The sequence below is a fragment of the Xiphias gladius genome, chromosome 14 (genome assembly GCF_016859285.1).
Source record: "Xiphias gladius isolate SHS-SW01 ecotype Sanya breed wild chromosome 14, ASM1685928v1, whole genome shotgun sequence".
Classification (NCBI taxonomy): Eukaryota; Metazoa; Chordata; class Actinopteri; order Istiophoriformes; family Xiphiidae; genus Xiphias; species Xiphias gladius.
The window spans coordinates 22,187,293-22,310,368 of NC_053413.1; the positions used below are offsets into that span (position 1 = coordinate 22,187,293).

The 123,076-nt window shown below is 40.5% G+C and overlaps 8 protein-coding genes across 15 annotated transcripts; 3 read left to right on the plus strand and 5 right to left on the minus strand.

Moving 5' to 3' along the window:
• Nucleotides 1-1,523: 1,523 nt before the first annotated feature.
• Nucleotides 1,524-36,448, minus strand: zfyve9a (zinc finger, FYVE domain containing 9a). Of its 2 annotated transcripts, none has more exons than XM_040143564.1 (19): nt 36,252-36,448; nt 27,049-27,152; nt 25,530-25,637; nt 22,769-24,219; nt 21,040-21,139; nt 19,910-20,086; nt 19,508-19,671; nt 17,942-18,050; nt 17,401-17,523; nt 15,844-15,999; nt 14,546-14,770; nt 12,026-12,108; nt 11,575-11,679; nt 9,012-9,162; nt 8,670-8,750; nt 7,546-7,708; nt 6,307-6,412; nt 5,500-5,676; nt 1,524-4,666 (listed from the first exon to the last, which is right to left on the minus strand). In XM_040143564.1, the coding sequence occupies exons 3-19, from the start codon at nt 25,597-25,599 to the stop codon at nt 4,505-4,507; spliced, it is 3,603 nt and encodes a 1,200-aa protein (XP_039999498.1). In that variant the 5' UTR covers nt 25,600-25,637; nt 27,049-27,152; nt 36,252-36,448; the 3' UTR covers nt 1,524-4,504. The 2 variants fall into 2 exon arrangements, with proteins under 2 accessions (XP_039999498.1, XP_039999497.1); XM_040143563.1 differs by having other exon boundaries at nt 17,921-18,050.
• A 3,567-nt stretch (nt 36,449-40,015) lies between these two features.
• On the minus strand, nt 40,016-45,773 carry LOC120799477 (transcription factor BTF3 homolog 4-like). Of its 2 annotated transcripts, none has more exons than XM_040144714.1 (6): nt 45,660-45,773; nt 45,076-45,135; nt 43,282-43,395; nt 42,353-42,554; nt 40,885-40,944; nt 40,016-40,484 (listed from the first exon to the last, which is right to left on the minus strand). In XM_040144714.1, exons 2-6 carry the CDS (start codon nt 45,127-45,129, stop codon nt 40,438-40,440), a joined length of 477 nt encoding a protein of 158 aa, XP_040000648.1. In that variant the 5' UTR covers nt 45,130-45,135; nt 45,660-45,773; the 3' UTR covers nt 40,016-40,437. The 2 variants fall into 2 exon arrangements, with proteins under 2 accessions (XP_040000648.1, XP_040000647.1); XM_040144713.1 differs by lacking the exon at nt 45,660-45,773 and adding an exon at nt 45,375-45,598.
• An 839-nt stretch (nt 45,774-46,612) lies between these two features.
• txndc12 (thioredoxin domain containing 12 (endoplasmic reticulum)) lies at nt 46,613-53,439 on the plus strand. The gene is made up of 7 exons (XM_040143714.1): nt 46,613-46,831; nt 48,720-48,780; nt 49,066-49,118; nt 50,622-50,695; nt 51,027-51,096; nt 52,262-52,345; nt 52,522-53,439. Exons 1-7 carry the CDS (start codon nt 46,732-46,734, stop codon nt 52,599-52,601), a joined length of 522 nt encoding a protein of 173 aa, XP_039999648.1. The 5' UTR covers nt 46,613-46,731; the 3' UTR covers nt 52,602-53,439.
• Nucleotides 53,440-54,865: 1,426 nt separating this feature from the next.
• Nucleotides 54,866-73,143, minus strand: gipc2 (GIPC PDZ domain containing family, member 2). Its single transcript, XM_040143713.1, has 6 exons — nt 72,460-73,143; nt 60,815-61,000; nt 57,857-58,037; nt 57,244-57,356; nt 56,827-56,908; nt 54,866-55,099 (listed from the first exon to the last, which is right to left on the minus strand). Exons 1-6 carry the CDS (start codon nt 72,733-72,735, stop codon nt 54,948-54,950), a joined length of 990 nt encoding a protein of 329 aa, XP_039999647.1. The 5' UTR covers nt 72,736-73,143; the 3' UTR covers nt 54,866-54,947.
• A 3,449-nt stretch (nt 73,144-76,592) lies between these two features.
• dnajb4 (DnaJ heat shock protein family (Hsp40) member B4) lies at nt 76,593-81,847 on the minus strand. Its single transcript, XM_040144692.1, has 3 exons — nt 81,293-81,847; nt 79,244-79,824; nt 76,593-77,717 (listed from the first exon to the last, which is right to left on the minus strand). The coding sequence occupies exons 1-3, from the start codon at nt 81,501-81,503 to the stop codon at nt 77,487-77,489; spliced, it is 1,023 nt and encodes a 340-aa protein (XP_040000626.1). The 5' UTR covers nt 81,504-81,847; the 3' UTR covers nt 76,593-77,486.
• Nucleotides 81,848-83,329: 1,482 nt separating this feature from the next.
• On the plus strand, nt 83,330-88,328 carry slc25a24l (solute carrier family 25 member 24, like). The gene is made up of 10 exons (XM_040142903.1): nt 83,330-83,500; nt 83,646-83,772; nt 84,305-84,392; nt 85,213-85,324; nt 85,497-85,655; nt 86,269-86,406; nt 86,516-86,626; nt 87,608-87,775; nt 87,856-87,994; nt 88,084-88,328. The coding sequence occupies exons 1-10, from the start codon at nt 83,378-83,380 to the stop codon at nt 88,269-88,271; spliced, it is 1,353 nt and encodes a 450-aa protein (XP_039998837.1). The 5' UTR covers nt 83,330-83,377; the 3' UTR covers nt 88,272-88,328.
• A 1,479-nt stretch (nt 88,329-89,807) lies between these two features.
• Nucleotides 89,808-102,169, plus strand: fubp1 (far upstream element (FUSE) binding protein 1). 5 transcript variants are annotated; one of them, XM_040144400.1, is made up of 20 exons: nt 89,808-89,943; nt 90,385-90,508; nt 91,423-91,458; nt 91,631-91,667; nt 91,756-91,802; nt 91,903-91,974; nt 92,084-92,141; nt 92,258-92,420; nt 92,565-92,663; nt 92,880-92,990; nt 93,080-93,182; nt 93,473-93,712; nt 94,163-94,323; nt 94,416-94,567; nt 94,687-94,763; nt 95,357-95,482; nt 95,842-95,916; nt 96,416-96,478; nt 99,091-99,248; nt 99,483-102,169. In XM_040144400.1, exons 1-20 carry the CDS (start codon nt 89,809-89,811, stop codon nt 99,489-99,491), a joined length of 2,046 nt encoding a protein of 681 aa, XP_040000334.1. In that variant the 5' UTR covers nt 89,808; the 3' UTR covers nt 99,492-102,169. The 5 variants fall into 5 exon arrangements, with proteins under 5 accessions (XP_040000334.1, XP_040000333.1, XP_040000335.1 ...); XM_040144401.1 differs by having other exon boundaries at nt 89,809-89,943; nt 90,385-90,475; XM_040144399.1 differs by lacking the exon at nt 99,483-102,169 and having other exon boundaries at nt 99,091-99,260.
• Nucleotides 102,170-105,407: 3,238 nt separating this feature from the next.
• miga1 (mitoguardin 1) lies at nt 105,408-120,761 on the minus strand. 2 transcript variants are annotated; one of them, XM_040144406.1, is made up of 16 exons: nt 120,650-120,761; nt 118,658-118,814; nt 114,888-115,059; nt 113,731-113,849; nt 112,959-113,091; nt 112,690-112,826; nt 111,143-111,266; nt 110,874-110,974; nt 108,831-108,940; nt 108,598-108,670; nt 107,922-108,008; nt 107,718-107,816; nt 107,433-107,567; nt 107,205-107,258; nt 106,817-106,933; nt 105,408-106,104 (listed from the first exon to the last, which is right to left on the minus strand). In XM_040144406.1, exons 2-16 carry the CDS (start codon nt 118,754-118,756, stop codon nt 105,886-105,888), a joined length of 1,779 nt encoding a protein of 592 aa, XP_040000340.1. In that variant the 5' UTR covers nt 118,757-118,814; nt 120,650-120,761; the 3' UTR covers nt 105,408-105,885. The 2 variants fall into 2 exon arrangements, with proteins under 2 accessions (XP_040000340.1, XP_040000339.1); XM_040144405.1 differs by having other exon boundaries at nt 108,583-108,670.
• Nucleotides 120,762-123,076: the final 2,315 nt, after the last annotated feature.

Below are 123,076 nucleotides of genomic sequence, written 5' to 3' on the forward strand. Positions count from 1 at the left end.
ACTAGTTGATATAACTGTTAAAATGCAAAGTGGATTTGCTGTCTTCACTGTTTTCAAGCTCGTTTCTGTTTGCATGCAGTGTTAAAGTCTTGGATAGTAACATCTTACAACTGCATACCAAAACAAAACAAAAAACGAATTTCAGTCAAACAAATTGCACCTTTTTTTTTTTTTTGGATTTAGGACATATTGCACTCATCAGATAATGCCAAAAATAACAATGAACAGAAAACAGGGCCTCTGAAAAATAATCCTCATGTCTCCTCTTCATTTATGCTAATTTATAAAAACAGAACTGCTGAACGTCACACAGTGAAGACACAGTGATTCAGCGACACCAACTCTGGTATGATCACAGTAAATTAACCCAGAACTGGTGACTTTTGACCTCTGAACCCTTCAATCGGCTTTACTAACATTCCTTTGCTACAGTAGCTCCTAAAATACTTCAAATTGAGTAATAAATTAATACAGAATAGCTACAGGTCTAATTTGAACTCGAAGCGTCGGCTCTTCTGCAGATTTTCATGTGATTGTCTGATTCTCACTTGTGATGACAAGATTGTTTTTCTCTAATAAAATGCCTCAAGAAAACCTCTCGTACTGCGCTAACGGTACTTTTTGCGCAGCCCCTTCTGGTTTTACATTAGCATGACTAAAGATGGAGAAATTGCCATAATGCAGAATGATTACTGTTCAGAGCATTTTGACTTGAGAGGGTGGGGGGTTTTTGGTGATCAGTCTAGCCAGAAACAAAAACACATTTTGCTGATTTGAACAGAAACAGGAGGAATACATTCTTAGATATTTTTTTTTTCTAGGTCCATGTTGCTGAGGGAGAGCACAGTACAGAGCAGAAAGAGGGGCTGCAGGTAGACCTCCAACAGCCTGATCCGTTTATAGATACACAAACAGTTGAGGGCTTCTACGTGTCTAACACATCGGTAATCTACAGGGTTCCTACGCAGGTCTGCAAAAGTTGTGACAAGTCTGGAGCAGGATGGTGATGATTTCTGGGCTTTGGAAGGATGGTAAAGTTGCAGAAAATGTGAGATGAAATACATTCATCTTGCAGGAACCCTGGATCTTCACAAACACTGAACTTTTCTATTGGAAACACTTTCGTCTTCCAGAACACAGTGGCAGCAGCTCTGACACTCGCTTTAACTCTCCTGTAAATGGCTTAGAATCCAGTGCACTGCTTCTGCAATTTTAATAGAGTTTATTTTTGTGTGTGTGTTTGTACACACACACACCCCCGCACACACACACACACACACACACACACACACCCACACCCACCAACACGCACGCACACACACACACACCCACACCAACAGTTATAATTAAAAAGACACCAGAATTACGTGAGGTTTTTCCAACCCCTGCTGGACGAAGACCAAGCGCTGATGATTCTGAAGTTGATTGACGAGATTAAAAAGATTTCCCTCTCCTGTTTTTTCGGCTTTATGTACAGATTATTTGAGTTTATCGATAAAGCATTGGAACCTTTTTTTTTTTTCTTTTTTTCTTTTTAAATCAGCTGTCTACTGTAGGACAGAGGGCCTTCTTTCTGACTTCAGAGTAACGTGTAATCTTATTTCACAGAGCAGAGGAGTCTGTGGCGGTCACTTGAATAAAACTGTCTTTCAGTGGGATCTCTGGAGGCTACAGATGTTACAGTTACGATGGAGGAGAAATCGTTCCGCCTACAAAAATATGTACAACGAGTCAGTGCATTTGTCCATGAAGTAAAGCATCTGATGATTGATGAGTAAAGCTTAAGAGTTGAAGCTGAGATGCCCCCCCCCCCAATGAATTGCTGCTGCAGGCACTGAGCACCACGGTGCAAAAAAAAAAAAAAAAAACTAGATCACCACGCAGAGGCACGCTCTCCCTTCTCGTTGGATGATTTATGGTTTTCCTTGTTAATGTAACTTCAGAGGAATAGTCCCAACTTCATCGGTGGATATGAGTCTCCCTTGTAAGAGCATCTGTGCTACACAGGGGCCTCTGAGTTCCGAGTTTCAGGACCCCCGGCTGCCACAGTGACGTTGGACTGACGGTTGATTAGGAGGCCGAGGAGCTACGTAACACCACGCCGGAGTCATACCGTGGGTCCGTCCAAATAGCCACACTTGAGGCTGCGTCGCCAAGTTGTAGGCAAATGTGCCCCACGTCTGGAAAATAGCCACACACACTACACTAATCCCACACTTCTACTAATACTTCTTTGAAGGGCCTGTGTTTGGCAAGCAACTAACCAGCCAAAAATTCACATACTTATGTTTAGAATTTGGCATAAAAGCATTTGATCAACTTTCTAACTGTCAGGAGTGGCCAGGAGAAGGCGTTCAGGTAGACAGACAGTACTGCATCTGCTAAACTCCTGGGCACCTTAGATTCCTACCCAGCATGCAGTGCCATCAGTGAGGCGTCTGATTGGTCCCGGATTCATTCTGCAGCAGGACAACGAGCCCGAACACACAGCCAGAGTCATAAAGACCTGTCTTCGGAGAGAGACAAGAACGACAAGGAGTCCCGCAAACAGATGGCCTGTCCCCCACAGAGCTCCGATCTCGCCATCATGGAGTCAGTCTGGGATTACATGAAGGGACAGAAGACACCGAGACAGCCTGAACCCGCAGAGGAACTGAGGCAGGTTCTCCAATACGCTGGAACAAAGTACCTGCCAAGTACCTTGAAACACTGTGTGCCAGTGTACTTATGGGCAACTGGTGCTGTTTTAAAAGGCAAAGGTTGGTCACAACAGATTTTGACTTAAGTTTTTTCTGTTGACTGCACTTTAAAAACTATTCATGCTATTATTTTTGAAAGCAGCCTCACTTTACTTTTAGTGCCTAAAACTTTTGCAGAGTCCTGTGTATACACACATTCAGTGAGAGAGATGGCCGTTAATCATTATTCGCTTATTAAAAGATTTAATTATCTGTTTTTCGTCGCTTTCTCCACAAAAACTGAGCTGAACCTCATGGCGACGGGGAAAATGCGGCTTTTAAACCAGCTATTATTAATTTGGGTCTGTCACAACCGGCAATTTCTGTAGGAATAAATCTATCTTTGATGGATCCTACAGCTCCTCCGATAAATCACAGATTAATACATTTCCCTGCCATTCAGCGTCAAGTTATGAGTTGTGTTCACACAGATCGTGGTATTATTTTTAGAACAAAATTAAATCGCCAACTATTTTAATAATCGATTCATAGTTTAAGTCAGTTTTCAAGCCAAAAGGCCAAAAAGTTGATGGTTCCATGTTCTCAAATGTGACAATTTGATGATTTTCTTCCTTTATGGTAAACTGAACATCTGTGGGTTTTATGACCGTTGGTCAGGAAAAACAAAACATTTACTGACGTCACCTTGAGCTCTAGGAAATTGTGACGGACATGTTTCACCGTTTTCTGATGTTTTTTCAATAAACCAAGAAAAATAATCAATCTAACTGAATCTAAATCTAACCGATAATGAAAATAATCGTTAGCTGCAGCCCTAGTTTTGTTCATCCAACTATTCATTCATTCGTTTAAAATTACCGAGGGCAGGGCTACATTTAAGAGTTATGTTCTGAAACACTTGATCAATACGGTTCTTGAAAGAGTATCTCACAATTCATCACGGTCTACTGCGCCACACCACTCCGGCGGCACTTTCTGCTCCAATAAGCTGCTTTTAGGACCAAAAATCAGCACAGATTAAGAAGCTTGTGGCATTAGCCTATTAACCTAATATTACTCATGCCCAAAACTACACATTAATGGCAGAACATCCACAGATGATTATCACTTAATATTAACAACCTATACTTCTTGATGAAACTGATTATCAAAATGTATTAAATATCCAAACATCCTTTCATCAGTAACTTTTTGATATACATTTCTTAAACATTTTATCAGACAGAAGAACGTGATTTCTCTGCTTCTACATAAGCTGATGTCGTGTCTTTATTAATTGTATTCCTCTCCTCAGCTCCTGAGTGTGCGTTTCTTTACTTTATCTCTGACCATAACACTGCGCGGTTGATCAGCATTATTTGTTTATCATTTGAAAATTAGATAAAACCAATAGTTACTGGAAACGCTTCACGCCAACAGCCACTTGACCGCTCGCAAGTACCGCAGTACAGTGTGTACAGTGTGGGTAACAGGACGGACCCAGTGTGATCGGAGCACCTGACGGGCGAGGTGAAAGATGCCGCGTGACAGATGATCCTGCTCTGAGCTTCCTCGGGCCCCAGGCGACCTCCGGAGCAGGAAAGACGGTGGTTGGATGCATAGGTTTCGACTTGAGGAATGCTACCCCGCCTGGCACGGCACAGTTGTCGGGCTCTTTTGAAGTGCAAACAGTTGAAGGGAGATGACGGAGGGAATGAGGACCAGGCTGTGAGATGACGTCAGAAGATTTTAAAAAAAGAAAAAAAAAAAAGGAAAAAAAGGATGTTTGGAGGTGAAGCTCCAGGTTGGTGGGATGCGTCCAGCTCCTAGGAGATGATCTCCAGGATGTAGAAGACCAGCTCCATGACCACGGGGCCCTCGCTCAGCTGACACGCCCCGCTGTGGATGACGGGGATCAGAGCGCTGTCCAGGTCGCTCAGGTACTGAGGCAGGAGAGGCTGACCATTACTTCCTGCCAGGTAACCCACCTGTGACAACGAAGACAGGTGTTAGACAGAATCCTAACCACTTCTTGAGTTACAGAAATTTAAATCTATGTCACAGTAAATGGTCCCTTTTTCCTCTGCGTTGATAATATATTTTTTTATGCATCAGGGCACATAAGGGCAAATGTCAGTGACGCAAACTTGGTCCTGCTTTAAGGCTCAGAAGTAAAAGCATTTTATCAGCTTTCTTTACTCAGGAATTCATCTCTTCCTTGCCTCCAGAGCTCTTCACGTTAGCAGCTGCTAGGAGCTCATGCGCAGAATATGAACCGCAACGTCCTTGGTTTGAGTCCGACCGGGAACCTTTGATGCATGTCATTCCTCATTCCTGTCTCACTTTGACTCCTGTCATCTCTCTACTGTGTCTCTACAATAAGAGAGGCACTTGGATTTCACTGCCTCGCCACGTTTTTCGTTCATCTTATGTGATAGTAAAATGATAATTTTGGATTTTAGACTGTTGATTGGACAAACAAGCTAGTTGAAGACATTCGGGAAGTTGTAACGGGCATTTTCACATTTTTCTGATATTTTATAGACCAATCGAATAATCAAGAAAATAATGAGGTTAATCATTAATAAAAATAATCATTAGTTGCAGCCGTACATATATTTCACTATTTTTTATCAGTTATATCAGCTATAAAATAACAAAACAGATGACAAAGGGCAATTACAACAGCCACAAAACCCAAAATGTTAATTCTTTAATCATACGAAACAATCAGGAAACTCTTAGTCCCATTGTTCATTTTGTCTGAAGAAATAAAGCCCCACCTTCGGCCCCCGTAACATCCAAACTTCCATCACCGTACCTGGTCAGAGTCCAGTGTGACCCTCAGTCCCAGTTTGGCCATGCCGTCCTCCTTCAGCAGCTTCAGGTGTGGACACAGCGCCATGCAGAAAGCTCTCGCCACGTTCTCCGTCAGCCGGCTGTGGTCGGCAGGGTCGCTCAGACCGTTGGGCTGGTCCTCACTCTGGAGGAAGAAGACCTGAGGAGATCACAGAAACAAAGCCTTGAATAAAAACTCTGCAAATGCAGTTTGTTTGTTTTTTAAATATTTGATAAGGATGAGGTAGCAGAAGAAGAAAAAGAAAAAGAAAAAAGAAAAGTGTCCTTAAAGAGGCAGGTGAGGTGACACAGGGCTGAACCAGGAAGATCTTACACTTTCTTTTGAAAATGAACAGACCTTAAGGTAAATTAAAACTAATCCTGTTTTTTTTGTTTTTTTTAAACTGTTAAAGAACAGGAAAAGAAGCAAGGTGTTAAAGCTGCACTGGGTGGTTTTACATCAAATCATGTCATTTGTCAACAGTAAACCTAAATTTACTTACTTGTTTTTCTTTCTTTCTTTTTTTTTACGAAGAAAATTTCATGTCTTTTTTTTTTTTTTGCCCTTAAATTCCCTTTAAGGCAGGAAAAACTTCCTGCCAGTGTCATTTGTGGGAATTTAATATGGACTCGATTAAAAGAGACGCTGACAGTCAGTCCCTCAGACACATTATGTGATGTAGGTGAAAGAATTCAGTGTCTTTCCACATAAACCTATTGCCCAGTGAGATCTTGGTTGAGGCTTGATTTCCTTACCGTTTCTCAGTAAAGCGACCTGTGTGAGTCGTACCTCGGTCCAGCGGATGACTTTGCCGTTGGCCTTGAACTCGGAGCCGTGGAAGATCTTGACGCTGGTGATGGACTCCATAGATTTTCCATCAATCGGACTGATCACACTGGATTATTGAACACAAAACATAACAGTGTTGGGTTAAACTAAGTGTACGCAGTATTTACCAGGAGGGCAGTAATGTAGAGCAGAAGAAAGGGAGGAGCTGGGGGGATGCTGTCGATATGCCCTTGAGCAAGGCATTGACCTGCCAGCTGCTCAGTGGCCAACGGCAAAGACTCTGGCTGAGGTTGTACTCAGATAACTTGTTTTTTTTTTTTCTTCATTTTTTAAATTTGATTCTTTTACAGTGAGAGGACTGATCAGCATCACTGTAAATGAGCCAGTGTAACCCAAGAGGAACTTCTGTTTTAATTTCAGTCCCTGAAGAGTTTCCAAGCAGGGAAAACATAAGAGCAAGCCATGGATTAGGGGCCTCTTGCGACCAAAAAGCTTGAATCATCATTTTAAATAAAAAAATAAACTTGAGTATTTTGTTTCTATCCTTTACTAGTGTATTGTGTTTTACACTTCAGTGGGGTTTTGTTAGTATATTTGTTATATATGCTGCATGTTTTTGTGCTGCTGGTTGTGTTTTGGTGAGCTGAAATTCAAAGTCTAGCTGACACTTTATTTTATTCTCTTCTTTCTATCAAGAGCATAAATTAAGTGCAAGAGGCCTGAGAATCAAAGTCAAGCAAACAAAGGACATACAGTATAACGTAGAGCTAAATAATGCAGGGATATGATACATAAACTTTTGTGATATGATGACAGCACGACATCAGACTGAGTTAGCCTATCTGGTTAAATAAAGGCTAAACAGCTACTGTGCAGAGAATTTTCTGCTAATGAAGTGATACAACATCTGGTGAAAGAGCTCAATTATATTCAATAGTGAAAAGTCCCATTTCAATTTGCAGATTTTATCAGGCTGCTGTAAAATTGATTGCGCTGGTGTGTATCTCAGTCAAAGCCACGTCAAACTACATCATTCCAAACTGCTGCTGCTAAGATTTTCATCCAGAGGGCTTCCACGAGCATGTGAAATGAGTTTTCATAGCAAAGTAGTAAATGTAATGGCTGGGAAGTTATCAGTTCAATTGTCCGTGACATAAATGCATCTCCTCCAGGTCTCTCCTCCTCTCCTGATACCTCTCTCCTCATCTGCTGACAAGGTCTCTTCCCTTCCCTTCTCACCCCTTGTTGAAGTTGTGGTCGTCCTCCGTCCACTGGATGGCGACGAGCTCCTGGTTCTCCTCCTGGTCGGCTTTGCCGCACGTGATGGTGAAGTCCTTCATATCCCTCAGCGCTTGCCGTAGAGAGTCCATGGTCTCCGCTGTGATCTGGATCATCACACCATCTAAGGGTGGGAGAAGAAGATGAACCATGAGTCGTCTTCAAGGAGTTTGGAGCTTTAAAAAAGTCAAAGTGGACAAAAAGGCAGGGCATCGAAGCCTCTGCTGCACGGACTTTAGCCAGTCTTTTTAAAAAAAAAAAAAAAAAAAAAAAAAAAATCTGTCTATAGTGAGTCCCCCAACTTTATGGAAGTACAATACGAAATCCTTAAAACATTTATCAGGCAATAATACCAGACATTTGCTAGTTCTGGTGCCCAGATGTGAAAATTTTCGGCTTTTTCTCAGTTTCAAGTAATTCTAAGTTGAATATCTTTAGGTTTTTTTGCTGTTAATCAGACAAAAACAGCAATCTGAAGACTTCACCTTGGGCTCTGGGACTGTGTTGGGCATTTTTCACCATTTCAGGACGTTTTAATCATAAAATAAATCAGCAGATTAATTAATAAATGATTATTATTTAATTATTAAACAGATATTTCATTAGCTGTATCTAGCAGTGGGCAATATAGGTACAATCCTCAATCACACATATCTTTATCTGGTGATATGGATAGCGTATTTATGTAAATCCTCTAGGAAATTTTTTTTTAAAAAATAAAATAAAATAAATAAATAAAAAATGTATTTATCTGTTGACTTATTTATTTATTTGGGGTAAATTAAGGCACTTCAGCATTTTGAAAGAAAAATCATATAAGAATCAAATATCGCCCTGAAGCAGTCTTTCTAATTGGTCTGCAATATTTACACCCAGAGATGTTAAAGAAACAGCTACAGAGGCTATAGCAAAATCTTATCTCCAACTCTAAGCCCTAGTTGCAGCACTACTCATGAATTTGTTCTGAACATGACCTTTACTCTTTGTAGGTATTGTGACCTTTGTCTGGCAGTTTCATACAAATATACTCAACTAATATTTCAGCATTTTCCAGCCAACATGTAGTTTGTTGTTACAGTTCTCACCTTCCACAATGCTGGTCTTCGCTAAGAAGCCTGACGAGGCTTTCAAAGCACCACTGAACACAAAGAAGCAGGCTCCAGTAACTGGAAAAAAAAAAAAAAAAAACCACACAAACAGAAAAATGAAAAATAATCACAACTTCAGTTTTAGCTTCATAAGTCAGCCACAGACTGCGGCCATTATTTTCAGGCAAACAGACAAGAGAAATAACAACACTCAGTCAGTCGGGAGGAGGATTTTCAGGATAACAGAGCCCTCCAGACAACAAGCTGGACATAAAAAGCAGAGAGATCGGAGAGGTAAAGTAAGTTTTTAAAGTGATGAGTCTGTTTCTGTGTCAGCACCTTTGCGTGGCTGGTGATGGATGCTGATAGCCTGTGTCTGATAGTTCCCATCGTCGTTCTGGACGCACACCAGGTGGGAGTCAGCCCGGTCGTTGAAACATGCCCCCATGGCCAGCACGTGTTCGTTGGACTTGTTCATGGCCTTCATCAGCTGCAAGGACAAATAATATCCATGTCTAATTAAGCTGCCTTTTGGGTGTGTGCTGAGGAAAATGGGTTTAAGAGAGGCTGCCTGGTTAAGCCTAATTGCAGTGGGCTTGTGGGTAAAGTCCTCCAGTTAAATGGCATGGTGCTGAGATGACAGATTGCGGAGAAAGACATTGACATGGGTGGATGTCAATAGTTGAAAGATCCCACATATTAATTCCACTAAATCCCCTGCCTCTGCATCTCTTTGAAGCCGTCCTTTGCAAATGAGAAATAAAACTGAAAATCTGGAGGGCTTTAACCACTTGCTGCGCTAAAGGCTCGCCTGCAAGCTGTTGAGAAACGGTCCCCACTTCACATTTACTGGGTTCCCATCTGTTACTGCATCAGCAGCCAAACACTACAACCAGTGCCACTCTCTCCACCCATGGCTCGTTTTCTCAGCCAAATGGTTCTTCGTGTGTATCACTTCTTCTGGTTGGACACTGATTCAGACCCTCGAGGCGGCAGCGTTATAACAAGTCTATGCAGCCTACGCCTAATGTTCAGCTGCAGGGACCCTGGAGAGTTTGTCACATATCATCTAAACAGAGAGAACATGTGTGTTGATGTTCAAGGAGCTTTAAAAAAAACCTCCTCCACTAATGTCATTAGGCTGGTGGAGGGTTTTATTTTGTTATCGTCTTGAAAAATTACATATAATCCTGAAAAAAAAAAGCTCAAATGTGCAACGTATGAGAGACAGCTCTGCTTTCTCTCAGTGTCTAGTATCCGTTTTTTTTGCTTCAGTGTTTCAATTGGAATGTTTTGAAGTTTTACGGCGCTTTGACAGCAAACAAGTTTGATGAAGTTCAAACGAACTCTGGTGCACTGGACCGGTGTAAAAAGGAAGGGTCTCGGTCCGGTTCCAAGTAGACTTCCAAGTGTTTTGTTTGTGGTGTGAAAGTAAAGTAGATCAACAACAGGATTTTAATGGCAGAATATGTGATTTTTGTATAAAATCAATAAAAGTACTATTAAATCCGTCTTCTGAGTGTGAACTGTCAAGGCAGCAGTAGGTATAAGCAGCATGTATGTGCAAGATCATTTGGTAATCATGCATGCGCAATGTACACATGCATTTTGTGCTTGTGTTCTACTCCATGTATTTCAGTAGTTTCTCATTGAAGATTGAATGAAGAGTACCAACCACACAGTAACTGACTCCCCCTCTAATACTACGCTAATACTTCAGGGAAGCCTTTTTCGTCCTTTTTCTACCTGTTCCCCATCAATAATAACATGAGGTCAAGTAGCAGATTCAACTAACAATGATCACTTAATGGTTCCAACCTTCATGATATCTGAAGATTTCCTACTTTTCTCTGTTTTATATTATATTTATTTGAATATCTTTGGGTTTTTGACTGTTGGCTGGACAAAAAAAAGTAATTTTGGTGATTCCTGTGATTTTTCACTATTTTAGGAGATTTTGTGGACTAAACAATCAAAAATAATTGTTGGCTGCAGGAAACGGAGAGGCAATAGTATATGCAAACAGTATATGTAAATTTATATAATGATTTGTTGAAACTGTTTTAGAGAGCTGTTGAGTCAACTGCATGATCATACTGGAGGCTGCAGCTTGTGGTGTTGCACGGTCTTAGATTATACAGACAGATTTTTCTATTATTTTTCTATTATTTTGTCTATTATTTGATCAATGAGGGGATGCTAAATAACAGAAACACCTCTCTGTATAACGCAATACAATTCAACAGCACCACAAACTACATCGACCAAAAATGATCTCACGGTTGAATCAACGTCTTTGTAAAACTGTTTCAACAAAAACTGAACATTATAACCTTCATGAGGGTAGGGATTAATTGCAGGACTGCTATATTAGATTGCATTAGTTTTAGTTAGGTGTACCTAATAAACTGACAACTGAGTATAGTTTTTCATAATATAGTCAATTTTCTAAAAAAAATAAAAATAAAAAAAATCCATTGAGAAACTGTTATAGGTTTAAAATAACCACATTTGGATGTCTGTTTTGAGGTGAGTGATGCCACAACGCATAAATCCGAGTAATAATATTCATTATCAGTTATTTCCTAATGAGCCCTTTGTTAACACCAGAGAACACAAGTACACACATCAAGTTTGGTCAAGTGCAGCATGAAGAATTTGATCTCCCCACGTGGATCATGTAGCACTGATGATGTAGGGCGACAGTCACCAAAACCGTCTGACGAATGAGTTACCTGATAGTCCGTAAAGCTTCATGTTAAAAGCTATTATTTGTTTAAAAAAAAAAAAAGGCAACAATATATTAACTTTTTTTCCTCAGTTTATAAGAGTTATACCAAACTACGGGTGTGAAAGCAGTATGTGGTGTCGTTAATAGAGACACCACATGCAGGACGCTCACCTCATTGTAGCGATTACTGGGGATCTTTATGCTCGTCTTCCTCACTTCCATGTCCACAACCAGCCCTTTGACCACCGGTAGCGTGTACTGGTAGTTACGAAAGTCCTACAACAGGGATGGAAAAACAACAACAAACAAAAAAACAAAACAAACAAAAAAAAAAGAGTCCAAATAAATGGAAATAAAAGGACACTTGGTTTTCAATTAGATGTTTGCAATTTTGGGAAAATGAACTAATTTTAAAAAAATGACTAATAATACGAAAAGAAAAACAAAATCAAGGCACTGGAATAAGTGACAACCTTATTTGATAAAATCATCTTTCTACAGACATTACATGCTTAAATGTTGGAAACTGTATTACAGGTGATATTTATTTTCAAGGTTGAAGAGCTCTGATATATGTTGTTGAAAAACAACAACAGAACACTGGAGAAAACAAAGCACTTACAGCAAGCAGGTTCATGATAGTGTGACCTGTCTCTCCGAAGAGTGGTTTTCTGAAGCGAACACTGAACAGCGGACACGGGTAAACTGTAACACAAAATGGCTTAGTTACTGATAAATGCACAGTGGAAATGTATTGTCACTGATGTGTTTTTATTGGTCCCTGTGATTATATTTGTAATCTCAGGGCCAGTTATTATTGTTCATCTACTGTCTCGCTCATTCACAGCAGAACAGAGCCAATGTGGAAACGATTTCAGGGTTTTCGCTTCGGCATTGACTATAATAAGTAGCAGAAATGTGGTCACTGAGAAGGATATTTTGATTTACTTTTAATTCTTAGTCTGTTGTTATTATAGTATTTCTTGTTTGTTTTTATTATTTTGTTTCACTAACTTATTATATCAGGGGTCATTTTTGTTCTGTAGGGGAGAATTTTAACATTTTTATTAACTGCACAACTTGCATTTTGTGTTTTCCCATCCTCATCACTCATAAGTGCACATGAACTGAACAACAGACCCCACACACTAACATCAAATATAGTGAACCGCGCCTGCAGTTAGGAGGAACGCTCCTAATCCACAAGTGAAAAATAAGGCTGTTTTTTTTCTCCAGCAACCAAAGCTCCTTAGAATACTATTTTTAGACTTATCTCAGCTAACAGCTGGATACAAGATCTCGCCACAAACTCTCATTAGCAATAAAAATGAATCTCAGCCCGAAACTGCGCTTCAGCTGGGATTCTTATGCTCACAACCCTCCCAACCTTCTGCTGGTCACTGCTTAATGTAAGAGGTGAGACCGCAGAGAACTGCACCGATTGCGCGGTGGATTAATTCGTGGTAATGCTAACAATTTTGTGTTTAAGACCTTCAGCTGTACGTGGCTTTGTTAATGTATTCTATCCGTGTTCGCTGGAAGCAGGCAAGAGGCTTAACGAAGCCAGGCGGCGCTCCACGCTGGCAGGTCTGGCTGTGAGAGACGGGGATTTGGTGGAGAGGAACCTCTCCGATAAAAACCCCACACAAGCCTTCCTGGATCATGTGGAAAGCTGTGAGAAATGTATAAGAGCCGGTTGGCAGGAGGTCTACAGGCTTCATCTGACAACTGACATAGTAAGCTCTCTAGATCAGTCTGGGTCTTAATATTTAACTATAAGAAACCATCAAACCATTAGAGGATACTCACGCTCTCTGCTCTGCCTTTCACCAAATTTAACTTTGTGATGTTTTGGTTGTAGTGTTTGACAAAAATTTGTTGTCTTTGTTAACTGAAATATTAAGAAAATTGCGATATCTGACACAGGTTGCTAACTTACCTTGAATCCGAGGCTCTGTTTTTGCCACACAGGTAATTCATGAAATCAGCTGGCACCACTAGTATCTTTTTTGCTGTTGTTCCCTGAAACCAAACTGCTCCTGATGATGGTTTTAAAGTGAAGCTGAAAGTTTGACACTAGGACAATTCCCCTCCGTCCTTTTTTTTTTTTTTTTTTAAAGTAACCTTACTCTTACATGTATTCAATTGATGTCAAGGTAAATGTAGGGTTACATTACGAACCATCTCCCATCCACTTGAGTTTACACCCACAAATCAAGTGTGTACTTCCTGCCCCGACAAACATGCAGTTCAAAGTTTTGTTCAAATGTGCTCAGTAAGCCAATAGAAACTGTAATTTAGCATGTTTTATAATCATGTTTAGTGCAACATTACACCGCACTGCGAACTGCAGCATTGCTCTCACAGATTGATTTCAGTTTGGGATCATTGGGATCAATACTTATGCATTATCCACATCAGAAACATGACACCAAATCCTTTTTTGGGGCTGTGTGTGAGAAATTTTTTTTGAAAGAAAGACTAATGTGATTGTACATTAACAGAGGAGAAACTACTTTACCACAGGACTGTTGCAGAGATAGAGCTAATAATAAAAAGCGTCCTCACTCTCTCTTCATGAGACATTGGATTTTTTCCTTCTTGTACATTATACATCTCTCCCTTTTTTTCTTTGTTTGTATTTGTTAAAGTAAGGTAAGGTATCTAAAAAGGTTCTGGCATCAATTGTGAATCTGACTAATATCGAAAAATTTCAAACCTTACCCAGCCCCCAGAGATGAGGTGGACCTTGGAGTCAGAGACAGAACTAGAGACAACCCCCCCCCCCCAAAAAAAAAAAAAAAACTACCTACAATCCTGCTGGGCAATGTTCAGAAAATACCAAATAAAACTGAAAATCCATATGCTGAAGAATATCATTTGATATGACTGAAAACTCCAGAAGAGCTTCCAAATGGACCATGAGGTTTGATGTGTGTACTGTTTTATGGACTGCTCCTGTTGTGCCTGAAGATTTCTGCACTTATGACCAAATTAATTCCGTTTATGGATAATAAAACCAAATGGGAACTTAAACTATGTGTCAACACCTTAGAATAACCTTAAATTACATCATCAAATTATAATTCCCCGATTACTATTACTACAATATATAGTGTGAACACCAGGAGTTCAAACTCACATCGATACTCTGCGCCCAGCCGCAGCATGAGCCGGATGGGGAAGACCTTGGCCCAGGGCGTCTCCCACTTCTGGATCAGGATGCCGAAGAGGTAAGGCGGGTTTGGTAGCAGGAGGTCCTGCAATGACTGGAAGGAGGGGCTGATATAGAGGAAGCCGCCATGCTCCTTACTGCCCAGGAAGCTCTGCGTGAAGAAGGAGTGACTCAGGTGGCTCAACACGTTGCCTTTGAAGGATGAGAAAGAAGAGGAGAGAGAAAGGAGAGGTTATTGATACAGGAGATATGACGAGGAGGAGGGGTTGGTGTTTGGGGGCACAAAGCATAAAAAGCAAAGAATGAGATGAAGGAGATAGGATTAAAAATGAAAGGATGAAATAGAAGAAAACACCAGGGCTGAAAATGAACACAAATGCGAAGCAAAAGGAGAAAATAAATTGAGAGAAAAAAAGCTTCTCATCCTCTGAAACGGGAGATAGATATGAAAGGCAGAGGCTTTCAGTGTATTGCTGGGATTACTGTGTGGATAAGGAGCCTTGCTTAGTCTGTATTAAGGTCTACAATAGTGAATAAAAATTTGCCTGCTCACCCTTCAACCTCATATTACCCACAAAGGGTTCGTGTTACTAATTATCCATGGGAGGGATCACTGGCTTTGGATGCCACCTAACACAATAACCCTGATGACAGGACAAAGCTCAGTGGCTGGGACTCGCTACAGCCAGCACTTCTTCTCGAGTCCTGACTGACTGCGACTTAATGAGGAATGACACACACAAGATGGCTCCTTTCCACCAGCCTGAAACTGCTCTAGTGTGAATATGAAAAAGGAAACAGCCTGAGGGGAGCAAGCCATCAAAGTCATCCGATATTAGTTGTATTTGCTCTGCAGCATATGGAGTTAAAAACGCAAGACAAGCGGTGGTGAGGTGTCAGGCCTGGAGGGAGGCAACCTGACAGCAGGACGCTAATGTTCGGACCATTTTTCATGAAAAAGGCTGAGACACAATTCAGCAGTGGTGAACAGTAACCTAGTTTCTAAATAGAGGACAACTTGGTGCACCTGTTGTCTCTATGGAACAAAAAGTAGAACTGGAACAATTTCCCCTTGCATTATACTGCATCAAGTTCGGGTTAGCTCATTTTTAACTGGACAGCACCTGACTGAGACCGGTGGACTCCCCTGTGGACCTCGATACACAACTAGTAATGAGCTGCTATCTAACCCAAGAGTGGCCCATGGTGGAGGTGGAACAGTTTCACAGTGAGCCTCCTGTTGGAGCTACTGGTCATGTTCTTACCGCTGAGGGCCTCTTGGTAGAGCTGCACAAAGTGGGTGAAGATGTCTTTAGGGATGGTCTTCTCATCAGGGAGACACTGGAGCAGAATGACCACCTCTGCCTGGCCGACGGCATGCATGCCTTTAGTCGTCACATACCAGCACTTCCGGTTTACATCTGTGGGTAGAGAGAGCAGAGGTCTGGACTGATTTTATTGTTGATGATTTATAATGTATTTGTTGTATGGATTTGCTGTTTGTATGATGTTTCTTAGGCACCTGGACTCCTGCATCAGTGCTGTCTCTACATCAAGGACTACAACAGAAATAAATCCTGGACTTCACTGTGTTATCCTTGACATTTTGCAGATAGACAACTAAACTGACAAACTAAACAAAACTAAAAGAAAAAAACTAAACTAAAATTTAGTAAGCACCAAGTCTATGACCTAGTCGTGATACTTCCAACATGGCACAAGTCTGAATTGAATGCTGTTACGTTAACAAAAAAGCGGACAGCAGCACAAGATTAAATACAGCAAAGAAAGATTAAATGCATTAAATGTCTTGTTCCGCTCTATAAATTTACTACTCAAATATCATCTCCTTTGCACAATGAGAAAAACTTACTTCAATAAACCACAAAATACTAAATTAGCCAGTTGAAACTTTTCTTCTCATGTCAGATCAGTCTTTGAAAGTGACTTTTTTACCCCCGTCACAGTGCTGGTACCTTGTACACCTACAGCAATAATTACACCAGCTGTTTCTATTTTCAATTTTCAAATAATATCTAAAAAAAAATGCTTCAGATAAAGGACATGAGCAAACAGGAATTAATGTGAGTCCCAACTTAACATCTTGTCACTTTGTGCTTGTGCACTGTTGAAGATGTACATTAGGCAGTAGAATTGCATAATAAAATGATCAATTAAACTGAAACTTTATTAATTAGTGAATTGACTGTGGGAAACAGTGAAAGAGCATCTTTCAGACCCACACTGTTCAGGCTTCAACAGCAGAATAGGTTTTAAAATACACTCCTCTTTCATATCATTAAAAATTCACAACAGATCTTAGCAGTGACGAGAAGCCAAATATTTTCTGTAATGGTCCTGTCATGTCTGAATGAAGCTGTAACAAGCATTTATATAACAGACTGCTTTGTTTCAATGTGAAAAAGCAAATAAACAGCCTGATGAACCCAGCAGTGTGACGTATTCTGGGTCTGAAAGGGGTTATATTAAAAAAAAAAACTACAGGCAAAAAAAAAAAAAAAAGACAAAAAAGGAGAAAATTTTCTCTTTTTTTTTTTTTTTTTAAATCAGAATTTTGGGTTAATTGGATATGGCTACTCAGTAATCCACAAGAAAAAGGAAAAACTAAATGAGGCGTGATAAAAAATGTATACCGTACAAATATGTGTTTTTTTATTTTCCTTGGACCATCATGAACTTCTAAATTGTAAAAGCAGGACTTCACAGTCATTACTCCTCCTCCCAAAACAATTTTAATGCTTTCCAAATGCCCCCAAATCAGTGCCTGAAATGGTAGAAAAGGCACCAGTTGGGAAACTCACAGTTGACAAGCTTGACCATGGCGAGCAGGTTAGCATTGAGCACGAACACCAGGGGGTCTGGGCCTCCCTCCTCCAGCTGCTGCATGAGGACGATCTCCGACGGCCTCTCCTCCACTGCATAGTCTGCAGGTGTGTTAGGGTGGGGCAAAAGGAGGAGACAAGAGTGGAGGAAGGGAGGAGTTGAGGTTAAGTTAGATAAATAGACAAAGAGAACGGAGGAGGCGAAAGGGTGGAGGTGTCAGAGTGTGTGGGGGGGGGTGGAGATGGAAAAGTTGCAAGTGAGGTAGGAGAGGGAAATGATTATCAGACCGAGTTAAGAACGGCTAGAGACCCCTGAAATGATTCAAAACATCATCACAGCATTCACATGAACAAACCCTCCCCTTTCTCTTGTTGGCAATGGGTGGTTGTAACATGAGCCGTGATATAAAGCACATGAGAAACACACTTAACAAGCACAAACACAGCAGCTGACGGAGCAATGAGGAGGCAGCAGAATGGTGAGGATGAGGGCAAGCACCTGTGATGTGGCCTCCCGTACCTCCTTTGACTCCGGTGGAGATGAGGATGGGAGGGAGCCCGTCCTCCGGAATGAGACTGAGGGAGCTGCCCACGGGACTGCCCACCGGGGCAGCAGGTGTATGGGCTGCCTGCGGGTGGAGAGGAGGGGTGGGGGTGCAGGGTTAGATGTACTGTAGGTTATAACACACAGTGAGATGTAATTGTACAGCCACAGAATTAAAGAGCTTGTTTCTGGCTGCGAATATGGAGACATGGTGTAATAAGTACAAGGTGCAGCCAAATCTGCAATCAGCACCTATAATCACAGTCAAATGTGCACTTCTGGGTACTGTATGGAAAAGGTACCATCACAAGTCCGCTGTCTCAACTGTTTTCTCCAAAATAATGTACATATGTTAGGATAAAAAAAATGAGAGAATACAGAGCCATCACTGTCTAGCTTCTTAATTACCCCAGTTTAATTAAGTAACCAACACTGTTACCAGTGTTTTATGTAATTTAATTTAACAGAAATGTTAGAAGGCCGTTCTACACTGTCAAGTTTGGTTGTAAAAAAAAAAAAAAAAAAAAAAAAATTGTACCATAAGCACAAATGACAATTATTTCCCTCAGGAGTTGGTGGAAACAAAATCGCAATCAGTTCGTAATGTAAGCTTTCTGTTATAAATTTGTCCTCTCCAAGACCAAAATGAGGTTACTTAAGTGATGTCACTTGAGGAATTTTCTTTGTTTTGATAAAGCTCCTCCAGAGCCACAGAAGACATCACACAACTGTTTTCACAGACTGAGTAGAACTCGCTTTGACTAGTAAATTGATTTTAACATGAAAATGAATTGAGCGCCCTTTTAACATTGCTACTGGTCTGAACTGAATGTTCTGTCACTTTTGCCTTCAAGTCACTTTTATTTGATATATTATTAAGGTGCTAAACCATGAAAACAGCTGGAAAAGCATAGTAAGAGCCCCTGTATATCAATGGCTCAACACTTTTTTAGTGCCTCTGGTCATGTTACGAAAGCGAATTGAGCAAAACCTTTGGCAGTAAATTCAAATCCATGTAATATAGAGTTCATGCCAGTATGACTTTCACATTGTGAAAGTCTGATTTTATACCCAAGTTGTGTCTGCATAGCATCAGCAGGCCATCTCGCACAAGGCCACTTAAAAGTTTCAACAACCAATCTGTTCAACAGGCCATGAATCATCCTCACTGTTGGCATTCAGGTCCAATGAGTGCGGGGCACAACCTCAGAAACAACCGTACACATCTTGCTGTTCTGTTAAGTGCTGTGAGGCAAACTTTAACGTAGCGGTCACTTATGTTGGATTACAGTGAATCTAGTACAGGACATTCTAGCTTTGAGCATTTCAGTCTGTTGGGATTTGTAATTCTGATTATGCAAACAAGGAATGTTTCTTTTGAACCCTGTTTACTGCCTGTGTATTACAGCCCATGACCCAGCCAGTAAACCACCAAGAGTCCCACAGAAAGAGTTCTTTGTGGCTTCTTTCAGCTAATACGACCGTACACACTAACCTAATAGCATTAGCTCTGGGTGAATGTTTTTTTCGTGCCAGGCCTACCTCTGAGGAATCAGAAGTGGAGGATTTGTTTGAACACGTGGAGATGGCCAATGACTGGGACGGAGCTTGACTGGAGGTCGGAGGTTTGGGGGACTCTGCTGTGTCTCCATTAGGTAGGACCCCATCAGCGAACCACACCCTCCTCTGCTCACGTGAGAGGGACCCTAAACGTGAGAATCACAAAATTAAATTTTATCTGAATGTCTTAGTTGAATGCCCACACTCAGGCAGACACAGGCACAGTGAACCACCACAAGCTTACATGTTAAAACTGCAAACCATTCTCAAGACTAAAAAAAAAAAAAAAGAAAAAAAGAAAAAAAAGGAATGGGGACAGAATGTCACTGTAAAAGGTGAAAAATAAAGTGCTAAGAGTATTTCTATGCTTGGTAAAGGTCGTACCCTCGTTGCCAGGCTGTTTCAGGACTCCCACAGGCACCATGACGGTGGGAGGAGGGGAGCTGAGTACCCCAGAAGCCTGAGCCTGCTGCAGAGGGGGGATTGTGGAGCAGTACTCTGCTGGGTTGTTGGGGTTCGGACTCTGGTTGCTTCCCGTCGCCGGTGTCTCCCATGATTGGGCTGGCAGACAGAACATGTCATTAGGATCAGTTAGGAAAAATGTGTCTGTGTGTGTCGAAGGTCTAAAAACTACACAGACTCAGACAAGTCTCTCTTGTAAGCAATATATCAAATTCTACATGTAAACAGGTGCTGGATGTCTAAGTTTTTTTTTTGGGGAGGGGGGTTTATATAAATAAATATAAAAATTGCCAGTTCTACACGCAGAGATATATTGGTAATAAAAGCATTACTCAAACAAAACAGATAGACATTTTTCACATGTTTTTTAAAGCCAATATTTGCCATTATTAATAGTATTAGCATATAGTGTTTTATCTTTTAAAATTAATGGACCTTATTCATAGCAGACATTTTGGCTTGTCACAGTATGACAATCACATGTATAACTAATGTCATTAATGAGGGCTCTGGTCCAGTAAGTAGCCCAGTAAGCCATTCTTGTAAATGAAATGCAGTTGTAATGAACTGCATCGGTGCTTTTCCTGGTATGGCATGTCAAACTGAGCTATGAAAAAGGTCTATTCATACAGTAGCTGTGCCCGATTACCATATTATATATAATTCTCTACGTGTGTATGGAGTAGAAAAAAACAGAGCTGCAACACTTTTTCTGTTAAAAATAACATATTTCTGTCGACAACAGTGGTATGTTTTGGTTCTGAACAGCCACACATACTGTTGGTTAAGCTTTACCATGGTTTGATCAAAACCAACACCTTCAGTATTTTTTTTTTTTTACACTAAAGGGACAAAAAAAAAAAAAAAAACGAGTATTTCTTTCTTTTTTGTATTAATGTACCTTTGCCTTCTTCTGCTCAAATTTTCAGTGATTGAAAATCTTTTTTAAAAAGGGAAAGGTCTCATCAGTTTCATTTCTATATACAAAGGGCACATATAAATGTCACATATCAGCTGGAAAGAACTAACTTTCTACTTGCAATGATGCTCACCACTCGTCAGAGCAGAATGACAGGTGACACAGACACGGGCCTCCTTCCTGTCCATGTACGTTAGTCTACACTTCAGACTGCAGCACGTCGCACAGAACACCTTAAAAATAACGAGCAGACACACAGAAACATATCATTTGTGCCATATTCCTACAAAAGAAAAAGCACCCTGGACATAGCTTCATGACATTTTCCCAAAATGACTTCACATTTACTGTAAAGATTTTAAAAGGAGAATACTTGAAAAGAAGTTCTGATTAACTGTGGAGCAAATGTACCATTTTATGCACCTTGAATTCCTGTACTTAGCCAGCGCTTCAACGAGCTGCAGCTGTGTACAAGGATCTTCACTTTCAGTGCATTAGCACTTCATTACACATCATTATCCAGTAACATGTATTTAGTAAATGATCAGACTGAGGGTGGAGCATCCTTTTAATTCCAGAGCCTAACAGCACCATCATAAGCTGGTTTTTATGGATCTGTGTCTATTGTTTTTGCGGACCCTGTGCTGGTGTCAGTATTACTGCAGTGCCAGCTCCTCCCTGCTCAAGTGGCAGGGTGTGTGTTTGTTTACCACCATGGGAAATGAAGTAGCAGTCCGGCGATTTTCCAGTGCAGTGTCAGCGACCACATCTTCACTTTAAAGCACTGTGCACATGCCCTGCTGCATGTGTGGGTGGTCATGATGCTAGAAAGCTACCTGCCCACCCACTGAGTTTATCTGCAAAGAAGGGCCTAAAAAAAAAAAAAAAAAAAGAACTCATCTATCAGAGCACTGCATTTAATTTACCTCATTACTCCAGCGAGTCCAACAAAGCTTCTATAAGTCACTGATGAAATATTATTCTGTAAAATTTGCAGTGTATGAAAAACCTGAGAAAAATAATTTCGGAAATAAATTTTGCCTTTCCTTCAGCACATACTTATCCTGTTTTATTAAAAAAAGTGTATTTTTTTTCTGACTATGTCATGGCACCACTCCCCCAAAACATTCATGATTCCAGATAAGAGCCATACAGTAAAAGGTTACTCACTCCTGAGAAATCCGGCATAAAGGCATCAGCTGAATCTTTAAATTTCAAATATATTGCGGAGAAATGTAAAAGGAAATACAACTGCATCATCCAACATACTCACAAACTGCAATAGGTCTCCAGTATGTGATATTGAGAGCATTCTAGGGTTCCTTTCTGCTGAAATGTTGTAATGCAAGTTCTTGGTTTACCCACTTAGCCTGGCATCACTGACAGGTTAACATAAGTTAGCATCATTCAGCCACAGTTTTTTGATGTCATTCATCTTACTCTAAATCTAATAAAACTTCTGGTCTATTAGCCTGTACAGACTACTGTAGGAGCACAAATCTCAACCCTGGCTTTTTCTGAAGCATTTCTTTTATTCTCAAGGAAAGACCCCCAAAAAAATTGACCTTTACTATTGATGATTTAGATAGTACATTTTTTAAAAACTATTTTATTGTGTTTTAAAATGTTGTCTCGATGCATTTCTCTGCCTCGTGTAAAGCTCTTTAGATTCTCCCTGTGTTTAAAAGGTGCTGTACTAATAAACTCGTTCGCATTATAAATGTAGCTACTGGAAATATTTCAGTGACAGCAAATTGTCTGCTTTTGGTTACTTATCATGAGATTAATCTAAAAAATAAAGTTTAAAAAAAAATGTGTTTTTTGGATATTCCCTTTAAAAGCAGCTCTAGCACTCCTCTAACCTTGCCACAGGCCCTGCAGTGGTGCCTCCTCTTGGTGAAGGTGAACTTGACATCACATTTCATACAGACAGGAGCCTGGGAGTCGGGCACCCACACAGGGGCAACCTCTCCCAGGGAGCTGGCAGGTTTCTTGCAAAGAGCACCCTGTTGGCCTGCCTGGAGGTCATTGTCTGGGCTCTCTGAAGGCATCAGGGAAGGAGAGTGGACAACACTATCTCCGTTCACCCCGACTGCAGTCTGATCAGTCCCACTGAGCGTTGTTTCAGATGGTGTCCCTCTCCGACACTGGTTCTCAAGGTTCTTGTTCTTGCTGACAGTGGACGGGCCAAGCTGGTTTTGGACCTGGCCCGACAGCGGCTGTGGAATCTGGAGTTTGAGGCTGACCGGCTGCTTCGGCCTTGCCCCTCCATAGGGAACACTGACCGGCTGCAGCCGGTTGTTGTTGAGTTTTGGTTGGATGCTACCTGACCCCATTGCTCCTCCATCGATGCTCTCCTGCTTGCTCTCCTCCATCTCTTTCTCCTCCAGCACAGAGTCCTCTTTGGAGGGGACAGGAGAGGGAGAAAAACCCTCCTCTTCCTCTTTCTCTTCTGTCTCTTTCAGCTTGGAATGACTACTCCTCTCCTGCTCTAAACCATTAGGAAGGCTGGTTATTCGGAGGAACTCTTCTATCTGTCCCTCTGGACCACATCTGCTCTCCTTTTCCACTCCGACCGGGTCAGGAGGAGACATGCCATTCTCCTCTGCCTCACTATCAGCCTGACCGTCTCTCCCCCCATTTAGGGGACTGTCTCCCTGGTCCTCTTTTGAGTTTGCAGTTTGTCTGTCTTGACCACAGTCCTGTAAAACAGCTATACTGGCCTCCTCTTGGATACTTTCTCCAATTTGTGCTGTTGGTTCCACATTTGGAAGAATCTTCTCAGACGGAGCTTCTTCTTGTCCTAATCCGAGCTCAAAGGTAAAGTGAGTGTGACTGACAGTGGAGCTTCCTCGTCCTGCTGAGGTAGCTCTCTCCTCCTGATGAGATTTAACCGTCTGGTCAGAAGCACCAGCCTGGTTGTCTGGAGGAGAACTTATCTCCTCCCTCAGCCCATCATGTTGTGGGCTTGCAGGGCAACCATTCTCCACGGCACTACATGCCGTCACAGGGGGCGGCGAGAGGTCGTCGGTCCCCACCAGTTTGCCGATGTTGGGCTGTGGGAGTGGTGGGCTGTGGACGTCTGCTGGCCTCTCTTCTACCCAGGTTGGAAGTTCAGGACTGGGATGTCTTTTAGGGTCGGCCCCCGGGGAGACGCTGGAAGAGGAGTCTGGGAGGGTCTTAAAGGGCAGCGGACTCTCCCGGGGGCTGAGGTCTGCGTGGGCCAGGGCGGGGTTCAAAGAGAGCAGGTGGGCTGGCGGGGCCAGGATCTGGGTCCACTTGGAATCCGAGAGAATAGGAGTGTCTGTCTCATCTAGAAGAAACAGAAGAAAGGAAAACAAAGAATTACATGGAACTCACTTTGCCTTAATTATCATGACCTTGGTCTTTTTAAGTGAAAACAAATCAATTTATCCAATCAGGGCTGTAACTAACAGTATATCTTACAGTAGGTCAGAACATCTTACCCTCATTTTCTGGACTGCTTGCAGGTTTATAATCACATTTAAGACATGAAACAGAAAACAGGAGGAAGTGGCTACCAGCAAAAAGATCATGATCCTCAACAGCAAGACAGGAAACCTCAAATGAACTGCCACAGAGAACTGATACGAAGATACACGCTCCCAGGTGATCGAAAGAGCTAAAAATGGCAGAACAGACCAGGGGACAAATTGAGAAATTAGGTTGGCATGGAGTGGGAAATTAGCGCGTGGATGGACTGGGAAATTCTGAGAAAGTGGGCCAAACGACTCGGCCACCCCTGGGAGCCATCAGTCAAGCTGACACATGAATGCTGTGTAATACTAGTGGAAATTCTTATAACATTTATTCAAAACAACTTTCTCACGCAGCCAGGTCAGCTACTGTATAGCACTGTTTTCCCTCCACTGGAATTCATGCTAAGCTGTTTTAGTAGGCGCTGTATTTGGTTCAAACACGCACGCACACACGCACGCACGCGCACATGCACGCACACACACACACAGTTAATCTGCCAAGCTGGCAGAGGACATGCAGATAATCACTCAGCCAAAATACAAACTGAGCTCACGGCACTATCAAAATACATTCTGTTTGTGTGTTTCAGCAGAACTGGCATTTTTCTGGGGTCATCTACGATAAATCCAGAAAAAGAACAGTCCTCCTTCTAAAATAGTCTGATCATTTATACTGGAAAGCTTGGAGTCTGCAGATACACAGCTCAGTAATGCAGTGTTTATTTTACAATTACCATAAATAAACTCTGTGGAACCATTTTCAAAAAGGCCTTATTACAATTTCTTTAACTATTGTGAGCATTAAGGGTGAAAAAAAGACAACACTCTTGCCTTGCACCAATTACACAGTTTCACACAACCCCAAGGGAAATGGAAAATACAATTAGTCCTATTCCCTCTCTGCACACCTTCCATTACCACTTGTAAATGTTCCTCAAACTCATAGGGCGGTGGTTGATCTGACACCTTGGTGATTTACTCATGGGTTATGTAATGGCATCCTAACCTGTTCTGAAACTTCAATTCCATGCACCTTGTCACATCCGTCTTTTCTCAAGCACAATGACTCATTGTTTGTCACTTTTTCATCTCCACATTTATTAAATCTCACGCAGTAGCTCACCTTCGTTCTGCTCGAACTCGTCCAGCACCTTGTCCAGGTTGAAGGCCTCGGCCTGGAAGTAGTTCTCCATGGGTCAGGAAGCTCCACCCTGCCGACGGCCGTGTGAACCTAGAAGCATTAAGAATGTGTCCTCAATACCAAATGCATTTATATTTCCATAGTGTAGGCAGATGTCTCCAACGCCCTGAATCATATCTCCTTTTTGATATTTTTGTCCTCTACTCACTTTAATAAGATTTGTTTAAGTAGAAATATCCCCTCTAACTCTCTTTCACTCTTACTTCTCGTTTCCTTCCCAAGCAGTCCTGTCTTTTGTGATCACTGTGGGGTCACACTGATAATAAAAGGGAAGTACATGTATGGTCAAAAAGTATTCCTGACTGAACTAACTGATCTGGAATACTGTAACAAGGTGTCAACCAGGATATGAACATGTCAAAAAGGTCTTCATACTAAGGTTTCAGGGAAGGTTTCAGTGCTTCTTTTCTATTCCCCTTGATCCAATAAGAGATTTTGTTATTTCAATATCTGTTGCAGCAAAATTTAAATGATGATATTAGGGCTGCAACTAACAGTTATTTTTATTATTGATTAATCTCTCGATTAACCAATCACGTGGTTTAAAAAAATGCTCATGCCCAAGATCACATCTTAGTTTCAACTGCTTTGTCTGACCAGCAGTCCAAATTCCCAGATCCAATGTGACGTTTTAAAACTGGGGAAAAACAAAAAGAACAGCAAATCTTCGCATTTGAGAAGAAAAACCATACAATGTCATTTTGTTGTTTGAAACAATAAACTGAATATCAAAATAGTTTTCTCCGTCTTTCTCTGTCTGATCTCTGATCAACTAGTTGTTTCAGCTGCCAATGACACACCCACCGGTGATGGTGCATAATTTAATAGCTGAAGTTTAGCCACCTTTGAATAGTACTGTGGTTACTTTTTTTCCTAATTTATCATGTAATTTCTCATTTGTTTTCATTTCATTAAAAAAAAAAAATGGTTAAGAAAGGAGAATGGATATCATTTTGTTATCAATAAGATCCAGTCTGCATTGTTTTGCATTGTAGTAGCAACTAAAATCTGTCCTGCTAAGTCTCTCTTAGGAGCTTAGTTAAAACATAAAAGTGCTAATATTTTCATGTGGGCTAAGTCGGTCTTCACTTCACACATAATTTTGTTTTGACAGTGCATACTTTTTAATATTCTCCTTGCTCCCTCAGTGCAAGCTGTTGACGTTTCTCAATGTGAAACTACTGAGGAGAGTTGAAATAGGAGAACAGCATGCAAAGTCATGTCACAAGCAAATTTACAATTTAAAGTTATACTCTAAACTTCTGTGTAATGCCAAGTTTCCCAGGTCCTCTGTTCTGTTGCTTATGCACGTGTTTTGAACTTTACCATTGTTTGTTTTACAACTGTACTGTACTGGAAATAGTGTACATTCTTTTCTATACATTCCTGACTCCAGTGAAAACCCTGTATAAACATTTAGCTCCTCTCTCTCAGTCCTCACCTGCACAGAGGTCCTCCTCAGCAGTCCCAGGTGGTGTTTTTTCTCAGCAGGTTTCCCTCTCAGCTATCACTTCACCCAGTCTGGCAAGCGCCCAGCGCCCACACCTTAGGCAGAGAGGGGAAACACCGTTCAGTAAAGAGCTGCTTCTCAACCTGTACGGCAGAGCATGCTGCTAGTTACACTGCGAGGTGATACAACGAGTACAGCCACAGCAAAAAAAAAAGTGAATTCCCTACATGCTCACAGTATATTTATTAATTGATTATCAAAATAGTTGCTTATTAATTTTCTGGCCATCAACTAATTAGTTATTTGACTATTTCACCACTACCACTATTGACCTGTAATTGAAAATACCAAGATTTTACGTAGTGTTTTTTAAATTTGTAGATGAATTGTGAGGTTTTTTTTTTTTTTTTGGTTTTTAAAGACAATATTTTTATTTAAAAAATAAATGCCAGTCTCAACCTACTCCAATTAATAACTTTTCATAAGTTATAGACCAGACAATTAATCGATTAAACATCTAATCAAGAAAATAATTGAGAGATTAAATCGATGATGAAAATAATTATTATGTGCAGCCCTACAATTAATTGTTTTAGCCATTTTTCAAGCAAAAATGCCAAACGTTTACTGGTTCTAGCTTCAAAAATGTGAGGATTTGATGCTTTTTCTTTGTCATGTGATAGTAAACTGAATATCTTTGGGTTTTTGACTGTTGGTCAGACAAAAGAAGCAATTTGAAGATTTCACCTTGGGTTCTTGAAAATTATAATGGGGATTTTTTTATTTTTCCACCCTTTTCTGACATTTTACAGCCAAAAAGTTTAATCGATAATAAAAATAATTAGCTGCAGCCCTATTAACAAGAATATGAAATATGTTGAAATAAAGAAAAGAATCACATCAGACAGCTCAAAATTAATGTGTCCACTCATCACAGTGTTGATTAACCAGAACAAAATCTTAGATCAGACTAGGACATAGTTCATGAGAAATACCCTGCTTCAATCCATAATACAGTAGAGCATCCAGTTTACCATGTTTTCAACTCAGTGTGTATTGCACATTATCATACATAGTGAGCCATTACCCATCCAAGCTCGACAAGGTAATCAGAGTCATGAATGGAAAACAGCTGAAGCCTGAATCACTGCACAGTAAACCTGCCCAATCTGTCCTTGCTGGTGAGGAGACCTTGGAGCGAGGATGTGATGTGGTGGGGCGTGAGGAGAGGTGTGTGTGTGTGTGTGTGTGTGTGTGTGTGTGTGTGTGTGTGTGTGTGTCTGCAAATGAGTAACAGCCAAGCTGAACTTCAGGGTCATTCTCATAAGGACAAGAGCAACCAGGGATTACACCAGAGACCAAATATTCCGCAGAGCGAAGGCCTTGGAGAAAGGAGCAGAGTCAACACATTATCTGCTTAGTTTAAGATGCAAGCATGGGCACGATGTCAGCACAAAACATTGAAGGCACAGGACAGGAGGCTACATGTGTAGTGTGTATCATGTATTGTGGGGTCAAACCATTTCAGCTACATGGGGGTGACGAAAATTTCACAGGCTACAAAAAGGATTCGTTAAATTAAGAAAATCTACAAAATTAATAATTCACTAGGGAATGAAACAAAGCAACAGTGCTTTAATTAAAAACACATTACAACCCTTTAGGCAAGCACAGTCCAGATGGATTATGACGACTCAGTTTAGGCAAAAAAACACGCCAAGCAACATCACTGCTCAGTCAATATGAGAATTAACTTTATTTACTTGCTAATATAAACTGTGACATTCATAGCACTTAATGAAACCTTAGTATGTATGTGGGAAAACGCCATCACAAGGGCAGCTGCAAATCACTGCAATCACAATCTTACTTGAAATTAGGGAACTCGTTTTTACAGATCATTTTTCAGTCAGTCACTCAGCTTTAGTTGCAATTCCATCCAGATTTTTGAAGGTAAGAAGTTAATAAATGCAAATAATTTAAAGAAACATTTCTGATTTAAGACAAAGGTATCTAGTCAAGTAACCCAAACGATTTTGTATGGTACCTGAGTTATGGCACAAATTAGAGCTGCAACAATTAGTTGATTCGTTCATTTAATTATTCTTTTTTGTCATTTTTTTAGCAAAAATACGGTCAAACAAAACAAGCCATCAGAAGACGTAACTTTGGGAAATTTCAACAGACATTTTTAAAAATATTTTCTGACATTATAAAGACCAGACAACCGATCAAGGAAAATAAACAGCACAATAATCAATAATGAAATTAATCTTTAGTTGCAGCGCTAGTAAATGATCATTTTGATATTTCTGAAAACTACAAACTACTTTTTCTAACTGTTAAATAACTATGCATAAATAAAAACTGACTCTAAAAAAAAGACAAAAAGTAGTTGTTTGGTTCTGGCTTCAGGCATTTTATGCCTTCATTACCAAGCTGAGAAAACAAGGGGAGAGAGATACGGGAAAAGATATGCAGGTCACCAGCAGGATTCAAACCAAGAACCGTGCAATTCATGGCCAGCGCCATAACTCCTACGCTGCCAGCGCGCCCATGAACTTATTTCAATTAGAAACTATGTGATCAAAAAAAAAGTTACAACAAGATAAAAAAAAAATCTGACCAGACATTTGATGTCAGTTTTTTCGATACTCAGTGCACTGATACATTCTGTTTAGGCCTAGATAAAAGTATTGAGGTTCAATACCCGGCTCTACTCATAATCACCACGGCATTATTAGAAACCATATTTTTCAGTCCTGACTGTTTGCATTTTGATTTTATTAACTTCACTATTAGTACTTCTGGGGGAAAGCACATTACAATCAAAAAACTATTACGACCAACTCCAAGCTCAAGACCAGTGTTGCTGATGTGATGACACTTTGGCAGTAGTATGCAGTGTTGTGAAAGTCCCACTGAAACTGCCTCACCAGGACAGAGCGTGAAAACACCCACGCAATTTTTAAATTCGACAGGAAAAAAACTGAAACTAATAGTGCAAGATGAGATCCAGTTTGGGTAGAATAAATAACCCTCACATCACCTGAACTGAGGGTGGGAGCACTGAAGTTTAACCTCGTCCAACTTCTGAACCTTTTACTTCAGCGGAGAGGTGGACTTCTTAAATCGTCTCGCACCACATGAGTCAGAAAAGCTCCAGTGGACTGCGGGACAGTGTGCTCATGAACACACACACACAAACAAATGTGAACAAACACACACACAGACACGCCTCCATGAGGACAGGAGCCCATCCCTGATTAAGATTTAATTACTCTGCAGAGGCGCTGAATAATGCATCTTTAGTCAAAGTGCGTGAAGGAGTTGTATTTTTAGACATGTAAACTTGGGAAGCTGGTTTAAAGGAGACATATGTGCATGAGAGTGTGTGTCAGTCACAACCTGTATCACTGAAAAAAAAAAAAAAAAGAAAAAAAAAAAAAGTCCCTTCACCTACAAAATGGACAAACTCAACTCAAACTCAACTCATCAACTAATGACTAATGTAAAACTACCAGTAGGGCAAGAAACGACATTTGATGCTGTCTTTTTCTTTTTCAGAACTGTGTAGTCCACCCAAAATAAAGATGCACCTCTGAGAAAGTTGCATCCAACACAACTGACAATCATTCTCTAATTCAAATAATCTATCAACTATTTTACAGACTACAGAGAGATGTCTATCACAATATATCACAGCCCATAGTCTGGTCTTAAAACTGCTTCTTAATTTGACATGCTTTGAAACGCTAATTCAAGTGTATTATGATATGAAACATTCTGAAACAAGCAGTTCTTCCCATGCGTGAACATGTAATCAGTAGATGTTTAGTACTTAATGAATGGCTCTAAACAATTGATTTTCAATATTAAAATCTCTTATGTTGATCAACTAGTTCAACTAGGCCTCATAACTTCAGCTCTACCTCTAGCTACAAATGCATGTTGTGTCTAAGCATCATCCAGAGCTTGCAATCCCTGAATTCCTTTCACTGACGATTAATCCGTTGATTACTTTGTGAATTAACTGATTGTTGGGTCGAAAATGAGTAAAAAACAAACATACATTTATATTATAGATATACTCCAACAATGTGACCTTCAACTCGCGCGTGTGTGTGTGTGTGTGTGTGTACGTGTTTATATATACAGACAGACACAGAGACACACACACACACACACACACGCACGCACACACACGCATGCGTATCACAAGTCCAAGGGGACATCTTCAAATTATTTGTCGTCCAACCAACAGTCCAAAACCCAAAGTTATTCACTTTAATTCGCTATAAAACACAGAAAAGAACACACATTAAAGAAGCTGCAACCAGAGAATGTTTGGTATTTTTACTTCACAAATCATTGAACAGTTAATCAATTATCAACATTTTTCTGTCAATTACTTTCTCTGTTTTACAACCAAACAATTAATTGACTAATTATTTCTGCTATAACAGCATTGCTTGCGGACGTTTGATTAGATCGACATCACTGCACAGAAACGGAAGTATGAAATGTGACCTACCTCATTTTCAACATTTTGTGTGTTATTATAATAACAAAAGCATCTATCTATAGAGTAAAAAATATGAAAAGTCTAAAGCATAATACTGAATGAAACATGACTGAAAACAAGACCAGAGACTCTATTCTATTTTAAAGTCAAGCAAACTGAAGTTGAACCCCGATTCACTTGACAGTCCTGCTCCGGCCTCCAGTGTAAGCCAGACATGCTAATAATGAAATGGCCCAACAGACTACTAACACAATAAGCCATGCCTGACTGGACATCCTGGCATGGCAGCATAATTAAATAAGACAAGCACATAAACAGTGAGGAAGCTCGGACATACTAGAATGCTAAAACAGTTTGTTAAGTCCTCGCTGTCAGAATGAGAATCTGTTTCCTGTTGTTGTTTCCTGTGAGGGAGCTGCACTCACTTCCTCGCCAATCAGCTTGAAATCCCTTGCAGTCCCTAGTGTAGTTTGACATTTAGCTTTTGGTTACATAATATATACACATGTACTAAATTTTGCACCTGGTTGGGTTGAGTAATACTGCCCTATTTTAGGATGTTTACCTTCAAGAATATATATTTTTTTCTGCTTTCTTGTTTCCTTTGAATTCTCATTGTTATTTTCTGAGGTCCACTTCCTGCATGAAGATGGTGCTGATCTGCCAGGTTTTGGCAAAAGGTCCTTTTCACAGTTTACAATTTGATATGTCACAGCAAGAAAAGGACAGATGTAATATTTTTAATAAGGGCATAACAGTATTTAAGTGCACTGGAGCCGCAACAATCATCTTAATCGAATGATTAATCAAATGACGGAAAAAATTGGGCGGCAACTATTTCAATAATCGAAAAATCATTTGAGGTTCTCTGTCACATATGATAATAAACTCTTAACTTTGGGTTTTAGACTGTTGGTCGGACAAAAAAAGACGTTCGAAGATGTCACCTACAGTATATTCTAACGGGCAAAATAATCTAAAATAATCCCTTTTATTTGTATTCAAACTTTGCGTATGTGTTACTTTCAATTGCATTTCACAGTTTTAATCAGCAAATATAAACTGGCTCAGATGTCATTTCATGAGGAAGACTGTTGCACAGCTGAAAGACAAACACAATTTTGGAAGGAACTCCACAGTATCATGGTTAGATACATCTTATTATTATCTTATTTCTTGCATGCCTTGATATACTGAAACATACAGACGTGTGACAAATCAAAGGAAAAACCTGAAGAAAGAGCGGAGAAACGGGGTGACAGTGCCCCCGTCCATAGCACAAGAAGGGTCACTGAATGGTTTGATGAGCATGAAAATGATGTGAATCATAAGCTATGGCCTTCGCAGTAACCAGATCTAAACCCAATTGAACACCTCTGGGAGATTTTGGAGCAACATGCTAGACGACGCTCTCCACCACCATCATCCAAACACCAAATGAGGGACTATCTTTTGGAAGAGTGGTGTTCCCTCCCTCCAGTAGAGTTTTTAGAGACTTGTAGAATCAATGTAAAAGGTGCACTAAAGCTGTTCTGACGGCTTGTGGTGACCCAACACCTTACTGAGAACCTTCATATTGGTTTTTCCTTTAATTTGTCACCCGTCTGTATGTTATAATGAGTGATGAGGAGGAGTCTTTCAGGAAGATTAATCAAGATGTGCATTAAATTATGGTGAATGGTGTGATGAAACCCTTCAGCAAGTGGGATATGAAAGGAGGTAGTAATAAGTTATTTGTCTTAAATGTGCTTTTTTTGTCAGACCAACTATCCTAACCTTAAAAAGATATTCAATTTACTGTCATGTACAACAAAGAAAATAAGCAAATCCTCAAATCTGAAACCAGAGAATGTTTTGCATTTTTACTTCAAAAACGACTGATATGATTAATCGATTATCAAGGTATTTGCATATTAATTTTCTGACGATTAACTAATCGACTATATTCAAAAATAGTTGAAACAGTTTGCTGATAAACTGAAGTGTGTCCTCAAAATTTAAATCAGCAGAGACTCTGATTTTGATAATCAAATAACTGTTTGTCATATTTCTAAAGCAAAAACACTAAATATTTCCTGAGAATTTGCTACTTTTCCTTGTCATAAAGTAAATTGATTATATTTTAGTTTTAGACCACAGCTGCAACAATTAGTCAATTAATTGATTAGTCTATCGAAAGAACATGTTCTTTTTTATCGCGAGAACATGTCACCTCGGGCTCTGAGAAATTATAATGGAAATTTTTCACTACTTTCTGACATTTTATAGACAAGTGGGAATTTTGGACTTAGGGAAACCCTCTCTATCTGTAAGTTCTCTTTTGAAAGTGATGATGGCTGTGCAACTTTTAAATAGTTCTTCAAGAAATCAAGGCTCTGCACCAAGTTTCTGTACTGTTCCTTTTTTCCTGGTGTTACAAACTTCCCATGACTGCAAACTCACATCCTGATAAACAATGTTTTTATATACATATGCAACAAGGCCGTGCTCCCGACGCCGTCAATACAGGGGGAACACAGGAAACCTCAAATGATCACTTCCCCTCTTTAAGAATGGACTGACATCACTTTTTAAACAACATGATCGCATGACTTGAGTGACACATCATAGCGTTTAACGCCCTGACTGGGAGTACACTGGGAGTTGTCCTTTCTCCTCCAGCAAGTTTTTCTCATCGCAATTCTAAAGATCTGCTTGAGATAAAAGAAACTGAAGCAAAACATATAAAAGAGAGAAAAAAAAAGCCACAGGTTTGTATCCACCAAAAGGTCACACTTCCTCAGAATTTCTAAAAAGATCATTTATATGACAGGAGACGTTGGAAAGGTAAATACATTGAGATTTGGAGAAGGTAGAGAAGGGAGTAGGTGTCCTTCTGTTACAAAGAGCTGTTCTGCTTCACAGCAAGTGTCAAAAGCTATTATGAGCTTCCCGTCTCCCTTATGTTTTGATCTACATTTAACCACCACAAGACAGAAAGAGAGACAGATTGCCGGGCTGCCATCAGGGAGAGACTTGTAATACTTTCTGAAAGCATACAGTAACCTACATCAGGGGAGTCTTTGCACACATGAGAGCTTGTCTTTGCATGGAAGCCTGTTGGATCAGTCTACTCAACCCACCTACACCCACCGCCCCCAGAAGATGATGGGATATCATCTTCTCTTGCTACAGGTAAAAACTCTCACATCAAATTTCCCGTTTGTCCCAGTCCAAGAAAATGACAGATGTTATAAAGCCTAAACCATTCCAGTAAAATGAATGCGACACTGATTTGGGGAAAAATACACTTGAATGGTAGGGCTGCAAGTGAAAAAAAAAAAAAATGCCAGTCACAACTTTGCAGAATCCAAGGTCACATATTCAAATGTCTAAATTTGTCTGACCTCAAGTCCAAAAAAAAGATATTTAGTTCACTATGATATGTGACAGAGGTAAACAGTAGGTCCTAGCGTTTGAGAAAACATAAACTGGGAGTATGTTGATTCTTTTGCTTGAAGAACTTAAATGATTAACAGATCATCAAAATAGCTGCTGATTATTTTTCTGGCGTTCGACAAATTGATTAATCAACTCATCATCTCAGCTCTACTGGAATATTATCAGATCCGGCTCTCTCTTCAGCAACAAATTCATTTTTAATTTCTCACTGATGATGACTATCCAAGCTCGCACTGGGATGGGCCCCACTTCTTCATAAATCCACCGCCAGAGCTTGACTCGGGCCTGCAGACCCGAACGACGAGGTAAACGCAAAAGACATGGCACCAACAAACCTCACCAAACCAACTCTCAAGAGCAGACAGATGACCATTAGCTTGGATTATGCAACCGCAAGTGGCACTGTGGCTGCTGCCCTAAAGGCCAAACGCAGCCTCGGGTGGTAAATATTATACACAGGTAGACTGGGCAAACACACGGAAAACTACTGTATTAATAAATGCAGTAGGTTGAATAAAATGGAACAGCTGCAGAAAACCCCTACAGCTGAGGTTTTGTTTGCACCAGAACTTGGATAGTTGTGTTAGCAGGGCTGCTAGCAGAATTTAACGTCCACTCCAAATCCGCGAAAGGCCGAGAGTAACTTTATAAAATATTTATCACCAAGTCCATTGAACAATGTGGTAAAAAAAAAAAATTCAAAAATTAGACAACAAGTAATGCCACTGAATAGCAGCAGGCTCGTATCAGGGGAATGGAGCAGCTAGTGTTAGCCCCTACGTTTTAGCGGCCAGTCGTGCGCCGAGTGACGGCAGAGACTTGCTGCTCTGACGGACAGTCACGCCGTCACTGACTCGGTGGGCTTTGTGGCTAACGTGCAGTTTTACCGGTTACGGGGAATTTCGAAAAAGCATTCCCCCTCAGGTTAACTCGGTCCGTTTTCTCACGTTCACTTAAAGTAATTTCTGCTAGCGTATCAGTGGCTGTTTAGTTACAGCTTGTAAAAACCAAGGGGAGCCTTAACGTGTTGTATAATTGACGTAAAATATAGTGTTTAACCGTAACAGCACCTTCTCGGCAGTCCTCGCCGTTTAGCTAGCGAAACGCCGCCGCGAAAATACCACAACACCCATCCACAATGACTTGGGCTGAGTTGATGCTTGCCGTTTGTAACGCTAGAGCCACGGCAGACCTGCGAAATGCCATGAAAACAAATTCAGTTACTCACCGGAGGAATCCTCATCTCTACGTACAGTTCCGCGGAGCCCGTCCGTTAGTATCCGGCATACCTAATCGCATTTGAAGGCTATTTTTGAGTATCCTCGCGTTCACCCACCGCTACCTGCCCGACTCAAACGGCACAAGTCGGAAAGTACAGCCAGTAGTGTGCCGTAGTTGTGCGACAGCGCTCAAGTATCCCTCCCCTAAGGTTTGATATTGGGGAAAAATAAGGAGCTACTTCAAGATTACCACAATGTACGCTTGTAACTTCCGGTTTTAGATCGCAAAAATAAAACTCTTACTGGTGAATGTTATGCATTTAAAAGCCACAGTTTGAATATAAATTTCATCTAATGATCATATAGTTAAAAAAAAAGAGGTGGGGGCTGGGGTGTTTTATTAAACTCCAAAAGCACAAAAAGGGTTTGCACACCCTCATCAATTAGCTATTTCCTTTTATTTATAAATGATCAAATATGATCAAATATGAACACAGAGGGGGGGAAAAAAGTGTAGCGTAGTCTTTCAGTGTCCTTCATGGCTGGATCCCTTTAACTTTTCATCAACAAACCAACAGGTTGTACCTCTAATACAGTGGCGTCCTCAGGTTTTGCCTCATTGAAAACCTCAGAAGGCCCCTTCCCAGCATCAAACCCCACGCATTTAACAACCAAAAGCAAAATTACACATATATTCGCAGGAGTATGTACGGATTATACAAGCAAACAAGTTTTAATGTAAGCCATATGGGCAATTCCAAAAAATAATTTCTAGCCAATGTGTCTAAAAATTATTTTGGAAGATAACATGCATTAAATTAGATAATACATCACACAGTGGGTTTATCAGAGCATCATAGCACTGTACATGTTTAATGATTGTTGCGTTGCACAATAAAATGATCAGTATCAAATAAATTTGCCAACAGTAACAAATTTGCATCAAAACAGAGCAATGCAATGTTTGTTTTTCCCAAGAGGATACAAGTTGTTACGACAAATGTCATTTTACCCACTGAATATTCTGTAAATTTTGTAAATAGAGATATAATTACGTAAATATAGATGATGACGAAGTCAAGAGTCTGATTTCACACTACAGTAAAGCCTACATTCATACGCATCATTGTTGTCATTGTACTGCATCAGTTTCTTTATTTGTTTGGTATCTACAGCTTGTTTTTATCCAAGACACCAAACATCACCTGTAATTCTAAGCGTCCTAAATGTGTAGCAGTGGCGGTGAAGTCATTTGCAACCATGTTGCAATAAATGTTCTCAAAATAAGGAGAAATATTTGCACACAGGTCGGTTTATGATTCGTATGTAGGGACACCAGTTGTGTTTAAAGATAAGAATTTATCAAGTCAGTCTGGCTCTTTGCATTGAGGGTTTTGCATATCGTGAAAACTGGACCAAAGCACTACTGTGTTGAAATCTGTTTTATGAGCTCTTATTTTCCAGGTGACAACGCATAGTTTCCCGTTTTGATCCAGCTGTCAGTGTCTAACTTGACGTTCACTTCCAGCCAGTTCGTGCACTGTGGTCCAGCCGCAGCCGCCGCCGCCGCAGCAGCAGCAGCAGCAGCAGCAGCAGCCGCAGGGACATTTTGGCTCGACCCGGTGCGGCTGAAGGTGATGTGGTGAGCCCCGGGGCGGGTCCGCAGCTCCGTCCCGCTCACGACACGACACCCTGGAGCCAAAATGGCACGTTCATCCCCGGTAACCTTGTCGGACCTCCCCTGTTGTTACAGGGAATGACAGCCGCGGCCCATTGATCGGCTGCGCGTTGCAGCAGAGGAGCGTCACAGGTGATCGATGAAACGGGATTTGACAGTGTTGGCGGGGACGTGGTCAAGTGTAAACCCCACCAATACTCGGTTAACCCCTCCTCATTCACACACCCAATTCTGATTTTAACAAGGCGATATTTTAGCTTCGCAAATCGAGTGCAACACTAACACTAATTTCCATTACTGATTCACAGTCACTCTATAAAACAACTACCGTGATGTGCAAATGCCCAGTAAAATTTCCAGAACCAGAAGTGATGTTATAAAATCACCTGTTTAATCTGACCAAGAGACAAAATATAATCATTCAATCAGAGATCAAATAAGAACATAAAATAATCCATCGCCTTTGTGAGGTAGTAACAGCAAATCTGGGTTTTTAATTTCTTTTTTTTGCAGACGTGGAAAGTATTTAATCGAGTACTGTACTTAAGTACAATTTTGAGATACTTGTTCTTTACTTGGGTATTTCCATTTTATTCTCCACTATATCTATTTGGCAACTATAGTTACTAGTTACTTTGTAGATTAAGATTTAATGTCCAAAAATATGATCTTTTGTATGAAAATTCAAGAATTTTTATAGATTAAACTACTTGGCAGCCTGTAATAGTTAAAAGTTAACAAAATAATATCGTAGTGATAAATTAATAAAATATAATAGGTAAAAGTAGCAAACTCTTGACCAGATACAACACTAAAATGCTCCTTACATGTTAACGCATCAGTAATAATAAAAATATATGTATTATGCATATTAACGTAACACTTACAGGGACTATTCTGCTTCATTGAAAGTACTTTTACTTTTTATACTTTAAGTACATTTTGCTGAGTATTTCTACACTGTGGTATCGCTGCTTTTACCGGAAAAGGTTTTCAGTGCCTCAATAACTGATCTGTAAAGTATGCAGATGCCCATTTAAGTTACCACAAACCAAACTGATGTAATAAAAGTTAGAGATTAGGAAAACAAATTGTTAAAGATTTAAGGAAGAGAAAGAAAGCAAACCATCACCTCTGTGAGGTTGTAACAGCAACTTCTGGGATTTGTACCTGATAAACGACAGTAGTAAGTTTGGTTTTTCCCATTTTCACCTACTTCACACTCGTACTCCACTACATATATAAGGGGAAATATTGAGCTTTAAACTTGATTTATTTGACAGCTATAGTTACAGCTGGTTAACTTGTACCTTTAACAAACTAAAATTTAAGCATGGATGTAGATTCAACTGCCAAGTAGTGTAACTGTTTATATTAATAGTAAAATAAAACAATATAGTGGTTAAACTTAGCTCCCTTTCAACCAGGTACATCATTAAAATGCTAACACATTAATGCATCAGTGATAATAAAATATTTTATATAATATGACAGACAGGGGCCATTCTGCTGGATAGTAAGTATATTTTCCTGACATTACTTCAGTACTTTAAGTAAGGGAGCAATTTTTTTACATGGAATAGTTATTTCTTTATTGTTCTGTTGCTCCTCTTCTGGCTTGATACTTTTTCCATAGCTGTTGATGTTCTTTCATTCAAATTAAATCAGCACTTGTGCAAATTGATGTAGCAGACTATTGCAATGTAACCATTGAGTAAATGTATCAAGCCTTTTCCAGATTTCAGTTGTTAAAATTTAATTTGAAAATATAATTTTGCTTGTTTGAACTGATCATCTATTTTCCGATTTCGCCTCCAGACTACTGTGTTACACAAGAGCTCAGATATCTATGAATTAAAGGACGTGTAAAGGAAGAGTCGTAGTGTTTGGCTTTTTATAGGCTTAACTGTTTATTCTACTTATAAAATGAGCATGAATAAATACTTCACATATAAAGACCTCAACCACGCCTTCAAAACTGCTCATCAAAGCAGGAAAATACAATACTGCTGCTTTTTTGTTTATTTGGATCCCCCTTTTGTATTGTTCCAGTCACCAAAACAAACCTAAAAAGTCAAATAATAAAGAGAAACATCAATAGCCGAAAGTGTTTTATTAAATTCATTATCACCACTATATGTAAAATGAATTACTCATTCACTTTAATTGCAATTTAATAAACAATCTCTTAAATACTAGCCACGTTTAACCATGTAGGAAGCTTATTTCTAAAGAAGCTTGAGTCCTTTGGGTGCTGAGAGTAGTACAGATCCCCGTTTCTCGGCGTGTCCACAGTATCACCGCCTACTGAAATCAAAACCTACTGTATCTGCATGTTGTTGTTGTTGATGTTGTCGTCGTCGTAGTGCTGTTGTTGTTGGCAGGCTGAAGCAGGCCGAAGATGATGCATTGCACCTTTAGCAACCGTTTCCCCACAATTGGAAATGCCCTTTGTGAGTCCGCAGGAGGTAAAAAAAAAAAATAGAACGGTTGACGGAGGAAAAAAGAAGGATTCATCAGTTTGCTTCGTTCTTTGAGGCTTCATCAAAGTTCTCCACAAGATCTGTCGGACAGAAAAACAACAAAGTACATCAGGCTTTTGTTCTGAAAGCAGACGCACAGTTTTTGATAAAAGTGACACAAACAATTTTTGAAAGACAGTGAGTGATTTAATTCTATATTGTGGGGGGGGGGAGAAAAAAAAAAAGAACATTTTCCGGCTGAAGAGTTGGAAATTAAACCATTGAAAACACTGATACAGACAGTCTCAAAAGTCCTTATTTTCTTGGCTGACCAAATGGTAATTCTACCCTAAACAGATGTAGTGTATCATTTTCCAAATGAATCTTATATAATCTACAAAGAAGCACTGTATTACCATAAGCCCGAAAAAGCATAATGAACACGTTTCTTTTTTTTTGTTTTGTTTTTTTAATTAAAGCAATAATTATCTCCAGCTGTACCTGGTACATCGTCATCCTCCTCTTCTGCATTTTCCTCCTTGACTGCTTTCATGTCCATTGCTGCAAAATATAAACAGACAAAAAAATTAAGTCAATCCAAAGTTGAGCTTCACACTGGCAAAAATAGATTCTTCGATAGTTACTGTAAACTTGTGTAAATGTGTTTTCTGTCTCCACCAAATTCTTACTTTTAAAATTGTATTTTGTAATATGGATCAATTTTCCGGACCCACACCTGTCAATTTCATTCACACGTTTTCTCAAGATGTCAATTACCTGTTTCTCATTCTGCTGAAACTTTCTGATGCTTTTGGGGTTTATTTTTATCTACATGCCACCACTGAGGCCAACTGCTTCAGACTGAGTCATGTAGATGCTCAGTTTGTTGGACTCGGACTAGAAGACATCTGCACTGGCACTTGCGCTTAAGTCACAATCCGTGCTGTTCTCTTCAGTTTTCCTCGCTGCCGTAACCAGTTTTCTCTAGGTCACATTTACAGATTTAACTTCCACTGGTTCTGTAGTGATTCTGCACAAACAAAATGCTGCTGTACAGAGCTGTCACATAAATCTGCATAAGTACACTGATATGTTAAAAGGCAGCATATCTGACTGAGTTTCTCTATAGGAAAGATCAAGTTCAGGGTTTCTGTAGTGTTCACCAAATTAATTTAAGACTTTGTAAGGCCTTTTTGATACCACAGAGAATGTAATTTATTACCTTTGTCATGGTCATAGCAGTCGAATAAGGCCTACAATTACAGTATATATTATCCATACTTGTATAATTAATCAATGTTTGAAGAGTGTCCTCCTCATTGAAACCTCTTAAGTGAAACTTGAAATATGATAATACGTAAAACCCACATTAGTGTATCTTGTCTATCAGTCACAGACTCACACTCTCCCCTGTCAGGCTCTTGGAAGCGGTTAAAGTCATTTTCACTGACAGTTGACATTTTTGTCTTTTTGAGCTCATCATCTGTCTCAGCTGTAATTCTCGGCCGTTTGACAGATTGTCTCCCTGGGTCATTTCTGCAGCAGAGACGTCAAAAACGCTGTGAACTTGTTTTCACTTGTCACGATTTTTTTTCCCCTCTGTGGTAGCAAAGCACGTTACACCAGTCTTCAGAAACGTCTGCAGGTGAAAATGGGCTAACAAAACACTTTTATGGCTGGCTAATTATGAAAGACTCGCTATAAAACGGCTGAAAAGACTCGCTAGCCTAACAACATTAAGGCTAAAAATATCCCATAAGTCAACACTCTTGGCAGAAGACTGTGTTAGACTGGTCATCTCTCCATTCAAAAAGAATATCTGATGCTGTGAACACGTAACTGTCTCTACCTCGAATATAAGACGACCCCCACTTCTTCAAACTTAATTTCAAAAAACGTCTTACATTCAGGATGATACCCTGACATTGTGACAGTGTGTGTGTGTTCGTTCGTTCGTGTGTTTACTCACATTGCCGTGGGAACTGCTCGGCCAGCTTGCGCAGGCTGCTGAGGCTGTCGGCTCCCAGCTGGCTCAGGATGCCTGGCAGCATCTCCGTCAGCTGCTTGGTCTCGGCGTGGCCCGTGATGGCGAAGGTGTTGGCAGACAGAGACGCCTGCACTTTGGGGTTATTGAAGTGGATCACTGTCCCATCGTCTTTTATCATATTCACCTGAGAGAAAAAAAAGAATAGAATAAAAAATGTTGGAATAAAACCTGACACAAGATTTTGTACCCTCAGGGGTTATGTCAGCAGTACTTTACGTTTTAACACCTAAATTGTTTTTGTTGTCTGATTTAGACATATAAGTGATGCACGAATGACATATGATGGGTGCAAAAGCAGCACAAACACAGTTGTGCATCAAATTTAACAGCACAAAAGTCAGCAGGCTGCTGACCATGCGACTTTTTTTATTATTATTATTTTTTTTATTTATTTATACCGACCCAAATCACAAATTGGCCTCAAAGGGTTTTAGCGCATGTGACAAACTCTCAGAAAAAAAAGAAAAATTTAACAGGTAAAAAGTGTCAAATTAGACTTTAGTCTTAATTACAGTGAGCATCTTAACAAGTTTACTAATTCACCAAGAAAATTCAACAGGTAAATTCAGCCACAACATGAATGAATGAGACAAAAGGAATTCTAGGCATAAAGCTTGTGTCTTAACCTCAAGTTTTATCTGGTTTTTGTACTTTATTTTATCTGAAATACTTTGTGGCAACTTGTTGGATAAAAGCACTCTAAATATAAACTAGATGATGACATGATTGGAGGACGCTTTGGGCTCTCCCTGTCTTTTATCTTTCCTTTGACATGACAACGATAAAAGATTCAGGACTCTCAAGAGAAAGAGAGAGAGAAAAACCTTTTAATCTTGTCAGAGACACCTCACCTCTTCTATCCCTGCGATGTTGTTCACTGCCAGTTTCTTCAGTGAGCCCTGGAGTTTTTTGTCGTCAGCTGTTGCTGTCTTGTGAACAACCTTTTTCTTCCTGCGGGCTGTACCCTGAGGAAAGAACAGGTGCAGATGCAATTAAATGACTGAATGAACCAAAGTATCAAACACATCTTGGGCATCTTTTACTCATTTTGGTGAAGCCGTTTACAGACCTGGTTTGCACAACAAATCACTTCGATCTGTATTGTAAATGAGCAGCGTATTCTTGACTTACAGTGTTTTTAATGTCAGTAATGTGACTCAAGAAAGAATTCATTAAAGCAATGAACTTCACTGTGATTGACATGTACAAATGCTGCATTTGCCCAATTTTCTAATGATCACCAGTCTTCATAAATTAAAAGCACCTAGGTAAGTACATTGCAAAAAGAAAGTGAAGATCTGACTTATGAAACAAAAAGAAGGTGCTCATTATGCACTAGCAAGCTAAATACTGTCCATATGAAAGGGAACCGATCCCCCGACACTACTTTGTTAGAATATGTAAAGTTAAAAAACCTATTTTATTGTGGCTACATGATTATAAACAGGACTATAAGTTAAACAAAAGAGAAGAAAGCAAAGAAAAGAAAATAGCTTTTGCTTTATTTCCCTATCTACAAGTTTGAAAACAGCCTTCAGGAATTTAATAAGTCAAACCGATCATACACCTCCTTTTATTTTGCTTCCACTCAACCTGATTTTCAAAAACAGGGATTTTACCTCTCAAATAATGACAAACAAGGACCTTGCACAACATAGTTTCTCACTGATGAATGCCCAGCATCAAAAACGACTGACTGAAAATATCCTCTCTTTGTGAGCACAAGTGACTGACAGTGTGTGGGATCTTCTTGTTACCTTTGGTAAAATACTGATTAAGTAAATGTACTTGAGAATGAACCGCACGGGGCAATCTGGCAAAAGGCACAAGGCCTTTGTCACAGCAAAATCAACAAATAACGCCACCTAGTGTGTGGCTGAAGTCCTCACAATAAGTGGGTATAAAGCCACAGAGTCCACAGATGAAGGGCCCCCGCCCCCAATACAGAGAATGCTGAGGTCAGGAAGAAAGAACTGGCAGATGCTTGATGTCATCACACTCCTTAAAATGAGCAACAACTGAGTCAACGACAGGGAAAAAAAACAACAAAAAAAAGAAAAGAAAAAAACTGAGCACAGACTGAGATTTCAACTCTAGGTATTTGTCAACGTTATTGTACTCTTAACGGATTAAGCAGCCCCTGGGCAAAAATGTGCTGATACGTCCCCTATTAAACCCACACCTCAAATTATAAGAACAAATCAAATCAGCATGAAAGGGCATTCTTGACCTTGGAAATATAGTTCCAAGTCCACTTACTAGCTTTGTCTTATGCTTTCAACCTTACACGATCTCCATCAGGGGATTGAGTTACAAAATAAAATTGTATGAAACCATGACAGCCACTGAGTTTACACTTCAACAGACCCACCTCTGTGGCAACTGACCAGACTCCTTCTGCTAATGAAGACCACAAGATAGCGGTTGAAAGCTCAGGGAGCGGAAAAAAAAAAAAAAGGTAAGTGGATCTTGGATGGGACTGTTTTGTCAAAATAAAATAGTTAAGGACTTAAAACTACATTTTTATACAAGACCCTTCCACAAATCACCCAAACCCACGTGACACACAGTAAACCTGAGGCCTTTCGGGAAATTTTATAGAAGAGCCCAAAAAAGAAAAAAGAAAAAAAGATGACAGACTGTACCTTTCCACCTATCCGGACTTGTGCCTGAAGTTTGGCGAGCTTCTCTTGATTCATAGTGTTCTGTTTGTAAATTAGAAAAACAGCTTTAAAATTTAACATTGGAGCAAATGACAAACAGAAACTAGAGGTTGCCAACGTTTAGTTTAAGAGAGCAGGTCTGATAATTTGCTGAAAATCATTAAACACGCCATAAATTAAGCATTCAGAGCTACGATAATCCTCGTTTCCACACATTAGCACCGTAGCACTGCTAGACTGCTAACAGATCAGGCTACACAAGCAACACTGACAACACTTACCAACATAAACCTGAAAAGGCTAAAGAAAAGTATCTAGAGCCAGACTTTAACATGACATTGAAGTCCAACGTAAATGTAGCTTGTTAGGTTGCTAACTAGCTAGAAGGCTAATTTAGCTAACATTAGCATGGTGGCTAAAGGAAAAAAAGATAAGCAAGGCTAGGGAAAGAGCCAACGTCAACTTCAAATAAAGAGGTGAAACGAATTGGCTCAGATGTTTAACACAAATTGAAATAATAATAATAATTATTATTATTATTATTATTTATATATATTTTTTTTTACCTCGTATAAGAAATTAGCTGACAGACCGTTGAAATGTTCTCGCTGCTAATGAGGCTGAGGCAGCGCAGCTTAAACAGCACAGCAATAAAACACCCTTCCGCTTCTGATTTTCACAATAAAACTGCAATTTTGGACTTACCCCACAGAGACTATATTAACATTAATATATTTAAGTGGGGTTTAATGCGTGGCATATCTAAATAGATATTAAATTGAAAACACAAAAACAGCCACTGCACTTACAATTATAAATCGCCTATTTGTTTCAGCTCTAATTTATTCCAGCACTCTTTACACTCTACCTTGCACTATTGTATTTTTGTTTGCATGTTACAGAAGCAGTTGACTGATATATAGACATTTTATGTTGTTGTCATTGTTGCTTTTTTTTTTTTTCACCAACTTGTAAGAACATGTTTGTTTACATATCTTTGTTCAGCTTTATTGTCCAGTATTTTTAGCTGTATGTCTATTTATATCCGTCCTCCTGAAAATAGTTCTTGGAACAGCGTGTACGAATATTAGAACAACTCAAAACCAGATTCTGATTACTGATACACGTCCTCTTGACTGCAGGAGCGGACTAAACTAGGAGCACCTTTCAGAGGTGGCGAGGGCCACAAAGTCTTACTTACAGTCTTTTTTTTTTTTTTTTTTTTTTTTAGGGGCTCTCCCCGTGCTGGGCCCTGGGCGCTTGATTCCACAAAGCTGATTCTGAGGCTGCATTACTTTGTGGGCTTTTAAACTTTTGTTTTCGTGCGAGTTTCCGGTCTCTTTCTAACATTTGATTGTCTAACTTGACAGGTTGAAGCTGCAGACAGGAGCACGCGGTTGTGTGGATGTGATGTCACGTTAACACCCCCACCACCACCACCACCGCTGGAGGAGGAGCTCTCGCTCTCTCACACACACACACACACACACACACACACACACACACCGCACATTTCACAACTTTACTGAACAGACTTTTATTGTGAAACGAAGTGGTTGAACGTCCGGGTCGCTGGTTAACGAACAGTCACTGCCATTACCTGCCGCTCGTAGCCGTGTGAGAGAAAGGCCAATCAAAATGCAAACATCTCTCGTAAACCTCGCTTTATTTTCATCCCTGCAGCTCTTGTTGTCCCTGACGTGCTTTCAGGACGTCGTCGAGGCAGCCAGCGCCAAAGGTGAGTACATATTCGGGGTCGACTTCTGAACCGGAGCGGGACTTCAGTGTGTAGCTTAAGAGCTGGGTCGTTGACAGTGTTTACTGCCGCGGCCGGAGGGCGGCTCGCCGTCTTTGTCCCAGCATCCTGGATCGCAAACTCTGCGTCCTTGACAGGCAGTTTACTCAGGGCGTCGAGGTGCGTTTTTTCAGCCCGACGTGACTTCCTGATTTTCCCGGTATTCCAGTATTTCACTGCTGACACCACTCCGCAAGAAATACCATATCCACAGAGTTTTCATGTCAGTGGTTTCTCCAGTGAGATGCCATGAAGTGAAGACACAACTTTATTCATCCTGAAGGATTTTTTTTTTTCTTTTTGTGCCACAAATACTCAGGTTTCATAGTCAAATACATACATACATAGATAGTAAATTAAAATATACATACATGAATGAGTTGTAGGCACAGGTTGTTATAATTCACAATGACAAAAGTAATTCCTGTACTCTTGACTTTATTCAAAAAGAAAAGTTGAAACGTAAATGTCATGATAAAAGTAAAATAAAATGCATATAAATGCAGATTACTGAAGTGATTTATTGGGTTATATTTACATTCTAAGGTACAACACCTTACGGTTTCCATTTTGTAGCTTATATTTCTCATATATTTTTGATATGTTCATATATTGTTTGATATATTGCCTTTTTATGTTCAGTTTTGAGATGTACACTACAGGTCAAAAGGACGCCCATTTTTCCAGTTTTTATTAAAATATAAAGGAGTTCATGTCCAGTGAATCAAAAATTTAGATTCAATTTAGCTCAACAAAAAGAACTTTTTTTTTTAAAGACATGTAAATATTTCTTGCTGACATAATAAGCTCTAATCAAACAAACAGTTTCAAGTGATTTACATGTTAGAATTTTAAGAATAGAGGAATTGGCTTAGTGTGTCACTGGCACATATCAGAAAACATTAAAACAGTACAGGTTTTTAGGTAAAACAATTAGCCTTAATTTATGATAATATATTTAGTTTTAGCTACGACACTGTAGTTACATTGTTGATTAATTCACAATAGAATAATGTCATGGTGTGTTGTATTGTAAGGGTTTCTGCAATAAACAGTCATTTGCAAGATGATCTGTGATATCTGTAAATAATATACCCATTAAAATGGGTAAATAGTTTGTGTGTCAGTAAATTGCTAAATTATTTAACTGCTTTCAGCTTTACCGTTTTTTTTCAGTTTTTTATTAAGACAGCTGAGGTGAAACCGAGTGCATTAACACTGCTGATTCTCAATGTTAAGTGCTTCAAACCTAGAAACAACACGGAGACATGACAGTGTCAAGATTTCGTTTCCTCTGCCTTCACTGTCTACAAACCTTCCTTATCAAAAAGGCTCCAGCATCGTAGTTACTCCTTACGCCGATTATTAATGTATGCTTAATTTGGTTTTTGTCAAAGCCCATCTGCAAAAACCTTTGTTTACACTTGACAAGCATGACAACGCTTGTTCCAACTCAAGCACTGATTAACGCGCAGAGGGTAACGTGTGCACATGCAAAACCCTTCAAATGTGAAACAGAAGAAAGCCGAACGACCAGAAAGCACGAAGCGTGCAAATCACTGATTCACCTTTTTGCTTCAGTTTAACAAGAGGATGCATCAAAGTATAGTTGACTGATGCATGGATGATTTGTCCCGCTGCTTCCATATAAAGCTACGCGCTAGTCGGGCAGTTACAGGTGACAGAGCCAAGTCGATAGTCCACTGCAGCTTGATATTCAATTACCACTCATTCAGTTGTATTTAGGGCAGAGCCACGCTGTTGTAGAAATGTAACACCAGTCACACAATGTTGCTGCGCTCATTTATTCAACCCCCCCCCCCCCCTGCAGGGTTTGGAGACAACATCCACTGGAGGACACTGGATGATGGCAAGAAAGAAGCTGAGGCCAGGTGAGTTCACACTGAGAGCCGAAACACTACGAACACTTCCTGAGGCCTAAAACGGCTCTTAAAGAAATCCCTTAAGTCTACGTTTCCACTGACAAGCTGATATCAGTAGCTGTGACTTAACGTTTTTTGGATTTTGTTTTTTTTGTTTTTTCTCAGCAAGTATAACACATTGCTGAGTGTATATTTTTACTTACTACAGCTGCAGACCTGACAAACTGAAGTCATAGTTAGAGGTTTTCGGTGTTGGAGTACGACAAGCTTTTTCACGTGTTTGCTTTTTGACAGCGGGCTGCCGATCATGGTCATCATCCACAAGAGCTGGTGTGGAGCCTGCAAAGGTAAAACAATGTTCTCTCCCCCTAACAATCAAACCTGTGACGACAAGGTGCCCGACTGTCATGTCTAAATAAAGCCGTTACGAAGCAACTGCGTCGTGAACACCTACGGTATATGAAGGAGAAAAAGCCGTTACTTTAACGGACAGACGTTCAGCTGTATCCGGAAAGGGCTTCACTCAGTCTGACCTAGAACGACTGCCGTCGTGACTTCTGTGTGAAAGTGTGTGTGTGGTGCTCATTCAGACATGAAAAATGGCCGTCACATTTTTTAAAAACTCATTTGATGTAAATAAAGCGGCTCAAAGGGTCAGAGCTGCCAATCCAGCTGAAACGAACAATAGAAAAAAATTAAACAAGGATTAGGATAATTGATAGTTCTGTTTTTGTTTTGTTTTTTTAAGCAAAAATTCCTAAAACAATGTGATTTCAGCATCACCGCTGTGAGAACATTGTAAATTTGGCATTTTAGGGATTTACACCATTGGTCGGACAAAACTAGACATTTGAATACATCACATTGGACTAAGGAAAACTGTAATAGACATTTTTCACTATTACAGACATGTTATAGACTAAACTAGGACTGCAACTAATGATTATTTTCATTATCGCTTGATCTGCTGGTTATTTTTCTCAATTAATCGTTTCATCTATAAAATGTCAGAAAATTGTGAAAAGTGCCTTTTTATAATTTAACAAACCCCAGGGTGACGTCTGCACATGTCTTGTTTTGTACGACCAAAAGTCCAAAACTTAACGATGTTCAGTTTACTGTCATATTTGACAAAAAAAGCAGCTAATTCTCACACTTGAGAAGCTGGAATCAGCAAATTATTTTTGCTTGAAAAGTGAATAAAAGGATTATTCAGTTATCAAAAATCGATGAATTGAATAATCGTCGCAGCTGTAGGGCTAAACGATTGATTTTAATTATAACGATTCACCGAAAATAAAAAAAATCGGCAGATTAATTGATGAAGAATAAAAATAATCAGTAGTTTCAGCCCTAGTTGCCAAAAAGTATGTTTCCAGCAGTAATTTGAACTTTTGAATTTACACACCTAAGCCCACCCTACAAGTTTAGCCGTCTGTAATGTTGCCAGACAAGACAAAGAAAACAATCAGAAAATGTTCATTAAAAGCTATAAGGCAAGTCCTGGTCTGGGCCCGGGGGGGACTGCTGGAAAAAGCTAAAGGGGGGGCCCCCTTAGAGGGGGTTCTGCACTTTTCTCATCTGTCAAGTGGGAGACACCAGAGGGTAAAAAAGGTGTAGCGCTCCAGTTGAACCGTCGTGACCCGAAAGTTCTCATCTGTGCATTTAGAGAGTAGTGTAATAGTAATAGCGGCAAAAGCAGATCTGACATTGAGGCCGTGTTTTCCTGGAGCAGGCTTCACTTTAAAGATGCAGGGCAAGGACTGTACTGTGACGATATTCTCTCGTATTTGTCCTGGGTGGAAAAGATAAGAGGACAATCATTCATTGTGCTCTTCTTCTTACATCAGCGCTGAAGCCCAAATTTGCTGAGTCCAAGGAAATCTCTGAAATTGCACACAACTTTGTTATGGTCAACCTGGAGGTAAGGAAATGCTGAGAGTGGAATTTTTCAGAAAACTGTTTATTTCAGTGAATCAGAGTTGCATTTTTTAAATGTATTATTTTAAATAAATAAATTTTCTTTATTCTCTGTGTAATCCCCTCTGTGTCCTTTTGTGCCTTTTTTTTTTTTTTTTTCCTGCTTGCACCTGCACACAATTAGTTTCTATTGTCAGTGTTTTATCATTGTCAGGATATCTGCAGGTCTTAAAAAACACTGAATTCTCCGATTCCCTGAACTCTGCGAATCGACGCTAACCTACATCGGGTGTTTGAGATCCGTTCACCATCAGCTATCTCTCTTATTTGAACAGGATGAGGAGGAGCCAAAGGACGAAGCCTTCAGCCCCGACGGTGGATACATTCCTCGGATTCTTTTCCTGGGTACGGAGGGGGGTTGAGTCACCCCTCACATAAACACTTTTTTAGGATTCCTGTGGAGAGACTGATTGCACAGTCTGCCCCCCTGAGTAACACACAGGGGCTGATAAAGTTTCAGTGAGCTCGATTTACAAGAACATGCCACTGAAAATGGCCGACATGTCGCATGTCTTTTGCAGAATTCCACTAGGTACACACAAGCAAACCACTAATGACTAGATTGGTAAATTAACTGCAATGCATATGAGACATCACAGAGAAACTAATGGGGGGGGGAACCAACATCCCAAATCCTTCCAGGTGTTTGACAGAAGAATAAACAGCAGGTAGAAAAGCCAAGCGGCGTAAAACATCACCTGTATTTGGTGTTAAATACAAGCTGGGAGAAGTAAACAGTGTGTGAAGATTAAAGGAACTAATCACAGGAATGTTATTCCACAATGTAGAATATTAATGTGTAAATTGTTCCTTTACATTTTCAAATATCTACATGTTACAGTGTATTTTTATTTTTTCCTTGTTTTAACACTAATCCAAAATATTTTCCCTTTTGGATACTAAAGTTGATCGACTGAGTAAAGCTAGAGCTGCCACGACAAATCATTTGAATTCATAGCATTTCTCGATTAAAAGAAGACCTGGATGATTGACAATATTCACAGTGTTTTGTCAGGTAGTCAGTTGACAGGAAATTAACTGGCAACTATTGCAACAATCAATTAAGTAATTTTCTAAGCAAAAATGCCCCAAAAAAACACTGGTTCTAGTCTCATAGATGTGAATATTTGCAGCTTTTCTCCGTTTCATATAATTAGAAATTGACTGTCTTTTGGTTTTGGTTCGTTGGAGTGACGAAACAAGACAAACACGTCACCTTGAATGCTTGGAAACTGCTTCGGGCATTTATTTTACCATTTTACAGACAAAACTATAATTAAATGAATAAAAAAAAAATACTTGTACAATAATACTTCAGCATTTTGGACTGATGGTCTGACAACACAGTACATATGAATAAGGCTCATTGAGTTTTGGGGGAATTATGATGCCTTTTTTTTTTTTTTTCCTTCATAAATGAAAACAATGGTTAGTTGCAGCCCTATGTTGTCTAGATTTTAATTTTGTCTAAACAAACCTTTGTATTCGATTCTTCTTATTCCCCTCACAGATCCTAGCGGCAAAGTCCATCCTGAAATCACTAACAAGAATGGGAACCCAAACTACAAGTACTTCTACAGCAACGCAGAACAAGGTAACAATAATCTTGTGGGATTATAGCTGCTGGCTTTTCCGAAATGATGGCTGGGATTAAAGAAAACTCACATTTGAGGTCAGTGGATTCTGTATGTAAACCCCCTTTAAAAGTAGATGATAATCATGGTGTGTGTGTGTGTGTGTGTGTGTCCCTCCCTCCCTCCCTCCCTCCAGTCGTGTCCGGTATGAAGGAGGCGCAGGAGAAGCTGACGGGCGACGCCTTCAAGCACGGTCACACTGGAGATGAGCTGTGAGGGGGGGCAGAGATGGGCATCAGACTGTAAGGGCTACATTTCCTCTACCTGAGCTACAAAGCGCCCTGTAATACACCCCCAAACAACCCCTTCCACTATTTATACTCATACTTTAGACAGTGGGGTCCATCTCACTGACAAAGTAAGCCAACCATGAAAAGGCATCGGTGCTTGAGTATTTCTTTTTGTCTCGTATGTCTTTTGTTTTTTTTTCCAACATAACCACTAATTTTCCTGTCATCGTCTTTGTTTTAAACCATGTATATTTGTAATCTACTGTTGTTAATGAAATGCCATATACTGTACGTTCTGTCTGTAAAAGATAAAAACACCTCAAGCTAGCCAAGTTAACTGCAGTGTTTCATCTGTTGTTGGATGGAAAAACTTCACATTGTCAATACGCCAAGCATTTTACCACCCAAGTAAAATGCTTTGTCACTTGACAGTCTCCTTTTTTGGTTCCGATAGGTTTCCCAAACGCATTGTAGAATATGAAATCCCTTAAGTTGAACCAGTAGTGTTTGAATGTTTTTAACCCAACAGCAATGATACTGTACTTCAGATTAGTCAAGATAAATATTTTAACACCTACAGTGATGTGCTTCCAAAGATCCTCTTCAGTATGTTAAATATATCCGTGACAATATTCATCCTGCACTGTTAGATTAGCTCTGTACTTCTGATTTCTGTTATCCAGTCTTTAAAATAATTTTCAATGAATCCTGCCAATGTATCTGTACTTATTTAGCTATATCTGCATACCTGTTGTTGTTTTTTTTTCCTGTTCCAAGTTTGTTTCGGTGCTTGTGAAGTGACACCACTGGGGTTTTTTTTTTTTTTTTTTGTAAACCAGTCTTGTTAACTCTTTGAATGAGGGATGGAAACGTTGGTTAAGTGTCTCGATGTATTTTATACATGTACACAGCCAAGTGTGCAAATAAAGTTTGTTGTATTGAGTAATTTGTGTTTATTGTTATGTAAGTGTGAGCCAGATGGATTCATGACACAGCAGTAATTTAACAGTATATCAAATTTTATTGTCTATCCAACAATAGTGATCCCTTATGGTTTGTCAAACAATATGCAACTGCTGTGAACAGTTAACATCAGTAGATGACACTAATCAAGTCACTATTTAAATTCAGTTTGACAGTGATTTAAATAATGAAGTTACATTAATGCGAGTGCATTTGTTTAAGACATTGGACTGCAATTGATCCCATTCCTGACAGCCTTCAAAATGGCTTTCATGTGGAGCCATGTTTCAGTTTACAAAATGTCTTACAGCATATGATTTTTCATGATAAAATAAATTACAGGGGAGAAAAAAAAGAAAAAAAAATATATATATATATAAGCATGTTTCTCTAAATATGCCTCATTTCATGACATGTTAACAGTGCTAACAGACTTTAACAACATGAGAAACATGAGGAATGTTGGTGGAATGTGTGTCGTCAAACTTGGACCAAGGCCTTTAAAAGATAAAACCCCTCTTTTCTCTCAATTGCTAAGTCTCTGACAGATGGACGCAAGGCCTAAGATGAGATGTTTAGGGGCAGAGAGAAAAGTTTGAAGAAAATCACAAAGTAAATGAATATTAGCGACGTGAGCGTGGTCAAAGCTCTTACATCTTTTTACCATGAGGTCATTGAAAAGATTTTAAAAGATGGGAGGCAAATAAAAAGGCTGCTTGAGAGAAAAACAAAGCTACGATCACTATAATTACACAATGCTGCTGCTGTAAAATCAGCATTTTGACATATAAAAAAAGCCTATAAAAAGCTGTGTGATACATCTGTATATTCAAAATTACACAGCTAGAAAGAGTGATTAAAACTGAGTGATTGTTTTTAAAATTTAAGGTTGTGCACGTACCATTTATAACCAGTGTAATAGACCACTGTTGACTAGGTTAGCTGTTCTGACAGACGAATGGCATCACGAGCTTTTAAGACGCATTTAGACCTATCCTGCCTCCAAGGTGGTGTACAAAAGGTTTATACAGCAGCTGGAGTTAATCACCAACTCCCCAGCGAGCAGGAGGCAGGTCCAGTGTTGGAAGCTGCATTCCACATTTCACGGATGTCTTTTACAAGATTACACCGAAAACCCTGACGCGAAATTCCTTATGTAGACCCACTTCACTGAAGTCGACACGTTAAGACTCCCCATCTAAGTGCAAAGCTACATCTAACAACAAAGGGTTGGAAGGAACTCTTCATCCACCCCTTGTTTGTGCTGGTTGACGTTTGTCCAGTTGGCTTCTGAGGATAGTAAGAGGTGAGTCGGGAAAGGAGGGAAGGTGTGTGTGTGTGTGTGTGTGTTTGGGAGGCAGGGGTAAACTTAAAATCTTTCATGCTTGGCGTCTCCAATCGCCCCCCAGACATCGAAGACAAACTCGTCCGGAAAAGCGAAGTCTCCGAGGGTCTCATCCAACGCCATGGCGAATTCATCCGGGTTATTCTTGTCGCGGCCAACCTCAACCATCGTAGCAGCTGGGGAGGGAAGAGCAGATACATCGCTAAGGGAATAACCGAGGAGCTGAAGAGTTACGATACAACATAAGTTCAACTTCCTGTATTTGAATACCAAGAAGACTGAATTGTTGCTTGTTGGTCAAATCAGACGTAGGGCAGTTTTCTTGATGGCTGCACATTTTCTCGGTGCTACATAGTCAAAATGTTTGGGAATAGCTCCTTGATCCCTCTGTTACTTTTGGGCCACACATCAAGCATGTCAGAAAAACTACCTTCTTTTATTTACGTGACATAGTCAAGACATGCCCCATTTTATGCCATTCAAATGTCCTCTGATTTATTACATCTGGAATTATTTTTACAATTTTGATCGCATAACACCTGTCCTTATGTCTTTGCACTGGCTGAGAATACAACTGAGACTTACAAGACTTTAAATGGACTGGCTCCCTCCTACATCTCCAGTCCTATTACTCTGTATACTCCATCAAGTCCTTTACATCGTCTTGATTCTGGTTATTTAACGGTTCCTACATTTAATGAAAAAAATCTTTAGTGGTAGGAGGTAGTGCCTTTTTTCATTGAGCTGCCCTTCATTGGAATAAACTTTGTATGCAAATTCAGGAAGCAGATTAACCGAGGTTAAGGATTTCCATAAATAACTCTAAAAACTCTGTATGTTACCCTTATTTGGTCCCATAGCATTCCCTGTGCAAAAACCTTAGCAGAGAAAGTCAAAGCATTGTTTTTTTAATCTCTTATCCAGCAGTAGGTTCTTTCTTTAGGGTTATATTCATGATGTTCAGTGTCTCCCCTGAATGATAAAATGTTTGCTCGGGTCGAAACCAAAGTTCTAATTCTCCGTTTCTGCAGGCCCGCGATGGCCACCGCTCCGGCCGGCAGATCAGAGCGGAGGGACACAGTAAAAGGAATTCTTGTTATTTCCACTTGGGTTTGTGTAACATGCATGCAGAGTGAGGTCACAGATAGGTCTGGAAAAACCTGTACATTAATCCAACTAATCATCTACTCTAAATTGATATTAATGAAAACATATCAAGACTGATTAGCGTGCAAGACTTCAGCTACTTTCTTAAAGACTTCTGATACAAAAATTCCTTTGGACCCAATCACTTAGCATGCGTGTATTTTACACTCAACCGCCAGTTTATTAGGTAAACCTAACTAAAACTAATGCAGTCCAATGCAACAGTCCTGCAATAAACTGTATGGTCATTTGGATGCTGCTTGTGTTGCGACTGAATTGGATCGTGTTACTCTGACATGTGTGTCTATTATTTTGTCCTCCCCATTTATATCAGTGAGGGGAGGCTAAATAACAGAAACACCTCCCTGTGTGACGCAATACAGTTCAACAGCACCAGAAACTGCAGCCTACAAAATGATAATAAAGTTGAATTAACATCTCTGTAAAACAGTTTCAACATAAACTGAACATTATAATCTTCATGAAGGGAGCACTTATTGCAGGACTGTTGTATTCGACTGCATTGGATTTAGCTACGTGTACCTAACAATCTGTAAACTGAGTGTAGAAAACAATTAACCGTAGGTAAATATTTTGGAGTTTATGTTATTACTACGCTTAAAGTATGACAAAATGCAGAGACAAATCATCTTCCGTTCTCTCAGCGTTCTCAATGTTGGGTTATCATCAGCTATTCCACAGGAAGAGTGAATAACATACTGTATATATCAGCATTGCTACTGTTAATATCACTCACCAAGTTCGGTGTCTCTGATGCCCATGTAGCTCTCCAGGAGGTCATCCACTTTCTTGACTGCCTTCTCCTCAAACTCTGTTGGCTAGAAAACACAAACCACTCAGTGTCGGCCATTCAGTTCCCCACTTTTATTGTATTTTGTTGGCTAATTGCTGGGCCGTTATTGCAAAATACTTCCCAGGATGTTGCAAACTTTGATCAAAACGTGATTACGTGATCAGTCTGGCAGTTTATTATGCGGATTTCAATGGTAAGGCGGACAAATAGTACATGTGTAATGAGTATGTATGTCCCCAATACAAAGGTCAGAGTACAAGGATATGGACCCTGAATTGCCATGAATTTAAGTAAACTGTCTTCCACTGACGCCTGAGTTGTCACACCCAGGTCATAGCAGGATTATCTAGAGAGACTTACCTCGTCCTCCACAGTAGCTGGGCCCTTGGAGCGAAGTCTCAGGGTCCCCCTCCCTGTGCTGATCTTGATGTCGCTGGCAGGTTTGGCCCCCTTTGACCTGGGCTCAAGCATTTCTGTCAATCAGAAGAGAAACAATATAAGAGAAGGTGGAGTTTTTTGCTGACTGTCCCGTTGCTGAACCCTGCAGATCCCCCGCCTCTTCGCTGCAATTCATGTTCAGAAATGTTTAGAGTTCCATTACATAACATTGTATTACTGACGGCAACAGTTTTGATGATCAGTTAATCATTCAGCCTCTCAAGAAATGAAGGTTTTCTTTGGGTTTTGGACTGTTTTGGCTGGACAAATGAAGCTGTCACCTTGGATTCGGAGAAACTGTGGTGCCCAGTTTTATTTCTGCCTTCTGACAAGATGGAGACTAAACCCTTAATTGAGATAATAATCATCAGAAAAATCGATAATGAAAATAATCGTTAGGTGCAGCTCTAATCAAAACTCAGAAATCTCATGTACCCTTGAGTTCTTGGGTCAGTAATGTTATGTGTTGATGCTGGTGCCTCTGAATCAGTGTAAGTATCGCCTACACTTTTTCTGTAACTTGTTTCTTACTCACCAAAGGCCTTCATCGGCTCGACCAGCTTGAGGGTGAAGGATTTGTCTCTGGGTAGATCTTTAAGCATGCGGGCGACCTCATAATGCCGCGTCCCGACGATGTTACGTCCATTGATGCACTCTATGTGGTCGCCCACGCAGATCACCTTCACCCCGTCCACCACACTGCCCTCTTTGATACGCTGCCATGAAGAGAGAGGAGGGGAGGACAGAGAGAGAAGACGTCAGTGACAAATATAATTAAAAGACAGGAAAGGTTTAAGCGCCACATGAAAAGAGGTTTGTTTGAGGGTTTTTCCAAGCAACGCAGGACAAACAAAGATCAAAAAAAGAGAGAGGTCAAACATACCGAAGTCTGTGTGTGTGTGTGTGTGTGTGTGTGTGTGTATTAGGTCAATATAATATTTTTTCTTGTTTGTGAGCCCAGTGATGTGAAACCACTTGACTCAGCAGGACACAAAATAATATATTATTAAAAAAGCTTCCACGGAAGGCTAAATAACACTGTTTATTTCTGTATGGTACCTCAAAAGCTTGAAAAAAGGAAACAGACATTTGTGATGCAAATATATCTGCTCCACCAGCTTAGGAGTAACTAAAGTTTGTTTTTGTTTTTTTTTTCTTCAATATAAACGATGGGGAGTCGCTTCATTTCAACACGAGACCTGGCACAGACCCGGTAAACGCTTCCTGTGCCCACCTGCATTCTGCTCTGTAAACCTCTCCGGTCAGCAATTTACTGCCAGAGAAGGTGTAAAACAGTCCAGATGTGACAGAAAAGCTGCATTAGGCTGGACGTTTCACGTTCTTGAGGGTCTACGAGTTTTTCAAAGTTTAATTTAGGATGCGGGGAAAAGCTATGGTAGTTTAATTTTCCGGACATGAAAGGTTACATTTGAAAGAATCGGTAAACTGAACGTTGGCCAGTTTCGCCGACTTCTTCGACATTATCTTCAAAGATGCTGCTTCTCTTACATAGCCGACATGACACAACAGCACCACAGCACTGACCCAGGGCTTTATTGTGTCGTAAACACCGTCAGGTTATCAGGATGCAGTGCAGCTTCAGAATCACATGATGGCACATGTGAGCAGCTTGCTCTGCTGCAGCCACATCACTGCGACCAAATAAGCAGCTCAGACTGGCCTGCAGCAGAGACAACATACAAGTTGAATTATGATTTCCACTATGAAAGCAACTTTGTAAAATTCAATATGGCAGTCATACAAGCAAGTAGATGAGGTGCAAAATGTCTATTTACCAACTGCTGTTTTGTACACACATGATAAGGTGATAAAGAGCATGTTGAATCAAAAAATATTTGTGACTGACTGATTTTAATATTTACCTTGAATTATTAAACAGGTATTTTAACTGTACTTTTTACTTGTGTGCTGTAGTGTACTCTATACTTACGAGTTTTTTGTTTTTTTTAATCCCAGTGGTACCTTGTTAACACATTTGTTTTTATATGTTATGTTTTGTAATGTACTTTTCTACTCTGGTGGACAATGAAGTTGTATTCCATTCTATTCTATTCTGGTAGTAGAAGTTTAATTAATGACAATTTTGATGATAAGTAAATCCTTTATGTCATTTTTAATGGAAAAACATCAAGCCTTTATTGGTTTTATTAGTGAGTGTTCTAAGTTTTCCTGTTCTTGTGTGTTATACATCAGAAACCTTGGTTTATTTGACTGCTAGACAAAACATCACCTTAGACTTCGGTAACTTATGGTGGGCAATGGTCGTTATTTTAGAATTCTTTTTTGATTAAATGATTGATTGATTAGAAAAATAATAAACACATTCTTTCACGCTGAAGAAAATCAAAAATCATAGTTAGTTGCGTCGTTGTATGGATATACACTAATTTAACACCTGTACACCTGCTTATTCATGCAATTATCCAGTCAGCCAATCATGTTGCAGCTGTGCAGTGCATAAAATCACGCCGATACAGGTCATGAGTTTCAGTCAATTTTCCGAATCAAACATCAGAATGGGGGGAAAATGTGATCTCAGTGACTCTGACCATGGCATGATTGTTGGTTTCAGTTGGGGGGGGTTTCAGTGTTTCTGAAACTGCTGATCTCCTGGGATATTCACACACAGCAGTCTCTAGAGATTTTACTCCGAGTTCTGCCAAAAACAAAAAACATCCAGTGAGCAGCAGTTCTGCAGATCGAAACGCCTTGTGGATGAGAGACATCAGAGGGGAGTGGCCAGACTGCTTGGAGCTGACAGAAAGGCTACGGTAACTCAGATGACCACTCTTTATAACTGTGGTGAGCAGAAAAGCATCTCAGACACGTCCAACCTTGAGGCAGATGGACTACAGAAGCAGGAGACCACGACAGGGTTCCACTCCTGTCAGCCGTTAACAGAAATTTGAGGCGAGAGTGGGAACAGGCTCACCATAACTGGACAGACGGAGAGTGGAAAAATGTAGCCTGGACTGATGAATCTGGATTTCTGCTGAGGCAGCAGATGATAGGGTCAGAATTTGGCACCACTTTGGACCAGTATCTCAAAGGAATGTTTCCAACATTTTGTTCAATCCAGACCACAAAGAACTGAGTCTCTTTTGAGAGCAAAGTGAGGCCCAGCCGAGTATTAGTATGATGTGCTTAATAAAGTGCTAAGTGAGTGCAAGTCCATGGTACCTACTTTTCTTGACCTGATTCTTCCCATACAACTTTGGCTGACAAGAGCAAAACTTTACTGACCTGTCTTTGAGGATAGTTTAAACCAATAAACACAGCTTGTTCTTTATATTAATCCTAAACCTATAATTCAACTTAATTTCTGATATGACAAGTAAACACGATAAATGTTGAGACAGTTAAATATTGGTACACATCATGGTTGGTTTATCAAATAAGCAAAATGAAACAAGCAGAACAGAAGTTTCCTTTCTTTGATTTATTAGTGGCGAGATGTTTCTTCTATCCTCACCTTTATGAAAGCGTAGCCCGCGCCATTGTCGGTGATGGTGAGACCGAGAGCATCTTCAGATTTATAGACTTCTACCTCCTTCTTGATCCCTTTAATGTGGGCGAAGATAAAATCCTCCAGGCCGATCTGGCCTCCCAGCAGCTTGTCCATGTCAATCTTGTGGGTGTTCAGGGTGCAGAACAGGATCTGTGCAAAGACAGGCAACAGGCATATGCAGTACATTAACAACTATGTACAAAAAAGACAAATTTAGAGGAAAAAACAAACAAACAAACAAACATTTGATGAGGTTGAGCTTGGAAAAATGGTTAAAAAAAACAAACAAAAAAACCTCAAAACTCAAATATAAAATATAAAAGCTTTCTAATTGAAAAAATAAAAAAGGACTATTAGTCATCTTTATTTTTTTAACACTCAGAATAGTCTGCATCTTCTTTACACAATCAAAAAAAGAACCCCTGTTTTTAGTCACAGTGTGAAAACTGAGCTGGATTCAAAAATAAAAGTGTAGATGACAGAGCACTGCGTCAGTATGCTAAATACAGGGATCCATCAAGGAGCGCTGCCTTTATTACAGCAGACTAAGTTATGCAGTGTTGCCCTCTCCCACCCCAGGGTGTCATCAGTCTATGTGTGTGCATATAGCAGAGCTGTGCTTTAAGTCCTGTGGCAGGACCAGCCTGTGATGAATCCAACAGGGAAAATGACCTTTCCTCCTGTGCCAGAGATGTAGAAATCTGGCTTCACACCTTGTGGCTTTCAACATCCTGGCAGGACAGAAAACGGGAGATGCCATCAGCCGGAACACGATGCACAAGTGGCCAGATTTACCAGGACTTTAAACAGAGACGCGACAGTGAAACCAAGGACAAGGAGGAGACTGGCTGTGAATCAGTTATTACGCTCTAACCCACCTAGACAGAGCACTAAAGCTGTTAATAATTTCTACTTTAATTGCTTTTTATTAGTTATGGGACTCAGATAAACTTACTCAGATATGCCAATGTATAAAACATGCATTCGACTTCTATTGTGGGATCAGCTTCCTAGTAGGGCTTTGAGAAATACCCAGCCAGGATTTAGTGGCTGACTTCCAGGTTGAACGGTAGAGAGGGACTGATTTGTACTGGTTCATCGGGAGGATGACCTTTGTGCACCAATCAGGCTCTGGCGACGAGGCCTGCCTTGTTTGGCCCTTTTTTCTGTGTAACAAAAGGCACTGTTAGCACGCACGCACGCACGCACACACACACAAAAGCTGCCATGGACTCGAGTTGCACTGGGTTACCAGACTATAAAAGATGGGATTATAATGGAGAGGAGGCCGCTAGAAGAAAAGGCAAAGAGAGAAACTGAACGAGTATGGATGATAGAGGAGGCAATCTCTGTGGCAAGGGAAGGGTGTACCGTGGATGAATCGATGGCTCTCTTTCTGTCTTTTTTCCACAACCAACCCTCCCTTGCCTTAGACAAGAGTGAGTGGGAGGAACAGCAGCGGACGCCTACACCCGGTTACCAAGGCTGCCGACTGCATTAAGCCGCCTCTCTGCAACCCATGCAGCTCTCAGCACCCCTCTCTTCCTGCTGGGCTGACAGGCACAGTGCGTTCACGCCATCGAGTGTGGCTAGGATGCAGTGAGCGGCGTCACGCGCTGCGGTGACGGCCTCTCCTGTCACGACCTGACCCGCAAGAGCAGACACTGCACCTCCCACCTGCCTGCACATCGACCTTAACCTTGATAACCACAGGGAAAAGGGCAAGTGAAAGGAGGGGCAATGCCATCTGTTCAGCATCACCCATGACAGAGCCACTTATGGGTCAATGCTTTCAAAAGAGGAATAAAAATATATGACATGAGAGTAAACTAAAGAATTGAATTTGCAGCCGATATTGATGTGCAAAGTTGTATAAATGCAGGATTTCCTGCAGCATTTCATCACATCTATAGTTACTAGTTACTTTGTTAATTCAGATTTTAAAACACATAATATATGACCAGTTTAAAAAAAATATGAAGCATTGTATAGACAAAAATACACAACATAGTATATAAAATAGTTAAAATGATCTCCACTTTGACTAACTACAACATCAAAATTATTTTTACACATTAATGCATATATAGTAGTAAAACAATGTCTCCAATAACATTGCATATATAAATGAATAACATTCTGTAAGGGGCCATTCTGCATAACCACTACTTTTAATTTTGAAACTTTAAAACAGCTATAAATCGATATTTTTACAATAACCATTTATCAAATTACAATATTAAAAACAATTCGACAGGGTGAAAGGAGTTACTTGTAGTGATAAACCTAAAGAGAGTTATCAGCAAAATCTTCAGCTACCCTCATTTCAGCTCACTGTTTAACTGTCCGCGTCCAAATCTACTCTTTGGGTTCATTCTCGGCGCTCACTCAACGTTTTTTTTTTTTTTTCCCCAGACACAGTCAGGGAGCTGTTTTCAGCAGAAAGCTCTAAAATCCCACTCTGCTCTACCTGCTCAGCACCAAACGGCGGACAGAGGCAGTTAGTGACGAGCTGGTGAACATGGTGGAGAATTTAGCAGCTAAAGAGCCAGATATTTTCCTCAGCAGTTGGTAGAGACCAAAAACAGACCTAAAAGAGAGTGAATATTGGACTTCCATTTGCTAAGTGGCTAAAAATATGACTCAGAGTGAATTATAATGTTGCTCCATTACTGCTGGATTTGTAAATAAGCAGCTGTATACTAACAAATTCACCATATCAACGTAAAAAGGGGATGATCTGCTTCCACTGCCCCAAAGTGGCCAAAACAAAATTCGTTACTGCAGGTTTAACTGGGCTTGGACATGTTATGGAGTGTATTACACATTGTGGTATTTTTACATTTACTTAGGCAAAGGATTTAAATGCTTCTTCCACAACTTCCGCTAGCACGTTGCTAAATCGAGTGGGCAATGCTTACCACCAGTGCTAACCAATTTCATGGGGGAAAAACAATGAAATGTAGTAATTTTCTGATTTTTAAGACAACACTCGTTACTTTAGAAAAAAAGTTCTGATCTCACATCTGGATTTGCCGCTTTTCTTTGTTTTATATAATTGCAGACTTTTTGGTTTTGGTCTGTTGGTAGGCCATGACAGACATCGGAAGACATCACCTTCAGCTCTGGATAACTGTGAGGTGTTAGTTTTGTTATTAATCAATTAATCGATAAAATAATTAACAGATTAATCAATAATTACAAAAATAATTTGTTAGTTGCATCCCTACTAAACTCCCAACGGAGAAGCTGTTTATTACTTTTAACTAGTGCCTTCTGACCGTACCAGCGCACAAAAAACATAACTACTCAATTGCAATTACAGCTTTGTCCCATTGAGCAAAGTGCAAATAGTTCAGCAGCTCTAAAAATAATCTGTAATTAAACAAAATGAGAGTGATTTGTCAAGCAGACATTGTGAAATTTGATAATCGTACAGGTAGTTAATCTCCTCTCTACAAATCTCCACCTGCATGTACTCTCTACACTTAAATTAGAGATCACTTCTCCTGCCTGTGTTTGAAGAGAGGTATCGCTAGATAAATACAGCCTTTAACTGGATGTCCCTGTGAATTATACCCTGCAGTGTAGCAGTGGTGACTAAAAGCTTGGGAAACCTGTTTCTTTGGCAACTGAGCTGCTGTCTATTTAAAGCCTCTTCAAAAGGTCCTTTAATGGCGGAAAAGAGGGTAAGAAAGATTAAACAGAGAATATCACGCTCACAGTGGGGATTCACTCGTTTCCCATTTCCTGTATTCATCTACTGTTGTTTCTGCGTTGGGTGTTTTAGTAGTTAACAGGGCATGCTGATGTAAGCTCTGTGTATTGTGGTGTGGCGGAGTTTTAAACAGGAAATCACATTCATCAGCATTTAAGCCTGTGTAATCATTTACCTCACTGCGGATGCGAGATGTTTCATAAAGGTGGGTCAGGAAAGCAGGGCTGATTGTGAACAAACTAAACCAGGAATAGTCTGCTTCATTAAGCCAAATCGGAGCTACTGTGATCAGTGCAATTATAAGCACATATGTTGACTAGGAATTCTGTGCAGATACTTCAGAAGGAAAACAATTCAAGGTCAGATTTTAGGCAAATAATAACTGCAATATATGCCAAAATGTGAAGTTCAGAGTTTAACTACATAAGACGCAAAGCTTATGTCAAAACACAGTGTTTTCAGACTGACTGTAACACCGGTTTAGCCAGAAACATAACCCTACCAGCACCAGGCTAGTCTGCCAGGATATACTTTCATGGTAACATGGTGATCACACTTATCTAAACCACCTTTAAGAAACAGAAATGCATTAAAATGAGCCTGATTGACTGAAGTAAACCCGGTTTAGCTGGTCTCCTTGCTTTATGAAACATTCTCCTGGATACACCAAGAAAAAACTGGAATCCATGAGAATTAAACTACAGAAAACTCAATGTGTGTGTTTTTCTACTACTTCAGAGACAAAAAGCAGCTACGTAAAGCCCTATGAGAGATTATTTACTACTATCACATGAGACAGAGGGCTGTTACAACAACCAGAGGTCAAACTCTCCTCTGATGAAACCACTACACCCACCCCAGACAAGTGATAAATGTTAGTTTTCTCTTTCTATCCACAGTTGTTTTGTCTTCAGCACCACATTGATCCTCATAAAGGCCGACGTAAAAACCTGAAATCACCTCTGAAAACCTGCTGTTGTTGGTCAGTGGGCTCTGGTGCCGTGACAACGCTTTCCTCGGCATCACTGCTGGTAAACAACCACTTAAATCACTGTGAAACCAGATCCAAGCCAGTCAGTGGTGAAGACACACACACCCGCACACACACACACACACACACACACACACACACACACACACACACACACCTGAGGTCTGTCTCTGCAGCTTCACACACTCCTCGTTAGTGTCACATTTGTTTCTTAAAGGCATGTGGTGTGCACACAGGCACAAGGGGAGAGTTCATGCTCATTTGTTTGTCATATGCTTAATGAAGAGCAATTACCAGTAACCGCACGTTCACTGAAATCAGAATGTGGCACTAATAAAATATAACTGGGCCTATTAAACTCACAAGAAAACAATGATCTCAACCAGGGAAAAAAAATCATTATGATTGGGATGAAGAAACCGTAATTGGCATAATTATTTTTAGCCCAAAATTTTTTCTTCCAAGCAGGAACTGATTCTCTTAGTTCAATACAAGCATCTCAGTTTGGGCTCTGTGAACTTGTGATGGGGAATTTTTTATTTATTTTTATTTTTTAAACTAGTTCTGCACTTTTTATTAACGTCACAAATAATCGATCAATTGAAAAATTAATTGAGAGATTCAATACTAGTGAAAAAATTGTGAAGATATGAACATATTTTCTTATCGTTTTGCAAAATTCTGTCGTTTTAATAATAATAATGATTCTCAACAAAATTGTAAACAAACAAACTGAGTAATTAAAGTTCTCATTTATCATGTGTGAAGAGTTTTCTCCAATGTAATGCGTAAAAGCAAAACACATTCCATTGCACTGAACATCGGTTGGACTATTATGTAATTTTGCATTCATTTGCTATATTGTAATATATACAATCGGTGGTCGCTGTTTTTGGTACGCCCGTAAAACCTAATGAAATCCATTGCATTCGATTTTATTCAATAGTACAGGTTTATCTAATTAAGTGTCAAGGGTGTGTATATTGTTATCGAGAAAATGCTGTGAATATTGTGATGCTGATTTCAGTCATAGTGCTCAATATCATAAATGACAAGGAAGGCTTTCCGATCACAGTGTTTGCCACGCTGAACTGAGTACAAAATGGTTTTCACGGCTCTCATAAGCTGTCTCTCAAGCTCAAGTCCTGATAGATCCGAGAAGCCCTAACAGTCTCCACATACAGAAGAACACTCCCAGAATCAAGACAAGCTGTTTAATCTAAAGTATGTCATTATACAGCCGTGTTGCCTTAACTGTAGTTTATCCTGATGCTTGCTTGCTTGTTTTTTTACACCATCTAGGAAGTGGGTGCAGGAGCTCAGCTAATACAAACAGCAGACTAAGGCACCGACAAATGAGATTGTTTCACTTAATCCCCCTGGTTAAGAAATGTCTGGCTGCAAACATGGCAGTAAACCACCCGAAACCAGCTAAACAAAAACAAGGCGTATGGTGCTGTCACACCATCGCAGCCCAGATATTCAAACTGTATGCAAATGGTGGTGCGCTTTCTGTGAGCAGGGAGCAGGCTCACCGCGACAGGTGGACAAGAAGCAAAGTCACGGAGCCACACCTAAAACTCTACCGCTGTAGGGAGACCAACCAGACTTTGACCTGAGCAGAAAGGGCAGATAAAATATCCCATGCTTCATCAGACAGTAACATTGCCATGTATGTCTTACTGGCTGACGTTAACAAAGACTGGAATGAGTTTACATAGTATCTATTGTACTCTGAAAGTCTTCTGTCCCTTTAACTTGCAGTGCATTTGCTGTAACTATGTTTCCGATGCCAGTCATTTCACCCAGACGAGTTCCTTTCCATCACTTCTGGTTCCTAATATAAAGTGACTGACCCGGAGCTTCACTGTAACATAAGCTCTACTGTCTAATCACGGCAAAACAATAGACGCTCACAGTCAATACAGACATGCTTTGATGCAATGTGATGTCGGTTTGGAAAGAAATGTGTAACCTATTAGAGGCAACGAGCGAGACGAAGACAACACCATTATTCATTACATAATTATCAGGATCAGCCAAGCACTCGTGCAACCTCAGCGTCACAGAGCCACTGGTTTACAAACAACCCCGGTCATGGTTTCTGTGGGGCTCCCCGTGCGACTATTTTGTCCTCCAGGACTCACCATGAGAAAGTAGTCCCTGTTAAAGAGTTAATGAATTGAGTTTAAACAGAAGCAGTCTTAAATTTAAAGAAAATCTCCTCAGCTGGGTCCACGATTAATAAGACATCGGGTGCTTTAGACAATTAGTTTCACTAAATTCACTGAAGTTTAGTAAAAATGTCACAGAATACACATTATACAAAAGTTTAAAAGTCCAGCAAACTAGAACAATGGCCTTGTAAAGTCTATGAGAAAATACTGTTGTAGTTGTATGTAAAAATCAAATCTAGTCTGTGAACAAGTCCTTGCTTCTCTTTTGGCGTTTTGAATCAGTACTAGAATTACAGAAAACATCTGTCTTACTCCACCGAGTAATTTTATGATGACTGCATTCTCAAAAATAAGTTGAATTGATGACAGACTTCTTATTTAATATGAGACTACACAGAGTTTAAAAGCAAAGCTATACTACATATCAATATAAATAAAGTTTTAAAAAGAAGAATCTGAACTATCAGACCTCAGTACTTATTTGTTGATCAGGTAATTCCTGCTTTAAATTATTACTTTGCTACATTTAGACTGTCTTTTACTGAGGCAAAGCTGTTCAACAGCTGTGCTGTTAGAGCATTAAACACTGATACACTCCGATGTTTGGCAGATTTTGTTTAAAGAAAAACAGGACAAGTAGAAAAACATGTTTTACTCTTCCAAGTAAGGTGTTTATAATAGAATCATCATTGTACTGGTACCAAAAGCAATTATCCATGAGAAATTACACTTAAAACTTACATCTTAAAACTTTCCTGAAAAGCTGAATTTTTTGGGGGGAACTACAATAAGTTTGCCAGTTTATTAGGTACACCTAGCAAAAATGAATGCAGTCTTTGATACGTCGGCACTGACGGTACATCCTCCCTTCATGAAGGTTATAATGTTCAGTTTTTTTGGAAGTCTTTTAGAGAAGTGATGGTCATTTTGGAGGATGTGGTGCTGTTGAATTGTATATTGAGAGAGGTATTTCTAATATTCAGTCTACCCTCACTGATATAAATGGCGGGACAAAATATTACAAAACACCTCTCAGCATAATGCAAAGTATAATTTGGGAACCGGTATCAAAACTCCAGTATCAGTTTAAGTTTAGACTTTCTTTTGAGAGCACTGACATTTTTTGTCCTGTCTGGCACAAAGGTCAGATCCAGTCAACATATGCATTACACAGCGGGGTTTGGTGGTGTTTATGGAGGGAGGAGGCCCTGGGCAGAGCTGATCCCCTGGGTCCTCTGGGACCCCTCTGGCTGTGGCTGGGACGGGTTATCTTGTTAGATTTGAGGCTGTGCCTGAGCAGGACGTGAGGGACTTCCTGTGGTAAAAACTGTGGAGTCCGACATCTAACATTATCACATCATTATCACATCCCTCACTCTGTCTCTTTGTCTCTGTCGCTGTATACCTATTTGTGCCACGTTTCCAAATGGGCCAGTGTACTCAGTGACACACGCACACTTTCTGCATCTGCACCTTTCTACCAAAGGATGCCAGTGTGACATTAACTGCCTTTACGAGACAACTTGACATATCGACATTTGGGTTGGTATTTTTCCTCTGCTACCTGCTTGGCAAGCATTGAGGCATTACTTAAGCAGGAAATGATTCTTTTTCTGTCAACGTGTCAACTATCAAAGTAAATAATAATGCGATTCTTTACTGACTCTAGTACTGTGGATTTTCTCTTGCCCCCCCCTTTACAGGAAGGTCAAAGTTCAAAATCAGCCACAGAGCAACATTTCTGGAGCTGGCAGAGGATCAGTATCTTGCTCAAGGACACTTAAGCATGGCAGTGCTCGCAGAGACGGAGGTTTGAACCAAAGCTTGCAAAGCACCCTGCTTGAAATCATCTGAAATCCCACATCTATTTAGCTCCTCTGTAGTAATGTTCTTGGTCTTAGGAAAAGAACATGCCGTAAGGCAGTTTCTGTACTAGAACAAGTCTAGACAGAGACTGAAAATCCTTATGAATGTTACTGATAGACGTGAAGGAACAAATACCTGTAGAAAAATGGTTGATGTCCCATTCAGACAGGAAAAAAAAAAAAAAACAGCCGAGTTTGAGCCTCATTAAGGATCATTTCTACCATCAAGTCAGCAAGACGGTGGGTATTTTCAGAGAAGTCCTCCATTTATCAAATGTACAAATACTATACGTGAAGTCTTCTATTGGGTCACTGTGTACCGATGCCACTGAGACAAATTCCTTTCCGATTATTGCACTTGTTGAATGAAACAACTGTATCTCTGAGCGTCAAGCAGGGAAGCTAGTTCATGTCTCCAGCTCCTGCAGCGAGGCAGGCTGATTACAGGCTGCCGCGCCGGCCTATCTGGTCATATTCAGGCTGACAAAAGCCAAACATGCCACTCACACTTTCCTTTGAAAAGAAGAGCTTAAGCAGTCTGGGCTCAGAGGAGGACACAGGAGCTGCTTTTGTTTTCAGGACCTCCACGTAGATATGCAGCTTTTGCGCTCGCCTCTCCGTGGAATTTGATGCTGAATGGCCATGAAAAACTGTATCTAAAATAGGACAACTTTAATTTGTCAGATATCCAGTGACTGCATAATGAAGATAAGACGCAGATACTATTTCAGGTGTGCAGGTTGGCAGAGAATTGGAAGGGCGTGCCTTTGTAAACACTGACTAACTCTGACAAAACACAATCAACGGTGACTTTAATGGCCACCATGGGACTAATCTCACAGAAAAAGCCACTTATAAAACTGTTTACCCAAACCTTTACTGAAAGTATCCATCTTTCAGTGGTGGGAGAAGTATTTATTTTCTTTACTTAAGCAAAATAATCAAAACAACAGCGTACAAATACTCATTATGAGTAAGAGTGATGATAAAATGCATATTTTGCGTGCAATATCTGAAACCTCAAAGAGACTGGAAAGTGCAGTTGTCAAGTATCTTAATCTGCAAAGTAATGACTAACCACAACTGTAAAATAGATTTAGTGGAGTAAAAAATACAATATTTTACTTATATAGTGAATATATAGGGAATATAGTGAAATATAAACTAGCATAAAATACAAATAGTCAAGTAAAGTGTAAGTACCAAAAAATTGCACCTATGTACATTGCTACAGTAAATGTAGTTAGGCTAGTTATTTTCCACCACTGCCAAGGCTGGATTACCAACCGGTCAAAGTGAGCAACCGCCAAGGGGCGAGAAATTTGCACCATCGAAGAAGAATATCAACTATGAGGGGTCCTCCATTGCGCATCTTGTGGCCCTGGTATTGTACAGGGATGCTGTGTCAAAATCTAGTTTTAAGGTCTTCATTGTTTCAGTTTTTTCATTTGTTGTAAAGTTATGTTTTATCCAATTGCTTCCATTTTTTTCAGCGTCTCAAGTATTTAACGCAGAGAAAACCTTGTCCACTGTCATATTATTCCATCCCAGTGGAACTGTAAGGCCACAACCAACAATTATTTTCATTACCAATACGTCTGACAATTATTTTGAATATCTTTGGGTTTTGGACTGTTTCAGACAAAAGAAAACACTTGAAGACGTCAGCTTAGGTTTTGGGGAAATTGGGAAGGATGTTTTTCACAGTTTTCACAACATTTTATTGACCTAAACGACTAATCAATTAATCGAGAAAATAATCAACAGATTACTCAATAACAAAAATAATCAATAGTCACAGCCTAGTGCTGTTCGGGACTGTCTCATCCACTGCATGGGAGACAAAGAAAGGTGCCAGGAAGCGACTTTGCACTGCTCTTGAACGGAGATGGGGTGGTTAACCGGATGTACATTCGCAAAACCAACCAGTTAGTCTTCATTGTCATAGTCTTTTTCTTTCGTAGAAATCAAAGAATATTGGTTTACAACACTTCCGAAAAAAGCATAAATCCCACCTCTGAGTGGCTTTTTCTGCGTCTGTTTTCAAGTCCGGCGTCTTCTTCGCCTCATTATGGTGCATCAAGCAGCACTGGACTCATTACTGCCCTGACACCGGAGAGGCCCACTGGTACTTGACGGTTGGTGAGACGACCACAGGAAGCAACTACGACGGCGTTTACACGCTCAAAAACAAACGCTGATAGGCAACACAAAGGCGAGATATATGCTTTATATCAAGTGCTTTCCAACGGTATTTTTTGTAACACAAAAGATTTTAAGGATGAGGACTAACTGGTTGGTTTTGCAAATCTCTCTCTACGCTTTGCTCTGGGGGAAGAGTCCAGAGCAGGACTAGTCGCAGCCCCATTCAGGTGTCTTGTGATGTCTGACCAACAGTCAAAAAACAGAAAGATGATGAGTTTGCTATGAGTTAAAAGAAAAAAAAACAGGCAAAGGTGGCAAATATTCAAATTTCAGAAGCTGGTTGACATTTTTGTTGTGTAAAAAAAAAAAAAAAAAAAAAAAAAAAAAGACCAACAATTAATCAATTATCAAAATTATTGCCAACTAATTTTCTAATCATTTCAGTTCTAGAGCTGGTTGGTTTCTGGGAGTCTGGGGAAATAATGAAACTGCCATGTACAGTGGGGGTCAAAAGGGGTCCCAACAACAAATATTTGACCCCCCCCCCAGGAGGTTAATCCGGCCATGACCACTGCTTACACTTTGTAAAAGTCTAGAAAGAAGTCTGTCAGAATACTTCACGTACTTAGAGTAAAATCGAGCTTTAACCCCTGAATGCAACACTGAATCACTACACGACTTTTTCTCCCTTTTACCAACCGGTGAGATCTTACCTCAGGTGGGCTTATATTAAACGCCTCTGCTATTTTTGCGTACAGCTCCTTGACGTTGGTAAATCCCTCGATCCTGCCGGTGGGACTTCCGTGCGCCAGCTGCGTGTGGAAGACCAGTTTGGGCCGCAGGCCGGCAGGTGGAGGCGGGAGCCCCGCTCCGTTCACGGCGGATTTACCCTGGCTGCCGGCACCTGCGTGTCCGCCGCTGACCTCCTCGTTGTCCACCAAATGCTCCTTCGTGGCTTTGTTTTTCTTCCTCCACGGTCCCAACGGCATTTTGTTGCTGTTGTCGTTGTTCTTTTTCCTCCGTGTGAAAACAAAAAGTCCGAGCCGCCGTTAAAACATTGAAGTACCTGTTGAGTCCCAAGCGCAACGGTCGTGTTGTCCTTATTTACTTCCTTATTTCCCAACTAGCTGTCCTCAATTTCTTCCTTCCTTTCTTCCGGGAACACTTTTCCTTTCCTCGCCTGGCCACGGCCGAGGTTCTACTTTGTTCTTCGACACTGAGTCGACGGTGTAAACATTCAACAGGTAGATGGTGAGTGTGGGATAAACTCCAGACTCAACCCGCTGCCTGGTCCCTCGGCTAACAATAGCTACTCTGTTTGTCTCTCGGCGTGCCGCGGGACGCAGGCGCAGTGGCACGAACCGGGGCTCCGTCGGGCAGGAGGGTCAGTCCCGGTGCACCTGTAACACCGCCACGGGGGGGGGGGACTAGCACCTTAAAACAATTATTCTGGATTTTTTTTTTTTTTTAAACACATTCTTCAAAAGAATATAGGTTAAACTAGCCTAAAGTTACACCCACACAACAGGGATTAATTAAGGGTTCGCAGAGTAGTTTAATCTTGAGTATCTTCAACCAAATACAATCCACGGTTTGTTTGTTTCCCCCTTTATATTACAGCTGCAGAACTGGTGAGGCCAGACTGATATTACTTTTAAGAAGCTGTAGAATTAGTGAAGTAATTTAACTCAGGACAGCAAAATAGCTCTGCTTTGAGAAAACATAACCTGTGACTTAGGCTTTCTTTGATGGTTTCCTATAAATTGTGACCATGAAGAGAAGCTGCATGTGCAGCCTCTTTTCGTCGCCAGTGCGAAGAAAATAGTGAAGTTGAGGTGAAACAATCAGTGGCACCCTGAGAGTATGGTTTACCTGCAAAAAGTCACTGACAGAGAAAAAACAAAACAAAAAATGCCTACAAAGTGACACAAAACAACTACAGTGAGAAGCAAAATACTCCGGAGAGGCACAATGCCCCAAAAGAGACACAAAACTACCACAAAGTGAGACAAAACGACTACAGTGAGTTGCAGAAGAACGACTAAGAGACACAAAATGACAGCAAGGAGACACAAACAACTACAGTGAGATACAATTTCCCATAATCCATCTATGGAGACCATATGTACGTTTTAATAGGATTTGTCTGCTCTAATCATTCCTTCTCTTCATACTGGCCATGAAGTGATCCCTTCCTAAAGCACTTTCATCTAAGTGATGGAAGATAAAAGTCCTCATTCTCAGTTCATCTGAAACTAATATGAGGCGTCAGCTGTCTGAATTACACAAACGGGGATATCATTCAAAGGTGCAGCCTTTTTGGAGTAAAAGTTCCTCTCCCAGTTTCCACAAACAGTGTGTCCTTGTTGAGCCTCGTATTAGCTTCAGATAAACTTTGAAATACATTTTTACAAAGATGAAGCACTGTGGATCTTGTGGAGGGAAGATCTTAATGTCCAGTGTGAACAGGAGGAATTTACCTGTTTCAATGTACATTCGGGCGCCGCACCATTGTTTTAAGACAGACTTGAAAAATTGTGAGCCTATCCGTTTGTTGAGTCCGCGGGCGTAGCTGCAAGTTCAGAGAAGACCACTGCTTTTCTTTTGATCCACAGCCCCTGTGTTGCCCCCGCCCCCCCAAGGCATCACCACCTCTCACCCAAATAATAATAGAATCCGTTGAGTCCAAGTTGGAACTAAGGGAGAATATGTCCAAGTAGAGGCTGAAAACCAGAGACAATCTATTCATACACAACACCAAAAGTGGCAGATAAAATGGGTAAATGTCCAAATCTAAATTTAATGGCTGAAGTATTATTCACGGATCATTGGCAGCGGTGGAAGAAGTACTCAGATCCTTCACTTAAGGATACCACCGATACCAATACCACAGTTTTAAACTAATCCGTCCCATTATTCACGCCCTGCATTCGATATCCTACGTAAGGAAAAGTCCAGAAGTGTGCTTAGTAAAATGTACCGAAAGTATCCAGGTAAAAGTACATAGGTATCATCAGCTTCATGTAGCTAAAGCATCAAAAGTACTCATTCTGCAGTAAAATGTCTCCTGAGTCTATCTGACTTTATTAGATTGTTAATACTGATGTTCCAGTGTGTGAGCAGCATTTTACTGTGGTAGCTGCTCAAGTTGGAGCTAAGGTTTAAGTACTTTATATACAGTTAGTTAGTTTAGACCAGTGGTTCCCAACCTAGGGGTTGAGCCCCCTCCAAAGGGTCGCAAGATAAATCTGGGGGGTCGTGAGATGATTAATGGGAAAGAAGAAAAAAAACACGGAATAATAAATCTTTTTTAATTATTCTCTAATCTTTGATTTTTTTGTGAAATCTTGGATAATTACAGTTTTTTAAATGAAACCCTGTAATTCGTTTGGGGGGAAATGTCTCTTCAGCATAACTGCTTACAACTCGTGGTCTAAATGAAGGTCTCAAGACAGAATTCAAAATCCAGAAGCAGGTTTGTCACAGCCAAGAGAACAACAAGAGAAAACCACGTTGAGTGTAAAGCCTGTATTGTCTAAATTTAACAATTTCTCCTGTGTTATTGTAACTTTAAACTGCTCCTTATTATACTTCACAGTATGGCCTCACATTCCTTGGGAACTAATGGAAGTCCACATGGAAACGTAGTAAAGCTTATTCCTATTTAAAAAAAAAAAAAAAAAAATCATGTTATGAGACCTGTTGTGGTCTTTAAATATATATATAAAATTATAAATATTTAAAATGATACCAGTATTCCTCTTTAAAACACGCTTTGAAGATCCATTTTGTGGTACCTGTTAGAACCTGTTTATCAGAATTGAAGTGGGTTTCCTAGATGTGCCATATTGCATTGGCGACTATTCACTTTTTATAAATAGGCCTAATAAAATGAAAAATGTTAATACACTGTATTTAATGCCGGGGCATTGACTGAATGAAAGCTCAAGATAAGGACTTCTTATCCTTTTTTAAAATTACATACTTTTAAAAAGAGAAACTTAACTGTAAAAAAAAAAGGGGGCTATAGGAAGCATCATCACTCATGCAGGTGTTGAAAAATGACAAAGTCTGATGTAGTGATTTCCTGATAAATAGAGAGATGATCACACTGAACTGCGATCTTAAGAAGTGGTCATTGTCATGCAAGCACCCGCTGACAGAAAACCAAAAATGAACTATGGTTAAAAGTGCATTAATGTCTGTTTTCCCAGTAAAAGACCTGGCATGAGTTTCGTCTTATAGAGAGTACATTGGACGCAGTGATTTTCATACAGTGAAGACTGCCGTCAGGCCTTTAGACTCGCACGCTGAGCAGGTGCGTTAACTCTCCACCCTCTATGGGACATAGTGACTCATCATTTGCAGAAATCTCGAACACAAGCTGGTTCGCGGGGGAGCATTTCGGGGATGGCGGTGCCATTTAGCACACATCTTCGTCAGCGAGAGGAGCAATCCGTCTCGCCGCCGCCAGAGGCCTAGTGAATAACCTGAATGACATTTAGATGGATAGGTGGTGGGTGCTAACAAAAAAATGGTCAAAAATATGATGCTTACCTGTGAGAGTAAATGGAAATATGTATGTAATAAATGCGTGTTGCAGGCATCTGATACCAGCCGTTTTAGGGCTTTAACAGAGCCCACACGCTACGATATACTATTGCCAGCCCGGCGGCGCCCCTCTGTCTAACAAGGGCCCTTACCTCTGTGGACGCCCCCACGCCCCCGAAGCCATGATGAGTGATGTGGCGTCCCCTGGTGGGAAAATGCAAAGGCCCCTGTGTTGGCAGCTGGTATCCAGCAGCTGAGACCAGACAGCTATATTGACACAGTCATAGTTTTGCCATTAAGTTCAGTCAATTTTTATTTTCGATCTTTGAAATTTTACCGTATAAGTTTTACAACCACAAAATATTCACATTTGACTATCAAAATATACTGTATTTCTGAAGAACCACATCATTTCCTGGTGCTGCAGAGAGACCATTTTGTGTAATATTGCTATGCAGACTGACTATAAATAGGCCTAGGCAGTATTAGTGGTTCTAAAGTGATTATTTTTAATGCACTGTTTACTTCACGGAGGAGGATTCACCGAATGTCTCTCCGTGACCGAAACAGCTCAAGGATCAGTTCATGTGGAAATATCTATTTTAAAATTCACGTTCGGTATCTTCACATGTAAGTTTCTAAAACGCACGCGTGACGGTCCAGATCCGGTTCGCTCAAGCCACGTTCCCCTCGAATAACATGTACACAAATTTTAGGACGGCCTCCGAACTGACAGTTAAAACGTCAGCGGTGAAGCCTGTCCAATCTGAATGAGAGCATGAAAATGTACTGTTTGGCACTGCAGTTTTCCCAGGATTCACTGGGAGTTTGTTTTGTTTTTTTTGTTTTTTTTTGTTTTTTTGGCAACTGTAGACTCATTCACAGCCAAATACATCCAACAAACAAAAAGATAAAGTGACTGTGGAAAAGACCCACATACATAAAATGTGTACTTTCAGATGTCAACAACACAGACAGTCCTTCACCTGTATCAACTTGGCAGCATGCATGGTATTTATAAAAACAAGTAAGAGCTCAAAGATGGAAATTGCACATTTGTCAGTAGGGGGGTCCATCTGTGAGCCGTCAGAACTGTCCTTGTGTGTGTGTGTGTGTTTGTGTGTTTGGCAACAGGGGGTTGAGTGCTGTCATGCGGTCAGCTGCCCTCGCTCAGGCCGTGTCCTTCATCCTAAGCAGGTAAATGCCGTTTCAGCACATCCCTGGCGTTGCCGGGCAACGTGTCGGGAAAGTTCACGTCAAACTCCACCACCAGGTCGCCTCTCTGCTCGGGGTTTTTGGGGAAGGGGAGACCCTGTCCGGCAACAGTTTTTCTCATGCCAGGCTTGATGACATCTGTGATCTTCATGTTGCACGTCTTCCCGTCGATCGTCGACACGGTAACCGAGCATCCGCACAACGACTGAAAAGACAGGAATATGGATGTAGGAGTGAGTATTAGCAGGAGAACGGCAACCCACACATGACCTACTGCCGGCGGTAGATCATGGTCCTTGATTTTTTTCAGGTTTATGCAAATATATACCATATGTATGTATGTGTGTGTATGTGTGTGTATCACACATGAAATCAGTATCAGAACATCAATAAATACATTAATCAGTATGTATCACAATGTAGTAAATTTAGATATAAAATAATCAAGCTGATATTAATGTAGTGAACTCTGATCCAATGTATTACATTACATGAAATCGAACAGCTCATTAATGCGGACAGAAACAGAAATATGTAGCACGGTAACACAAAATTATTGTAGCATCTAGATAAAACGTTGGTCAATGATAATCTGATCTTTTTTTTTTTTTTTTTTTTAAAACAAACATTTCTGATATGGATTCATGTTCTTTAAAGTGTTCTGGCCACGATATGCACTCAGTGCTCTCTGGTGGACACACTATGTAACTCAAACATTTCCGTTCTGCAATTTCTTCTGTGCCCCATCAGCCAATCTATACACCCACACAATTTACCTGCATTAACATCAATATTGGCCAACATATCAGCGCAGCCAATTTACTGGTCAGGACGTAATACACGGTGCGTAAAATTGCTCTGATTCTGTGAATCGACTGCTCTTTTACCGCAGGTGCCCTTTGCTGCTAAGTTTTGAGGAAAATGCCTTCGTTATCTAAGTTGTGCTGTTTGATTGAGAGTTGGATCTAAGTGAGTCACACACAAAACAACAGGTGGTTTGACACTGGGCATATTATTCAGCTATTCTGACAAAATAATCCTAATTTAGAGCTTTCAGCTACATCTCGTGTTTTTTTTTCTCTTTTCTTTCTCTTTTCTCTCTCAGACACCAAAGTAAAAAAAAAAAAAAAAAACTTCCAACTTCCATACAACTGGGCGACATTCAGTGTGATTAAAAGGTGATTTACTTTAATCTCATGTGCGATTTCTCAGCGCGATTCGTGTCGTGCGGAGCCGATCTGCGGCTGCTCGCGTGCAGCAGATCAGGTGTCCAGAGATGAAGCCGTGAGATGTGTCTCTGAGTGTTGAGGAGAGTAGGAGGGACCATGTAAGTGCACCTCGCACCGTGCGCGTGCGCGCAGGTGTGCGTGCGGGCGACTGCCGCCTCTCTGCCCTCCCCGTGATACAGCTCCCTATTTCTCAGTGTTGATGATCCAGATTACATAAGTACGCATCCGAAGTGTGTGTGTGTGTGCGTGTGTGTGTGTGTGTGTGTGTGTAGTTCGGTACTATGCTCATGCAGTACGCCTTTACTTTGCGGGGAAAACAACTCCTCCGGTAGACTAAAAACAGTTTATGGATTGTGACCAGGCTTTTTCAGAGCCTTAAAACAGCAATCTCATCTAAATGTGAGCTGGCTCTGAACCTCCCCTGTGTGTTACTAATCCATCCATCAGACTCTATTAATACCACACTCAGTCACAGTGGGCGCCTAAATAGAAAATGCCTCACCTGTCGCAAGCTCACGCGAACAGGGTACACAATGTTGGAGCCTTCCCGCCTAAAGTGAGGGTGTGGCTTGTCCTTGATGACAAAAACAATGTCAGCAGGAATGGTGTTTGGCGACTCGTCTCCCTCCCGTGGGAACGTGATCTTGGTGCCCTCTTTCCAGCCCCGCTTGATCTCGATAGTGAGAATCTTATCCTCATTGCGCATGGTCCTGCAATCTGGATTTAGCCTTTTGCGAGAGATTTTCATCCTCTTGGTGCAGCCGTGGAAGACCTCCTCCAGGGAGACCCTCAGTTCATGGACGATGGCCGGGTCTTGCTTCCGGCGCTGCTGCCCTCCCAGGCCGATGTGGCCGTCCCGCGGGAAACCGTTCAGGTTGAAGGTGGTGAAGGAGCCGAAGGGGTCGTTTCCGTCCACCTCCATGTCCTCATCCTCTCGCCCATTGGCCTTGCGCCCAAAGAACATCTCGAAGGGGTTTGAGCCGCCAAAGAAAGTGGCGAAGGTGGCGTGAGGATCCCCATGGAAGGTGTAGGTGAAAGTGCTTCCCTGACCGTCGCCGGTGGGTCCACTTCCGCCCTTGAGACCTGGTGGACAACAGAAATGATTCATCAGTCATCCTGACATTAACACTTAGCAGTGTGGGAGCTTTTTTTCCACAAGTGATGACTACTTTGATGACGGGGATGCACAATCCAATCTGCTGGGTAGGTATTAGGCCAAATGCTGACTTTATGGAGTGGCTCGTGTATCAGCCATGAAGTGATAGGCTATGTTTATTAGAGCTGCAACGATTAGTCAATTAATTGGTGACTCCATCAGCAGAACTATTTTGATAACCTATTAGTTGTTTTCCTCATCGTTCAAGCAAATTATCAAAGATTAGATGGTTCCGGGCTTCATGGATAGGACAAATTGCTGCTTTTCCTTGTTTTAGCCTTGTCGTGAACTTAATATTTTTGTGTTCTCAACTGTTGGTCGGAACAAAAACAAGACATTTGGCCTCTAAAAAAAAATCTTGATGGGTATTTTTCATTGTTTTCTGATGTGTTGCAGGCCAAACGACTAACCGGTTTATTAAGGGAATAAACAGCAGAGTAAGTGATGTTGAAAATAATCTTTAGTTGCAGCCCTACCACAGTGTATCCATCAGTGTTCCGAGCTGAGGCATCGGAATCAGTATCGGGAGACTGGGAAGATCTCCAGTTTCTGAGATATTAAAGTAGATTAAAGACTCAGTGGGTTCGTCCGACGGCAATGTTGAAGACCTTTGAATTTTATCATAACCCTGTTTGTTGCATGGCATCACTAAGCATCTGAAAGAGGGCCTCTGAGACACATTTCCAGGTGCGTATTTCCAGTTTGGGCTTCTTCTTGCATACCTTTGCATGCTTTACTTTTAAAAGTACACCTATTTTCACTTACGTTTTCCGGCAATGTTCCTCACGTACTTCCTGCCGCATCAGCGTTCAAAATTTAAGTTTATTTGCAAAAAAAAAAAAAAAAAAATGTTAATAGGTCACCTTTAATTTTGAATCTATTGAAGTTGAGATGATCTGTGGTCTTTTCTTCCCTTCTTCGCATCAAACATGCTTCCCACCCACGACCATCTGGGCTGAAAATTAAACCTTTATGTCCAGAAACTACAGTGTAGGTACCACATACTGAACAGAAAGGTCTGACATAATTTTAACACTCTTTTTCTTTTTCTTTTTCTTTTTTTTTGAGAAAATCTGTTGTGGGAATAGTGGCAAGCCCTCATCTCTCTTCCAACATGGGCAGATAGCTGCAGATATGGTGTACCGGGGCAATCCTTGTAGCAAAATGCACAAAACTGTGGGTCTGCGATCCGCCGAAGAGCTGCTGTCTCGGCCCTGCTGGTCGCGGCGTGCGACTTGAACTAAAGCCGGCTGTGTTTTACATCCAACCACCCGGCTCTCACGACGGGTTTATACCGGTGTGCTGGCGGTGACTGAAGAGCCGTCACACAAGGGTGAAGATGTATTTCAACGCGATAAAAACACAAACACAGACACAGACACACACACATATTACCTTCCTCTCCATACTGGTCATAAATTTCCCTTTTCTTCGGATCGCTGAGGACTTCATATGCCTCGGCGATTTCCTTAAATTTCTCCTCCGCGGCCGCAGACTTGTTTTTGTCCGGGTGCCATTTCAGCGCTTGTTTTCTGTACGCTTTCTTTACATCCTCGTCTGTGGCTCCTTTAGCGATACCCAGCGTTTTGTAGTAATCTTTACCCATTTCTCACGTATCCCAGAAAAAATGAGGTGGAGGGGAAGGGAAGGGGAAAAAGAAGAAGAAGAAAAAAAAAAAAGGGGGGGAAGAAGAGCTGATCTGAGCTGGTTTGAGTCCGGTCGACGGATGGTTGTCACAGCAGGGAAGCGGCCTCAGTCTGGACTAATAAACAATAAGTGGCCACAGACAGATGCACGGTGCAGGATGAGGACCATTTAGAGGCGGTTAGTCAACGCCGTGGACCCCCTGTTATTTATCCGGGGCTGAATGACCCTCTTTAAATAGCCACAGCTCCCTCCCCTGCAGCCACAGCGCCAAAGTTAAGTTAAACACGATGAACAAGTCCCGGATCCGGTGTGCGGGGCCCCCGTCTGTGGAGGCTGCTCTTCCAGAGGAATGGAAGTGCTTCTGTTCATTCGGGCAGCAGTGGGGTATTTTTATCAGAATGGACTGCGAAATGTGATGCAGTGGTTTGAATAAGGTTCAAATGTTTTTAAAATTGTTTATTTTTCTTTAAAAAAAACAAAACAAAACTGCGCTGCAGCATCTTGGAAAATAGAGCCAAGTGCGTGGCTGCTCGGTGCCTCGTTTAGCCACCAAATAAAATCACAACTCATGAAATAATGACCACAAATAATGGAAGTGATGTTAAACCAAATCGGAAGCAGCAAAAAGGTCTGTTTTTTGGGGTTGTTTTTTTTTTTTTTTGGAAAAAAAACCTTGTCTTATTTTGAAAGCTCCTTTCCGGTTCTGTTCTCCGTAACCCGGTCCAGCTCGACGCCCTGCACCGGAATCCAGCGGCTCTTTCTAGAAAGCGAGCACCGAGGCACGTCACTCGCCAAACCGGGGTCCGTTACGCATCATCCAGGTGAGAGGTGGGAAAAAAAAAAAAAAAGAAGTCCTGCTCATTGTGTTCGATGTAAGTTATACCGATGACACCATCGCGCAGCAAACTGACAGCTGGGACCCCCACCACCACACACACACACACACACACACACACACACACACACACACACACACCACCACCACCCTCCAGCGGAAAAATAAAATCCCGGGGCCACAGACACGAGGCTGCATCACCAGCGGGGCAGAGCGGGCAGCTGCCCAGGGGCCCCGGGTTTAGTCCGCGTCCAGTTCGATTACTTTGATAAACGCGGCGTTCATTTTGGTGAAAGATTTCACCTGTCAAGTATCTGATGGGTGAGATTATCACAGGTGAAACTTCTGAGAGCAACATGTGCCCGTATGAGGATAAACACACAACATTTCAAGTGTCTTTTTTTTTTGCTTTGTTTTTTATTCAAAGAAATTAAGATAATACTAATAGAAATTTATTTGTTTGTTTATGCATGTACGTCCAGGTCCCTGCGACACCGTTTTTAGGTTTTTTTTTACGTGTCATGTGTGAACAGTTTATCACAGAATTTAAAAAACAAAACAAAAAAAACATTCAAGGCAGGATACGAATTTTATCTTGTTTTTTATTCCTATCTTTTGCACTTCAGTGAAGTTACCACACCACAGACAGCAGGGGACGACGGAGGCTGATGATGATGAGGATGATGATGGTGATGGGGCTGTGGTCGCCTCTCCCGCGGCCACAGCGCCACCTCGCTGCACCACGGCGGAAGTGGGCCGACGATTCAAAGCGCCTGGCCCTGCATCGGCTGGGGTCCTCTGGCAATGAGTCAGCGTCGGCGCACGGCTGCAGGTCCCGCGGCATCTCCGCCAATTATCAAGGCTTTATTTCTCTCCTGGAAAGGGACCCACAGCGGTTAAAGCGGGCTGCATTTTGCCCTGATTTTTTTTTGGTCACACCTTGAATTTAACAAAAAAAAACAAAAAAAATACATATATATATATTTTCTGAACCAACCATGGATCAGTTTCGTGCTTTATTTGACAAACTGGACCAGAACAAAGATGGATTCATATCGGTGGCAGAGCTCCACAGCGAAATGAGGAAGCATGGGGTCATCTCAGCAGATGGCAAGGTCCAGGTAATATTTTAGCAATATCTTATCTTTCCACAGCGTGTGCCGCATGTACAGTGTGTGCATGGTCCCAATTTCGTTCATCCATTCAAGTACTGGTCACCGCAAACCAGCTGATGAAAGAGTTTTTTTTTTTTTTCCCCCTCCCTAGAGTATCATTGATTCTTATGACAAAGACAAAGATGGCCTGTTGGATTACGAAGAGTTCCTCGGCTACATGATGGACAGAGAGAGGAAATGGAAAATTCACTTTCATGACCTTGACAAGAACAAGTGTGGTGAGTAGTTACAGTCTTACGACTTGAAAAATGGAGCATTCCTCAAGGACACATTAAAAAAATGCTATTAAGTGTCACTAGGCTGGTTGATAACCTACTATAAACTACTATAAACACTAATATTTATTCACCTGTTTTTAAAGAACGACACCTACAGTTTTGTTCCCCTTTGAAGAACATAGTGTGTTCTAGTGCCGATGTAGAAGATGTGCTGTCCTACCTGTGCATATGCTGCATAAACTACCGTAAATGTTGCTGGGGTTTTGTTTTTTCTTTGTTTTTCTGCTAAATAAACGGTATTCTCAAGGTCAGGCAGGAGGAGGCAGCCATGCCAACGTAACATTTGTTTATGGCACACTGTAGACACTACACTGAGCAGCGCTCCAGGCTGCGTCTCTTGCATTTAGAGCCCACAGTGTATCACCTCCCAGACGCCGTAAGCGCAGTCATCGCTTGAGAGTGTTGCAGAGAATGACCGGAAGAGCGGTCCCGGTATCTGTTTGTAATTTTGTGCATTTCTTCTTCTGATCAGGGGTGATTGACCAGGAGGACGTCATATGTTTGTTTAAGGAGTTAGGAGTGGTCATTTCAAGGCCGAATGCAAAAAAAATTATACAAATGTAAGATTTTTTTGCCAACTACCTCCATGGATTAATTTGTTACATTCAAACAAATACTGATGTATGTCTGGAAAAAAAAGAAAAGAAAAAAAAATCTCATTATACAGTCCCATTGGGTTCAAACTGAGTCCAAAACACACTGATGTGATGCACGTTTTCCTCATACACATTCGACACATTGGTGCTTTCCAAACAAATGTTTTTCTGTAAAGATTCTGGCATCACTTTACAACGAAGTATCCCTACTGTTGTCGGGAAAGATATCATTGATTACTTCGACAATGGCGACACAGCGAGGACGTGTCCTGCTGTAATCGGTAGGACACGTCCCAGTGAAGGTGAAATTACATTTTGGGTTGTGAACTCGTGTTCAAGTTAGGGATTCCCCCAGGTTCTGTCTGTACAGCACCCAAGCCATTTATTAATGACTTATTAACGTTTATTTTACAACTGCAGACTTGACGGCTTATTGTAAGTTGGAAAAAGTACACAACCCTTTATTAATGACGGCTTGAAAGATCATAGTACCTGGTTTGTGAAAGGGATCCTTCAGTTTGGGCTCACAACCTGGCTCACCCCAGTTTATTTTATGTCTGCACTGTAATGGCTTATAACTGCCCTGTAACAAATCAATTAGTTCTTATTTTTAATGAAGACATTACTGGCAACTTTTACTAGTATGGATTTTTGTAAAGTGATACTAGGATGATGTTTTAGACACAGTTTGAAAAATATATAAGAAGATTTTTTAAATTTGTGACGAAACAAACAAGTGACACATTGAGCATTTGCTGCGTTTTGTTGTGTTTGCTCGTGCCAGGATGGATAAGGACAGTTCGATGACAGTGGACTGGGGTGAATTCCTGCACCACGTCATCCTCAACCCCGTGGATGACATCGGGGAGCTGGTGTCGTCATGGAAACACCAGCTGGTAAGAAGAGCTGGTCCGGCAGTCCTCTCCGGTGTGTCCCCCCCCCTTGTGTCGCTTTTGATGGGTCGTGGAGGGACTCCGACATGCTGTGGACTCGAGCATATGAAATAACGCGATTAAAAAGTCACCACAAAAGATGACAAATGCCATTCCTCGTTTTGTCCGTCTGCAGGTTTTTGATGTCGGGGAGAGCCGCGCGTTGCCCCTCGAATTCCCCGAAGAGGCGTCTGGTTTTGGTGCGTGGAGGGCGTTTGTTCTGGCGGCCGGACTGGCAGACGCTGTATCCCGGACTCTGACGGCACCAATAGACCGCCTTAAGACCCAGCTTCAGGTCAGCGCTACGAACAGGTCCCGCGTCACCAGTGAAATGCATCACTTTATCTGGTATAATCTGGTTAAAAAAACAAAACAAAACAAAAACATGCATGTTCGTCCCTATAGGATTGCCCAAGAACAGGTTACTTACAACACTTGGTTTTTTTGATGCTCCTCCGTGGAACAGTCAGTCAGATTAAGTTGATACGCAAAACAAAACACATCCACAGAAATCCAAGAAAACACCTCAGGCATACAAGCTGCAGGCTAAACTGTTAGAACAGTAGTGAACCTTAAGTTTCTCCTGAAGCTGTCAAGTTCCCACTTTCTTTATAACATCTCTTTGGAGGGGACGGTTAATTTTAGGACAGTTAGGGCGTCTCACTTAACGCTGGAGTATCACTGAGAAAGAGCTCAGTCTGCACAGTATCTAGTGACGTTTCTCCAAAGCCGACGCTGACCTCTGACCTCCCTGAATGACGCACGCGAAGAGGTTGACCGCAGTACCAAATCACTGTTACTGTCTGTCTGAGACCCTGTTCTCTTTGCAGCATTTGTGCGTGTATTTACCCTAAAACTGTTGTCAGTGTACTGTATCTCTAAAAACTATTTTCCCTTGTACGCCGTAGGTCCATGGATCCAAGGCCTTCTCCCAAGGCTTTCAGGAGATCCGAGGGGGTGGTCTGCGGTCGATGTGGCAAGGCAATGCTGTCAATGTGCTGAAGGGGACACCGCAGTCAACGCTACAGTGTCTTATCTACGCCCAGGTGAGGCATGTGGTAGCGGACTGACTCTCCCGTATGAATCACTGTGTTTAGGAACCAGTTTCCCATTGCTAATCGACGTGCACACTCGGCGCCTCTTTGCTCTGCCTAGATGAAGGTGTCCACCCAAAACAGAACCCAGGAGACCCTGACGGTGCAGCAGCGGTTCGGGCTGGGCTGCGTATCCGGTGCTGTTGCTCACGCTGCCTTCTACCCTTTGGAGGTATCACAGATCAGTGGCAGCTCTGAGCGCTTTAACACTTCTGTCCTGTCCTGTCTTGTCTCTGGCCGTAACAGCTAGACATCGTTTTAGGTTATTACAACTTTTAAATGTCAGTATGTCGCTGTCACATTAATTGTGAGGCTTTGGTTTGAATATCGGAAACAAACGAGAGCATCGTGGCGATGTTTTGTAGCCTCTATAGCTGGTAACTTACACAACAAGTAACACCTATTCCAGCATAGTTGTGTCAGAAATTTAAAACAAACAAACAAACAAACAAAAATCATCATCAGGAGTCACACAAACATCCATACAATCTTTGTAGGTGCTGGGTAACAATAATCTTTACAAAAAGAGGAAAAAATATCTGCTCACACATTAATGACTGAAACATTGTCATGTCGATTCATAGAACTTTAGTTCAAAGTGTTATCTTCACTTTATTCATGAGGTGAAAAATGTTGGGAGTTAGATTCAAACCCCTCCTATGCTCCTTTCACATGCTTTTATGAATTTAGTTACGACTGTGGCACCCTCTTTCCGTTATTTGCCACAGAAGCAGTTTCTCCTCTGTGCTAAAAAACAAATTCAAAATAGGCTGCATTGTAAAAGTCAGCGCAATACAGTGATATTTTTCTCATTGATGATTTCCCCTTGTTTGCAGTAAACACACTAATGTCTCAAATAATTGATGTGAAAAAGTGGTATATGCTTTAAAAAAACGATTCGAGTTTTCATTCAGCCCCATAGCATCAGCAGTATTTTTCAATAATGAAATACCATATTGGAACTTTATTTCTGTAGCACTTGACTTAAGAAAGTCACAAAGTTCTTTACAAGGAAAAAAGACAGACAATGTCACAGTTTTGAAACAGTGAACGTCTCATTTTGGAAGGAAACTTATTTGTATTTCAATCATATGAATATGTTCAAACGCTGTGTGTACTTTTAGTAACCACTCTCCTCTCCACTGCCCTTCAGGTGTTGAAGGTGCGGCTGAACCTGCAGCAAGCCGGCACTTACAACGGTGTCGTGGCCTGTGCCCGATCCATTTACAGACACGAGTCTTTGTCCGCCTTCTACAGAGGATTCGGGCCTAGCATCCTCTGTATGATCCCCTACGCAGGCGTGGAGTGTGCAGTTCATCAGGTGAGACAGAACAACGCTCAAGGATTAAAACGCTGTTCATCTGGCAGATACTAAATGTAACTCTGCGCTTCTTATTGCAGTCCATCATGAACTGGGCAAAGAGTGATCCAGCCTCCAACAGCGACTCCAAACTGTTTTTCTTCAGTTTTGTGGCCTTTGCCTCTGGACAAGTGACCAGTTACCCACTGGCGGTGATCCGCACTCAGCAGCAAGCACAGGGTAACATTTCTATTTGCTTTAACACAGTGAAGTTTATTTGAAACGAACTGAGATCATGTTTTCCTCATCACTGTTTGTGTGTTTTGCAGCTTTCAGCTCAGATTCACGCCCAGCTTCAGGCGTTTTACAAGGACTTATTGGGATATATGAGAGACGTGGAATTAGAGGATATTATAACGGCATGGGAGCCAGCTTTGTCAGGGCTGTTCCTTGTGCCTTGATAAACTACACTTTAACTAGAAAATTTGAAAATCTGTTTTCTTCCATGGAGCCCTGAGATTCAGCAAAGAGGTTGCTTTCTTTGCATGCTGAACTGTTGCTTTAAAAAAAAAAAAAAACCCCCCAACATATTTCAAGGACGTGACCAGGAACAGGAAGGTAAATGCAAAAACTGTGAACTATTAATAATGTGAACTGGGTGCACCAAAATAACCGGGAAAAAAAAATTGCAAGAGTCAAGTCTGCCAGACATGCATCATCATGTGATTCAACCTTTAATACCTCTGTAGCTCTTTTAAAGACTTATGTGAACGGTTTACCGCTGACTAAGACCATGAGACGTGGCGACGTTTTTTACGAATACAGGAAACCTCACCGACTGCCGGTGAATGGTTGACATGAAATTTACAATGTGACCAAAGTCTTACAACTGCCCACTTAAGACTGAGCTGTTCCAATGAGGACATGTGATGAAGTGTGAGCTGTATAATAAAATATAACATTTTATTTCATAACAACAGGGGTCAGGCGTCTTCTTTTTCATTTGTCATTAAACAGCAGTGTCAGCAGTGTCCTGAGTTGATGACTTGATTAGTTTTGACTTTGAACTGAATGTGTCCAACAGGGTGTGTGTATAAATTTGTCTTGAAACTTATTTGGTTTTTAACAATTCAAGAATTGGAGTCAAGTATCGGATTTTTAATTGCTACGGCAATTGTTGCCACTTATCTGTGTAACAAGTCACAGCCACAGTTTATAGTAGGGCAGCCGAATCACAACATTACAGTACTATAGGAAATTCATTTCTAAATTTGTAATACTCATTATAATAACAAGCATAAAATACAACCTAAAGCAATACATTTAACAATCAAAAGTAACAAACGAAAATCAAAATGTAAACATATTCATCTGCAGTGGTTATTAGGGTAACCGGTAATGAAGTTTTAATAACGCAAGTCTGCACAATCTTAAATCTCAGCATATTTCAGCAACTTTTCGCAGCCCACTGTGCTTACTCTGTGAGCTTTTAGAACATTACTTCCATCGCAGTTTTTTAGGTTTTCATTCAGCGTACGACACAGCTGGAAAGCTATCTTACTCGAGCCCCTGACCCGAGAAAAGATCACTGCGTTGATGAATTTCATAGTTAAGGACAACTGAATAAGACTTCACTGGACTCATGTTTTATTGGCCACACTAGACCAGGTCCAGACCTCTATACCCGTACACCTAGACTTGTTACATCCGGACTAGATTACCAGTAAGAGTGTAAAGACAGTTTGAAACACTGTTTCAGATTTGTGAAACCTCTATTCTATTTGTGAAAACACGAAAAGGGCGACTTCACAGCTTGTTTTCCCCTTCCAGACCACACTAGATCAGGTCCAGATAAAAACTACCACCCCCTCCCTGTAAATAATAAGAACAACCACAACAATAATAATAATAATAATGATGATGATGATAACAGTCTTATCTGGGTTAATCTAGTCCAGATTTGACACAGTGGTTAGTTATAACCAACAAAAATGTGCGACCGTTATCGCGAGACTAGACGTTTGATCGCGAGCTTTCCCATCCACATCCCGTGAATGAAACCCGCCATCTTGTCGCGCCGAGCAAGAGAAGAAGATATGGCTGACTATAGCAGCGTGGCTCCACCGTCCTCTAACGCCGGTGGCGGGATGAACGATGCTTTTAAAGACGCTCTGCAGCGAGCACGACAGGTAAGAAGACCTACCAGATCGTTTAGTCTAGGAATAATTTCCAAGTCGGTTGTAAATGGGGGATTTTTGTGCTTTCTGCTGTTACATACGGGATCGCGGCAGGCTAGGCTACGCTAAGCTAACGAATGACGAGTAACGTTACGCCACACTAGAGAAAAAAACGATGCAAAAACAGCAGCTATCCTAGCCGAGTGCACAGGCAAAATCGGAAAAATATGAACAGTTATCGCAAGCCAAATCTTTATATGTCTGAATAACGATCAATCGATTTCCTGAAGGGTAAGTTAAAGCTTTCCTTTGTTGGACCAGACTTCCGGACAGAAGTGTAGGCCGCGGGCAGCGTGCTTGTACATCCCGAGTGAGACCAGCAAAAAAAAAAAAAAAGGGGCGAAATAATCACCTAATTTTCTTTTTGAATTTCTCCGTTATTTTCTGTTTCAGATCGCAGCGAAGATCGGTGGTGATGGCGTTGCGGCACCTCCAACAAATGAATTTGGCTACGGAGGCCAGAAAAGGCCCCTGGAGGACGCTGGTGGGTATTTTCCCATGCCTAACCTGAATATCGGTCAGTGGCTCAAATCGATTCAATGCAAGTCTTCACAGTTAATGCTTGCCTGTGTGTTTTTTCGCAGCTACTAAATCTTTGCCTAGAAATGTTATTAATCTATACTAATATTTTCTTCATATCAATGTGCATTTTCAGTAATAAGTGTAACGTTACTACTAACCACATGTTACCGCAGTCTTTCATGTTTCTGTCTAATGGCATGTTTTGTTTTGTTTTAAATTTAAATGATATTTTCACTGTCTGTCCTCACAGCTGTTTCCAATCAGTGCCTGGCGATGAGAATGTTAATATTTAAGGAGTGAACATATGTGATGTCATGGTCTATAGGAGTTATTGTAATACTTAAGCAGATTGATTTATTGTTGGTTTCACTTTGCTAAGACAATCAAGTGAAGTGTATAATTGAAAGTGGGATCCCAGATCATCATTATACCGTCTTAGTTTATTAGGTACACCTAGGATATAGTGATGCAGTCTAATACAACAACAGTGCAACACATCCTCCTTTTATAAAAGTCATAGTGTCCAGTTGTTGGTCCAGAGAGGTCTGTATTGTTATAAAGATGAATATTTAGTCTACCCTTGTTGATTTGAGCCCAGGTGGTTAAAAAATATGGTGTGCAATGCAGTGCAATTAAACAGCATCACAGACTGCAGCCTCCAAAAAGACCACACTGCCTTTCCTAAGCAGCGTGAACAAAGACTGAACACCATAATCTTCAGGGAGGTAGGATTAATTGCAGGGCTGTTGTATTGGTCCATAATAGGTCGGCTAGGTGTACCTGGAAAAATTGGTGGCTTTGCAGCCTTTTGTACTCGAATATTTTCAACACCCTTTGCGCCTGCCTAGTAATGTGATAGAGGTTATAATGACAGATACTTATGCTGGTTATTATGTCGTGTTGTCACAGACCAACCAGAGACGAAGAAAGTGGCTACAAACGACGGTGAGTGACCTGTTGACATAGTTGTAGTTCCGTGTGGCGGTAATTCCTGATAATTCCCTGCCTAAAGTAATTGGCCCGAAAGTAGAATTAATTGTCCATGTGGTTCCTGGGTTACACACATTTATGTTGTATATTTTTTTCCACTAATGTACTGTTATCTTTTTTCCCCCAGCCTTTTCAGCAATGGGAGGAATGGGTGGTCCCCCAAGGTAAATATACAAGCTGACTTTAAATGTTTACCGTCCACACATGGCCACATATTATAAGGTTCACGCTGACTTGTCTTTTCATTCGAAGGTCAGCATCAGAAGAATTCAAGGTTCCAGATGGAATGGTTGGATTCAGTAAGTTTTCATTTAAACGGTAAAAGATGAAAGCATCATTTCAGTGTTGTCGCTATTGGGTGTTTGGATGTAACATGCCCCCCCACTTTTTTTTTTCTAGTTATTGGAAGAGGAGGCGAGCAAATATCACGTCTGCAGCAGGAGTCTGGATGTAAAATACAGATCGCCCCTGGTAGGTTTAGATTTGTTGCGGATACTGGGATATCCTATGTAATAATTTATGATGGTCTCGGTCAGTATTGTTTAGAGTTTGTATAAAAGGCTCCTTCTCTGTGTTGTAGACAGCGGAGGGATGCCAGATAGGTCGGTGACATTAACAGGACCACCAGAATCAATCCAGTAAGTAACCAACCCTCTCGCGAAGGGAGAGATGTTTTAAAACGTCAATCACACATTTAATTGGTGCCTTGTCAGAAAATCCAGACGGTGTATAATGGTAATTATTCTCCCATCAGGGCTGCAAAGAGGCTACTAACAGAGATAGTTGAGAAGGGACGCCCAGCTCCAGCGTTCCACCACAACGACGGCCCGGGAATGACCGTTCAGGAGATTATGGTCCCTGCCTCTAAAGCAGGACTTGTCATTGGAAAGGGAGGAGAAACCATCAAAAGCCTACAGGTGAGTGTTCGGCCAGTGTCAGAAGCCAAAACGAAAGAGAAGGGGGTGAAGCTAGTTGTGTGAAGTATGGCTGTCTTTCGAGCAGAGGGACAGATTTGGCAGGGACACACTTACTGGATGTATTCTGTTTCTTTTGACCTGCAGGAAAGAGCCGGAGTGAAGATGGTCATGATCCAAGACGGACCCCAAAACACAGGCGCAGACAAGCCACTCCGCATTTCAGGAGAACCCTTTAAAGTTCAGGTGAGTCCTCAAAAATGCGACCGTTGCATTTCTAGCATTATAGCTGGGATATAATAAAAAAAGACATACCTTGATTTTAATTGGTTATGAGATACTTCTGCTTTCAACCTTCTATTAAGCAAACTCCAGTCTGAAGCAATAAAATTCTGTTACATGCCGCCTTATTTGCCTCCATGGAGACTGGTGGCGTAATGCTGTAATTTCTTTTCTCTTTAGCAAGCCAAAGAGATGGTGATGGAGCTTATCAGAGACCAGGGTTTCAGGGAGCAGAGGGGCGAGTATGGTTCGAGGATCGGAGGGGGAGGAGGCGGAGGCGATAGCTTAGACGTGAGTGTTTTGTAAGAAGTTGTTTGATTTATAAGCTTGGAGACAAGGTTTCAAACACTGTCTTAAGTTTGATGTTTTCCGTCATCTAGGTTCCCGTCCCCCGGTTTGCAGTAGGAATTGTCATCGGCAGAAATGGAGAGATGATCAAGAAAATACAGAATGACACAGGTGTCAGGATTCAGTTTAAACCAGGTGAGTGCTTAAGCCCACATAGTCAGGGGTCCATTAGATAGGGTTAAAATGTGGACGGTCTGTGATGAAAACTCATGCACCACGCTGAAGAGCTGATGTATAAACACAAACCCTAAACTTATCTGAGACCTGAACACATGCAAAGAATTTTGAGTAGTAGTTGGGGAGACCTTATTTTCAAACAACCCTGTCAATTATTAGCAAATGCAAAAACATTCACGTTTAGTCCCAGCAACAGAAATTGGCAAATCTGTCTTGATAGTCTCTGATCACCTTATGTTCCCTTCTAGATGATGGCAGCACACCAGACAGGATAGCACAGATCATGGGTCCTCCTGACCAGGCTCAGCACGCGGCAGAAATTATATCTGACCTGCTGAGGAGCGTCCAGGCTGGAGGACCTCCAGGACATGGCGGCGGCAGAGGGCGTGGTCGTGGGCAGGGCAACTGGAACATGGGCCCCCCTGGTGGCCTGCAGGAGTTTACCTTCACCGTCCCCACTATGAAGACCGGCCTCATCATTGGAAAAGGTGAGTGGCTCTACAGTTGTTACTTTTTACACAATAATAAGCAGATTTTGTCATACCCTACTCTAAAAGCAACAAAGTGTGCTGGGGAGTATTTTATTTCTCACCAACATTTCTTTAAGGTAACAGAATGTGGGTAAGAGAGGAAAAAACATTATTTAAACCGTTAAATTGGAGTCCAGAGTGAGAGACAAGGCAGAGAAACTTGGGGAAAGGTTAGGCTAAACTTAAACAAAAGAACAGAGAATAATGTATGTTAACCTGCACATATTTTATGATTTGGGTGCTGCTTGTTAACAATACTACAGGGTCACTGAAACGTTTATTCAGTTTGCTGTTTTGTCTTCCATGCTTGTCCTGTTGGCGTTTTTAAGGGAGAAAGGTTGACAAAATTCTTTAGAGGTAAAGGTGTTTGGGTGTCGTAATTCATATTATACTTGTGATCTTTTCCAGGTGGGGAGACAATCAAAGGCATCAGCCAGCAGTCTGGAGCCAGGATCGAGCTACAGAGGAATCCTCCACCCAACGCTGATCCCAACATCAAAATGTTCACAGTCAGAGGCTCTCCTCAACAGATCGACTACGCCAGGCAGCTGGTGGAGGAGAAAATCGGGGTGAGTGTTTTGAGTGAGTGTTTTGCCCCCTATGGAGACATTTGTCTACCGAAAGCTTGTTTACTGACCTTTTTTTTAAAACTCGCTTTCAGGGACCAGTCACTCCAATGGGTGGCCCACATGGCCCCCCTGGTCCACATGGAGGTCCAGGCCCACACGGTCCCCCTGGACCACCTGGACCCCCCGGGGCTCCAATGGGTCCGTACAACCCCGGACCATACAACCAGGGACCTCCGGGACCACAGTAAGTACAATTAGCCCTGTGTTTTTTACCTCACCTCGAAAGTTCTGTGTGATGACAAGAATATTGAAACTGTTGTGTAGGATGTGGAAAGTTGATGGTTATTTATTTTCATTCATCAGTGGTCCTCCTGCACCTTACCAGCCTCAGGGATGGGGCAATGGCTACCCACATTGGCAGCAGGGACAACCTGATCCAAGTGAGTACCTGCTAGTAGGTGATACACTGGTATATTTGAAGGAAGTTAAAAAAATCTTCATGGTAATTCTCTGTTGAAACATTTTTGCCCAGCCGTCATTAGTCACTAAGTCAGATCCATATCGATATATCATCAGTGTTTGTTGGTCGTGAAAAGTCTCAAAAAGCATTGGATTCTTTTCCCTTGAAGGACCTTTAGCAGGCATTAAGAAGTCTTAAATTTCAGTTACAGTGGTGTAGTGGTTTTTTTGTTTTTATCTCAGCTCAGGTAATGTTAATTGATTAGGGAAGTACTGAAAAAATTATATACATGTCAGTAAATTAATGTTCTTAATTAAAAAAAAAAAAAAAAAAAAAAAAAATTGGTCTTTGTTCGTTTCCTGTTATTCTTTGACTGGTAGGGCTGTGAAAAGGGTATTAAATTGCATTCAGTGCATATTCTTGCATTGTATTAACAAGTAGTTAAAGTCTTAAATTTAATTTGGTGAACACTATAGAGACCCTGATCATAGATTATTTATAGGACCAGCAGTGTATGTTTATAGCTTTATTCTGGGCCTCTGTGTGGTAACCGGACTTGTTTGTTGTTTCCAGATAAAGCAGCAGCTGATGCCAACGCAGCAGCGTGGGCAGCCTACTATGCTCAGTACAGCCAGCAGCCGCAGGCTCCAATGACCCCAACAAGTGGAGCTCCTGGCACGACTCAAACCAATGGCCAAGGTAACTGAAGTGTTTCTCGATAAGGAAAAGTGTCAGTGCCTCGAAAAGAAGCAGAAACTGTTTGACAAGCGTAGAGCAGTGTAGTTTACTAGCTTTACTTCAGTAGTGCCCTTTGCTCATGCCTTCCTGGTGTCTCTAACATGGGACAAGTTGGTTTGGTTTCACCTTTAAATGACTTGGTTTTCGCAGAGTACTTTTTTTCTTTTTCTTTTTTTAAACAAAAAAACAACTTTTTCATATTACCCCAGGGACAGTATAGTTTTCCTCCACCATCCTTAGGCTGACAGCCCGACCCAGGCAGGTGGAGGACAAACTGCTGAGAATGATTCACTAATTACAAGTACCGTTTTTTTTAACAGGTGACCCACAGGCTGCAGGTCAGAGTGGACAGGCAGATTACACCAAGGCCTGGGAGGAATATTACAAGAAAATGGGTATATGAACGTAGTTTCAGTGTACACCTATTGACACAAGACAGTCTAAACAGCCACTGGGCATTCAATCAGCTTCTTTTTCAGGTCTGGGTATTTGTCAGTATTGCTGGCCTGCTGTGGAACGTTTTTCAGTGTGCCTCCAATTGGTTTGACACTTGACGCCTGTGCTGTTTAGACTGCAACACTTTGCCTATCTACAGGACTGAGCTGTCGACACAGAACCACCTTTTATGAGCTTAGAGTAGCTTATTTTCTAGACTATCCTAGGGCCTTATCCACACTGACTGAGTACTGCACTGTGCTACGAACGTGTTACTGTTACTGAATGTGTGTAGAGTTAAATGATGCAACTTGTTTGACTTGTGGGTTGGGGTTTTGGGTCGTGTATTTAATAAATGTAGGATTAATGTTTTGGTTTTTTTTTTCCTTTCTTTCTTTCTTTTTTCTGATTTCCTTTGACACTTGGTGAAATTGACACATTTTTCCCTTCTCTTTGCAGGTCAACAGAGTCAGCAACCTCAGGACTACACGAAAGCCTGGGAGGAGTATTACAAGAAACAAGGTTGGTACTCCTGTTTGTGAAATCAGACTTTGTACCAGGATCACACTTATTTCATTGAGCTTCTTTAATCCCCGTTCTGATAGCTGAATATCAAATTTGACTACTCATCTACTGTTACAGATGCATGGGGTTGTAATGAAAACTCATTCTTCTTGAGCATTTGTTAATGCAGTTGTAATTCGAAACACACTGATTTGCACGGTTATGCCAGTGCAGCGTTATGTTTTCATTATGAAAAAACAACCAGAAATCAGTTGGCGGAGTATGTGAAGCGAATGATTTAGGTATTCATTGTGATCCTAGTGTAAAGTGTTGGGGTGTGTGATAGAAGCTTGGATCAGTCGAATTAAAAAAAATCAGTTAACGTGTGTGTGGGAATGAGAGGTTCATAGGGGAAACTAAGTGTAATCAGATTGTAGTTACTAAAGGCGTTTACTGCGAAAGAGTCTGGATAGATTCCGAAAATCACAATCATACCTGCAGCTCTTTACTCACCCATGACAGAGAACGAGAGCAGAGGACCTGATCGCTATGTTTTTTAGAGAGACCTGCCCCCGCACCCTGCGCGCTGTTATTGGCTGGGGGCTACACACCCACTGCGCAAAGGTTTTAGCCCAGACACGCCCCGAAACAGCAAAATAAGGATATACAGGCAGGGGGCAGGGTCTCTGTAGGGGGTCACAAGTGATGATAGAGAGGGATTACTTTTGCATGAGTCTATACATAGTTTTTTAGGAAAATCCTGCATGGTACCTTTTTAAAGGGGTGGCTGCGTTCCTCCAGCAGCTCTCCGTAGTTGAGTTGCTGCTCTTCCGGCCACCCAACAGAAAGGCAGAAGGTTTCTGACCTGCCACCCAGAGAACTCGGTGGTGGGTTCGTTCCCCTTCTTATATGCATTACTCTCTACTAGGGCTGCAACTCATGATTATTTTCATTATTGATTGAGCTGCTGATTATTTCGTCCATTAATTGTTTTGGCTAAAAATATAACAACATTGTGAAAAATGCCAGTAATAATTTTTTACGGCTCAAGATGACATTCAAATTGCTGGTTTTTATTTGACGGTCAACCCCGTAGATATTCAGTTTACTATCACACATGAAGAAAACATCAAGTTCTCACATTTGTGATGCTGGAACCAGCTTGAAAAGTGACTAAAATGATTTATCAGCTGTCAAAATAGTTGATTAATTCTCCGTCGATTGACTAATAGCAGTAGCTCTGCTCTCTACCTCGATGCTAGAGGCTGTTTGCTGTTATCTGGATTTGTTCAGCGCTAGAAATTAGATTAGCAGCTTTTAAACCTCTGTAGTTTTTACATGTGTGTTGGGATATATGTAAAGCTAAGGTAGCACGTAGGGCTTGTTCCCAAGAAGTTGGTTTGTTCTGTTAAGTATGAATGAAATGAAAAATGTCTTTTAACCTGCTGGGTGATACAATATATGAATGTAAAGCATTTATATACAAAGCAAACACTTGCTTTGTATATACTTGCATATTTGTGCTTTCATACTGTGATTACATTATTCTTTAAAAAAAAAAAATGTAGATTTTGCATTCCTAATAGATGTACAAATCTAACCAATCGCATTTTGGAGCTGCCGAGTGATTCCAACGAGATCATTCACATAGGGCATGAATCTGGTTAATCTGCCCTCCTCTCTTATTCTGGTCTAGCTGGTCTCCTTATGAGATCTTTCAGAACAGCTGCCGGCCTCGTCTCTATGGGCTCAAATCCTCAAGCATGTGGCAGCTATGCCCACACCCCGAGCTGTGATGGGACAGAAGATACTATTTATCAGCAGTCAAAAGTAATAATGCCAGCGTTACATTCCTTGTTGGGGTGTGCCCAGACATGCAAAAAGTTTGAAAGTTTCAGTTCTCAAAAAGTGGCAGCTATAGCAGCGGTTCTTAGTCCTGTACTGAGTTGGTGTTCACCTTCTTTAAAGGTGCTGTATGTAAGTTTTTGCTATTGCTATATAGCCAACATTAGCACTAACAGCTGTTTACTTAACAAGAGCTTTGGCCATCGTTGCCTTCACAAGACAGGAGGCGAGGATACGCTCCCTGGGCAGCGCTGCTTCTTCATCCTCTCACGTTGGCCTGAGGGCAGACTGGACTCTACGGGTACAAAGTCAGACAATTAAAACCCTGAAGTGTAGCTCTTTAGTCCTTTTTTCGGAAAAATTGAAAAGAAAGCCGATGTGTCAGTTTCCTACACCATCAAAAGGCACGTTAAAACTGGAGGAGACCCGATGGGAAGACCAGCACGGTCTCCAGACTGAAACCCCATGAAGCTATATCCGCAGAAGGTCGTTACTTTAAGTCAAAAATATAGAATAAATTTTGTTAAAAATCTTTAATCTCAAATTATTTGTTCTGTGCTTTAATTTCAGAGTACAGCTAGACTTTAAACTACGTAAATTTGAAATAAAAACTGGAAAAATTTGGGTGTTGGGGCGTACATTATGGTTTCCACCAGAAAAGAGAGTGCAGTGCCATCACAGCGTCGCTTTCTTTTAAGCTGAAGTGACTGGCGAAAGTTAGAACGGCAAAACAAGCTTGAGGAAAACAATCCGACCGGGTTTTTCTCTCTCGTTTTACCCTCCAGGTCAAGCTGCTCCTCAGGCCACGGCAGCCGCTGCAGCCTCCCAGCCTGGAGGTCAGCCAGACTACAGCGCTGCCTGGGCAGAGTACTACCGGCAGCAGGCTGCTTACTATGGCACAGCCAACCCTCAGACGATGGGTGCAGCACCACAAGCCCCTCAGGTACACCCCTGATAAGAATCTGCCCTCCACATTCACTTATACCCAGTTGTTCAGTGCTATAATTCCCTTCCTTCCTCAGGTTGTTACAGGGTTCCAGTGGCTGCAGCAGTTACACAAACCTAACCAAAACTATTTCCTCCCCACACAGGTTTTTAGCTTTTTATTTTGGGAAGCTGAGTCCACTGTTTCTGCTGTTAACATGCAATGTATCTTCTATGTATTTCTTCTGCACAGGGCCAGTAATGTGAAGTGGACATAAAGTAAATGCTACATTGTCGAAACAAAATCCTTTGTTAAATGTTTGGATGCAGACGCCTTGATGAAGATCTTAAATTTCCTTGGTTTGAAAGTGTTTCACATAGATGGCAGATTTCCCGGCGAACACGTCCTCTCTCTCTTTTTTTTTTGTTTTTTTTTTGTTTTTGTTTTTTCCTGTAAATGCTTTGTTTTTAGTGAGGTAATTATACATATAGTCATTCCAGCCCTGTATCTACATTAAATGTGGTTAGAACTCATGTTTATTGAACTGTTGACATTACCATGTAAATCATCTCAGTTTTAAAATGCTATTACCTGTTGTGTTTTTGCAATAAAACAAACTGAAACCTCCTGTGTTGGTAAGTTGGGGTGGTTTTAAAACCAAGAGGGTTGAGATGAATTTCTGTCTGTTTTTGTTTTACTTGGGGGGGAGGGGGGAGTCTGAAATGCGGGCCACATTGTGGGTTTAATTGTCCAAAATGGTTGACTCAAAGTTGTGCTGTCCTGTCTCTCTCCAACTGTCTATAAGGCTCTTAAATACATTATGTGCGTGCAATGATCCTGAATAACTCAGACCAACAGACGTCCTCTTGTCCATAGACATTTTTTTACACTTCCTGTTTCCTGACATTGCTTTGACTTTAGCTGTAGACAGATGTTTGTCTTAAGAAAGTTGACTGGTATCTGTGTATCGTAACTCATGCATTAACCGCGTTGCTGTGGCACTCTTTTAAATTTTTTGCCTGGTTTGCTGACATTGTTGAGGTAGTATGCACTGTATTTTGCCTTGATAGACACTTCCTCCTCCACAGGCCAGTTTAGAAAAGCGGTAAGCAAGTACATTATTTTCAACATTTTCCTCAGAAAACGTGGTTGCAAGAAATGTTGCATATTTTTAGTGTTATAAATATATATATATATATATTTTTGTGCTGTTCTTTTTCCAGGACAGTCAGGTAAATTGCCACTGTATCGAAAATGCATTGAAACGTTTGTCTTGCCCATTTCCAGTTGTGAACTAACTCACATGTATAAATTTGTTTTTTAAAAGAATGTTTTTTTAATATAAAAACATTGCAAAAAAGAAAGTTTTTGCTGTGCCCATTCTGTTAGTGTTTATCCAGTATAAGAACATAGATGTTGTAGGGTCGGGGGAGGCTAAGCAGTCTTCATCCATCAGTTGAGCCCTCCTATACTGTAAGTACAAAACTCTGACTCTGAGAGATACACGCCTTTTTTGATGCTTTTTAAACTGCAAAAGATGTAGTACTTTTGTCAAATATTGCCATTTTCCCCATGCCTTTGGGTAAGTATCAAATGTTCTGAGGAGAGGCTTTTAGTACTTTAGACTTTGATTCTTGTACCACATGTTTCTGAGACTTGTTCCCCTTGTGACCCATGACTGCATAACATCCAGACTGAATCTTTACAGTATGTTGATTCTTTGTAGATTGTTCTAGATGATACGTGTAGGTAGCCATTCAGTGCCAGGGGAATTTCTGAACTGAGGGTTTGAATGTCAGCATTCTTCCACTGCTGGTAGGAACTGTTTAAGGATGTCCATGTGGTTTTTTTGTTTTGTTTTTTGCGTTTTGAATATCTGACCTGCCAAGTGCCATTGTCTAGTTGAGACTCATGTTTTCAAATGCCATTTATTGCAACATATTGCTTAGAAAAGTCCTTCTGCATAACTCCAGCGAAGCATGCTTAGGTTTCTGCTGTTATTTCTGAAATGTCCTATAATGAGCATGTGGAATGCTAGTAGTGGAAGTGCTTCTGACTAGTCCAGTATTGATTATGCCATTTTCTGAATGAGCACTGTTGTTGAAAGGCTGTTAATTTGAAGGTCAAAACAATCTTTGACTGCATTGTTCACTGATGGCAAACAGTGCAATATATCTGATCTTTGCAGTGTCATCCCAGACCTTGCACCTTAGGTTCTGCTGCAATAACACAGGTAAGCGAAACCTAAGGAAACCAGTGTTTTTGTCCAGTGACATGACCAATATACATGCAAAGAAATGCTTACCTGTGTCGTTAACATGCATTCATGCTTAGTCGTAAAGGAATGTGCAGGATATTTAAGTTATGAACAGCCCTTTTTTTAAAAGATGATCCTCTTTCATGAATGAACTGCATGATATGAGTTGTATGACTTGTTACATGAAGTTTGATTTTTCAAAAAGTGACTTTATCCAGACAAAGTTGTGTAGGTTCACTGAGGAAATGTTGTCATTGTCGTATGTGCTTAATATTTGGTTAATAGCCTTATGTTTGCATCCCGGTAAGTCTGACGGTGAATGTACAATCGATGCTTTAGGCAACTTGACACTGGTATAACAAGCTGCATGCCATGCAAACCTGTTGCCAGAAGTAAGCAATGTGCTCAACTGCTAGGTCAAAAACCGTGAAATACATGAATTTTAAAAAGTTATGATTATTTTATTCTGTCGTGGTGTGAATCTATCCTCAAAGTGCAGTGCAAATCTACTATTGAAACACTGCTGCCTTCACTTCTCGCTCACAGTGTTGGAGGACGCTGCAAGCTTAGGTCGTAGAGTCAGGCCCTGTCGTAGTTTGTCCCCAAAAGGAGGAATCCTTTGAGTCAATCCCACTGCTGAACGTAGACCGTTCAAGAGCTCCAGTGATAAGGTAAAAGAAAAACAAAAAAAGCAACGCAATGAAATTCAAATTCTGTGATTGCAAAACTGTTGGTCAGATACATGTTTTCCAGCTCGGATTGACTTTGTAGTAAAACCATGCCATAGTGTATTTAGAGTTGTCTGATGGTTTGTTTTATCGCTTGAATGCTTTCATCAATAACCTTTTAGTAAATAGGAATGTGCGCTAGAAAGTTGGATGAGGACAGGAACTGATGTACTTTCAATGACATGCACTGTTTTTATTGGCAGTAATTTGGGGGTATACTGTAAATTACTTTTCTCTGTAGTTAAAAAGGTCACGTTATGTTTTGTTTTGAGGCTGTTCACTCTGTACATGTGAGATGCTCAGTGTTTCAACACAGAGTTCGAGTGGGTGTAGAAGACTAAACAAGGAGCATGCCTTAGAGGTAAAAAGGTTTCATGTGCTGTGTATATTATCAAATCTATTGGTTTTTGGTTTTTGAATTAACTGTTCTGACTTTTGAGATGTTGCCATGTTCATTAATAAAGTTGTAACAAACCAGACTAATGTATTTGAATTTTATGAAAACTATAGTTAAAAGATGACCAAAAAAACAACCCACCTGTCAAACACATTCTTTATTTGCTTAATTTATACTCACATGTTAAAACTTTCTTCTGTGTGTTGACAAAATGAGAGTCACCTTAAAGGACAGTTTCACAAGACACTCACATGTACACTGAGAATCCGTTCACTCATCATTCCTCCTGTTCATACTGGCCCTGAAAAGATCAGTTCGTAATGTGATTCCAATTAAACATGGGGGACAAAATCCACAGTCTGTTCAAAGATGTCTGAAATAAATCAAGTGAGGCTCTTCCAAAGTCCCGTCTAGCATCAAATTCCCTCTGTGTTACATCAATGGTGTCTTCTGGAGACTTACATTAAATGCTCAGTCTTCATTTATATGGAGAGATGTAAACTTAAGTCTTTGACAGGGGATCTGCAGGTTTGCAAAAGGTCTAAATACTGTAGTTTTCCTTTATATATATATTTTTTTTAAAAAAAACCCCTTAAAGTATTAATCTGAAATTAAGTGTTAAATCTTGTCTCACCTGCAGTTTTTGTTGTCTCTCCATCAGTCCAGTCACTTGATCGACTCATTGTTGCAGCTTTAAATAGACTGAACCACATTAAATGGGTTAATCCATCCATTCATTTTCTGCTGCTTATCGTGTCCAGGTCACGTAAATTACATCACTAGGAATTAGTTATATCCTGTTGGGAAATACTGAAAACGAGTGACAAAATAAATTCTAGGCCAAATCAAATCGTCCAAAGTGGTTTTCCATCATACTTTTATTTATGGCCATATGATAACGATACAGGTATTAAATTACATTGTGCAAGGTAATGAAAGGGTCTTAAGTTTAACTTGGTGATCCCTGCTTTTATCACAGAGCTATGAATAATCTGATCGTGGGGAAAAAGGTTTAAACTTGTATTAAACTGAAATGACATTTGGTTTAGATTGTCATTGTTAATCAGTCATTACCTGTCAAGCCAAGACCACTGGATTTAGAGCCCTGTCAATCTCAAAACTAATCGGACTAATTTTCGTAAATGGAAACCAACCAAATGCTACAAAAAGTAGCCCAAATTATCTCAACCACAAAGCAATCATAGCTCAGCGAGGAAACCCGGCCTGCCGTTACCGATCCCCATTAACAATTCCTTCACAGATTATTTTCTCAATCATTTGGTCTATAGATTGTTAGCAAACATACCCACCAAAAGTTACCTTGGTCTAATGTGTCTTTGTCTGAGGGCCACAGTAAAAAACCCAAAGATATTCAGTTACCATCATTAAAGACCAAGAAAACAAAATGTTCATATGAGAAGCTGAAACCTAGGAATTTTGGCCAGTTGCCGATGAATTATCTGATAACTCTGTCAATGTACACTGTAGGTGTGCGAGCATTGTTTTAAGACTGGTTTACATTTTTCTATGTTTTAGAGAAGGAAAATCCTGAAAAAAAAAAAAAAAAAAAGGCTGGATGACAACAGACATTGTCAATCCCTTTAGGGTCATCCACCACCCTTTTGGAATAAACTCTTCTTGTACTGTCAGTGCACATTAAGTCCTGCAGTAACTCTACTGCTGAAAGCTTTCATGTTGCACATGTTCTGTACATGGCAGTGACTGATCAGCAGAGCAGACTGTATTTTTTAATTAGTATTTTTCAAACCTCACGGGTCTCGAAAAATAAGAAGACTTTTCAGAACTGACATTCAGTAATGCAGACAAGGCTTGAATATGTGTATTGACAGTAAGGCTTCTAGTGTGTTTGCCCTTCATGAATAACGGAGGGACACAAGTTGTCACACAGCTGGAGGGTTGTCAAACAGCGATGTATAATCTTTTATTTTCTGTGGCTGACGGGATCATGGTCCTAGTAGGATGTGTGATTCAGTTAAGTATTGCATCAAAGTTTGTGAGCTCGGGTGCCTCAAAAACAAAAAACTTGTAAGTAAGTAAAGCCGTTTTCGCATATGAATTCCGGACATTGTCCAGAGTGGCCCTTTCACACGTGACGCACACAACAGTACATTTTCCGTGTCAGACACGTTCACACCTGCTGGAAATACGCCGGGTGGCGCCTGGGTAGAGCGTGCAAGGAGGCGGCACATGAGGAAAAAAGTACGCCACAGAAAGTTAGACTTGTACTCAAGTCTGTGTAATGTCCGGTCAAACTGATTTGGACATTTGCGCTTTCACATACCCCTCCTCCGGGTAATGTCTAGATAAGTTCATGGTTGCAGTGCATTTGTGAAAGCATCTTAAAATGCAACGACAGAGCAAAGCCTGACCCATTTCTTTCGTCAAATGACTCCAAATCAACACATTTTACCGAGTCCCTTTTGTTCAATGATTTCCCTCTGCAACGTGCTTGTAACATAAACACAAAGTGCATTTAAAGGTTTTGCATTGCTGATTTTCAGTAGGATTTGGAAATGCATCTAATAAATCTCTATCTGATTAAGTTTAGTATACAGCACTGGTATTCAAACTACCGTATGTGTGAAGCTGATCAGAAATCCATTGATGCGTACAGGCACAACTACAACTTCTAAAAAATAAATCCTGCATCATTTAGCTGTATAATAAAATAATACCTTCCTTGTCTTCACACAAGTTGCTTTTAAGAGCAATAAATATGTCTTTATTTACACAGTGTAATATCTAATTCACGAGAGTCAATGCCAGGCTCACAGTAAGTTTAAATTATAAATTTTATTGCCGATATTTTTAAACTAACGTGCACTGCCATGGCACAGTGAATAGGGGGCTGGGGAGAGGAGGAAGAGGCCGCACCGGAGATGATGATCGTGGCTGAAGGCAGACAACTGGTTCAGTTTATCTGGATCCTCAGATACAGAGCGATGGGAGATGTGATGAGTGGATTTCAGACCTCGGTGAAATAGTGGTTTATGTTAAAATCCTTCAGTGTGCATTTAATTTAACCAGATTTGCGGACCAGATGAGTGGAAAATCCATAAGACCGTTTGAAGCTTCTGGCTGTGAACCCCCCTCCCCCCATGTGGTGCACCACAGATAAAAGATGCATTCACACGTACAGATAGTTTTCTTTGGTCCAACAGTTGGTGTGAACTTACGCTAGAATAAATGCAGAGACTTCTATGTGTGTAGAGTTTGAGGACCTGGGTCTGTTTGGAGATTTCTCCCCGTCTGTTATTGTACTCCTGCCTCCAGTAGGGTGCTGGGAACCAGCTGTAACTGGGGGGAACTGCAGCCGGTGAGGTGCCGCAGCGAGTCCGTTCCCAGATAAGCAAGCAGCAGTTCAGAGCGGCGGTGCAGCAGGTGGAGCATGTCCTCTGCCAGACTCTCCACTGAGGAGTATCGCACTTTGTCCAGGTCAAAAATGTCCTTTAGGAAGTACAGCACCTGGTCCTAAAGGAAAAGCATGATTCATGAGTAAATGGATTAAAACTAAATTTGAACTTGAGATCAGCAACTTCATCTTTTTTAAGAAAGGGGGAGTATACAAGGAGTTCCAGCAAAGCAGCCTAACTTATACTTATCAAATACATTCTCACCATGCCAATAATTCTCAGAAGCTGATTAATTGAGGAAGAGAGTTGATGGGTATTGGGTCTGAAAATACCAACCAATTTTTTCGATTAAATGTGTAGTCTATGGGGGGGTAAATAAATAAAAAATTGCTGAGCTGAAGGTGACATGTCAAAAACCCCCAAATATTCAGGTTACAGTGATATGAAATAGAAAAGCAGCAAACATTTAACAATGTTTCCATTCTGTTGCTTGAAAAATGACTGAAACGATTAATGGACTATTATTTGACTTTGATCATAGTCGACTATGATTATTTTTTGTCAGCTGACTAATCGTTTCAGCTCTTAACTTATATTATCATAAATAATATTTATCTGACAGTACACATGCCCTGGGAGCTGTGCTGTAATACCATGTCAATATGCCCCTTTCAATATTAGTGCAATGGTGATACAAGCGATGTGAACAGGGAAGCTCGATCAGGCACAAACATACAGGTGAGACTGACACAAAGTGAAGACCATATTTAGAATAGGGAACTGGCAGATATCAGGTGTTCCTGATGGTAGTTTCTGGTGCTGAGACTGACCTTGAAGAAGCAGCAGAAGTCGTGCAGGGAGCTCTTGGGCCCCAGGAAGCCCCAGGCCAGAACGGGGCTGATCTGCTCACACACAGCGTAGAAATGAGCGATGAACCCGTCAGGCACCTGATAAATGGCAGAGGTTACAGAGGGGATCGGATTTTCTAAGAACCGTTCTGTCCGATTAACCTGGTCGTTAGTTGTTTGTATCTACTCAAAAACTCATAAAGAAAAAGTAGGATTTCTGCTCCATTTCTGTAAATGACTATTGGTGAATATTAAGGTGAGGGGTAGGGACTGAGATAAAGATGTGAGATTATTGACAACATTTCTTCCAGCGCGCACACAGTCCTGTAACAGTACACTAGAAAACATTTTGAAGGTGCTGGACCTGTACCTTCATGTGCTGTCTCTTCTGCTTCAGCACTGACCAACAGCTTGATGCCACTGCCTGTGAAATAAATACAGATCAGATTCAACTGAACGCCAAAATTCACAAACTGGAACATGCTAACATGCTTAAAACATACATGGAACCTGTGCGGACCATTATTTTCTCCAGGTTCCCCTCCATTTCTATTTTGGCATATTTTATTTAACATTTTCACTTGGCAGTTTTACTCACAGTTTCCTTGAAGGAGCTGTTGAGCCAGCGGTTGTTGATCACATTCTGGATGGAGATCGGTGGATTCTCAAGGTCCTCAAACGAATCCATCAGGATGAAGTCCAGCACTATATCGTAGAAGTTCAAGTGCTTCACCTGGTGAGCGCGAGTATAAGATGTTATAATTTTAAAAAAAGGAGAGCGGTTGGTCTTTGACTTTTTGCTCTCTAATCTCATACAGCACCAAGAGGAAGACATATGGTGGAGAAGGTTAACCATTTCATATCACTGATAGATAAGACTCACTCCTCGCGTGGCCAGCTCCACCTCTGTGTTTTCCCAGTGCTCTGTGTGCTCTAGGAAGGAAATCATCTCATCAAATACTTCCTCGAATCTCTTTGGGCTCTGGAATCCAGACGGTAACAGTTAGGAGAGGAACAACTCATGAATGACAGATCATTATTTTATTCACGATTTTTTATTCACAATTCACTGTGGCTTCAGTCTCACCTTCTGCGCTTTAACAATAATGGAAGACAGTATCTTCTTTCCTGTGTCAGCCAGAAACATCCTGGTCGCCCTCTCGCACAAAATGAGCTGGAGACAAAACATTATTTTACTCAGACTGAGCCTTTTTTGCTTAAAATGGAGGTTGCAAAAATTGAAAATTCAACACATACAGTAAGTGGCTTTAAATTAGTGACGTGTGTAACATGATGTCCCTTCAGTGGGGTAGCACAATCCAGTGAATCTAAGCTTTCATTCCTTCCTGACTGTTTTTATTCTGTATTTCCACCTCAGTGAAAATAGCAACGGTAGCACAATGACTCCAAGCCACAACATTTATTCAGATTTATTTAAATCAATTAGACAATGTTTTAATCCAAGCCGGATCTTTTAAAATCGACTTGCACCTCTGTGATGTGTGTATAATTACAGCCCTTCTATTGTATTTCCATCTCAGGAAGTAAAAAAAGTATCAACTGTCTATTCCAAATATAGCTGTTTAAAACAAAAAAAATCATTAAAGAACAAAACAACTTTTTATATATCTGCTGGTGTATTCAATAAAATTATGAAATTCCCTTGTATTCCATGAATACACAACTTTTTAAATTCCATAATATTCCAGAAATCCTATTATCTAAGTAGGAACCATGTTATAATTTACCAGGCTTGACTGTACCTGACATGCCTGCCGCACACAGTGCAACTTAGCCAAGAAATCTATGTCCCCAACACACTCCAGCATCTCAGTCCTGTGAATGAAAAACGAGAAAATCCAACTAAAATGTCTGCAGACAACACAGGCCGCTAAAAACAAATGTAACACTTTCCAGCCTCCGTGATGTACTGCAGGTTCTCTAGCGCTGGCAATCTTCTGCATTTCATGAGTGTTATATTAATTATTGTGTTTACCGCAGCACTCTGCAGGAGATCTTGCCATCCTCAGCCATCCGCAGTGCCTCCTCGTAGAACAAGTGGTGACCCAGAGCGAAGACACTCCTCAGCTCTCTGTGCTCTGACAGCTGACACAGAGACAGACAGCACAGGCAGAAAAGGATGTGAACGGATTTCCATCCACACTGCACTTTAGAGAGAAAGCTTGAAGTGTACACACTCCTGAAAGTGTCTTTACACCGGAGCAAAAGCGCGCGCACACACACACACACACCTGTGTCCTCCTGTGATACTTGAACAGCCTTTCCAAAAAATATAAAGAAGCTTATGGATTCTGTGGGCTGACACCAAAAAAGAAGATGTCTGACCTGTGTGCTGTTACCCCTAGTCATTATTAAATTTTACTGTGCCGTTTTGAACAGCGTTAGAAAACCATTCCCGACCACGCAGAGACTTCTCCACCTTCTCGTGTGAAACAGCTCTGCAGCTGTTTTCGCTATAGCCAAAAACAGCTGCAGAGCTGGAGGAGTAAGTACAGTACAGTGAGCTGTATGTTGTACACTAATGGAGGAATGTGGAAGATCTATTTTTAGTGACTCACTAAGTATGAGTGACTCAGTTTTACTGTTGAGCTCCATCTTACAGTCACTGGTCAGGAAATGGTAGACAACAACTCTTGAGTGTTTCAGTATCTTAACGTTAAGGTTTTATAAATGTTGAGGAATAATTTATATAACTGTAGGTGCTTAGTTGCTAACGCAAGTTCAACAGTTTAACAGTCATTTACATCCACTGTGTACTGTACATGTTAACACGCAATCCTGGCAGAGATTTACAGCAGCGTGAACTCGTCCGAACATTTCATTTCAAGGAATTCAGCTTGTAGCCTCAGTAAACAAGTCAGCAATTCTTAAACACCCGTTTATTTCTGTATGTTGTGGGTCAAATGCACCAGTAGTAGCGGACACACTGCTCGAGCCCCCACAGTGACTTAATGAGTAAAAGAGATAAGCTGAGTAGTGGTAAACACCGGGCGGTAAACCTTCAGGAGGATCAAAGCTATTTGAATCAAACTCCTGCTGTGAACCAGTCGTACATTTGATGCTTCAGAAAGTTTGAGATTAATGTTTGCTTGTTGCTCTTCAAGTATGCATGGCTGTACTCAGCTGTGACAAAGCATTTTATTCATTAACCTGCGCTTCTACAGATTCTACCTTAGTGTTACAGTAACATAAATAACACTAACATGATTATTTTTCACTGATAATCCAGATTATTTTGCAAGATAGAAGAGATCGACGTCCCAATAAATGGTTAGTGGTGTTTTTGTGAAAAAAATAATTTTACTACACATTTTGAGACAAAATTTCAGTTGTAACAACCCATTGTATGGAATCAGACAATTCACCTCATGTTTTATTGAAAACCTGTGTTAATAATACATAATGCTGCAGTTCTGTTGTTTATTAACTGAGATTATATTGCCTGATTTGTAACCACATCTGATTGTCTTTATTATATTGTGAATCACTAATTTTGTTTTATGTTATAAAAGCTCCTGACACTTAATATCAACCAGGCCATAATCCATAGTTTCCTTCTGAAAACCTCAATTACTATACTTTAGTAAGATCTACTTATAAACTGTTAATGGAAGACACGTTAACAGATACTTTTAAATCACTCGTCTGCTATTTCCGTATCTTGTCTATTTTCAGTAAAAAGTGACTATGAATTGAAGAAAATACAGAAACGTGGAAACGTATGAATAAATTTTTCTTCACTGAACCAAAAAATCTGTGCGGCAGTGTTCATTCATCATTAGTAGAGCAATATTTTTTCATGTATATTGCTACGAAAAGTGGAATTTGTTTTTGGATTTTTTTTTTTTCCCCTCAAACAATTTGAGAGCACGTTTTTGTGTTTTTTTTGTAAATACCATGACAACTCACAATAAGTTACTCAAGCATATCAGAATTCTGGAGCTGTAAATGAGATGATTAATGAGGTGATCTAGGGATAAGGGGTTATTTCCAGAATGAAGTTAAGTGCCTCTCTTACCTCCGCAGCAGAAACAAATGAGTCGGTGGAGGCGATGCTGATGCTGTCTCTCAGATACACATCTTCCAGCTCCTCTCTGGTCAAAATGTCTGCTATCTTATCTGTAAAGGAGCATAGGTAGCTCTTCTATTTGATTGCCTTAAATTGTAAAGTCAAGCAATGTAATGTTCTCAAAGCTTTTGTATGGCTTTGGATTAAATTGCATAGGTGTGCAGATTTTTCCGTGTCGATGATGAAAAATGACACAAAATATCGTATCAGTGACTCACCCTGGCTGTTGCTGTGGGACGACGGCTCTGACATGCCCAACACTCCCTCAAACTCCTCCTGGAGGCGGTAAGCCCTCTGCAGCAGAGACTTCAGCCGGTGGATGAACTCTGCGCTGATGACGTCCTGAACACAAAAAAAATTCGAGATGAGGAAGGGAAATATGGCTTACAAAGACAGGTCCTAGTGCTTTATCTTAATAAACGTTAATGTGAGCGTACTGGCGTATGGAAAGGTATTGTGAGTACATAGTTACTCAGTAGTTACTCAGTTGCATAAAAACGATGTTGAAGCATTAAACAAGATAACGCACATTTACAATAACGAACAACTCGATCGATCTTCTGATCAACCGGTGCTCATTCTTGGGAATGTTAATTCTTCTTATCTCGAACGTTATCTTCCTACTTTACAGCAGTATGATGACTGCCCCACTCGATTGACTCGCATCCTGCGTAAGTGCTACAGCAATATACTGTACGCTTATAATGCCGGGTGCTTTCCTGTGCTGGTGAAGTCAGATCACCATGTTATACACCGGCTCCCCAGGTATCAAGCTAAGGTAAAATAGGAGAAATCAGTAACTACTTTTTACTTACAAACTTACTTTTTTTTTTAATGTATTTTAAATGATGTCCCTGCCCTTGTTGTCCTCATTTTTGTCCTGTATTAACAATTTGTTTTGAAGCTTGTTTTGATGCAATTTTCCACAACATTGACAATTAAACAACTAAATTTTTATTTAAAAGCATGCATCTAGTAATGTAGGATGGTGCAAGCTGGGGCACAAGTACAATTAAGAAATGTTTTTATACCCGTATTATTTATTTTTTTATTTTTGTCTTTTTTCTGTTAGTTCATCTTGTTATTTTCATTTTTTGTTCAAGTAATTTGACTCAAACATTGTAAATGAGGGTCTGACTCAATTAATCTCTTGAGTATAAATAAAAGGATGATGATGATGATGTTAATGATGATTTTAAACCCCTTTTCAGTTCTTTCTTAGGAATCCCTCTTAACCTATTTTTAATAAGCTTTCTAATGAGGCCCAAATGAGCAGGGGATATCCTTGACAGAAGATCAAGCAGCAGACTGGACGTCTGTTTGGGTTCCCAGGCTTAACTATTTGACCCGCACTAATCCAAAACCCTTGCAACCAGATTGCAGAGCCAATGAATTAGCTGTTATACAATCCAAACTCTGTGACACCAGTGGGCTGTCAAGAGTGCTGGTTTTGCATATATTTGACCTGTAGTGCAGTGTCTGTGGGCAGTCTACTCCTCTTAGCCTTCTTCTGGTTTAGAATAACAGAGCACACGTACAGAAAATGTTGGTAGGACTTGAATTAATACACCATTTCTTGAGTCTCAGGCTGAGGCAGATGCTGTCCATTTATTTTATGTTTTGGTAGGGCAAAATAAACTGTGCATGTGCCTTTTACAGGCTCCCAGGTGATGGGCATTTCATAGTTAAAAAATTCAACGTCTTAAAAAGTACCATAACTGCTTTACTCCTATCATTGTTTAAGCATGTGTTTCTGTGTGTTCACCTCCATGCTCTGCTCAGCGATGGCGTCTCCAGCTCCCGTTTTGATGGAGGCACAACTTGAATCGTCCTCAGCCTGCCTGCTCCTGAATGTCAGCGCTTCCTCCCACCGCCGAAGAGCCTCTTCAAACAAATCCATACCTGCAAACACAACACACATTAACTTCAAATCTCCCAAAACAATTAAAAAATTCGTTACTGTCAACTTTCATTACGTCAATACATTTTTTATTATGTGGCCCATAAGTATAGAGGTACAATGAGTGATTTTACCCATAAGGTACAGGTTTTCAGGTGTTGTGACTGGTAAGTTGACCACACTGCAGATGTCAGCGTCTCCTGCTCTGTCCCAACAGGTGGATTCATTTGCACAGGTACTGCTGCTCGATGAGTTCATGCTTTTTACCTGCAAAGACAGCAGAAGGAACATAGTTAACTTTCATGCAGCCGTAGCAGCATCTTAATACAAAAGTAATGCAGGTCCAGCCCATTACTCCAGCATTCCAGTTGTGTCTTCACTATTTAGTCTACAGATGTAGGTCTAGAAATGTACAACAATGTAGGTCATGTACAAGAAACCTACACAACTCATCTGCTTACATAATAAACCCTACCTACAGATAACATACATTATAAGTAAATGCTATTTGACCAACCGGTTTATTTATCATTTACTACAGAAACTATGGGAGAAGTCACATAAAGTGCGTTTGGAATGATCGGAAAACCTGACACAAGTGAAATAAGGTCACTCTGCACAATGAATCTTAACCATTTCTTAACCTGATTTGTGTCTATTAGATAGGAAAATATGAACCACAACAAACGAGATACAAAAAAATTTAACAAAATAAACCTCTCAATTCTGGTTTACACAAAAGAAAGCCATTGATATCACACCAGTGTTTATGTATATTTGTCATCCTTCAGCTTTTTAAAGGCTTTTTCTAGCCATCACTGCATTATGTTTCTCGGCTTCAGGGAAAAAACAAAAAACAAACAAACAAAAAAACCTCTTTATAATAAAACTGTGCCTTTGTCTTACCGAGGCCAAGCTCAGAAGGGACCCAGACAGTTTTCTGTAGTCTCCTGTTGTGAGGACCAGACCAGAGGAGTAGCTATTCTTGGAGTTTAGGGAGAGAGTGATGTTTTGACTGGTGTTATCTGGATATACAAAGACGAGAGTTCAGAGTTTAACATTTTAGAGACCAATCAGAATACAGTGATCACAGTACATAAGCATGTAGCAGGATTACACAATGGATAAACAATGTCGGCCAATTTGATTACTATGATAGAAACTTCTGCTGTAGTTGCTGTTCTCTTTGAATCACTTCAAACCTGTTTTAATAGTTGACTTTCTGGCTCACCTGCTGCCGAGAGCTGGTTTGTAAATCACGTTCCAGCTCAAACAATTTTTTACAAGCCAGGTTCATGCACAGTTTGTAGAGATTTGCTTTGATTTCCGCACGATCAGAGAGTGTACAGGAGCCAGCACGGGCAAAGTTAGAGAGAAGGCAACAGTCAAACACTGCCAACACATTTAACGTGTTAAGAGTCTCAAAAAAGTTACTAGCCAGTCAGGCAGCAGGTTATTTGGACTCGGTGAATACTGATTTCCGACTACCTCTGTCATTCTTTAATTGCATGTACATATCAATACTATAATTCACATGTAATTCACTGTTGGGTCACGTACAGTACAAGCATTAGGAAGCATTTATTGCATCAGATAATTTGAATCCATTATCACAAGACTTAGAAAAACTGATGTTCACATATACAGAAACTGAACTGTCCTTGCAAAAATGTATCCAATCACCGTTTAAACTACTATAAACATTTCCATATATGAAGCTATCTACGGTTTAAAGAAAAAATAAAAAAATAAAAAAATGCTATCAGTTATGTTCAAAAGAATTAATTATCCCAGGCCAACTGTTCATCTGACCCCATCTAATCCTACATTTCTGTTAATTTCCCTTTAGGACTCTAATCAGTAGTAAATCTTCTTAAGTGAGATTAAACGAGTTAAAGCATTTATCTGGAACCTGCCGTTTACAGTTGAAGGTAATACAGTTGCAGCCTAACAGTGGTTATATCACAAACCAGCAACAGGGCTAGAATACTAAACAGTCAGGCCAGTGAGCTGCTGGCTTTAGGGTAAAAAAAAAAAATTATCACAATGTCAGGAAGTCTTACCATTCTCTGCTGAGGCTGGGGAGAATAACTCAAATCCAGCTTGCTCCCACTGAGGCGACTGAGCCTTCTTTCTACCCTTCCTCCTCTGGAAGCGGCGTGCAAGGAACAGGACCGAGACGGCACCAAAGGCGGTGGCAGCCACCAGCTTCTTGGTGCCTGTACTGACACTCACCTGGAGGGAAAGTGTAGGGAGGAAAAACCAGAACTTAAATGTTTATGTGATTTAGAAGGAACCCTGACCAGCAGATTGGTTTCTGTCTTATTTGGTTAGTCTGGGATGGGCAAAAAATTAAAAAATCGGATCCCTTTTCCTGACCACTGGAATTATATAATCCCAAAGCTCAAAGACACTACCTATTCTCTGTATCTTGTTAAATGATCACTGTTACATGTAAAACTGACTGGGAAAGAAGACAATCTTGCCAGTCATTAGGGCGAATCACAATACCAACCAGCACGTGTCCATAGCACTGAGTATTCAACGCTGTTGAACAGCTGCTCTGTATTAAGACAACACTGATCCATTTAAGAAGTTTGATTTATTTTGTTCAATATAGAAAGGGATTCTGTAGAAAACATGGTTTATTGATTTGGTATTGATATAAAAACTCAAATATCTTTGGCACCAGCATGAGAAAATTTCAAGTGATGCCCAGTCATAACAAAATGGCTGTTAGGATAACCCTAACTCTCATTAAGGTTAAACGAGAAAAAAAAAAAAAAAAAAATTTTAAACAGTTAAAACTATCCACACTACTCCAATACAGATGATCCATTTCTGGGTCATGTTTTGTTTGGTGCTCTTATTTTCACATTCCAACAGAAAACCGAGGTGATGTGAAATTAGATCCAGATCCTCAGGAAATGCAAGTTCAACACCTGAAAGAATAGATTTCCTGCTTGTTTGGAGTTCAAATGAGGATATAATGGATACAGATTATGTAACAGGTGGCACTGAGAATCAGCTGCCAGCCTTTCATCTAGATTTTAAAGAATCAGTTTCAGAGAGCGTGCGTAGCCCCTGTCAGTCTATAGATAGAAACACTGACTGACGAGGCGATTATCCATGCAGGCAACACTGCTGCACATTCCCAACAAATGAGATTACATAAGCACTCAGTTTGGAGCTATGACAACAGCCATAATATTGACTTTTTTGAAAAGCTACTGAATGGGCTGGGACGATTAATTGAGGCTACAGGTCTGCAATGTCTCTGTACTGTGTTGGTTTCTGCTACCACCACACGGCAGGAATGCTTCTTCCAGACTGTTAATGATATCAGATCCGCTACGTGACTCTGAGCACACACAAACTCTCCTCATGCACTACTCATAAACACATCATGAGGGTCAAAAAAAGGAAAATACCAGTTACCATCCGTAAGGACACAAAAACCAGCAAAGAAAACAGTGGCAATCACCTGAAATGTTCACGTGAAAAGATGGAAGTACTTCAGTACTCCATCAAGTCCTGTTACAGTAATCGAGGAGCTTTTTAATGTACTTCCACTTTTTTTGTGCACATTTTAAACTGTAATTTTAATTTGCACTTATTTCTGTACTTGCTAAATACTACATAAACTGCATAGAACTGCATTCGTATTGAAAACTGGACAACTGCAGGGCCATTTGAAATGAATAGTCTCAAATGTCTGTGTACTTTATTTTGCAAATGCATGTCGCATCGTAAAATTTTCCCATTCTGAAAAGTCACATACAAAACGGTTGTCTTTTCCATAATGCACACTGTAAATGAACTTTCGTAAGAGTGGATTTTAATACCAGAATTTTGGCTTCTACTTTAGTAAAACATCCACATAGAATCACGTGCATCTTTTCACGTGCATCAAGCTACGCCGCTGGCCAGTGTCTTTCCATCAGACAACGCCATTAGCTAAAGAATTAAACCGCTCAAGCAAGTAGTAGTACTTCACATCTAAACAGATACAACGACAGGCTTCTCTAATGGGCTTAGAAGGACCGCTATGAATGGAGCTGTGCCACATTCAATTAGAGCAGACCTCCGGGCAACTCGTTGTGCTTCACAAAGGCACATTCCTGATTGAAAAAACCTTGTGTGACAAAACAGGTTGAAAGAAAGCACGTGGATTTTCTGCCTACTAGTAGCACTAGAAAGTTTTGATGAACGGGTCAAGGTATCTGTGTTTCATGTTCCACCAGCATGCGCATGACGGTGCAAATGAACACAATGACCACAGGGGTGAGGGGTTATAGTTTCCCTACTCCAAACAACCAAACACAGCAAGTTAACTAATTACAAAAGGGCTATTCAATAAATGAGGTTTTTGTGAGGTCATGTAACTTAGGTTTACACACTCCAATTAACACAAATTTATGAGCTGAAGTCTGAGTGTTGTAGTTGACTGAAATAAAATATTATTCACAAATAACGAATTCATTCTACAATTTTTTTAATTTGTTTTTTTTTTCGAAACAAAAAAGTGAGTTCAACATCAGCCACGATGAAGAGAGCGCGGATCTTTTGAGGTAATTCAACATACTTTTCAGTTCCAAAAATAATCGTGACTCCTATATCCACATATTTATGATAAAAAAGGGTCCACTGCAATTTGAAAGGCTTGTTCTGTCATTAAGTATATATGAATGAATGAACTTAGTGTTACACTCAACATGGGGAGTCTGCAATTGTCTAATTGTACTGTTTTTTACCCCTTCTCTATCATTGCTGTCATTTGTACTGTTACCAATGTTTTGTTGTGTTAAAAAAAGAATTGTTACAACAAACAGTAGGATACTGTAATTCATTTTTGTATCCATAAATTATAAGAGAGTGTGTGTGTGTGTGTGTGTGTCTGTGTGTGTGTGTGTGTGTGTGGGGGGGGTAACCAATTCAGCACAATACATTTCACCGCCGCTGTAGACAGAATTGGAGTGAATACTTTTGACTCCTTCCGTCTATCCCTTCAGTTGTCGTCCCCAACACGGAGAATCCTGGGTCTTGTGGGGTGTCAATATGAATCGTTTCCCTACCAGCTTGGAATATATCATTCCAATAATTTTTCAGTTTCGGGCATTACGAGACGTTATGGTGGTTGCCCACCTGTGCTCTGCAGTTGCTCCAAGAGCTGCTTCAAATGAAAAGGTTTGTTTTAGATGTTATATGTGGTGTTCTGAAAAACTTGATTATAGTCTCCCACTTGTATTCTCTCCATGTATTTGAGCGTGTAACTAGGTTTGCCTCTGAGCATAGTTCCTCTCAAGTGTTTACTGGTGTTCCCTGATCCAATCTGGTCTCCCATCTTTCTTTAATACATATTGAATAATTTGGGTCCTTACATAGAAACACCTGTTACAATCTGAGGATTACTTTATCCAACCTGTTCACTGACTCTATATTTATTCAGAATTTATCCAATTCACTAGGATTTGTTATTTTGTCCAAGTATTTATGTTTGGTTAGAAAACTTCCCAGCTGTAAAAAAGTCTGATTTTGGTAGACCAAATTCAACCCTTATTTGTTAAAATGACTTCAAGTTGCCTTTATGAGGAAGAACAAACACATATTTTAGTCTTTCTATTTGTTTAGGCCAGTATTACGACCAGACAAATCAAAAATAAACAGCAAACCAGCAAATATTTGCAATACAGTTAAAGAATGAGGAAACAACCTCAAAGTTCAATCATACCCTCAACAACCTCGCCTTTTATGACCCACAGATAGACGCCAGTTAGAACTCCTAATCGCAACGCTGCTGAGAAACACCTGCCACTTTCAAACACACCCTCACCTGTGCCAGGGAGCTGTAGATGGACAGTGGCAGGTTGACCATGCGCAGGGCAGCAGCCTTGACGGACAGCTGGGAGCTCGTGAGGGTCTCATGTGTCATTGTGGCGGTCTATCCATGACTTGGCCACTCTCTTACCCTCATCACCATTCTGCTGGAGCTGAAGAGGTAGACAGGAGTGAATGACATGAAAGGGTTTAACCTTGGAGGCTAAAGAGGGGATATAATGACGTTATTACATAAAGCCTCTGACATACAGTATGTGCAAGTAGCAATGCTTGCCCAAACTGAGTATAGCAGGGCTTATCAACCACGTATATATTATTAAAATACTTGTGAAAAAAAAAAAAAAAATCCTGATTACATAAAATTATTACTTGCATGAAAACTATCGTGAAAGAACTGACAGACTGTAAAATGTAAAGATAATTCATTGATGCACAGTACTAACAGCACACCCACCAAAAGGTATGAAACATTTCAAACTTAACATTGTATGCATGCCTGAACAAAGTGGCTGTCTGAGTAAGTAAGTAATCTGGAGACCTCTTTTTTTTTTTTGCCAACGCACTTTTGCTTTGTCTAAACACCGTTCCACAGTGTAGAACCACATCTAAGCTGCTGTACATCTCCCTGACATGACTGCATGCAACATCCAATTAAGTCTGCACGAGAGACACATGTGGCCGAGTCTTAGCGTGACAAAATGTTGTTTCTTCGTCTTAGTAAATCAAACTTTTAACCTGTCTCATAACTTTGGCTTGAGTCATAATGTCAATTTATTAACTTTTGACTATCTCATAACTGTTATTTAGAAACTCAAAATTTAAAATGATCATTTCATAATTAGGACCAGCTATATCTTGTTACTGAGCAGAACTGCAGCAATTAGCTGATTAAATGATTAGTCGACTGAAATGAAAATTACTCTGCAAATATTCTGATAATCGACTGGCCATTTTTCAGGCAAAAAAAAGTCCAAATATTCTTTGGTTTCAACATCTTAAACTTTACTTGGTATATCTGGCAGTTAATTATAAATTTTTAACTTTGGGACTGTTGGTCAGACATAACAAACAACCTGAAGAAATAACTTTGGGCTCTGAAAAATTATTACTGCCATTTTTTTCACAATTGTTTAACATTTTATTAACTACACGATTATTGAGAAAGTAATGGACAGATTCGTCAATAATGAAAACAATTGTTAGTTGCAGCCCCACTTTCCTTTACTAAATTTGGGGAAACGCACTACTGTCTATACTTTTTAGTGTACTTATGTTTTGCATTTTATATCAGTCTAGACTATTTTAACTTATTTAATTTTTCCCCCCTCGGTGTGTTTTAAATGTTGTTCTAATGCTTTTCTGTTCTTTATGTAGAGTACTGTGAATTGCCTCTGTGTTTGAAAGGTGCAACACAAATCATAATTTCTATTACTACTCTACAACAAAGACAGAGAGAAACACCTACTGGATGTATATAAAGCAATCTATTACATTTCCCATTTAATCCACTGAGAGCCACTAGACACCGGAGTCAAAGTCCTTGTATGAAAAAACATACTTGACCATTTAAGCTGATTCTGATACTGCCTGATATAACAGAACTTATTCATATTTTCATTCATTAGTACGACACCTAAAGCATAGGGCAACAATAAATTAGCAATTCCTTCATGAGTTTCAGTAACTCCATGAAATGTTTTAGGGGATAAAACGCTAAAATTAATAAAAAAAAAACAGCACCCTAGCTCTGAAACAGTCTGTCAGATTAATCATATTAGCACATGGTAAATCAATGATAGAGCTCTCAGCTGCTACTGGCCTAACTGAGCGGCTAATGGCTAACTTAGCTAACAAGGCTAATAACGGCCAGCAGTGTCGGCCCTTGTTTGCCTTGAATTAAACAGTCTAACAAATAAACTCGTCGGCCGGGGTGGCCGTCTTCTAACCGACTATTGCAAACGTAAAGTATCGAAAATATCACCGGTACATTTTCGAAATTTCCTCCGCAGCGGTTCCCGCTCGCGCAACCGGTCCTCGGCTGACCTCAGCGGCGGCAGAGTGAAGGACTCGGCCAACAGCACGCGTCCATCCAGCTTGACTGTCAAAATAAAAGCATGCCCCGTCGTGTCGTCTATATGGAGTTTCTGCTCCCCCCCCCCCACGCGGCTTTCTCAAGTATTACAAATATATTCAGGTTACATGTTTACTTCAGGGTTTTTTTTTCCATCCAAATACTGACGGGGAAATTTATTATTGAGATAATGTGGTTAACATTCTTAAGGTCCAGATGTGCGCATAGGTGTAGACATTCCAAGAGCACTGTGCAAGAGTTTAATGCACTAGAAGTAAAGTGAGTGTGCTTTCAAAAATAACACCTGGAATAGTTTTTATTTATCAATTAACTTTATACAAAGTGCAGTCAACAGAAAAAAAACCTAAATCACATCAATATTTGATGTGACCACCCTTTGCTTTTAAAACAGCATCAGAACACACAGTGTTTCAAGGTACTTGGCAGGTACTTTGTTTGAGCGTATTGGAGAATTTGCCTCAGTTCTTCTGTGGGTTTAGTCTGTCAAAGTGTCTTCTGTCTCTTTATCTAATCCCAGACTGACTCCATGATGTTGCAGAATGAATTTGGGACTGATCCGACGCCTCCCTGGTGGTACTGTGTGATGGATAAGAATCTAAACATATAAAGTGTCTAAATCTTTTGCAAAATACTGTACAGTTTTTCTCCTTGTTATTTCTATAGATATGGAAGATTTGACAAATATAATCAAACTCTTGATAAGTCAAGATTGTGTGAAACTAATAAGTCACATTTTTTCTTAAAGGCACAGTAATGAGAAACAAAATCAAAGCTACGAGGAGGTAAGTCAAAATGATAGATTTTTACGTCATTCTTCTTTTTGACTTGTTAAGTCAAGATTTTGACTTACCATGACCTTACCTTATTTTTTATTATGATTATTTTCACAAGTTCCTTTCTTTTCTAGGGTTTCTAGTCATTTAACACATATTTTCTAAATCATCAAAGTATTTATTATTTCCATAGCTAATGTATTTCTTCATATATCTTACTTTCCTGCATAGTCCTTGCTGTCAACTTCAAAATAGGCGTGCCAAAGTGAATTTTAATATCACTTAAAGATACAAGAGGGGGAAAATACCAATCCCAAGAATGAAACAGCAGAATCTCATCCTAAAATGACATGTTGTCTAACTCACAATTAACACAACTTGATGTTTACAGGATAACATAGGATTATTTTTCAGTGGCGGAAAAAGTATTCAGACCTTTGGATAAAAGTAGCAGTATCACAGTGCAGAAAAGTTAAAAAAATAAATGTCCTGCATTCAAAATTTTATATACATAAAAAGGACAAACACATTAGCGTGAAAATGTACTTAAAGTACCCAAAGTAAAAGTACTCATTATGCAGAATGTCCCATTCCATAATAATACAAATTATATATTCTGTATTGTTTATTGATGCATTCGTGTGTACTTCACTTTAATGTAGCAGCTATAAAGGTGGGTTAAGGTCGTCTTAACCCACGATGATACATCATAATTTATTTGTAGTTTATATTATATATCATCAAGCTTAATCTGCAAAGTAACTAGTAACTAAGTTATCAAATAAATGTAGTGGAGTAAAAGTCCAATATTTCCCTGTAAACTGCAGAGGAGTAGTAGTATAAAGTATCAGAAAATTGAGGAACTCAAGTAAAGTACCTCAAATCGTACTGAAGTACAGAACCTGAGTAAATTTACTTCGTTACTTTTCCGACACTGTTATTTTGTGATATTTATTTGCAGGTGCGGTATTTCGTCAATGTCAGTAACGCACGTAAAACGCTAGGTGGCGCTTGGGGTGTCTCTACTTTTCCGTGTACCGCCTCTGACACTCTCACCACCAGCTGGTCCTCTCCTCGCTGTTTTTCCAGTCCGCTCATCCTTAGTCCCAATCCTACCTTCCCCAAGGTTGCAATGGTTTTAATATAACTCCATGGTCACTTTGGTGGGGGGGGGGGGGGGTCTGTAGTTTGTGGTGCTGTTGAACCGTATCGTATTATGCGGACGTATGTCTCCATTATTTTGCCCATCCCATTTACATCGACGAGGGTAGGCTAAATGACAGAAACCCCTCTCTGAATAATTCAGTACAGTTCAACAGCACCACCGACTACATGTTCTAAAAATAATAAGACAGCTCAATCAACACCCCTCTCAGGTGCAGATAATAAACTAACAACTGAGTTTGCTTTGAGAAGGGAATTTCAGTGATTGAGGGGACATCTTGTATGCGGTAGTTAAACTTTTGAGATGAAAAATATTCGCACAATGATAGATTCTGGACTTTTCAAAGAGGGAGGAGGCGTTAGTGTCATTTGAAGAATTTCTAAC

Coding starts and splice junctions, on each gene's coding strand:
- txndc12 (XM_040143714.1), top strand. CDS start 46,732: ATGCAAACATCTCTCGTAAACCTCGCTTTATTTTCATCCCTGCAGCTC. Junction 49,119..50,621: donor CTGGTGTGGAGCCTGCAAAG/GTAAAACAATGT, acceptor TTCTTACATCAG/CGCTGAAGCCCAAATTTGCT. Junction 52,346..52,521: donor CTACAGCAACGCAGAACAAG/GTAACAATAATC, acceptor CCCTCCCTCCAG/TCGTGTCCGGTATGAAGGAG.
- dnajb4 (XM_040144692.1), bottom strand. CDS start 81,503: ATGGGTAAAGATTACTACAAAACGCTGGGTATCGCTAAAGGAGCCACA. Junction 79,825..81,292: donor TGACCAGTATGGAGAGGAAG/GTAATATGTGTG, acceptor GTTGTCCACCAG/GTCTCAAGGGCGGAAGTGGA. Junction 77,718..79,243: donor TTCGCGTGAGCTTGCGACAG/GTGAGGCATTTT, acceptor CTGTCTTTTCAG/TCGTTGTGCGGATGCTCGGT.
- slc25a24l (XM_040142903.1), top strand. CDS start 83,378: ATGGATCAGTTTCGTGCTTTATTTGACAAACTGGACCAGAACAAAGAT. Junction 85,325..85,496: donor CGTCATGGAAACACCAGCTG/GTAAGAAGAGCT, acceptor GTCCGTCTGCAG/GTTTTTGATGTCGGGGAGAG. Junction 87,776..87,855: donor TGGAGTGTGCAGTTCATCAG/GTGAGACAGAAC, acceptor TTCTTATTGCAG/TCCATCATGAACTGGGCAAA.
- zfyve9a (XM_040143563.1), bottom strand. CDS start 25,599: ATGGAGAACTACTTCCAGGCCGAGGCCTTCAACCTGGACAAGGTGCTG. Junction 19,672..19,909: donor GAAACAGCCTGGCAACGAGG/GTACGACCTTTA, acceptor TCTCACGTTTAG/GGTCCCTCTCACGTGAGCAG. Junction 17,524..17,920: donor TACGGGAGGCCACATCACAG/GTGCTTGCCCTC, acceptor ACACACCTGCAG/ACTATGCAGTGGAGGAGAGG.
- gipc2 (XM_040143713.1), bottom strand. CDS start 72,735: ATGCCGTTGGGACCGTGGAGGAAGAAAAACAAAGCCACGAAGGAGCAT. Junction 57,357..57,856: donor CGAGCCGATGAAGGCCTTTG/GTGAGTAAGAAA, acceptor TCTGATTGACAG/AAATGCTTGAGCCCAGGTCA. Junction 55,100..56,826: donor CATCAGAGACACCGAACTTG/GTGAGTGATATT, acceptor TTCCCTCCCCAG/CTGCTACGATGGTTGAGGTT.
- fubp1 (XM_040144399.1), top strand. CDS start 89,809: ATGAAACCCGCCATCTTGTCGCGCCGAGCAAGAGAAGAAGATATGGCT. Junction 92,421..92,564: donor AAACCATCAAAAGCCTACAG/GTGAGTGTTCGG, acceptor TTTGACCTGCAG/GAAAGAGCCGGAGTGAAGAT. Junction 94,568..94,686: donor CAGGGACCTCCGGGACCACA/GTAAGTACAATT, acceptor TTCATTCATCAG/TGGTCCTCCTGCACCTTACC.
- miga1 (XM_040144405.1), bottom strand. CDS start 118,756: ATGACACATGAGACCCTCACGAGCTCCCAGCTGTCCGTCAAGGCTGCT. Junction 108,009..108,582: donor GTCAGGTACAGTCAAGCCTG/GTAAATTATAAC, acceptor TTTTGTCTCCAG/CTCATTTTGTGCGAGAGGGC. Junction 106,105..106,816: donor ACTTCTGCTGCTTCTTCAAG/GTCAGTCTCAGC, acceptor CTTTTCCTTTAG/GACCAGGTGCTGTACTTCCT.
- LOC120799477 (XM_040144713.1), bottom strand. Junction 43,396..45,075: donor AAGTCCGGATAGGTGGAAAG/GTACAGTCTGTC, acceptor TTCTTTCCTCAG/GGTACAGCCCGCAGGAAGAA. Junction 40,485..40,884: donor GGAGGATGACGATGTACCAG/GTACAGCTGGAG, acceptor TCTGTCCGACAG/ATCTTGTGGAGAACTTTGAT.